Raw genomic sequence first — 144,179 nt, forward strand, 5'->3', positions numbered from 1 at the left:
AAAAAAAATATATCAAAATTATAAGAGTCCGGTTGAATACTGCTAAGGTGTCACTCGGAAATTTCCTAACCGTTTATAATATTCAAAGTGTTGAATCAAATAACTTCTATTATTTGACCAATATTAAAGGAACTTGTGAATATATCAGAGGAATGTGTCACATTATACTCACAATCACTTAACACATGTCCATTACTCTTCAGATGAATTTATTTTTTTTAATTTGATTTTGCCTGAAGAGGTTCTTCCTTTCTTTTAGTTATATTTTATTTTGCCATAAGTCAAATGCACTGATAGATAGAACTAGCGTAAATTATGCAAATTACTTCTACATGCTTTCGTAGTTTCTCATCTTGCAATTTATTAGCTCTTTAAAACCCTTGTATTTTAGGTGTCAAGGAAATCTGTGACAATTCAGTGACCACCAGGGGGCACCAGGATCTCTGGGTGTTCTGGCCAATCAAGTCCACACTGAATAAGGACAAGGTAATTATGAAATTAAATATATAATTATATGTATTTATATTTATATAGTTTTATATAGATACAATTAGTATATATTTGCCCCACTGGCATTTTTGAGTTTCTTATTCTGTTTGTACCTATGCCAGCAGACTGAAAGCCTTCATAAAAATTTGTGAGATGTTCTGTGACCTCTTTCAGTCTATAGAGACCAAGTTAACGGAAGGGGCTCCAAAAGTACCATAGAAGGTGAATTGTATTGCACAAAATCTAACTCCAGTTTTTTAAAACTTAACATCTGAGGAACTCTGAGTCTCCAGATAGACCTCCACTATTCTCTTTCTTATTCTCCACCCACTTAGCTCCCAAAAAGTCTTTTTCTTGGGAAATAGGGCCAGACTGGGATTGAGTGTTTTCTTGGACTTGATAGTCTGAGTTTTAAGGGTCCCGTGAAGTTCTTAGAACTCTTTAGTTCGAGGAGCATTTTAGAGACCATTTCTCACCCTAGCCTTCTGCCATGGTTGATACTACAAATGAAATTCCCTCAAAATTTGCCTGGCTACTCTCAAGGAGGTCTAAGAAAAGGTCTGGACAGTAGGAATTTCTATGTATCAAAGTAATTTAGAAATAGAGTTTCTATGTTGAGAGAGAAAAAAAAATACATGAACAGTATCCCCAACCTATAAAATTATAAAACTGTGGGTATTCTCTGCACTGACTAAGGGTGAAATTGTGTATACTGATGAAGAGGGCACCTTATACTAACCCCTTGATGTGCAGTGTTGTTCTCTGTGTAGAAAGAGGGCAAATTTGTATGAAACAACTATCCTCCTGAGAGGAGAGATATCATAAGTCTCCAATCCAATCCCATTTGAGTTTCAACAAAATTAGAAGCTCTGAAATGTTAGGATGGTTCTAACTAAGGGGGAAATGATCTGGAGTACCCCAAAGAAGTGCTCATTGTGAGGAAAAGAAAATTCTAGTCTTCATATATGCTAGGTGAAGACACATGCCTGACTCTCAAAAGCCCTCTGAACCCAGCATCCCAGATGTGGTGTTTGTACTAATTATGTAAGTATGGACAAAAAGATCGTACCATTGTAACTCAAATGTGGAATAACATAACTGAGAAGGTTCTGTAAAGTAAGGCATCATTACCTATTCTCTCTAAAGCCAGATTTTAAAAGTTATATAGTATAGCAATAATGAAAATAAATTAGACTGAACATACTACCCATTTGGAAAAAAATCTCATCCCTTTGGACTGAATTTCTAGGAGTTCTTATTTATGGAGAAGAGAAAGCTTCAAGAAGGAGATGCTAGATTTCCTTTCAAGTTGGAAAAGCCAACTTAAAAGAGATAAGTGAGTATATTACTCCTTAATTATGTGGATTGAATTGATTACAGATTCTTAATCTAAATAGCATAATATTTCAGAGAGGGAATGCTGACAGATACCTCAATTAAAAAATAGTATATTCAAGGTGCCTGGTTGGCTCCTTCAGTAGAGCATGCGACTCTTGATCTTGGGGTTATGAGTTTAACCCCACATTGGGCCTACAGCTTACTTTAAAAAACAGGATTTTCATGTATATATTAAATATTTAGAAATGCACAGGGAGGGCATATACAGGTGAATAAAACATAACCCAATACTCAAGAGACCTAATATCATCAACAGGATTCCTTTATGACTCAAGTTTCCTTTTACACATAAGGAGATCATATGTTTAGAGATATAGGTAACTAGCTAGTCATTCTCAGTGTTGATTTCAACCATGTCAACAGTGATGACGTCTTCATAATCACACTATTGACCATACACTGCAAGATGATTCAGTGTGCGTGATGATTTTAACATCTAACGTATCCGAAGTTGTTTCATTTTCCCCCCTCTGCACTTAGATCAGATAGAAAGTTTTCATGACAATTTATACTCCATCTCAGATTCTATGGGACTATTATTATCATTGTTTGGTTTTATAGATGCATTGCTTTAGCTAAAGCTGTAGCATTCACCTGACACACTCTTTAGTTGATTTTAGATTGATGGAATGACTGAGGTCAATCTCAGTTTAATTAAGTATTTTAATATCTGATAGACACTCTCTTGTGAGTCTTTTAACAAGCAAGCTCTGGTAGCAAAGTCTGTAAAACTAAATATGTAAAAAACACGGCAGAAGGTTGACTCATTTAAGGATAGATGATAACCATAAAAGACCTACTTTATCTACCTCACAAGCACAGGGACTGAATAAAGTATCCTGCATTCCAGTAAAGAAGGACAGTACCCTTTGTGAGATCTCAGCTTGGATCTAGTGTTTCTATACTATCACGTCTCTGTATTCATTTTAACAATTTATGTCTACATATACCTTTGAGCTAAACTTTTGAGGAAACAATTACCTTCTACATTTGAATAAAGACACTATAATAATGGGCATGTCCTCAGGTACTTTTGGGAAACTGCCCAGTAGACTATCAATTTTTTTTTTTAATTTTATTTATTTATTTTGAGAGAGAGGGACAGAGAAAGAGAGAGCTAGCATGGGTGGGAAAGGGGCAGAAAGAGAGGGAAAGAGAATATCCCAAGCAGGCTCCGCACTGTCAGTGCAGAGCCCCACGCAGGGCTTGATCTCATGAACCCTGCAATCATGACCTGACCCGAGATCAAGAGCCAGATGCTTGTGATGCCTGGGTAGCTCAGTCAGTTGAAATTCCAACTCTTGATTTCAGCTTAAGTTATGATCTCACGGTTCGTGGGTTTGAGCTCTGCATCGGGGATCGCACTAACTCAGTGTAGAGCCTGCTTGAGATATTCTCTCACTCTCTCTCTCTTCCCCTTCCCTGCTCACCTGCATTCTCTAAGTAAATTAATAAGTAAATAAGAAAATAAATAAATAAATAAATAAATAAATAAATAAAATGAGTCAGATGCTTAAGCCTCTTAAGTGACTGAGCCACCCAGGTGCCCCATCACATTTCGCATAAAAAGTAATTGTATCCATTTTACAGAATAACAGCTGTGACTCAACTGGTTGTACTTGTTCCCAAGGCTATACAACATGATGGTAAAGATACTGAATGAAAAAGAAAAAAAAAATGCAGTTACAAGCTTAGGATTGATGTTAGAGTTCTATGTATTCCAATATCTCAAAATATAATGAATATTTTAAAAAATATACTCTGTATTCACCCATTTAAATGTCTTTTATAAAGTTTAGGGGCGCCTGGGTGGCGCAGTCGGTTAAGCGTCCGACTTCAGCCAGGTCACGATCTCGCGGTCCGTGAGTTCGAGCCCCGCGTCATCCTCTGGGCTGATGGCTCAGAGCCTGGAGCCTGTTTCCGATTCTGTGTCTCCCTCTCTCTCTGCCCCTCCCCCGTTCATGCTCTGTCTCTCTCTGTCCCAAAAATAAATAAATGTTGAAAAAAAAAATTAAAAAAAAAAATCTTAAAAAAATAAAATAAAATAAAAAAAAATAAAGTTTAAGGCTAAAAAACAAAGATCCATTTTTGACTCATTAATAAAAGTATAAATTTTATATAAATTTTAAAGTTTATTTTCTTTTTATTTTTTGAGAGAGAGAGTGTTTGTGAGCGGGAAGGAGAGAGACAGTGGGAGAGAGAGAGACTCTCAAGCAGGCACCCCACTGGCAGCACAGAGCCCAATGCAGGGCTCAAACTCAAGAACCATTAGATCATGACCAGAGTTTCAACTCTGACCAAGAGTCTGACACTTAACCAACTGAGCCTCCCAGGAGCCCCAAATTCATATAAATTTTAGTGTTAGAGATATGTGTATAAAGATCTTTAAAGTTATATATGAAATTTGAATATGGTAGTATATATTTTTGTACAACTGTGAAAAATAATTGATTTTCTCATATTTTATAGTTTAGCACGAAATATATTCTCCAGCAATATGTTATTCAAAATTAAAATGTTTTCAAAGCCTCTTACTGTAAGGCATATATCCCAATGTTAAAAGTAAATGTCACATTTACTTGCCACGTTTATTTATTTAAAGATATCTGATTGGAATAGTAAACACAGATCCGGAAATATTCACCTATTCAGACCCACATATAATGTATCATTTCTAAGATCTACTTGACTCAGAGACTTTGTATATTTCTCTTCACCCAGTAAAAACAAGTTGGCTTTTACCTTAGTCTCTATCCAAACTAAGACTAACCGTAGGAAGGCAGAATTCAAGGAGAATGAGTTATATACTCAGAGAACCAGTGTTTCATTCTTGAGTCACGGTCTATATCTGGTTTGCTAAATCTGGTATTCAAATCCCTATCTTGGCCCATAAGTATGAGTCCCTTAAGTAAACTTCCCACTACCTCATCCCTTTAATGGGATTCCTGTCTTAGAGCCTAGCCCTTTGCCTTAACCTCTTAGGCTTTTCAACTTACTGATACAGCGTCTTGATGTGGATTGCCTGCCATCTGCCTCTCTACTGACTGCACTGGAGTGCCGTTTTTTGCCTGTCACCTACTACACTTTTCTGAATCTGTCTGATCCCAAGGATTTATATGTAGTACCATTTTTCCTATCAAATATTTATTGATTGTCCAATAAATACCACCTGCCTTCTTAGACCCCTTCATCCCCTGTGGATCTAGGTATTTCCCTTAGCAAACCTTAGCAAACCTTTATTCCAGCCCTGACCCCTTCTACTATTTTTTTCTTCTATGTTTAGCCTGCAATGTCTTTGCCACACCAGGAGATACCATAGAATGTGCTATCCCTCAGATTATAAAACCCCACGTTGTAATCACTATACTTAGTAGAGTAAGACCTGGTTTTAGAGTTACCTCTTCCTTTTGTTGTTGTTTCTTACTCCTTCCTTTACTCCCTCTTTCATTTCTTCCTTCTCTTCATTCATCACACTTTACAAAGCACATTCTATCATTTAGCCTTAGGCTTGGTACTGGTATGCAAAAATAAATAATGGTCTTCCTCATGGTATATGACAGAAATATACACAATTAACACACAATGCCTTTTAAATGACAGAAGTGCTCTGTTAGATATATTCAGAGCAGTAAATCAGACTGGGGAGAGCATTCTAGAAGGGTTGGCAATTTAGATTGACTTGAGGGTTGCACAGAAGACCTGGGCATATAAACAAAGGTGAAAGGGGAAAGGAAATTTCACACAGAAGAGATAATATGTGAAGACCAGGGAGTGTATAAGTTACAGTTTACTGAGGAAACAGAAACTACCCTAGACATTTCAAGCTGAAGAAATTTAAATGATCTTGAAAGTAGACTTATGAGGCTTAAAAACAGTCTTATGTGTGAGTTAGGAAGCATATTCTCTCTGAGTTGAGCCTTGAATGACCGTAGTCCCAACTGAAACCTTGACTGCGGCCCGTGGGAGGCCCTGAGCCAGAGGACCCAAATAAATGACACTGGACTCCTGACCCACAGGAACTGGAATAATAAATCCTGGTTTTGTTAAGAAGATGAATTTTGGGCTAATTTGGCATGCAATTATATAAAACTAACATAAAAACTTTCACCAGTTGTTGTGGGCATCTAATTGCCAAATTAAATCTCTTCAACTTAAAATGCCTGGGGTAGTTTCTCTTTCTTCAGTGCATTTATCAGATCACCTAGGTATGAGGGTTCAGTTGCTCCTTATACTAATCAACATTTAATATTTCCCATATTTTTATTTTAGCCACTCTATGTGGTGGTATCGTACTGTGGTTTTAATATTCATGTATCTAATGACAAGTGAGGTTGAATATACATTTATGTGTTTACTGGACATCAGAATATCGTCATTTGTGAAGGGTCTGTTAAAATTGTCCTTTTATTCTGAGTTGTCTTTTTGTTAGAGATTTTAGGAGTTTTTAATATATATAGATATCCATCTTTTGTCAGATATATATGTCTTGCCATATTTTGTGGTTTGCCTTCCAAACTGTTCATGACATCTTTTGATAAAAAGTTGTTTTTATTTTATTTTATTTTATTTTATTTTATTTTATTTTAATTTATTATTTTATTTTATTTTATTTTACTTTACTTTATTTTATGTTAACTTTATACCCAACAGCAGGCTTGAACTCATGACCCCAAAACAAGAGTCACATACTCTACTCACTGAGCCAGCCAGGTACCCCAAAAGTTCTTCATTTTAATATGGTCCAGTTAATCATTATTTTCTACTATGATTGGTAATTTTAGCATTCTGTTCAAGAAATCTTTACCTAATCCAAGGCCACAAAGCTATTTCTTTATGTTTTCCTTTAAAATAAGTATTGTTTTACCTTTTATATTTGGATCTTCAATCCATCTGGAATTGATTTTGTTTATGGGAGAAGGTAGGGGTCAAGATGCATTTTTCACCATAGAGTATCCACTGAACCCAGCATTGTTTTGGGAAAGACCCACTTTTCTGCACTGCATTGCAATAGATCCTTGGTCATAAATCCAGTGGGTGACTGTAAGTATAGAAGATCCTACTAAGTTTTTAAGGGAATTCTATTGTCAAAGAAACCATGCTAATTAGAAATCTGGCATATTTATCTGCTTTGATATAACATGGGAAAGTGCTATTTAAAATCCTATGCCATCACATAGCTTTACAAAGATCCCAATTTTGTTAATAAGGCTTTGAAAATCTTACTCTGTGTTTTGAGACAATGTCTAGTCATTATCCATTTTTTTACCCTGATCCTTGGAAAATATACTGCTTACTTTAGACACGCCCACAAGTGTTTCATCTGCCCAAACTCTTCTTTCTGTTTCACTGGATAGGAAGTAGCAAGCACTGCCATGAATGATATCATGAATCATGGCAAGGATAGAAAGGCTTTTAAAGGCATGTCCCTCAACTCTCTCCAAAAGAAAGAGAAAAGGATCCAGAAGCCATGCATTTCTGCTGCTTCCTCTTCTTCCCCTTCCTGCTTTATCCAACCTGGAACATAGCACAGGCTGAAGGTGATTATAAATGAAGTGATTAAAGCAACTCTGAAATTTAGGTATAAAATATAGAATTTAAGTTTAAAATACATGACCTGTCTCCTATAATTTTGCATTATTCTGTTAACTGGGCTCTGTGCTGCTGGCATTGTTCATACCCTCAGTCCATTCACTGAAGGACCGCCTGCCAGAGGGATCCTATGTATGTATGTATGTATGTATGTATGTATGTATGTATTCATTCATTCATGCTGGGTCACATCTCTTTTATGATATGAATGAAAGGCTCCTGTTTATATTTGGGGGGACAGGTAGAGCTAGCACAGTCCCCCAAACCCTGCCACTCTCCTTGGGATTTCACCCTTTCAGGCAGATTCTAGGAGGGCAGAGAGGGGTCAAGAAAAACTCAAGGAGGTGGGACCAGGGCTGTTTCTGGTGGGTAAGTAATCCATCCACTGTCCCCAAAATGTTTGTGCGATCCTTTTAAGAACACTTATTAGAACACACCAGTCCTCCACTGGAAACTCGCCACTGGCTCCCATCTCACTTAGTGGTGAAAGTCAAGCTCATTAATCGTCTAAACAATTCCACCAAACTGTGACCTATGCGACCCCCTCTCTTGTCCCTTTCTCCACTTCTCACTTTTCCCATCACACTGACTTCTTGCTTTTCTAATAGTCCAGGCAAGCTTCAACATCTGGGCATTCAAATTCCCTGTGTCCAAGGGGTCCCTGGGTGGCTCAGTTGTTAAGTGTCTGACTTCAGCTCAAGTCATGATCTCACGGTTCATGAGTTTGAGCCCCACATCAGGCTCTGTGCTGACAGCTCAGAGCCTGGAGCCTGCTTCAGATTCTGTGTCCCCCTCTCTCTCTGCCCCTCCCCTGCTTACACTCTGTCTCTCGAAAATGAATATACATTAAAAATTTTTTTTAAAAATTCCCTCTGTCCTCTGCCTGGAATATGATTCCTCTAGACATTTACATAAATCATTCCTTCACCTCCTACAGTTTTACTCAATTGTTTCTTCTCATAAAAGTTTCCCTTGGGCTTCTCTATCCTCTCTGTTTTTTTCCACAGCTTTTATCACGTCACACTATATCATATCTCTACATACCTTGTACCTTGCTCTTCTCTCCAAACTAGAATGTGGAACTCATGAGGACAAGGAATTTTTAAATTCTCTTTCCCTGATGCCTAGAACAAGGCCCACACACATGTACTAGATACTTAATTGCTAAATAAATGAATGATTTTCAATTAGTTTGACCATGAGTTTTATAGTTAGTTTTATAAATCTATTTCTAAAGCAATGTTTTATGAAGGCATTTCTTGCAGTTTAGTCAAGATTTTTGGAGGCAAGATTTTTGGCAATGCCATTAGTAATAACAATTCAAATATTTGAAGAAAATTAGAGTAGCAAATAAATAAATTCAAGAGAGGGAGCAACATACCAGGGATTATATATATATTTTTAAAGAAAGCTGTAACTATTAAAATATAGCATATAGGAGCATCTGGGTGGCTCAGTTAGTTAAGCGTCTGACCCTTGACTTCAGCTCAGGTCATGATCCCAGGGTCATGGGATGAAGCCCCATGTCTGGCTCCATGCTGAGATTGGAGCCTGCTTGAGGTTCTCTCTTTCCCTCTACCCCTCTCCCCCACTCGTGCACGCACTCTCTCTCTCTCCCTCTAAAATAAAAATTTAAAAATAGCAAATAATTATTAGGGAAATAATGCAGAATTAAGCAAGATAAGTTCTCTTTATACATGGCCAGTATATAAAAAAATCACCTCTGATAGTTCAGAAAGATCTAGACAGAGAGCTCACCCTAACTCCAGTTTACCTACTTAGAAATGAAATGTGATAAAAAAAAGGACATGAAGAAGTATTATTCTCTAAAACACAAATTTCTTAAAAGTAAATATATAAAAATCAAAGAACAGGAGTTATTTATATAATGATTAGAAATACCTTGGAAATGGAAGCAAATCATGTGTGAATGTGCATTTTCTTGGGGCAGGGAGGGGCAGAGATAGTTTCTCAGATCTAATTGTTGGAGGAATCCAAGCTGAAAAAAATCCGAAGCCACCTTTAGATCAGTGATTTTCACACCTGGCAACACATTAAAATCATCCGGGAAGATTTATTAAAATTATCAACACCAGGGCCATTATAAGCAATTTGATTTAATCTGGCATAAGGTATAAGCACTAATTTTTATTTTTTTTTGTTTTGTTTTTTGTTTGTTTGTTTTTAAAGCTGCTTGGATTGGTGGTTCTATTGTATACTCAGAGCTGAAGTAACTGTTCTAGAGCAGCACTGTTGAATAGAACATGTAATTTAAAATTTTATAGTAGCCACATTAAAAATATTAAAAAGAAATAGGTCAGGGAAGATGTTATCCAAAGGGTAACAAATTTCCATTTATAAGATGAGGATGTTCTGTGGATCTAATGTTAAGAATACTGTATTGTGCACTTGGAAGTTATCAAGAGAGTAGACCTTAAGTGATCTCAATACAAAATGAAAGAATTGTAATTTTGTGAAGTGATGGGTATGTTAATTAAACATATTATGATAATCATTTTATAATAAATACTTGTGTGTATCTTATCATACTGTACATTTTAAACTTACACAATGTTATATGTCAGGTATATCTCAATATATCTGAAAAAAATTTTTAAATAAGTGGTAAAATTCATTTTACTAATACATTTTATTTAATATATCAAAAATATTATCATTTCAACATGTGTCACTAGCCACATTTCAAGTGCTTAATAGCTACATGTGGCTAGTGACTATCCTATTGGATATAGTATAACTCAGAATGAGCTAGAAGTTTTATTAAAATAGCTTGATCAGGGTTTCTGAACCAGTAGGTGTAGTCTGGAATCTGAGAATTTTGTTTTCAAGTGATACTTTGCTTCTGATTTTGGGATCACACCATGAAAGCCACTGGTTTTTAATGTTGGCTGTTTATTGGAATCCCTTAGGAAGTTTTTTATCATACTACTACCTAGATTCCACACTTAGCGATTCTGACCTAATTAATCTGAGATGAGGTCTGGGCTTGGGTTTTAAAAAGATTCTCAGGTGATCTTTTTTTAAACTTTTCATTTTTAAAGAACTATAGCTTCGCAGATACTACAAAAAGGACCCAGAGCGGGACTATATACCATCCACCCAGTTTCCTTTAATACTAACGTCTTGTACAACTATTGTACAATATTAAAACCGTGAAGCTGACACCGGTACAATACATGGAACATATTCAGGCATCATTAATGTATTCATTCAGGCTATGAATGTTCATGTATAGGTTTTTGTATGAGATCATAAGTTTCCATTTCTCTAAATAAATGTCCATATGGTAAGCACAAGTAAGTAAGTTTTTGTAAGAAACTGAAACTGCTATAATCTTTTTCAGAGTAGCTGTCTCATTTTACATTCCAATCAGCATGTACAAGAGATCACTTTTTCTGCATCATTGCCAGCATTTGGTGTTATTACTTTTTGAAAAAAAAAATTAGTCACTTACTCAGATATGTAGTGATAGCTCATTAAGGTTTAATTTACATTTCACTAATGGCTAATGGCACTGAACATTTTCCCATGTGCTTTTTTGCCATCTGTATATCCTCTTTTATCCTCTTTGGTGAAATGAATCTTTATATCTTTCGCCTGTTTTACAATTATATTGTTTTTGTTGTTGTTTGTTTTTGAACTATTGAGATTTTGAGAGTTTTTTTTTTTCTTTTATATTCTAGATGCAGGACCTTTTATGGAGTGGTTTATAAATACTACCTCTGTCTGTAGCTTGATTTTTATCCCCTTTAAGAGGGAAAAATACTTTAATTTTGGTGAGGTACAATTTATCTATTTTTTCCATTTACGAATTGTGTATTTGTTGCCAAGTCTACAAATGTCTTTTCTTGCTCTAGTGACTTAAGACTTTCTCCTATGTGTTTTTTACTATAAGTTTGATAGTTTTACATATTACATTTTAAACTGTGATTCTTTCGACTTGATTCTAAGGTATAAGATTTAGGCAAAGCTTCATTTGGGGGGCCTATGCTCTCATTGTTCCAGTGCCAATAGTTGAGAACATTTCCCCAGCAAAGTTTGAAAACCATTGCAAACTGGCGGATTAATACCCTTGTATTTACCCACCCTTTTGGTACATTCTAGAAGTTATTTAGAAGTATGTTTCAAGTGCCTTGGATTCCAAACTTACTAATACATCTGGAGTTTGGCTAATTCAAGTATGCTAAGTTGAGGTTCAGATTTATAAATACATTTCTTCACTTTCTTCTCCACCTCCCTTCCTTCCCTCTTATATTCTTCTCTTCCTCCTCACCTTCCTCTTACTCCCCTTCCATGTCTCCTCTTCATGCTCATTCGCAGAGCAAGATTAGGTTTCAGGTTCTGAGGATGTAGCAATGAAAAACTCATACTTGTTTTCATGGAACTTATACTCCGCATGAGGGAGACATAATGTAAACCACTAAATGTAATACCAGTTCAGAGAGTAGTAAATGTTTAGAGACTAGCAAATATTAGTAATATAATGAAGTTTATTAGAAGAAAAGGCTACTGTCGATAAAGATATAAGCAAAATCTTTTTTCAGGAAGTGATATTTAAGCTGAATCCTGAATTAATGAGATGGAAGGATACAGGTGGACTAAAATCTGGGGGAAAGGTGTTTCATGTTGAAGGAATTGCTGGAACAAAGGCTTTAAATTGTCACTGAGATCAGTCCTTTTTGAAGAAGACACAGAAGGTCACTGTGGCTCAAGCTGGAGAGGATAGTTTGATTCTGTTTTGGCAGAGGCCAGATTATATGCATTCTTATAGACTCAGGTGAGAAGTTTTTATTTTACTGTCATTCTATGGGGCAATGTTGGTAGGTTCTAAACAGGGGAATAATGTGATCCACATTTTAAAGTGGTCATTTGACTAATATGTGGCAAAAGTCATATGTGGGGGAAAAAAACAAAACAAAAACAACAGGTCAACTAGTTAGAGGACTCTCGGGCCAACAGGATTTGTACATGTAGTAGATATATGGCGTAAGCATAAGGGAAGAATGAAAGATAAATACAGTGATGTGAGACATTTTATGAATAATGTTATAATTTACTGAGATGGGTAAAACTAGGGGAAAATCAATTTGGGAGGTGTTAAGTATCCAGTGTCTGTTTCGTACTTGGTTAACTTTGAGATGCTTGCAGTATATCCAAGTTGAGATGTTAGGTAGTCAAATGGAGATTCGAATCTGGAGATAAAGTGACAGGTCAGATACAAACACACACATTTGTCATATGGTAATTAAAGCCTCAGATCTTGATGAAATCACATAGAATGAGAATGTAGATAGAGAAGAGGACATACAAGCATCCCAACATGAAGAAGTTGTCAAGGAGTAGAAGAGAAAGTGAGGAATGTTAAGGGATTGTTGAGCACGATGGTCAAGAAAGAATTCCTTTCTTTTTTTAATGTTTATTTATTTTGAGAAAGAGAGAGCAAGCAGAGGAGGGGCAGATAGAGAAGGAGAGAGAGAATTGCAAGCAGGCTCTACGCTGTTAGCACAGAGCCCAAAACGGGGTTCAAACACAAACTGTGAGATCATGACCTATGCCAAAACCAAGAGTAGGATGCTTAATTGACTGAGCCACCCAGGGGCCCCCTTGAGATGTTTTACCATGCAACTTAGTAGGTTTATTTAAGTAGCACGGGAGCAGGACCCATGGGCAGAAAGACCTGCGTTTTTGCTGTATGAAGCTGGTAGCTATGTGGTTAGTGCTCAAGGGGGAGGAGACATGCAGGGAGTATTAGATCATAAATGTTTTCTTCCAATTTGTACTCGTAAAACTGCTTTCACAAGATTTCTCTGGTGCTTATCATTCAGTTCGATGTTAACAAGTGGTGACATTTACAGGCAGTCCTGAGACCCTTTAAGAACGTAGCAACCAGCATTTGTTTGATCCTTATTGAAACTATGCAGACTGTAGGTCAGCCTTCTGAGCTAAAGATGGACTTTTTTCTGTTTCTATCCCTCCTCAGGGAAGGTAAAGGAAAGTGTGTAACCTAGAACACAACATGGAAATGTCTTCCAAAGAGTGGTCAGCTCTGCCAAATGCTGACAGGAGGTCAAGCATAATGAGGATTTGAGTAAGATAGAGAGGCAGTCATGGACTTTATGCACATGCCCTTTATGATGATGGAAATATGATGGTAGAATTTTGTTTCTCTGGTTGTATAGGCTGAAGGAATGAGAGAAGCAAAATTTGAGAAGTTGAATTCATGATAAGTTTTGCCATATTGTGACACATACAGGATTGAAAAGTGATAGTAAAATTACTTAAACTAGCTGAAAACTTATTGACTCATATAAGGAGTTGAAGAGTTCGGACTGCTTCTAGGACTAACCGAAGCCAGGGAATCAATAATTTCCCAGGCTCTCTTTCTCCTTATGTCTTTAATTCCAACCCTGCCTCCACACTGGCTTTGTTAGTTGAACTTGTTTCTGAGAGTGGTACATTCTCTGGAGGGTCTAGAACATAGGTAGGGAGAAGACCTTGTAGGGAGGCAAGGGCTCTGTAGGAGTAGATGAGGACAATAACCAGGGTCATGTGAGTTGCACTTAATTCAACAAACACATATTTTCAACTGTTTCCCCCTTCCATCTAGGGAAAAGTCTGTTGAGGAGTTGACTATATCTTTATCATGTACCTAAAAATGTTTATATGTGTTTTCACATATTAAGTGCAACATATTAATATGTATGTGTATGTATGTATATATATATGCATGTGTGTGTGCATGCACATGTGTGTATATATACATGCACACACAAATGAATGTCTTATAATAGGATTTTCATTTTGGGGTGTTTTATCTTAATTGAAATACAGTGTTTCTGAAAAGCTAGTAGTAGTGTAGTGTTGTTCTTGTAGGTTCCTGAACCTCTGAAAAGGACTGGGCAATGATTTTTTCTAATATAAAGCAATCACGGGAACATATTCAAGGCCGTAATCTGGGACCTGTTTAAAGAAAGTGCGTATCTTTGTTATATAAATCTATCTTTACTCTTTAATGCTCAAACTATTCCTCATAATAGACTGTATTGTGTATGGCATGTACTTGATCACTATTTTCCATATAGTAGTAGAACAAATTAAAAAACAAAAGAGGCCAAAAAATAACCCACTAAAAGAAAAGTAGATTAAAAAGGGAAAACTTATTTTTGCTTTAACTTGCCTTAAGCCCAACTTCTAGGTCCTAATTAAGCCCTTCTTGAGATGTAAAATGATCAAATGCCACTGACACACTCCCTTTGCAACTGCTGTGACAAGGAGGAAGCTCCTCGTAAGGAAAACATCTTAAAAGGAAGAATATGAGGCTGAGGTTCCCAACAGACTTCTCTGTCAGAGCTTGATGGAGTAAGATCCTTTTAGCTTACTACAGAGACTTACGCCTTGACAGAAGTCATATATATGTATGTATGTATACAAGTATGTATGTATGTATATCTGCATTGGACAGAGAAACACATTCCACATGGCTGTAACAGGTTAACTTGTTCTTTATACCCAGAGGGCTATCCATAAACAAATTCTCTCTACATGTTGCAGATCCCATCATTTATGAGTCATTTATAATAACCTTGTCTGAACTCAGTAGGGCAAGTGAATATAGTTGCAAAATGCTATCCATATATCATTGTCTTTCAAAGACAAAATACTTGAGAGAAAACAAATTGTTAAAGCAACTCATGATCTACCATGTGTGCTATGTATGGACCGACTAGGGAAACAAGTATGTTGTCAGCATAAAGTTCGTGGTACAATATGTGATGGTTTTCTCAATTCAAGGAAGGTTTCCATATAACAGCTCTCTTTTTGTCTCTTCTTCAGGTAGAAGTTCTAGCATCACATAAGCTCGGATACTGCTCATTACATTTTCTGAGCTCCTGCTCTATTCCCTGTGTTTCCATCATACAAAAGTTGATAATGAATTCTCTATTCCATCTCACCATTTGCTTTCATCCATTTTTCTCAAAGGTTTTCAGTAACTATAGCTTCAATAACTCAGACCTAAGTTCTAAGACCGCACTGTTAGAAAAATTGTATGAAAGGAAAAGAATTGATGGTGCCTATTCACTAATTGAATGTGATTTTTGTAATAAGTCCAGCTCTTAGTTCCAGACATATATCTTGGAAATAAATACTATTCAGGGAGCACTATCAAAAAGGTTATTACAGTCTTACTCTGGGGTACATTGTTAAATGATACATAATGATACACACATGCACATCTAGGGTCAAATCCCAGTCCCTATTCTTATTTTCTTTGTGATTTAGGGCAAGTGTCTCTAGCTGTTGAGTATCAGTTTTCTCATCTGTCTAATAGAGATGAAAATATATATCTCCCAGAAGAATTGTAACAACTCAAACTTATGAATATAACTGACTTAACACAGGACTATGCAGTCAAATTTTACAAAAGTTCTCTTTTAGCAAAAAGACTAAGTCATTAGTTTTTGAAACATTATATGTATATCACTTATTGTGGACTCCTTAGCAGCCTGATTGATAATGGAGAATATTTGCCAAATGGTCCCTGGTTCCTTTGCCCAGTTTCTGACTCCATCCCAACATTCCTACTGAGTGTTTTATCCTCTCCAGTCTTCTCTGTCTCTTACTTGGGACAAGTTATAGACCTCTGCCATGCTGAGGCCCTCATGTATCTGGGGTAGGTTTGAGGAGGCCCAATCCCCGAATTCTTCTTCAGAATTGACACTGTGTTGATCTGTGCGACTCTGTCCCAAATTCCTGGCAACCTGGTACTACAAAGTTATGTAAATGTTGTTAGTGCCCAGAGTGGTAAACATATTTTGCATTCTACCTCCTGGCCTGGGCTTAAAGAGTGCTTCCCTCCTTCTTGCCAGTACACATTTCTCGTGACTTTTCTTCAGTCTCCATCTTCTACTGTCCTACTTCTTAAGCCACCTTCTATTTCAGAACGTTTTGCCTTGTATTATTTTATTGTAAATGTCTTTCTAAATATGATAAAAAAGACATGAGCTCCTTACAGCCAGTTAAATAATGTCAGGATCTATTTTAAAAAGTCGATCATCTCCCACTACCCTCTCTCCATTGTATCTGGCCCTCCAAAGTGATCCCATATAAACATGTTAATATTTTGGTGTGTATTCAACGTGGCTTCATCCATCCTTTTACCATCATATGGTCACCTTTCCTGAGGTTTACAAAATTGTTTTAACAAAAATCATAACATCTGAATCTTCAACTTGTTTTTTGCGCTTAATACATTAAGGGAATCTCTTCATTTCCGTAAATAAGAATTACTCTTCTAAAAATCTCTTATAATATTTTATTTTTCCATCTAAACACTAAATCCATTTCAAAATCAAGTTGACATATGATGAGACATTGGGCTCCATCTTTATTTTTCTTGGGTGTCTAACTGCCTAAAGAACCCCCTAGTGTTGTGAGTCATCATTTATACTTGATGTAGTTTTAAATTTTTGTCCGTTCACTGATTTATTTTTTTCTTCCTATACCAAAATCTCATTTTTATGACAAATGTTTTATAGCAAGCATTTTTGGTATTTGGGAAAAGCTAGTGTTTTAAAATAATTAGTTTAATACTCATTATTCTTTTTCTTAATTTTGTTGTGTCTTCCTTGGCTATGTATTATCTCATGTGAGTGTTAAAAGTTTGTCGCACTAAAACTGTTGGAATTCTGATTGGGTTTGCACTAAATTAATAAAAATAATATAAGGCATTCTTATCCAAAGAAAGAATCTATTTCTGCAATTGTTCAGGTCTTGCCTTGTTTCTTTAATACTTTTTAAAAATAATTTACTCGTATTTTGTAATTTTTTTTGGTTGCTGGGACATCTATTTTTTAGTCTTTTTTTGAACTTGTCATTGGAAATTATCTATGGAATTTTGTGTATTTTTCAGGTATCCATACAACTTACTAAATTCTATTTTTAATTCTAGTGTTTAGAATTTCTTGGATTTTTCCAGCTATATATCATATATTATGTGAATAGATATGTTTTTATTCCTCCAATATTTAAAATTGTTTTCTACTGTTAGTTCCAACTGCATTAACTAAACCTCCAAAATAATTTTCAATCGCAGTAGTTGGCACAAACATTCTTGTCTTGTTCTTGACTTTTGTGTTATGATTAAAACATTTCAGCATTCAGTATAATGATCAGTTTTTGGTAAACATCTGTTACTGATGTTTGTCAAAGTTAAATTGTTTCCTTCTGTTTCTGTTATGTTTAGAGTTTCAATTAGTATTGGCTGTGAAACTTTATTGGGCTTCATGTGATCCTATGAATTTTCTACTTACATAGATATTCTGATTCGATCATTCTTTCTTGAATGAACCCCATTCAGCCGTCACTTATGTTTTTTTCCGTTTCTTTGTTTTTAATTTTATGGAAGTAAAATTCATATTATGCAAAATTGACCATTTTAAAGTCACTTCAGTGGGATTTCATACTTTTACAATATTGTGCAACTATCATCTGTATTTAGTTCTAAAACATTCTTAGCACCCAAAAGGAAACCACCCCAACTCACAGGTACTTCCCGCTGTCATTCTCTCCTCCTGCCATAACCTGACAACCACCAAGCTGATCTCTGTCTGTATGGATGTCACTTATTCTGTATGCTTCAGTTAAATGGAACCATATAATATGTGGTGTTCTTGGCTGCCTTCTTTCACTTAGCATGATGTTTTCAAGGTTCATCCAAGTTGTAGCATATATCAACACTTCATTCCTTTTACAGCTAAGTAATATCCCATTGCATACCACAATCTGTCTATGAGTTCATCCTTAAATGGGCTGTTCTCACCTTTTAGCAATTGTGAACTGTGTTGCTATAAACATGTGTAAATATGGATTCCTTTGAGTAACTGCTTTCATTTCTTTTGGGTGTATACTGAGTGAATTTGCTGGCTTCTATGGTATTATATATTTAATTTTTTGAGGAATTATTAAACTGTTTTCCATAGCAACTGAACCATTTTACATTCCCACTAACGATGTGTGATGGTTCCAGTTGCTCCAGACATTCTAAGCTACACTCTCTTAATCTTAAAGTTGAAGGTTTTAACACCCTCCTTATAAATTAACATGGAGAAAAAGCACTAAGTTACCTCCCACTTCTGCATGTGTAATTCTCCCTCTGCTTACTTGCCTCTTTCACCTGAAGGGAAAAGCTTTCTCCTCCATTAGGCTAGACTTGACTAGAAGAAGAGAGGATACCTCCATCCATATGTGGATACAGACAGAAGGCAATGCCACCCCTCAGGGCCTTTGAAAAATTCTAAGATTTACCCTTTGTCATCAGAAGAGTAATTTTCTTGCTAGACTTATTTTCATTCTGGTCAAGAAGTTACTGCAAAAATTTATTTTGCTTCAAATCCTTGTTCTTTGACTCTTCCCACTTCTAGCTCACTTTCATCCTATTTCTTAAAGGGATTTATATCTTGCAGAATTCACATCTTAAAAAACAGTTCAATAGAATATATATATGTGTGTGTGTGTGTGTGTGTGTGTGTGTGTGTGTGTGTGTAGTTTTAAATTGAGATATAGTTAACACACAATGTTACATTAGTTTCAGGTGAACAACATAGTGATCTGACAAGTCTGTATGCTATGCTATGCTCACGACAAGTGTAGCTACCATCTGAGAATATATAGAGATTTTAAGCACAATAATTTCTTAATTTTCTCATATAATTTAAGAAAATGTTAAACATCTCATTCTTCTTATCCTTTTTCTTGAGAGCAGCATTGCATTTCTAATGCATATTTGGACTGCCCTCCCCCCACTCTCTCCCCATCGGTGGTAATTGAAGGAGCACTTACTGTATAACATGTGCCACTAGGTAAAGTTCGTATTTGAAAAACTGTATATGCCACGGAAGTTCCAAAGAAGGCTAGAGTTAAAACAAAAAATATTTATAAAATGAGTCTGAGTTAAACATTGTTCAGTGTTACTTTTGGGTGTGCTTGTGACTGATCTTTCCTTCACTGTCAGGTTTTGGTGATATTTATCATAATGTACGTGCGTTTGTAGCTTTCTCCTTTGAGTTACCTGAAAGTTTCAGATAGAATTCTACATAGTGAAAGCTGGTTTTGGAAAAGGAGGGCTAATCCAATTGTGCTTTGTTGAGCTGGAACAGGTTGCTCCTCTAAACATAATAATCCAATTAGTTGAAATCAAAGTTATACTACTTTTGGAGTTAGGTAAAACTAACATATAATAAGAGTCAAGTCAATGTAAACTTGCAAACAGTATAAGAGATGAGCTTTAGATGAACTATTTAATGCAGTCCAGAAAGGCAAATCCCAAACCATTATCAGACATGAAGAGAAATAAATGAAGGAAAACTGAATGATTAAATGCTTTCATCTGGAAATTTGATTTCAATATTCAGAAACTCTACAATTCTCCTAATTCATCATGGTCTTTGTTTATTACTAATAAATTAGTGTGCTGATGGAAGGAATTCATTACCCTTTCTGCACACTTCACTAGTTGCAGGTCATTTATTAATCTGTGTTATCTGGTGAGACTAAAACAGCTGTAATTACATTGTTAAACATTGATTAATAAGCAACTCTCATCACCAATAAAAGAAACATGTAAAATGTGTATTCTTTCAAGTATTTAGCTTAAAGTTTTACTCTCCTCTTGGGAATAGAGAATTTCAGAGTGCCATTAATATTCTTTCTGAGCCAACTTGATTTGCTCTTGCAGCTGCTTCCGGTCACACCTTTGAAACCTGATTACCAAAGAGAATTCAATCACACTGAGGAATTCATCTTGGCCACAAAATAATATTAATTTCCTAAAATTAACATTCAAAATTGAAGTCCATTTTTTATGATTCTTGATTTTTTTAATTTAACGTTAAAAGGCTAGTCAATCAAAACCGTGCTTTTACTTCCTCTATTTTGATTATGCTATCTAATACACATCCATTTGCAGTTTGGAAATCAAATATTTTACAGATTCGCAGTACTTCAGCAGCCAGAAGCATATTAAAGCCCTCTGTAGTTACTCTTTATTAGGTTTCCAGGATAATCAGGTTGATTTAAGTGTTACCAGAACATTATCACATATCAGATATTTTGATTATCATTAACAGTAAACAAGCAGACTATCTCTGACACATGAGCAAATTATATAATTTCCTTTCTGTCAATACCCTGGAAAATAAAATGGCAATTTAAGAAATGGTTTTCTAGTCGATGTTTTAAGAATAACCCAATCAAATTCATGACTTTTTAATGAAATGCCTCTTGTGCTGTCAAAATTTCATCTCAAAATTTGAGATGCTATAGAGTTTCTTGTACCTGTGTCACTAAACTGACTGCTGCCACTGATTTTCTCACACTCATATTTCAGTGTCAGGATCTTGAAAGAGGTAACTGCCATCTTTAGGCAGGGCACTAGTATGGGAACCAGAGCTGAGGGTGGGAGTCACAGGTCCCAAGCCTAGGTGTGCCACTAAATAGCAGTGACTTGGGAAATTACCTTTCTTATGGTAAGAATGAAAGAAGGTAATATTTTTAAATAGTACAGTGGGGTTGACTTACAAGAGACAGGTACAAAATGTTATTTTCCCTCTTTTCCTTGCATCCAATGTATTCTTAAGCAGAATAATCACATTCTAACTGCCGACATTTTTTGATACTCCCAGGATGATCCTCCTGTTTTCCAGATATCCCAACTAACAGCTGGCCTCTCACATCTGAAAATACGTTGTTTATCTTATCAAACTTCTGTCAGTTATACACACCTAAGTGTATTCAAATATTGGGCTTACAACATGCCCAAAGATTATATTGAGATTAAAAATAGGCCAAATTTTAAAAGATGGGTAAAGAGTGGAAGAGAAAGCCCCCAGATGAGGACAGAGTCAGCACGAAGAGAAGACTAGGTAAGACACTAAGAAGAGGACTGAGTGGCTGGAGAAGGAGGACAGGACAAATAAGGATAGGTCCAGGTTACAGATGCAAAGGAAAGACTCATTCCCATGGGGAAACCTGGTGTCAATCCAACTGGCAATTGATTCAACCCCGCAAACAGGAATCATACACGTTAAGATGCTCTTGAGTACTCATAACAGAAGCCGACAAGAGCATTTATTGGGAAAATTTTTGGAGATGATATAATTGCAGAGAAGATGGGAGGCTTGGGTAGTGGAATGGATTGAACTAAGTGCTTCCCAGTAGTAAAAGTACAGAAGGTATTACAAATGTTTTCAGGGGAATGACCTGGCTAGGCTGCTACTGGTGCTACTAAGGAAATGAGCAGAGCTTCCGCTGCCTGGGATAAATCCTAATTCCTTAGGTAATATTTTTCACTTCCTCCAAATTTAGAATCTTGGGAGGATGCATCTCATTCAATGGTGTTAGCTCCAGAGACTAGCCTTAGTGAGCAGAGGGCAGCAAGAGGAAAGGTCTGTCTCTAGCTTTCATAGTCTAAGGCAGGAGCTCTTTTCTCCACTTGCCCACAGAGGCAAGAAACAGTGGCAAATTCCTTCAAAATAAGAAAGGGGATTGGATGTTGTTCCAAGCAAACAAACAAAGAAAACAAAAGTACATTACAGTACCTGCCTTATGCGAGAGTCTTCCAGTGAAAGTAAAATGAAACATCACTACTGTTAGAATGGGGGTTCCACTTCATTTTTGCTTGAAAAAAAATGATATAATACAGGGTCTTGGCAACTTGCTGAAGAAAAACTCATTTATTTTCTTTCTGGAGGATGTGCTAGAGACTTTTTTTTCCCACTTCTCTCTATATTCTGCTTTGTGCTAGGAAAGGCTGACTTTTATGACCACGTCAACTGGTCTTCATTATCTTTTGATTGGGTTTAGAATGGGAGACAAAGCTGAACACTGGAGATCAGGAGGACAATGAGTTTGAGATATTCATTCCCCGAGGCTGCATTCAGGTTAGCTGTGCTATTGCTCTGTTGAAGGCCACAGCTCCTGTCCTGTTCCTGCAAGTTTCCTGTTTACCTGGTTTCTAGTAAATATTATCTTCCTATTCAGGCCTAGAGCTGAGCCTTCTTCCCACTTTCATGAGCATCTAAAGATGCTATACCATTCTTTATTGTTTGTCTTCCATTGTGTTTAAGCCTTTATAAAATAGTTCCTTCTGTGAATTCTCTTCAATAACGCACCCCTTTTGAGTATGTCTTGTTTCCTGTCATAACCCGGTTGATAAAGGTGGCTTATGGGACAGGTCATTGGCTGTGAGTGGACTTACTCTGTTTTGAAAATGTATTTGTTAGTATTGTGGTGAGAGGGTAATCTGTATAAATCTTGGGCATAATCATACTTTTGCTAATATTTCTTTCATTCCTCTAAAATAGAGATGAATCGGTATCAACTTCAATTCAAAAAATTCACCACAGCCTTGTCTTGAAGTCGAATTACTTCAAGTCCTCATCTATCCTTATAATCCAGCAATGTTCTAGAACAGGGTGGGAGTCGTTGTTCTCTTTTCCAATCCCATTTGTGATATGTATATCCTGAAGGTAAATTTATTTAAATTCCAGTTTAAGAAAGGATTTATCATTTTTAATCTGTCTCACAAACTTTTAAGTATAAAATAATTCAAAAATTGTTTTAGAATGCATCCATGCTCTATCATACATATGAAACTTTTCATAGAACACACACACAAAAATCACTTACTAACAGACTGTTTTAGACTATTTGTATCTCTTCTCTCACTTTCTATTCCCCTAAAATGTACTGCAATCTGACCGCTATTGAAGCAACAATGATCTCCAAAAATCAAAATTCATTGAACCTCTTGACTGCATGGCATTTCTCATTTCTTTATTGGAAATCATTCCTCCCTTGGCTTTCATGACAGCACACTGTCAGTATTCTTATTTGCTGGACCATTCTTATAGTTGTCTTTTGGGCATGACTTTCTCCAAAATTTCACCTGTTTCTCAAGGAAAACATTCTTCTCCTTTCTTCCTTCCCCTTCTCCTCTCCTTTCATTGCCTCTCTCTTATCATCTATTTTTACTCTCCTCCTTTCTCCTATGAGTGATTTCACTAATGGTAAAGCTTTAGCTTTGACCTAGACCAGAGACTGCAAATGTAAACCTCATCAGGGTCTCACAGGTAATACAAATGAGTGAAGCAGATGGAGGTAAGTGCATGTGCTTCCTTCATGCATAGTGGATTAAAGGAAATTACATACCTCTTCTAAGGGGGGAGCCTTTACTTAGTAAGTGGGTCATGTGGTAATGTAGCGTAGGGCTCCCTGAACTTGTATTATTTCAAGAACAGTTGAAATTAGACTCCAGATGTTTACATGTTAGTTCAGAAACATATTTCAACATTGTGTAGTTCAGACAAACTCCTGTTATAGACTAGATTTGATTTCAGAGTGACCAATTTTTGATGTTTAGTCCCAGCCTTTATTTTTAGAACTCTAGACCTGATTTCATGTCATTCCTCTGGAAAGCTTTACTTAACTGTGTGGCTTCTTCTTGAAATTCCCTCAATATGTTCCTAAGCTGTGGTCAACTATGTTTATTCACAAACGTTCCTCACTTTATTTGTGATTTTTTAAAAATATCATCACGGTTAAGAGCAACTACCCAAGATAGAAACTTTGCCTCATTCTTTGTCTCTCAATTTTCCCAGACATGAGATCCTGCATTTCTTGAATCAATTCTCTTTTCTCCATTATCACTGTGTTATGACTCTGTACTTTTTCAACATCATTTACAGATCCATCCTAACATCAAAGTATTTCCTCTTCTGGTGACTTTTTATTATATATGCCTATAAAATTTATATATTTTATATAAATATACAGGTATGTAAATATAAAAATTATGTATTTTTTACATACACATATATGTATATAAACCTCTATTGCCTCTCCACTACCTCATGGATTTTTCAAATCTGCTTTTTAAATTCCTGGAGAAGATACTTTCTTAGATTATTAATGGGAGTTTTAGAAGCCTCAACTAACCATGGTTATGCCTACTGTAGTATCCATTTTATTCATTTGTAAGCAGGTCAGAATATCACTTTCATGTTACTGCAAACAAAGGAGTAAAACGCAAAATTCTCATTCTTTTCACAATGAAGTATGAGACTTAAATTTATTTTTGCCTGCAGCAGAATACTGTTGCAGATGTTGCCAACAGACCTGTGGGTGTATAAGTTCACTGTCTTCTCTCTGTATTATTATTATGGCAAAAAGTTTGAAAAGCATATCTTAAGGACAAAATTTAAGATTTTTCATGGCATATGAGCCCTTAATAATTTGATTCATCTTTTCGAATTCATCTCATCTGTATCTTTCACCCTCACTCACACTTTGTCCACATCATTCTGAAATTTTGTGGTTTCCCGAACATACCAGACCCTCTCACTTCATGCTTTTGCACAAGTTTAGGACTCCCTAAACCCTAAACTCTCTGTCTAGAGTAATGCTTTCTTCATGTTCCAGGTCAAAAGTTAGCTTTTTATGAAGGTTTCCCTGTTCTGAGGTCTTTAACCACTTTCCACTTATTGTCTTCTAATTATTACTAAATTTGTCTCACTGAACTGTATATTTCTGGAAAGCAAAGATCTCTTTTTAATCCCCAGTGCCTAGCAGAGTGTATGATAATATTGAAAGAATGGATGATGAATGTAGCTTTTGAAAATATTAAGAGTGTGCGTGTGTGTGTGTGTGTGTGTGTGTGTGTGTGTGTGTGTGAGAACAAAATCCCAGAAAGTATTTCCTCTTTCATTTAGTAATGAGATTTGTGTGAGGCAGATTTGGAACTCTATCAATAACAGTAATAGAATTCAGAAGGAATTCAACCTTGGTTGTAATTATTAATATTGTTCAATGATTATTATAATTTAAACACCTTACATGTTAGTTTAGGAGAAAAAATTTTGCTAAGGCTATGTATTTTGGGCTTTAACATTGTTGGTTTGCTCCTACAGATTCTCTGTTCTCTTTTCTCCACCCTGTTCTCTGTCTGAAGAAACTGAACAATTTGGACTACAGTCATAGGTATCTTGTGCTAAGAAGCTTCTAGTTGGGTTCAGCCTTTGGGAAGCCTGTGAAAGTTCTGAAGGAGGGCAGAGAATGAATTCAGAAATTATTCTCATGGTTCTCTCTCTGTTGTGGTTCAGTACCCACTTCCTCTCTTGATCCTTGGGTCAAGCTTCAGCAGCTACTGTTACTGCTAAGCCCGCGTTGCTGCCCCTGTACTTTTGGCTGGCCCGCACCCCCATCTCTTCAAATAGCCCCATATTTGGATGGTTTGTTAAGTCATCCTGATTTGAGTGTGACATTTGTTTCTCGTTGGGAACCTGACTGATAGAATTCTCTTCTGTTTCCATAATTGCTTTTTCCATAGACAAAATTCAGAGTCAATGAGGATGGCTTTTTCTGTTTTGTGTTTCTTTGTTTTATTTTTTTACTACTTTATACAGCCATAAATTTTGTTCACCCTTAGGCAGCTGTGTGTGTGCAAGACTAACTTAAAAATGAACAATGGCATGTTTTAGCAAAATGTATCTTTATTACAGAACAATAATTCAAAATTATGTAGATTGAAGCTGAATAGCATGTGCATTTTAAGAAACTTTCCCATTAAGTGTAATTATTTATTTAAGAGCATAAATCAAATTAAAATACTTTAGAGTATTTCTTAGGGTAAATAAGGTTAAGAAAAGCTTTCATGAAAGTTTTGTGCTCAGAACAAATAAAACCCAATTTAATACTTTCTGTGGATAATAATTAAAATCAACAAACAATAAAGAAGACATTAATAACTTAAATATTTTTCTAACACTTTACATATATTTTTAAAGGTGAAAATTAAAGATATCACCAAAAGTGACATAATGATAAGGTTTTAGTAAATTAATTTTTAAGATATGAAATAGGGAAGTTTTTAGCATTCTTGTCATAGATTCTTGGTACACTATGTTTTAATTTCTAAGCAAATTGTAGTTTTTATTCCAAAGTGTTAAAATACAAACATATACAAAACTTTGCTAAAACACTGGACTCACAGTTCCTGTTGTGAGACTGCCTTTAGTGAAATCATTTAAAGATCCTCCTGGTATTTTAATAAATACCTCTCCTCCAGATGATGCCCAAATAGACTTGTTTCTTTTACAATGTGTCATATAGTGAAGAACATTGCTTCTACAACATAGCCTCCACATAGAGCTATTTAAGGGTCAATCCTTCATATTTAAAGACACCTTTAAAATACATTTCAATAAGAAAAATTTTCTAACTTCAAAATACATCTTTAACCTCTCTATTTTGTATGAATATTTGTTCCTATGTTTCTGTAGCCTTATTCTTATTATTTTTCACATGTCATGTCTTTTTTTTTTTTCACAAATTATCCTCCCCCTTCCCCTCTTTTTTTAACCTTCCCAAATGAGAGACCACATTCCATAATCAAGGTTGGCGACCCTGGCTTCTCATTTTTCAAAGTATGGCCTATAGGTGAAATTGATTGAACTGTTCATGAAGTCAGGTGTGCATTGTTTTGGTTTTTTTTTTGCTCTTGTATGTGTGTGTGTGGCACTTTCATATACTACAGAAGTTCTGACAGTCCTGATGCTCATATGTTTTGGGCAATACTTCAGACTTCCTAAGAATAACACAGTCATTGAAGAAACACTAACCCATGATCTGACATCCTGATGAATGTGATCTTGAAGTTCATCTATAAGGGGAAACACAGGTGACTATAAATCATTTGGTACAGTCTGGGAAGGGATATGAACAAGTAGAAAACCTGAAGACAACCAACATATTGAGTTAGTCACAACTAGAGAATCTCTTTGGCTGCTGGCCCCAAATTTCTGCCAGTCTCCTAGACTTGATGTTACTTTTTTGTTTTTACCTAAACCATTTTTTACCATGCTCTCATTGACAGTGCCCACCTCTGTTCTCTTGACTCTATTGTTCCAGTGGACTCTTTTGACTCCACAAATAGGACCGAATCCACTTCTTAAAAAGAAGTGGATCCACTTCTTAAAAATCCACTTCTTAAAAAGAACCATTTTTTTAATGGCTATTTATTTTTGACAGAGAGAGAGAGAGAGAGAGAGAGAGAGAGAGAGAGCATGAGCAGGGGAGGGGCAGAGAGAGAGAGAGCGAGAGAGACACAGAACCCAAAGCAGCCTCCAGGCTCTGAGCTGTCAGCACAGAGCCCTATGCAGAGCTCGAAGTCACTAACCATGAGATCATGACCTGAGCCGAAGTCTGACGCTTAACTGACTGAGCCACCCAGGCACCCTGGACTGAATTCACTTCTATACGTCCAGTACACCTTTGTATTCTCCAGTTCCTAGACCATCTGACTTAGGAAAGAACTATTGAACTGGTGAGCAGCATAACACACCAATCTGAAGATATTTAGTGACTTAGTGACTCTTTTCGCCAAAGGCTCTGGAATGTAGACCTCAGAGTCACTCTCACTCTTAGCCCTAGGGGATCCAGTTCCCAGAAAAGGACTAATTGATAATTCAGTTCCTTTTAGCCAGTCTCCTTTTCTGCTCCCTTCTAGATGTACAAAAGTGTTGCTTATAAACACCCACCTACTAATTGGGCTCTTATTTTCCACCTACAGACCTGTTTCTGAATAGTGACCTTTTTTTTTTTTTTCCCCTCACTAAATTTCCTGGGCCATCAACCAGATTATAGCTGTGCTCTGCCTTCCTGCTGGGATCTAACACCTGCTCTTTCAAACCTCTTTTTGACTTTTGTCTGAATCCAAATTGAGTTTATTACATTCTTTGTACATTGTTCGTGGCTCATACTACCTCCTACACCCCTTCCCCTTTCAACTGCACTTTGTAGTTAGTCTCACAATAAATCTAACTATTGAATCCTAAACATAATCTCCACACCTGTTCTGTCCCAGTGGATTTAGATTAAGGTCCAAATGGCTTCAGCCTTTCCACTCTCATTTGCCTGGTTCGAGCTCCACATCTCATACCCCAGAGCAGTGTATGACGTGTCCCAACACCCTATGCTTCCTCGTTCCCTCAATAAATTCCACAGCACATTCTATGTTATTCTGAGCTTTCTGAGCTCTCTACTTCTTCAGCCAGCTTGTTTATCATTGTTTAAAAAGAGAAAAAAGCCCTAAGACTGCCAATATAATCAACTACAGATTCATTGTTACTCCTCAGATAAACTTTAATGGTAATTTCTGTATCCATTAGAAGCTGTTTTCCATGCAATCATTCCCTTCCAGCTTCTAAGAACACTTCTCCCATCTCCATCCTTTCCCTACCCCACCCCTCCCTTACCACCTCTTACACTTACTCTGAGAAAATAAAGAACAACCCTCTTATCTCTGTGAAGAGAACCATGGACACTCTAGGGGTGCTCCCAACAATGTCTTCATTTGCTTCTAATGTTTCTCACCATTAACTCTTTTCCACTTTTCTTTTGTCTAACAAAAAGATGTGCCTGCCACCATTCTTTAACACAGCTTCTTTAACATTCTCCACGATTCCACAATTCCATTTATTAACATAGTCCTCTCTTTTCATGTTCAATCTATTTCATCTTGGACACCAGGAAAACCAAAGTATTTCTTCCTTTCTTCGCCCCTCGTACTTCTTGAACTTTTGCGGAATCTCCTTTCTTTGTTTTACTGTGAGAGGGATTGTAATTTTCACTCATTCTCATTCTGTGTACCTCTCAGTTGCTTAAAATATTTTACTTTTTATTCACAAACAGGTATATATAATTATTTAAAAGATAATACAGTGAGTACACATGTACCCATCCAGTTAAGAAATAGATCATTACTGGGGCGCCTGGATGGCTCAGTCGGTTAAGCAACCAGCTCTTGGTTTCGGTTTAGGTTATAATTTCACAGTTCCTGAGTTGGAGCCCATTTCTGGCTCCATGCTGACAGCACTAAGCCTGCTTGGGATCCTCTCTCTCCCTCTCTCTCTGCCCCTCCCTTGCTTGCTCTGTCTGTCTCTCTCTCTTAAAATAAATAAATAAACTTTTTTAAAAAAGGGAATAGATCATTACTAATACAATTGAATAGGCTTCTGGTCATTGCCTACTTTCATTCCATCTTAGAGGTAACTGCTTTCTTAAATTTTGTGATAATCAAGTCTTTATTTTTCTTTACGGTTTTACGGGTGTGTGTATATCCCTGATTAATACATTTTGTGTATTAATGGAATATGCATCACCACTCTTTCCATCCAGCACATACCCCTCTGCTGTGGTTTCAGAGCTCTGTGCTTTCATCTGTCATAGCATTTATCACATTTATTTTCTGTCAGTCCTTAGACTATAAGCCCTTCGCACATTGTTTTTTTTAATTCCCAGAACTTAGTCAGTACCCAGAACATAGCATTCAATAAACATTATTTAAATAAATTAATAAAGGAAGAAATTGTGGGCACAACCTCTCTGTTGGTTCAGAGTTACTGTAATTTCATATTAAAACAAGTACATGAACACATTCTGGAGTAGAAAATTTTTCAATCACAAAGACTGAAACAAAAAGCGTGTTCTAGTTAAATCTCTGTTATAATCCCAGGTCTGTCACTAATTGACTGCCACCTTGGGCCATTTACTTAACCTCTTGGTCCTCTGTTGCCTAATCTATAAAATGAGGTTGGACTAAATGATCCCTAAGGTTCTTTCTAGCTGTGAAATTCCATGATTGTCATCGATGATTGTATAAATAAAAAATTCAATTAACAAGAACATCTTAATCCCTAAGCATTATCACTAAATTGAGATTTTACTTTTTCAAAGAGCAATTATTTTATATACACAGCAGGAAAAGAAAGTGTTCACATACCTTTCTTTCCAGCTACAACTCAACTTCATCAATAGAGTTTTTTTACATAATGTTCATAATGCTTCTCCTACTCAAGTATGGGGACTTCTCTTCCTTTGAAGGGGCATCACTGAGAGATCTCTTCTTTATTTAATCAGTAAACTCATTACCTACCTTAGAATAGCTATATCTCATCGAATGAAATATGCTAGACTCTCCAAGTCTAATTAGACACTTTAGACTATACCTGTTAGGTGAGTAGCCTGGGCAAGTGTCTCATATCTTCAACTACTGACCTTGGCCTTCATGTGCTCCTAGACCCTTCTAAACCTATTTCCTCTCCCTAACCCATGTTCACCTTTCTTATTTCTCTGGTCTTTCATTCCTATTGTTTCTCTGTCTTCCCTCCTACGTGAAGATTCTATGGAGAGGCTTCTGGGTAATATTCCCTACCTAAAAGTCCCATGTGACTTCCCTCCATAAACCTTTCACTTGAGGGATATTCTTCACCCACTATGTTAGTGGCACAAGGTCAAGAATCTGGCCACAAAATGATGTAATCACAGAATAAAGAAAACAATTTAAATATAAAAGGGCATGGTCATTGTGAGCTTTTAATAGCTTTATTGTGGTATAAATGACATGCACTAAATTTTACATATATAAAATGTACATTTTGATAAGTTTTGGTGTATGTCTACACCTGTGAATCCACCAATAGGAATAAGATATGAATGCATCTTTCATTCCCTAAACTAACCTCAAAACCCTTTATAATTCCTGTTTTCCACCTTCCCCACACACCTCACACCCTCTCCCTCCCAGTCCCTAGTGCCTCTAATCTGTTTTCTCTGGATTATCTTGCATTTTCTGTAATTCTGTTCAAATGGAATCATAGAATATACAAGCTTTTTGTCTTTTTTTTTCACCCAGCATACTATTTTGAATTTATCCATATTGTTGCATGTATCAGTAAGTACTTTATTCCTGCCTGTTGAAGAGTAGTATTCTATTATATAAAAGTATCACTATTTGTTTATCTTTGATCTATTGAAGACATTTTTGTTTTTTTCTCTCCAGTTTTGGGCTTTTATAAGTAAAGTTCTATGAACATTTGTATTCAAGTCTTTGTTCAGACATATTCTTTTGCTTGTTTTGGGTAAACACTAGGAGTGGTATGGCTGGATCATATGGTAAATATTTTCAGAAATTCCCAAACTGGTTTTCCAAAATGGTTGTACCATTTTACCAGCAGCAGCGTATGAGAGCTCCAGTTTCTTCATAACCTTCCAATACTTGGTATAGTTAGTTCTTCTAATAGACAAAGAGTAGTACCACACTGTGTAACTATTATTTAATATATATATAATATATAATAAAATATATTAAAATATAAATAAAATATATTATAAATATATTATATAAATGTAATACTTATAAATTATATATTTATCTACACTATAAATTATATATATAAATTATATATTATATAATATAGATATATAATATATATTATATATAATTATACATAAATATAAATAAAATATATCATAAAAATATTATATATATATAAAACATTCAAACTTTGCTAATAAAAAGACAACCCTATAAAAAGGTGGAAAGAGTTTGAATAGACCCTTCGCTAAAGAAGATATACTGATGGCAAATAAGCACCTGAAATGATATGCTCAACATCATTAGTCATTAGGGAATTGCAAATTATTATGGATATTTTGATTCATATAAGAATCAATTAGCATGAACTACAATTTACAAAACTTACTACTATTTTCCTATCTGGTTGAACATAGTTAATATATTACTATGCAATGTAATCCTATGTTTACTCTAATGCAGTGTAGAAGAAATTAGTGCATAACTATTATGTTTTAGATTATGCCCTTATTAGGCTTTGGATGACCAAGAATGAAATTATTGGGTATATCAATACATATTTTCATATTATTTCTCATAAACATTGTACTATAGACACAACTTCTATCAATGGATGAGATTTTCTTCTCTTCACAAATTTGTGAAATTATTAACTGTTAAAAAATCTTTGAAAAGCTATTTATTAAAGAAATGATTGTTATCTTTTTAAAATTTATTTATTTATTTTGAGAGAGAGAGAGTGGGGGGGATGGGCTGAGAGAGAGGGAGAGAGAGAATCCCAAGTAGGCTCCATGTTGTCAGTGCAGAGCCCCACATGGGGCTCTAACTTGAGAATCATGAGATCATGACTTGAGCTAAAATCGAGAGCCAGGGGGTGCCTGGGTGGCTCAGTCGGTTAAGCGGCCGACTTTGGCTCAGGTCATGATCTTGCGGTCTGTGAGTTCGAGCCCCGCGTAGGGCTCTGTGCTGACCGCTCAGAGCCTGGAGCCTGTTTCAGATTCTGTGTCTCCCTCTCTCTGACCCTCCTCCGTTCATGCTCTGTCTCTCTCTGTCTCAAAAATAAAATAAACGTTAAAAAAATTTAAAAAAAATCGAGAGCCAGTTGCTTAACCAATTGAGCCACCGAGGTGCCCCTTGAATCTATTTTTTTCTTAATTAAAATGTCTTTCATTACTCTTGATGTTCAATGTCTTTTATACAGTTATACATTTTATACATTTACATGATATTCCTTTTCAATTGTCTTTTTTATTCTTCCTTCATTTATCTATTTTCTCAATATTGTCTCAAACTTTGGTTTATATTTTAATAATGTTTATGATACTCTCATCATTCAATTTTATAGTTTCTTTTATTTGTTTATTTTTTAAGTTTATTCATTTATTTTGAGAGAGAGAAAGAGCGCATAGGGGAGGGGCAGAGAAACAGGGAGAGGGACAATCCCTAGCAGGCTTAGCGCTGTCAGTGCAGAGCCCAACATGGGGCTCCAATTCACTGACAGTGAGATCATGGCCTGAGCCAAAATCGAGAATTGGATGCTCAACCTGCTGAGCCACCCAAGTGCCCCCTTCAGTTTTATATTTTCATGTTGCCAATATATTAATTGTATCCTCCTTGGTTTCTTCCAATGACTAAACAAGTTTTAATCATATTTTTTTGTTTTATATGTGTTGATATATTTAAAATCTTTAATTAATCTATAATATATTTTCGCATGTTGTGTAAAAGATTTTAATTGATATTTTTCTATTACCTGACCATTTGTTCAAGACAATTGGTTGATTAATCTATTCCTCCCTAATTGTTTTCCATATTTTCTTTATCATGTATTCTTTTATGCAAACGAATTCTTCATGTAAATTTCCAAACAAAAATTGTTTGATTTCTGCTTCTCTGTTCATGGATGTTGAATATTTTTAAATTAAGGTAAGATCTCTAGAGTTTTGATTAAAATAGGATTACAATTTTAGGGGCACCTGAGTGGCTGAATCGGTTAAGCGTCCGATTCTTGATTTTAGCTCAGGTCATGATCCAGGGTCAGTGTGGAGCCTGCTAGGCATTTTCTCTCTCTCACTCCTTCTGCCCCTCCCCCTTCTGTGCACACATGCATGCTCTCTCTCTCAAAATAAATAAATAAACATTAAAACAATTTTTAAAAATAGTCTTACATGTTTAATGTAGTTTGGAAACAATTAGAGATTTATATATTTTGCATTCATATCCACAGATAACTCATGGTTTTTAATTTATTCAAATATTACTTTATGGCTTTCAGGAAATTTTTAGTTTATTTCATATAAATCTCATATATCTCTTTTGTTTTCTTACTGAGTACCTGATATTTAGTGCTAATATATGTTTTTGTAATTATACTTTCAATTATTTAATACAGATATACAGGAAAGCTATGTCATTTTGTTTGTTTATATTGTTTCCAACTACTTTATTGAATTTTCTTGTTAATTTTACAGTGTTTCTCTTCATTCTTTTTAATTTTCTGGTAAATCATATTATCCATAAAAATAATAATTTTGTTTCTTTCCCTGTTTTTTCACTTTTATTCTTTACTATTTAAAAAAAAATTAAGTTTTAATTTTAATTCCAGTTAGTTAACATGCAGTGTTATATTAATTTCAGGTGCATGATATAGTGATTCAAAAATTCCACATATCACCCAGTGCTCATCACAGCAGTGTAATTCTTAATCCCCATCACCTGTTACACTCATCCCCACTCATACCTCCCCTCTGGTAACCACTAGTGTGTTCTCTATAGTTGAGTCTGTTTCTTGGTATGTCTCTCTCTCTCTTTTTCCCTTTGCTTGTTTGTTTTGTTTATTAAACTCCACATGTGAATGAAATCAAATGGTATTTGTCTTTTTCTGACTGAATTTTAACTACTATTTTTGATTAGTTGTATTGGTTAGAACTTCCAAAGGCATTAATCATTATAGCAGTTTTATTTGAGCTTATCGTTATTGTTTATTAGCGTTTTATATTTAGTATGAAGTTAGCTATGCTTGCTTTAGCTAACTTTTTTATTTTATATATTTTTTAAAGTTTATTTATTTGTTTTGAGAGAGAGAGAGAGAGAGCATGCAAGCAGTGGAGGGGAAGAGAAAAGGGGAGACAGAGAATCCCAAGCAGGCTCCGTGCCTGAGCCCAACGCAGGGCTCAATCCCATGAACCATGAGATCATGACCTGAGCCAAAATCAAGAGTTGGATGTTTAACCAACTGAGCCACCCAGATTACTCCTTTATTTTATATTTTAAAGGCAGTAATAAGGTTTACTCAAAATTGCCTCAAATATCAGAATTATTCATTTGATCAGATAGTGATTTTCTAAATACTGTGAGGATAAGAATAAGAATTACAGCATTTCAAAATATCAAATATGTTTGCCATATTTCCATTACCTTCAGAAAATAAATTTTTATTTCTTTTAAAAAAAATTTTTTTTTCAACGTTTATTTATTTTTGGGACAGAGAGAGACAGAGCATGAACGGGGGAGGGGCAGAGAGAGAGGGAGACACAGAATCGGAAACAGGCTCCAGGCTCTGAGCCATCAGCCCAGAGCCTGACGCGGGGCTCGAACTCCCAGACCGCGAGATCGTGACCTGGCTGAAGTCGGACGCTTAACCGACTGCGCCACCCAGGCGCCCCAATAATTTTTTTTTTCTAATCAACACTATAATATGATCAGAAAAATCAATAGATGGATATATTCAGTTAACACAAATTTTTCAATTTCCTCTCTAGTAGGCAGGATTTTGAGACCTACTCTGCTTTACAATTCTTAGATCATATATTAGAGAATGAAAAGAAAATCTCAATATTTGAGCATTTCATGTTTGGTAACTCACTTTACCTCTCTGCATCAGTAGGTCTTTGAATATCACATATCTCTTTATTTAAAGTGCATGTGGGATTCTTAGCTGGCAATCAATACCTTTGTGAATTTGAGCAAATTCGTTCATTTCCCCCAGTTTTGTTACCTCATTTATTCATAATGGGTTTAAGATAGATTATCTCTACTGTCTTTTTCATTCACACATTCTGTCACTTTAAAACAATCTGTTAGAAACAAGGCATACAGGGGCGCCTGGGTGGCGCAGTCGGTTAAGCGTCCGACTTCAGCCAGGTCACGATCTCGCGGTCCGTGAGTTCGAGCCCCGCGTCAGGCTCTGGGCTGATGGCTCAGAGCCTGGAGCCTGTTTCCGATTCTGTGTCTCCCTCTCTCTCTCTGCCCCTCCCCCGTTAATGCTCTGTCTCTCTCTGTCCCAAAAATAAATAAACGTTGAAAAAAAAAATTAAAAAAAAGAAATAAGGCATACAAGTGTGGAAATCTATATAATAAAAAAAAACTCAAGAGTCAATGCAGTATAGCTGAAATATCAGAGGCTTTGGCTTAGATTAGTCTATATCAAAATTTTGGTGCTCCCTCAATATCTGTGTGACGTTAGGTAACTTGTTTAAACTCTACAAGCCCAAGTTGCATTTGTGTCAATAGGAAATACTAAAATTCAACTGTAATGTTTGTGATGAAAACTAGGTAACAGTCTTGGGCCATTTGGGTCTATATCAGTTAAGGTACCAATAGGAAAGAGATGTCACACTTGCACTAGGTTAATTCTAGAATAATTTGTTTCTAGAGATACTAATTATGAATCGGGAGGTGTGTAGTCACCACAAAGTATATTACAATAATCTGGATCATATAAGCAAAGTATTACCACACTTAGATCCAGGGGGAATAGTGGAGGAAGAAGTTTTGGGGGACTGGAGGGACACAGTCATGTACAATCATGTCCTTGAGAGAAGCAATGACCCTTGGTGGAGGGATACAGTCAGCCTAAGACAGAAATAAACTTCATTCAGAAAGGTATAAACTTGGTTAACTGACTAATTTAATCAAATCTTGGCTCCAGAATTTCAACTCTAATAAGAACAGTGTTGTTAGGTTTCTTCATATAAACAGATACTCAGAGAAGTCTCTTCATACTGGAACTTAATGAAGATAGTAACTTTATTCATCTAGAGTAACTGAGTCGATAAACCAAAGGAAGGCTTTACACAATTTACAGTATAATCAGGTAAGATTTATAATGGGCATAATGTAATCTCTGGTATTTCCAAAGTACCCTCACACAAGACTTGTAATGCTCATTTAACAACATGATATGATCCAATCTGGGTTCTGATCTCTGTCTCTCAACTTTCTCTTGCCCAAATCCGTCTGACCTAGCTCCTGCATCCTTAATACAAGATTCTGTCTTTTTCTATTTTTCTTCATCAAAGTATAATCTTTATCATTGGATCTTTACCAATTGATTTCTGCAGAAAGCTGTGCTTCACTTCAATATGTTCTGGAAACTACTGTCTGGGAGTAGTTTCCAGCTGCTCTCTGCCCTTCTATTTTGAGAGCACTGTGTCTCCTGGCAGCTGTTTTCTCTTTGTAGAATTAGTATTCTTTTCTTTACTTTGGTGATGCAAGAGGGGTTTTTAGTTCCTTGTTTTTAAGGCTCACTTCTTGCTTGGAATCAGAACTAGATCTGCTGTTGCAAGGAAACATGGATGTCATGACACTTCCTTGGGTAGCAATAGCTCAAGGCACCATTCTTTAATTACTTCATGTCCTACCTGTCAGGAAATTAGCAGAGGTGGATGGTATGATGAAAAGCGTGCTGGGATAGAAATTTCAACCTTGGGCTATATTTGGTTTAAGTTGTCCATTTTCTAGCCATGCAATTTGGAAAAATTACTTAAATTTCTGATCCTCATCTTTCTTTTATCTTATTTGTAAAGATGAAATAATACACTGTTATACTTACCTTACATGATTGCTAATACAGCTCAGATGAATTAATGTATTTGATGTGACTTGTAAACTGTAAAGTGGAAGGGATCATTATTATCTGGAAAATGCATATTCTTAAGCCTTTAGACACAGTAACAGTATGTTATGTACATTAGTATTGACTTTGTGTTCATATTTCCCACCTGGCTAGCCAAATGAAAAAGACATGTATTTCTCATGGAAATCTCAAGGGATATTAACCAATCTTCCTTCAGTGTATTTAATATAATTCTAAGAATTAATAGGCAACATTTAGAGTAATCACAGATACAAGACTGCACAAATCAAATCATAATCATGTTCATTTTACACTGATAAAATTTCCAAGAGTAAAGAGTACCTTTGCTATTCATGGCTTACTTGAATAGTTTTCAAGCCTCCATATAGTTTTTCCTTGAGTTACAAAACCTCAAAATTATTATATTAACTTGAAGGAAATTGACCTTCATTAAAGGCAATGACTATTATTAATTTATTAATGCTAGAATTACTGTATACTGTTCACATGAATCAGCCTACTGCATGGTTGTTTGGATTTTTTTAATGTTTCTGTGAGTTAAAATTTTATTAGGAGATGTTATTTTCCTTATATTTCTTCTTTTATAAACCAAATCATAATAATTGCATTATTATTGCTTAATATTATATCTTTATTATTAGTAATTATACTCCACACTATTTTTCAATGTGCAGCAAAGAGGATTTTAAGAAGATAAGGATGTTAGATCAATACTTCAGAACGTTAACATTTCTTCCACTGTTTTAGAATTTTAAAGTAATTATTTCAGTTTGTTTTCTCTATTTCTGTCAGAACACTTAAGTATATTTGTGATCATTTGAGCATTTTCCCACAATCTTTACAAATTGTTATTTTTTTATTGCTTCCATTTGCTTTTCTGAAGTATTTAATGGCATTTATTGAGTACTTATCTGATAGTTGATGCCAGGTACTGTGGGAAGTCAAAAGAGATGATTTCTCTTTTGGGGATTACCTTTCAATAGAGCAGATATAAACATATCCCAAATAGTTAAACAAGACACTTTTACATGGTAGTAAGTGCTATAATAATAAAACTAGAATATGGGATCAGGGGTGGCTGAGGTAGATAAGGAAGAGAGGGCTACTTTAAATGGGATGACCAAGGAAGATCTCTTTCAGGAGGTAACATTTGAGCTGAGACCTGAATGGGCCAATGTTTTAAAGGCAAGGACGTTTTGAGTAGAATATGAAAAGGCCCTGATGAGAGAATCAGCTTTTGAAAGTATGTCTGTTTGTTTGGAGTGGTGATTGATTAGAAAGGTAGGCAGAGACTAAATCAAACAGTATATTGTAGGTGAAGACAATGGGGTTAGATTTTATTCTAATTTCAATGAGAAGCCATTGGAGAGATTTCATCAGAGGAGTGATCTGATTTACAGTTTTAAAAGTTTGCCCTGATTAACATGTGAAAAATGAGCCATGTGAAAGCCAGTGATGGAAACTGGGAAACAGGTTAGGATGCTGTTACATTTTTCCAGGTTAGAGAAGATGGTAACAAACAAAGTGGTCAATGTTCAATGGAAATGGTCGGATTTGGGGTATATGTAAGAAGTATAGTAACTGGATCTCTCTAGTGGTTTGTACATGGGAGGTGATGAAAGAAAGGAATCAATTTTACCTTTTGTATTTGCAGTGCAATCATCTAGGTACCATTGACTATGAATGAAGAGATCTAAAAGGAGAAGCAGATTTGGGGTAGGGTACTTGGGGTTAAAGTGGAGTCAAGAGTTTTGTTTTGCACTTGCTAATTTTGAGATGCCCATTGGGTACCCAAATAGAAATACTGAGTAGCCGTTTAGGTATATCTTTCTAGAATATGGATTATTCATCTTAATGGAAGAGACCATTAAGTTTAACCAGTTAATCATTAGGAAGAGATTTAACATTTTTGAGCAACTGTTATAGACTAAGATCTTAGGAATAATAACTCAGAAAATCTTCACAACAATACTGTCAAGTGCTCATTATTTCTCAAAAATTTAGAGTGAGAGAAGACTGTCTCTTAGCTAACTTACGTAGTGATAAAGCATAAAGATTTAAATTGTGTTATATCAGAATTTCAATTTCTTGCTCTTTCCGGTAAACCCACTGACTTCCAGGTATTAGTATTATTGTCATTTATATTCTTACCATCTATTTAACAAAAATTGAAAATATTAAATAAAACCAGTTGGGTTTTTTGCATGGTGGATCTACTATACCATGATAAATCTACTCCTGCTACCATTTCCATAAATCAATTAATAGAATATTTTTAAGTTTCCTTACATGTTCTCTAGTTTTTGTTTCAACATCAATTATGTCACATGGTAACTAGTATGGCTTGTTTCATGAAAAACATAGCTAACTTATGAACGCTTAAGTTTAAGTTTGAAGTATAGAATATAATGTTGAAAGGAATCTTAGAAGGTATTTGTTTTGGGGTGCCTTGGTGTCTCACTCAGTTAAGTGTCTGACTCTTAGTTTTGGCTCAGGTCATGATCTCATGGTTCATGAGTTCGAGTCCTGCATTGGGCTTCCCGATGACAGCATGGAACTTGCTTGGGATTCTCTGTCTCCCTCTCTCTCTGCCCCTCCCCCACTCACGCTGTCTCTGTCTCTCTCAAAATAAATAAATAAACTTAAAAAAAGAAGACAGCATTTGTTTTTCCCTTCACGTGTTTAAGAATTTGCTCTGTGGCATTATTCAGACATGAGATACAAGGACATTCTGCCATGTGTGACAATACGGATGGACCTTGAACATATGCTAAATGAGATGAGTCAGAGAAAGGACTGTATGATATCACTGTATGTGGAACCTAAACAAAAGCCAAACTCATAATAATAGAAAGTAAAATGGTACTTACCAGTGGATAAGGTTAAAGGTATAGGGTGGATGTTGTTTAAGAGTACAAACTTGCATGAGTAGTATATAAGCCCTGGAGATCTAGTGCACCATAAAATGAATGTAGGCAACAATATTGTATTATAATTATTAAACTTGCTGAGATACTAGAACTAATGATTCCAGCCACTGAAAAGAAAGGATCATTGTGTGATGTGATAGAGATGTTAACTGTCACTGCAATAGCATCATATTACAATATATAAATGTATCTACTTAACATGTTGTTCAACTTAGATTTTCACAATTCTATATATCAAATACATTTTGATTAAAAAGGAGTTTATTCTGTGGTATTTTTAATAAGTAAAGGGAAACAGCTAAAAATTAGGACGTTGGACTACATATTTGTAAGATTTTTTAATCTTTAATGTTATTTGCCTAATCATTAGGTAGAAATTTTTTTTTAGAATGGGCTTCATCATGGCCAAAATTACAATTTTAATTGATTAATGATATATTTAATACATATCTTCATTATTAATCTAGAAACTTCATGTATGAACACCAGGACATTGTTTTGTTTTGGGGGGTGAGTTTGTGTTTCTTATGACAGTCTTTCTTACACTAGCAGAGTTCTTGGCATATTGTAGATTGTCAATAAGTACTTGCTAAGTTAATAAAGTAATAAAATAATAATAAAAATAATTAAATTGATTCTGTCTGCCCTTTACTTAATGACCCATCTTCCATACTTTATCCTTTAAATAATTAATGCCTTGTACAAGGGACTGTTGTGGGCCTCCCAAAGACCTGTCCATTTCCTAATCCTAGGAACCTTTGAGTGTGAACTGATTTGGAAAAATAGTGTTTGTAGATGTAATTAAGCTAAGGATCAAGGTAAAAGTCATCTGGATTATCCAAGTAGGCATAAATCACATGACAAGTGTCCTTATAACAAACAAAAAGGAGGGGTGCCTGGGTGGCTTAATTGGTTAAGCGTCTGACTTCGGCTCATGTCATGATCTCATGGTTTGTGAGTTCGAGCCCTGCATCAGACTCTGTGCTGACAGCTCAGAGCCTGGAGCCTGCTTTGGATTCTGTGTCTCCCTCCCTCTTTGCCCCCTACTCAAAAATAAATACAAAATTAAAAAACACACACAGGAGCAGACATAAGGAAAGAAGAGAAGGTTATGTGAAGACAGAGACAGAGATAAGATGCAGCCATAGGCTGAAGAATGTTTGGAGCCACAAATGTTTGGAGCTTCTTCCAGAAGCTGGAAGGAAGAATTGATTCTGCCTGAGAGCCTTCTATGGGAGTGTGACGCTTTGATTTTTGACTCCTGGTCTTCGGAACTGTGAGTGAATAAATTTCTGCGTTTAATCCACCCATCTGGTGTTATTTGTTATGGCAGTCTCAGAAAATTTTACAGTAGAGTGACCAAGCAGCAGTTCAAGGTTGGAAGGATTTAAGTTCTAAACCTGGCTTCATTTTTTTATTGGTTCTGTGATCTTGATCAAGTGATACAGACCAAGGAACATCAATTTCCTCATTTCTAGGAAAGGGGTAACAACACTTAACCTATGATATTTCCAAGTGTCAGTGAAATAAAGCATAGAAACAGGAAAACACTATAAAAATGTGTTTTTATGTCTCCTTATAGTCTCCTCTCAAATATAAATCTCTTTGGGAGCACCTGAGTGGCTCAGTTGGTTCAGTGTCCAACTGTTGGTTTTAGCTCAGGTCACAATCTCATGGTTCGTGGGTTCAAGCCCTGCACCAGGGATTCTCTTGCTTGGGATTCTCTTTCCCTCTCTCTCTACTCCTCCCTGGCTCTCTCTCTCTCTCCCTCTCTCTTTCTCTCAAATAATATATCTATTTATCTTTGAAACCTTTACCTCTCCTTCATATGGCATATGTTCCAAATTCTTCATAAAAAATGGTTATCATCTCATGGAAGGACAAATTTGACTATTCTGAATATAGAAGGTTTATCTATTATCAGAATATAAATAAAGTTAAAATAGAGAAAGAAAGAAGAGGAAGAATGAAGAGGAGGAGGAGAAAGAGGTGCAGAAAGATAAAAGGGGACAGGGAGAAGAGAAAAGGAGAGAAAGAGAAGAAGAGGTGAGGGAAAAAGTTATAGGAGGAGAAAGAAGTCTGAAATTTGAGCCAGTGTCATAAACTACATCAGAAAATAAACACAAATTTTATTATTATTCATAGGGTAGAAATTGAAAAAGAAAGTGAAAGCAACCCAAACTCTAATCAATGGGAGAAATGAGGAAATAAATGATATTACATATATATAATAAAACGTTATTCAGAGCTAAAACAAATGAGTTCAATAGATACGTACCAAAGTGACTAAATTTCAAAAATATAACATCTGGCAAAAATGTTCAAGTTGCAGAATAATACCAAATGTATGATGTCATTTATGTGAAGTGTACAAATACATGGAACAATATAGAATAATGCTGTATCTTGTTTGTGAATACATACATGTGTAATAAAATAATTAAAACATGAATAAGGCTAATTAATACACACTGAGTTCTGGATAGAGGCTACTACTGGGAAGGAGAGAAGGAAATGAGATTAGCCAATATGGTAAATAGCCTTGAGATTAAATTATAATGTCTAATTAAGAAGAGAATAGAGGGAAGAAGGAAAGAAAACTATCTGAGGCAAATAGTACAGCAAACTGATAACTTAAATCTAGGTGGTAGGTTCCTGGGCTTTTTTTTTATACGTTTTCATATTGTTGAAATATTTTGTCATGAATTCAGCATAATACAATTTAATATATCCTCTTTGGGGTTAAATCTTTTTTTCCAAAACACATAGAATGCCAAACAGTAGTAGAAATAGTGTCCTTAAAGTAGCTCTAATTCAATAAATGAATTTATCTTTATTCTTATTTTTTAGAACTATGCCTTACTTTCAATTCTTCTTTGTAAATGTAATTACTTTTGTGGTTTGCCTGCTGCCTAACAGGGAACGTCTTTGAAGCCTAAGCATTTTATTTATTGCCATGTTTTAAAGAAGGATTGGTTCAGAAAGGGAGAGGACCGATCTGCTAGTTTATACTTTTCATTAATCTGGTAAATGATGGCAGATACATTCGCCTAATGGGAAGAAGGCCTTAGGGTTTGGTCAAACAAGAAGCAAATGGATATAATAAGACAGCGGAGGCAATAGTATTTCTGAAATATAATATTTTGAGATCATACTTAAATATAAGTGTTTAATTTTGTTCTAAATCCCCTAATAGTTGACATTTGTAATCGTCTTCTACTTATGTACATCCTTCTTACTATGGTGTTGTTTACTATGGATATGTAGCTGGGGTGACGTCATGAGTTTTGATGGTGCTCTGACTCCATTACACTAATCTGGTTTCTTTTCTTAAATGAACTATAACTTGGATCAATGTACATCTATGTTTAGGATACTGTTTTGTTTGGGAATGTTATAAAGTGATCCAAAATTGTATGGAGACCACATAATACCTATGTTAAATTTTATAAAATCTGGTTACCAAAAACAGTTATATAAAAAAAGCTTAATTAACTTTGTTGCAATTGTCCCTGTCAATGGAATAGAGCACCATTTCTTAGCAGAGTTATCATATGTGCTTTTTCGGTTAACTTGCATATTTTCTGCTGGAACTATATGTGCTTACCCTGTTGAGAGGAGGTAAAGAAGGGAAAGGGTAAGCTATAAAACAAGGGAGCTCTCTTCACTGGAGATGCATTTATTTTAAAACTAATACAGAATTGCACGAATTATTTTGACATTTTACTTGGAATCTGAAGTTTAAACTTCTTCTGCTCATCTAAACCATTATAGATTAAAACGTGTTCACTCTGTGTATTTAAAAAAAAATACACTATGTCAGCCAGCTGGAATTTAAACAAAAACATGAAAAAAAATAAAAATAAAAAATACATAAGTTTTATATAGGTGGTATATAAACTTGATATCAAACCTGTTGCAATTTAAAAAATAGTAATTTTTCTTGTTAATTTTATGTAATGAACTCATAAATATTTATTTTATTGTTGAGATACCAAATACTATTGGTAAAGCAGTTTTAAAATGATTTATCATGTACATTAATACCTGTTAGTGTGATATATTTTACTTTCATCCTACATTACCTTCTTTACATTTGTGAGAAAACCCAAAAGCAGCTCGTTGGCATTGAAGAGCAAAATGTCTAATTGTCATGCACAATGAAAGTTTTCTTAGCTTCCCCCTCTTTTTTTTTTTCTTTTCTGTATTTTTTTTTTTACCTTGAGTCTTGCATTGTTAATAAAATGTTGTTAACTCTTTTGTTTAGGGTCTCTTACCTTAAAGCAAGCTCAGAGGAACCCCTTTTATATATAAATATATTTATGTATATATATTTTTTCCAGTAGATTCACTTGCTCAGTAAATATAGTTGATGAAAGAGTTCCTGGCAATCCATAAAAGAACAGGCTGTGGGGATCCTCATTAATCTTCTAATAGTTTCTGCTGTCATCCCTCTCTAAAGTTCCTTGCCTTGTAAAGTATTTGTGGTAGAGAAACAGAGCTTTTGCTTTCCACTAAGCAATGTCATCCAGCCAGATCCCAACAAAAGCCACATCGCCCTTTCAAATAGTTTCAGCCTTCAGCTGTATTATTGGCTGGGGTTCTGAGCCATGAAAGGGAGACACTATTTGTTTAACTGTGCTTCACAATACAAACAAGCGGAGAAAATACAACTCCTCTGGCCTTCTTTTGTGTCTCCTGATAGTAATATAGTTTTACTCTTAGTGACTGCAAGATTACTTTGCAAACAGATGTTAGCTTTTTTTTTTTTTTAAGTTTGTAAGCATTTCTTTAAATACCGCTTCTTAATAACATAGTTGTGTGTAGAGTTATCAGATAAAGGGAATATTGCATTTGTTCCATTAAAAACATGTCAACAATCTGTAAATTGAATTCCATATTAAACCACAAATGTGAGTGACTGGAAACTAGAATTTAATAAGTTACTTACATTTCTGACCAACTTTTAATGTGTTTCCCTTTTATAATATTAGTCAATTTTTAATTTCAAAATTAGGTTTGTAGAGTAAACTTATTGAAAAGGGAAGGCATATCTAAGTAGCACCAAAAATTTGTTCTCCAAACCTGATAGGAATTGTGCTATGCAAAACTTTATATATACTATTCTAAGCCTGTTAAAAGAAGTGATTTTCTCTGTTAAAGAGAAAATAATGGGACCTATCTAACACAAGGCCTCGGTCACTTTATATGGTCTGTATATACTCTGGAAAGCTGCAGACAATAATTCTTTGTAATATTGTCTATTTAGAAAGATCAACTTGAAGCATATTACCATTTTCTTGATTTAAAAAATCCTTTCATTTATGCAAAACTGCCACCTAAAGTTGGTGGTAATATAGGAAGGAAGATTTATATACATGAATATATCCCTTCACAAAATTTTACATTTTTAAAATTTATTTAGGATCTAAGTACCCAGAAGACATGTATTTAGGGCAATCATCTTTGAAAAAAGGGAGTTATGAAATTTAAATATATGTGTATACACACAAACACACACACACAACTAACTATAAAATATTAAATATTAGAATTAGCTCCAAGAGAACATTCAAAGTCATAAAAATCATATGCAAATCAAAATGGTTAATGCTTGGTTTTGAGACTCATGTCACACACACTGAATATGATTCTCAAAGTGTGGTCTCTCAACTAGCAATATCAACATCACTTGGAACTTGTTAGAGATCAAATTCTTTAGCCCCATTCTAGGCCTAGTGAATCCAAAATTCTGGGATGGTGTTCCCAATAAACTGAATTTTAACAATGCTCCACGTGATTCCAATATCCTGTAATGTTTGAAAACCACTGCTTCATGTGGCTTATAAGGTTGGGAAGAGCTAATTCTGATCCTAAATCAGTAGTCTTTCTAAACTGTAAATCCAGGGGAAATGCAAGTCAACACTTGGTCACTTGATAAAATGAAGATAGGGATCTCTTGTTTCATTATTCATCTTGTACTTCTCAAGCAAGCATGATCTTTTGGAATTCACATGAAGAAAATATTTACTATTCAAAGACAGGATGTTATTTTGAAATCTCTCTAAACGGAAATGTGACTCAAGGACACCAAAGTATATTTCATTCAATCACTTTGATAGATTGGTGGTGAATTTTATTACAGCATCAGACCTGGATCATTGTTTTGTTACATAGCAACCCTCACCCCCAAGCAGTGTGCTCATACCAAGTCATTATCACTATAAAGATGCATCAGCCTCTCCCAAACTCTGCATTCTGTTTATTATTCTAGTAAAGTAGCTATGACATATGAAGCAGAATATCAAATTTTAAACACAATTCTAGTGTTTAGGGACACAGTTGAGGTACATTGAGCCAATGGTATATTTGTAGAAAACTTACTCATTGCTATCTATATTTCTGGTAGACACAAACTATACTACAATCTAGTAGTAAATACATTCAACAATCGACTAAGTTTTTACTCTGTAGGTATGCATTTAATTTTTCTTATTCTGCTATTAGTCCAATGTTACTATTGATTGCCATCTAACAGAGTATGTATTTATAAATCTTAGGAACATAAAACACTTTATTTCTTTATATTTCAGTTTTCTCATCTATGATTGGGGATAAATTTATGTCTAAAAATTTATTTGCTAAAACTGGGGTAATCTTGAGCAAAGAGTGAGATTTAAAAATGTACAGCACTTAAAATAATGCCTGGCAAGTAAAAACTACTCACTTCATATTAACTATCATTATTATTATTTTTAGCTTAAAATTTGATAATTAATTTCTAAAATCAGGAATTTAAAAAATATCTCATTTATGGTACTAATCATTTTACATTATACACATATATTGAATCATTGTGTTCTACATTTGAAATTAATATAATGTTATATATTGATTATACCTCAACAAAAATTTTTAATTAAAATTTTAAAAATATCCTATTATGGTGTGATACTGAGAGCTATAAAGATCCTTTTTAAATATTAGAGAATAGAGTTTTTATTTTAAAAAGAGACTCAAATATTAAAACTCTTTTATAGGTCATAAAATAATTCTTGTGGTGTGCGTTTGCATCACCAGATATAAATTTGCTTTATTTTTTATCTAAAATTGTCCCATTACAGTCTGAAACAGAGCTAGGAACAGCAATAGTTAAAGGAATACGGCACAAAGTAGTCATTTCTCAAGAGACACAATCCACACACCTACTGTACATTTTTGGAATGTGCTTTAAGTCACTCTTTGAAAGTAGTATAATAAAGTGCACATCAGGAATGGGAATGAGTCCATTCTCACCATCTGTTCCTAATTTTTTTTGAGTGGAAGACTCTGTATTATTAAACCACTGTGTAAAATGTTAAAATGGTATTAGAAATCTGAGTTAAATCCAGGAGACTTCAGAGAACTTGAGGTTATGTGAAAAAATATTGATAGCTGCATTACAGTGATGGGTAAAATAAAGCTGGCCCTTTATTCTCAGGTAACCCTCAACTTCACTTTCTAAACTTAACCACAAGTTTAAAGTTCTTCCAAGTACATTGTTAGCCAAATTGCATATATATTTAATTTCTGTATAAACATGTACAGTTTTGTACCCTGCTTCCTTTACCCTCACTTTAGCTAATAAGAATTTTAATATATCCTCTAGCCTCCAAATTACAAAATCTTAAGAGCTCACTTGGTCCCATGACAGAACTTGTGTGATTTTCTGAAGAACTCATAATTTCAGGCTGTTTTCAACAGAAATGGTTAAGTGATTTGACTTACTGAGGAATGTGGACAGCAATGTTTACATTACTTCTTTGTGGCATCCTTGACAACTCCCAGAACCTTCTATAAAAACTGCCTGGGTTAAGAATGGCCCCAGGTATATACAGGTTTCCGATGGGATTTTAAAAGGCGCAAAAGTCTTCTTTGCTCCAAAATATCTCCATCCATAGTCCTGCCAATGTCCTAGAAAGTCCTCCATCAATCACTACTCTATACTGGGATTAAAAGATATTGTTAAAATGCAAATAAACTCTTTGTTAGATATAGTCAACATTTATTTGCATTTATACTGACTTAAGTGTTGTAGTAAATTGGTTTACATAAATGTAAATGCTTCAGCATGTAAGAGGGCCTACATTGTCTTTGCCCCAATCCAGTGTGTCAAACAGGCATTCCACATGTGAGGGATGTCCTTTTCATTTTCTTAGGAGATAAAAGCCTAGTTAATTAATTTACTCATTAGGTGTTCTTGGAAATACCTCACTACCTGATTGGTGGCAACAGTCTGTCTCAAAAACTCTCCCTGGGAGATTAGGCTAATTACTTGATCCCATTCTTTTATGAGCTCATATCATATTGGTTCCTGGAGAATATTGATGTCTGACCCCCTTTTGACCGAGGTCATACTTTTCTCTAATTTATCTTGATTCATTTCCGATGGACAGAACCCTGAATACTTTTCTGCTTATAATCTCTTTCAATTTGCTGACGTGTCTCCTGGGATGACCTGAATTTCTTCTGATACGTTCACTGACTGCTGCTCTGCCACCACATTCCAGTCAGAAAGGAGCCATTTGTTCTTACACCCTTCCCTTTTCCAATCTTAGGAGCTTGGCTTGAAACTGTCTTAATGATCTGTGCCCATTTCTCAGGTCATCCTCCATGACAATCCCTCTGCCATCTTACTTTCCTACTTACTGATTCCACTTCTGTCCTGACACAATCCTCCTTTCTTGCTGTCTCACCACATTACAGTCTGTGCATTTTTGGCTTCCAGGCTGAAATCAAATACTGAACATATATGACCTTATGTTTATGGATATGGGGCCTCCTCTTTCCTGTTAGTAAAATGCTTTTTGCATTTTCTGTGTTCTCCATTCATTTGCAAACTCCTATCCTAGTACAGAAAACATTGTCTTCTCTTCTTCCCATCTCACACATATCACACAATCCATCTGATGTTTTGTTCTGCCTTCGTATCACTCTTGGGTAGGACCAACAATAAAAGTTAAAAAATAATGATAATAATAATGATTAACACCATTGAATTCTTACATGCACAATGTATTGTTTCTAGTGTTTTCTAGTGTTCTATTATCATGTTTAATTCTCACACAACTTTATAAAGTTGAAAATATTATCCCTATCATAAGAAAACTAAAGAACAACTTGTGAGGCAAGATTAATATTGATCTGGGTGAGAACAATGGAATGGGAAGAAAAGAAATAACTCTCTAAAGTTGATCTTCTATTAACCTTCTGCTACTACTTCTAGTAAGTGTAGCTGCTGTCTTCCCATCTTTCCCTCCCTCCTCTCTTCTGCACTTTATCCAGAGACTCTCTCATGCACTGACTCCCAGCCCTATGAGAGAAGAAATGCTCAGATATTCTCAGAATGATTTTTCTCTCAAAAGTGGATAGGACTTATATCTGCTGTTTGTGTACCTAAATCCACCACTAGCCCTTACGGAAGGATATTTTCTTGATTTTTATTTTTTATAGAATATAATAAGGGGGGAGAGGGTAGTAGAATAAGTTTCTTTATTCTTTTTTGCCTTCATTAATGGCAATGACATTATAATAAAACATTTAATGTGATGTACACTTGGTTTAGGAATAGAGTAAGGAAAGAAGACAGGAAATTATTTTCTATCCTATCATGAGTCAGAAGGTATAGAAACCTTTGTTGGGAAAATAGTTGCAAAAAACAGTCTTGCCAGGTAAACAGATTGCTTTTTAAGTATTCTCTTTTTAATGTTTATTCATTTTTGAGAGAGAGAGAGAGAGAGAGAGAGCACAAGCAGGGAAGGGCAGAGAGAGAGAAAGGGAGACACAGAATCTGAAGCAGGCTCTAGGCTCCAAGCTATCAGCACAGAGTCCGATGCAGGGCTCGAACCCATCAACCGTGAGATTATGACCTGCACTGAAGTCGGACACTTAACCGACTGAGCCACCCAGGCACCCCAACACTTAGGTTTCTTAAAAAACAAAAGCAAAAAAATACAAGGAGAGAGAGAGAGACAGTGAGAGAAAGAGAGAGACAGAGAAAACAAGAGCTAGGGAGAGAGAGAGAGAGAGAACTGATGTAAAGGTATTCGAGTTTGAAAGTTATCCCCAAGGATATACACCAACAGGAAGTCCTGACCTCTCTGTCAGTCCCTCAAGGACCAACACATTTGAACCAGTTTATGAAAATTGCAATGGGTGGCTCAGAATCAGCTTAGCTGAAAAGCTGTTTAGAGGAGACTTCTAAACATCTGAGTTTTCTTCTGCATACTTTTCCCCACATACACAAAGTTGTACCAGTTGACTGGTACCATAACCTAAAATACTAGAGCACATTAATGTTTTCTAGGCAGAGGTGGCTAACATTTACTGAGTACTTACTCTATATGCCCTTTACAAGCATGATTTTATGTAATCCACACATCAACATTTATAGGACAGGTGTTTTTTTTCCCTCTATAAATGGTGAAAAAACTTAGTTTAGAGAGTTTAAGTGATTTGTCTAAGGTCACATTTGGGTGCAGCAGAACAGGTCCCCACATCTTCTTTTATTCAAAAACCTTTGCTCTTAGTGCCTATTTTAGTAGCTCTCTTTCTCTCTGGTCATCACAGCACAGTTGTGAATCCTAGAATTTTTGATAGTACACTTGAATCAAGTGATTAAAAGACTCAAAAGAACACTAAACAGGTTAGCAATAATTATAATGCAATCACTACCACAGCATAACAGTGTTTCACAGTATCTATAAAAAGATCCATGCTTCTGAGCACAGGCCACTGTTGGAGCTGGACTGTTTACTGCCCATTTAAACAAGCACTGCTATATACTCACCAGGGAGAGTTCTCACACGTCACCCTTAATCTGAGTTTGTTCTCTGTCACCCGCTTAACATTAAACTGTGCTTAATTCTTGCATGGAGCATCTTGTACCCAGCTCTAAACTGTAATAAAGGACTCTCTCATCTTGATGTTCCCTCATTAGGCACTGTTTAATATTACGTATATTCTGTTTTAGCAAAAATTAAATAGTATACATTGATCAAAATATACTGGTGCATTAGAACCTCAAAGTACATTTCGTTCCAGTGGTAGACACAAACAAAGTGTGAATTCGCATGAGCAGAGAGAGAGGTCATGGATGACAGAAGCAGTGACCTCAGATCTGGGCCATAAAGAATAAGTAGGCTTTTAACAAATGAAGAAGGCAGGAAAGGCATTCCATATAAGATGAGCTGCTTTGATGAAGGGCCAGAAGAGACAAGCATAGGCGTTGTTTGGAATTGCTGAGTGGGTTGTACTGGGTAGAGCTAAAACGATAGGTTAGAGAGTAGCAGGATAACAAATTGAAAAATTAGGTGTCATGTTGATCATAAATGACATAAATGTTGATCATAAATGGTGACAATAAAATTTTTTTGAATTAGAATACTCTGAGAATAGAAGGGGGTGCTATAAATAATGACACACAACAATGAATATAAACTGGAACTTTCCTGGACAAAAAAGGATAAGTGGCCACCCTGGTCATAAAGAGCCTTGAATGTCATGCTAAGAAAGTAACTGAGATTTTTAATCAGAGCCACATTTTTAAGACAGATTATTTTGGCTGTAGAGTCTAAGACATATCAGCAAAGAATTGGGAATGACAGACCCATTAAAAGGTAATGTCAATGAAACAGGTAAGTACTAGGGACTTTATGTCTCTCAGTCTTCACCCAAAGTTCCATATCCTTCAGACAGCCTTCTTTGATCTCCTTGCTAGATTCCTTGAAGAGGCTAGCCACTACCTAGACCTGTCTTCACTCAAGTTCTGAACCAAATGAAAGAAATAGGTGATAAACAGGAAGAGCCAAAATATTACCTTATATTACTGCTAAAGTCTGTGTTGGAAAATGTGGCTTATATCTGTAGGCAAGCATGCTTCCTAATACCAAACCCCAAACCACAGTCACCTCTGGGCTGGGGCATGATCCCTCTACTCCCTGGGGCAGCACCTAATCTTGGGAGTGCAGGCCCACTCCAGACAGCAGGTCATTCCCAAAAGAGAAGAAGGGAAAAGTTAAGTTCAAGTTTTTCAATGGGAAAGACATTGTATTCTCCTGAATTAAAGAGGACTAAAGAGGCAGAGGGAGGACAGGAGTGTTCCACTAATTTCATTTACTATGACATGAAAGGAAATATTCACGTGTGGGGGGGAAAGTCTATTATTACCTCCTAACAGTCCATGTCTTGAAAACATTTTTCTAGACTCATTATTTACCATATAATGTCCACTCAGTTGTTAGACATATGTTATTTCATGTATTTATATATTCACTCCCTTGTTCTATAGTGATATCTACCATGTTTTTACACACTTGTTTATTTGCTTATCTTTTATCCCCAAATATAGTAAAGTTTCCCAGTTTCCACAACTGCTGGATTAACAGGCACTCAACTCTCCCTCTGTAAATGACACCAACTGCTGCCCAAGGCACAGTGAATATTGGTTACTTGAAGGCCACACTCCAGCATACCTGTGCACTTCTGTACCTATAAATGTCACCAGATACTTATATGCTTATCAAAAGTAAGATGAATTTGGTTGTTTTAAAGGTGAATTTGTTTTCAAATTTTCTTATAACAGTTTAAATAAAATTGTAATTATTTAATGTAATTACATATTATAAAAGTAACAAAACATAAGTGTAGCAAGAGTTGGATATAGGAAAACTAAGCCAAATGCCTTCAAAAGGCTCAAAAAAGAAAACCTTAAGGTTATATAAGTGAGACCATAATAACAGATTATAAAAAGAAAAATAATCCAGAAGGATTTTGCACACACAGATCTTCAGAAAACTTTAAGTTCTTACTCCAAAGAAACAAAGACTAGAAATTATAAACAATATATTATTATTGTCCAATCACTAGACATATTTTTTTTTAAAGCTCTTATGTCAAAAAGGCTGGTGAGTGAGTAGTCATGAATATATTTTAAGTTAAAATAGAATGTTTAATCTGTATATTATCATTATTTATAATCCTGATTTAACTATATTTCACTACTGTAGATGGACATTGACAGCAGGGATCATGGTTAATAATCTTTTGTATCCTCACTAAGGTAATCTTGTGGTTTTAATAAACATTGCTAGAGATGTTGGTGATGGTGATGGTAATAGTGACAGTCATTGAATAACAGATTAACAGACTAGATTTGAAGAATAGGAAGGAATCTTGGAAACTGTATCATTTAATGCACTAATAACAGAAGAGTAAACTGAGATTCCAAAACAATTTGATCATTGTCACACACACAGGTGACAGCTGATGTTTAATAAAGGATAAAGGGTTGGATATTTCTGTTTCCAGTTGGTTTTAGAATTCAAATATGATCAGAAATATTATTCAAAATGAAAATATTCTTCTGTATCTTTCTCCCTTTCTCTAATATTAACCTGAATGCTCACTCTTTCTGCTATTCTGAACTCTCATAGTCCTTCATTTACATAGTTCCTATGCTCATTTTCACCATGATGAGAATTCTCCAACATTTCTTGATCAATTATCACAAGGAAATAATTTTAAAAGGATAATATTCTGGCAAGATGCATGCTTACCTCTGAAAGAAAAAATTCTCTTTCTCCAAACAGAAAAAACAAGAATATTACATAAGCCTTAAGAGCACATGCATGTTTACCTGGGATATTTTGCATTAAGTCACTGTATTTATTTGAGGGGAAAACAGTCATGCACCATTCATAGCACTCTGGAGAGGAGAAGCATTACCTATGATGATATATGGGATAGATGGCCAAGATACTTGTTGAAGTATAGTCGCAAATTTGCTCTGCCTTAAATTATTCACAGATGAGAATGACTGTGGAGGTAAGACACAGCCCTTTGTCCCAGTGATTAGAGAGTCTTTTCAAGTTAAATATGAAGGGGTGCCTGGGTGACTCAGTCAGTTAAGTGTCCAACTCTTGATATCGGCCCAGATCATGATCTCAGGGTCATAAGATAGAGCCCTGCATCCAGCCCAGGGTCTTGGGATTCTCTCTCTTTCCTGCTTGGGATTCTCTCTCTCTCTCTCTCTCTCTCTCTCTCTCTCTCTCTCTCTCTCCTTCCACTTTGCCCCTCCCCCCCCTTGCATGCTCTCTCTCAAAATAAATAAATAAACTTAAAAAAAGTTAAATATGGAGATCTGGAAAGACCTGAATGTTGCTGTAATATGAGAAAAAAATGCTACTGTATTCAACTACTTCCTTTAAAAAACACTTTATTAAGATACGATTTTTTAAAAAGATTCCTTTAAAGAAAAAGTAGAGAACTGTTAACAGTATGTGATGATATCTAGGAGAAGAGTAAAAATAAAAGTGTGAAATTTTATACATGGGAAATGTGTATGTATAAGTCATGTACAAGCATATACATCAGTAATAAATATTGGAATTAAATAAGCCAAAGTACCCAAATAATTTTGTTTGAATAGGACCACCAGTGATTTTTCTTCACTCTGTTTCCTTATCTGTTTATTTATCTTTTTTTTTGGTTTTGTTTTATATTACTTTTACATTAAAATATATATATATATGCAGGGGTGCCTGGGTGGCTCAGTTAGTTAAGCATCTAACTTCGTCCTAGGTCATGATCTCACGGTTCCTGAGTTCCAGCCCTGAGATGGGCTCTGTGCTGGTAATTCAGAGCCTGAAGTCTGCTTCGGAATCTCTGTCTCCCTCTCTCTCTGCCCCCCCCCTCTTGCTCTCTCTTTCAAAAATAAATAAATGTTAAAAAATTATGCAAACATTTTTCATCATCATGGGTGGAAAAAACTGCCAGCTTAAGCTATTTCCCCACATAATAACAGAGTGCTCTGTTAAACTTTATAGCTTTAGACTGTCAGAATAACTTTTGGCATAAGGACTAAGATTAACCAGTATTCTGTTTGTGACCTATTATGTTCTTCTGCTCATTGTAGATACTGTGCTCTCCACAGGTTTGTGGAGTATTCATCATGGCGTTTCTGGTCTGGTTCCATCACTAACCAGCCTTGTAGCCACATAACTCATAGTCTCTATTGTTCACTTACAGAGTGATGCAAGTAGACTAGATTACCTAAAATCTATTCCAATGCCAATGTTACATAATTATATTCTTGGGAAATGGTTACTGTGGATTTGCAAATAGTATCAGCATATTTCTCCAGAATATTCCTCATAGATGACTGTTAATTTTCAATTTCAACATCTCCAGTGAGGAAAAAATTTGAGTTTTCTCATAACATATATTGGGTATTCAAATTCTCATAATACTGTTAATGAAAAACTATAATTTAAAAATATTCCTCCTTACTTTGAGCTTCAGAAATATGATCACCCATACTTTACATTGTGATACTCATTTCTCTTCCCTGGGGCTATGAAATTAGTAGATGATTTCTGATTACGATAGGTTTAAAGTTTATTTTTATTTAATTTGAGAAAGATATAGAGAGCAAGTGGGGCAGAGGGGAGGCAGAGAGAACAGGAGACAGAATCCCAAGCAGGCTCTGCACTGTCAGCTCAGAGCCCAATGCGGGACTTGGGGCTTGATCTCACAAACCTTGAGATCCTGACCTGAGCCGAAATCAAGAGTTAGATGCTTGACAGACTGAGCCACCCAGGGGTCCCTATGATTATGATAAATTTAAAATATTTGAAAACTATTGTCACATATTTTCTTCCCTGTAACTCTTCTTATATCCAAGATATATATGTTTTTATACTATCCTCATTCAGCCACTCTTCCCTGGGTACTTACTGGCTGGATTTTTATTGTCTGTTTTAAACTATATCACTCAGAATGGAATTAAAAAACCCAGGAATATTCTCTTCAGTATGGGAATGTAGGAGACAGTGAATATTTTCAGTGCATACCAACTGCGGTCTTTTCCAGCTTCTGACCATGACTCTATTTCCAGTTTTATGCAGGGCTGAAGATGATTGATCCAAGGCAGATGATGCCTCAATCTGATCCTCTCTTTTGGGAATTGAAACCTCCCAGAATGTTAAAAATCACTGGACTAAAACACTTTAATAGTAAAACTCCGGGGAAAGGTTTCCAGATTTCTGTAGTTCAGTTCTGACAACTGCTCAGTTTTCTGCTCTTCTCCAGAACTCTTTTGGTTCTGTACTGTACCTCTGCATCCTGCCTTTAACTTTTCCTACCCCTGTTTTTCTTTTGATTGAAGACTGAGCCTTATTTAGAGCCACAAAAGGCAGACTGAGGGAGAGAAAAACCACCAGAGAAGAGGAGGGGGAAATGATGTGTTACATAATGAAAGGCAGTTAAGGAGAAAATTGCAAGTAGGGAAAAGTGGTCAACAATGGAGACATTGTTAAGGAATTGTGAAAAACTAGGGAAAGTGTACTGATTTTGGCAATTGGTCGATCATTGTGCAACTTTGAAAATGAAGTTTCAAGGAAAAAGAGCTATGGTGTTAAAACTTGAGTAATGTGAGTAGAGAAAAAAATAAAACCACTTTTGAGATGTTTGGTATAAAATAAATACAATTTTAGCTTGATGAGTTAACAAGTCGTGATGGGGTTCCTCGCTTAAGTTGCAGATATATAACTATGCTTGAGGGAGTTGAAGAGTGAACAAGTAAAATGACTATTTCTTAAGAACTAGGAGATGACGGAATTAATAATTCAACAATAAACTTTCCTTGGAAAAGGAGAAGTGAATAAGAAATAAGGGATGATGGAGGCTATGTTATTTTGAAATGATGAAGCAGGTGGACATGGAAGCTACTATAAGAGTATACCGAAAGCTCTGTTAGGACACAGAACCTGGTACGTAACTTGGGTGGCCAAGTGCAAAATTAAAATGAGGTGCCCATGGTTCAAAAATTAGGAATTTCAGGACAGCAACAGCATAGCATTAAGCCAAGCATGGGCCCTTCTGAGTTTAACATATTCCTAATTAATTAAGACTGGGATTTAGGAAGGGAGCTTAATATAATACATAAAGTATAAATGAGCTTCATAGTATTACAAATGAATAACATAACTGTACTGAAGGGATGAAGAATAAAAACTAAAATAAGTAACTTTGCAAAACAATATTTTAATTATATGATTCAAGAACATAGACAAAAATAACTTTCATATATAATAACTATCATATTTCAGTAGGAGAGTGGGTTAGTAATTGGGAAATGACTTTATGTATATTCTCAATTGAGCACATATGTAGATATTGTGGGTAATAAGTGCCAGGTTTCCTATTGTGGAGGAAAAGAATTGTAAGTCAGGAAAGATAGGAGACTAGAAGTTGTTGGAGTGGAATTAAAAAATATCAATTAAAGGGAGCCTGGTATCTCAATTGGTTAAGTGTCCAACTCAGTTTTGGCTCAGGTAATGATCTCAAAGTTCTGAGATCGAGCCCTGCATCGGGCTCTGTGCTGACAGCATGGAGCCTGCTTGGGGTTCTGTCTCTCTTTCTCTCTTTGCCCTTCCCCACTCACGCTGTCTCTGTCTCTCTCAAATAAATAAATAAATAAACAAATAAATAAAAAAATAAATAAACTTTAAAAATCCATATAAGGGCACCTGGGTGGCTCAGTCTGTTAAGCATCCAACTTCAGCTCAGGTCATGAACTCATAGCTCGTGAGTTCAAGCTCCACGTCAGGCTCTGTGCTAACATCTCAGAGCCTGGAGCCTACTTCAGATTCTGTATCTCCTCTCTCTGTCTTCCCCTCCCCTGCTTGCTCTGTCCCTTTTTCTCTATCAAAAATCATAAACGTTAAAAACATTTTAAAAATTCATATAAATTCATGATTTTTAATATAGACAGATACATACCTACCTACATACAGATAAAAAATAAATGTGTGTATATTAGTGTACATACATACATATATTTCCTAGTTTTGTCTACTAAAAGGGTCTAGAAACAACAAAACCAACCAGTAATCAACATGCCTAGTGCCTGGATCTTGGTTTCTTAATGCTACTCTCCAATAGATGTAACCATTTCCTTGGAGAAATGGCAGATTCTAGGGCAGAGAAAGTACATGATAAGACAGGAATATCTTGTGGTGCTAGAAAGTAAGAGAGTAGTTGAAAAATTATTGGGATATGTTCCAATGGCCAATCTGGTCATTGGAGCAGGAAAATAAACAATAGTAATGGATTATAAAACACAAAAGGAAACAAATATCTGTGAGTCCATACTGACATATATATATATGTCATACCTATGTCATACCTATATATATATATATTATATATATATAATTGAATAAATAAATAAATGGGAAAAGCCCTTTTTTAACAGCAAAATTCAAATTAATAATTGTAGAGGGATGGTGGAAAAAGAGAATTGCCATTTAGTATACACTGCAGTTATAACTGTTTTAGGCAAGAATTATCAATGCTAAAATTAGTAGGTGAAAGTTTCATGGGAAATAGGGTATTTACATAATCTCAAGTATCTTCCCAAAGATACTTATGGACTACAAAGGGATTAAAATGGTAGCTTCATGGTAGAACAACCTAGCAGATCCATCTCAGTGAACAAAGTTAATGTCACCAGAAATCAGACATATCAATAACTTGAGCTTCCTGATATGATGCACTAAGAAGGACACCTTACTTCTGTGATATATGTGCCTAAAATGCATAACATGAACTATCAGAGCACCTTAAATTGAGGGACCTTCTAAAGGATAAGTGGCCAGCACTCTTCAAAAGATTCAAAATCATGAAAGATCAAAACTGAGGAATTGTTCCAGATTAAAGAAGTCCAAAAAAACATGATTATCTAAATGCTGTATGTGATCATGATTGAATCCTATCCCAGAAAAAGATGTTAGTGGGACAATTGATGAAATTTCAGTGAGGTCTCTAGATTAGTACTAGTATTGTATCAATGTTAATTTACTAGTTTTGATAATCTTATTGTGTTTTGAAAGATGTTAACATTTGGAGAAGATGGGTGAAAGATACAAAATATTTTTGTATGGGGGCACTCGGATGGCTCAGTTGGTTAAGTGCCGACTTCAATTCAGGTCATAATCTCACGGTTTGTGAATTCAAGTCCGTGTTGGGCTCTGTGGTGACAACTCAGAGCTTGGAGCCTACTTTGGGTTCTGTGTCTCCCTCTCTCTCTGCCCCACCCTTGCTCATGCTCTCTATCAAAAGTAAATAAACATTAAAAAATTAAAAACAAAATTAAAAACAAAATGTTTTTGTATATCTGGAATAATTTCAAAACAAAAAGTGAAAAAGATTGACTAATGGCACAGGGTATGTTTTCTTCATAATATATTGCTACCTGAAAAAGAAGCAGACCACAAATGAGTATGTACATTGCATTTCGTGTGTGAACATTTTAAATATATATATGTGTGTATATATATATGTGTATATATTATATATATATACACATATATAATTTATATATATAATATATATTTATATATATATATAATTTATATACCATTATATATATATATATATATAAATACGTGTTATAAATAGTGTACACCAAAATATTGAGAGAAATTACTTCTGAGATGTTGGATTAAAGGTAATTTTTCTTTTCTTTATTTCTTTCTCTTTCTCTTGTCTTTTTCTTTCTTTTCTTCCCTCCCTCCCTCCTTCTTTCCTTCCTTTCTTCCCTCTTTCCTTTTCCTCTTCTTTCATTTCTTCCTCCCGTCCTTTGTTTCTTTGTTTCTTTCTTTTGTCTTTTTACTCTACTGTGCTTTCCAAATTTTGTACAATTCCTATATGTTGTTTATAATCAAGAGAAATCATACAATATTTATAAAACTCACAAATTAAAACGTGTTGCATAAGAAAAATTGAAAACCTTTATTTTTATTTTAGTGCCTGATAGCAGAGATTGTCAAAATGATTTTTTTTTAATTTGTGATTATATTCTTTTCTATTGTCTTTATCTGAATAAAGTCACAGGTGGCTATTATGAATCCTTGGACCAAAGTAAGGTAAGGATGGCCCTGTGATGAATGTTTTCTCGAACTCTTCTTTATAGATTATCCTAATGATTTGTGCTTCTCTTCTTATGGTATTACTAAAATAGTAATACCATAAAAGTAAACTCAATTCAAGTTGGATAACACACACATATAATGGCAACATATTAAGGAATTCCTTTTCAGTTAAAAAAAAAAAGTCCAAGTATTAGCTCTTCATGTGAAGTATAGATATTTAGGAATTAAAACATTAATATGTACTTAGGTGAAAAATACATAGATATGTTTCAGTTAATATTAATTATCCAAGGACTCCATGGTTCTTGTAATGTGGCTGCTTTAGACTTTGAGTATAGTTCTTAAAGTGTAGTGATTCTTAAAAGCCTAGAATGGAGTCAACTTGCCTAATTTTAAATCCCAATTCCATAACTTAGTATCTGTGTCACCTTGAACAAGTTACTTAAACTGTCTGTGTCTTAGTTTCTCATATGTAAGATGAAATAATGATATGTACTATCTCTTAGGGTCATTTTAGAAGGAGATGAGTAATTAAATGTATCCTGGGCACATGGTAGATAACCAGTAAGTGCGAGCTAATATTATTTCTACTATACAAACTGATATCCTGCTAAGAGATGATCTAAAATGATGGAGAAACTCCATCCTTACATCAATCAATGAAATGTTTTTACCTGCCTTTCTACATTAGAATGAGAATTAGCCACACTTACAGAATATCTTCATTCTAAAGTTGTCTTGGCATATTTAACAGATCTTACCTTTAAATATGTCTGATATTTATTTAGAACTTATAGTTGAGATAGAGTTTTTCCATAAATAACCTAATTTCAGTTTAAACTTCACACTTTGTTACATCCTAAATAATAGAGTCCCTCGCCTATAGAAGTGCTAATTACCTGAAAGAGTTCTGTACATTCAAACTCCAAGTTGCAGTTAATTAACTTAATTAATTTTTCATCATAATTTGATCCCTAAAGTCCCATTTTGGTTGTAATTTCTTGTAGTGTTCTGAGCTAACCAATGAAGCACACAAAATACAGCATAATATTCCAGCTGTGACTTATATCCTTGTGTAACAAGAGACAACCAACCAAAATTTATAGCTAATAGATAACAAGTTACATGAAGTGGGAAAAAAAATGGGAAAAGGGGCTGGCTGATGTTGTGGATAAGTAAAGAGGAAAAGGCAAACCTCGGGAAAAGTAGAGAAGATAGAATAAATCGATAAATAAGGAAGTGATACAGGAATAGAAAATATATGGGATTAAGACAAAACAACAACCAAACAAGGATAGAGAGAAACAGCTCTCAGTCAATAGAGCTACAAACTGAGGGAAGGTAGAGCATGGGTTCCAAGACACCTTATGTGAATGAGGATGAGGAAATGTTCCTTTAAAAATATGGATGGAGGGCTCCTGGGTGGCTCAGTCAGTTAAGTGTTAGATTCGTGATTTCCTGAGATTGAGCCCCATCCCACATCAGGCTCTGTGCTGAGCAGGGAGCCTGCTTGTGATTCTCTCTCCCTCTTCCTCTGCCCCTCCCCTGCTTGTGCCCTCTCTCTCTCTCTGTATACACACACACACACACGCACACACAGAAATGCTAGATTTAAAAAGTCAAATATCTGACATAAAAAATTAAAAGTGAATCCACATTTGCCTGAAATCAATTACAAAATCAATGCAAAAGTAATAGGTCGAGGTTGATACCCAGGTGACTGAGGGATTGGAGTTCTAGAAGGTCCTGGAGGAGCTGGAGAAGTGGGCTTTAAAATTTATGAAGGCATTCAAGAATGGACAACATGACCTCAGGGCTGCAAGAGGAAAGGACCTATAGAAAACTCAGCACTTCTCTACCCTCTCTTCCTGAAAAGCATAAGGGAATTTCTGGTCTCTATCTCTTGGGAGAAAATGTCGCTGAAGAGAAATTAAAATCCCAAGCCTACTTAACATGCAGGAAGAAGGTGACCATGAACATACCCTCCATGGCTGAGGCATATATGGCAAATATTCAACATAAAAATTGGTCCAGGATCATTGAACTCCTTGAAACTCCCAGAATAAACAAGCCAAAACATCTTTGAAGTGACATACAGTTCCTCAACAACTTTAGGGCATCCAATAGAAAATAATAAATAAAATAGACTAAGTTTAAATTAAACAAAATTACTAATGCACAACAAATTACTAATGTGTAGCATTACTAATGAGAACTGGCAGATACAATGGAGAAGAAAGACCAAACTAGAAATAATAATATTTGCAATAGGAATATTCAAAATGATTAAGGAGATTTTTAAAAAGCACTAATAGGGGCGCCTGGGTGGCGCAGTCGGTTAAGCGTCCGACTTCAGCCAGGTCACGATCTCGCGGTCCGTGAGTTCGAGCCCCGCGTCGGGCTCTAGGCTGATGGCTCAGAGCCTGGAGCCTGTTTCCGATTCTGTGTCTCCCTCTCTCTCTGCCCCTCCCCCGTTCATGCTCTGTCTCTCTCTGTCCCAAAAATAAATAAACGTTGAAAAAAAAATTAAAAAAAAAATAAAAAAAAAATAAAAAGCACTAATACCATAAGAAAATAACAACAAAAAGAAGGGGCCTGAATTTAGAGCCCCAAAGTCCTGAGATTGACTGAGTTTATCAATAAGTACTTCAACAGCTGGTATTTAATTTCTCTGAACTATCTATCTCATGGCATTTGTATAAAGATTGAATGAGAAAATGCATATAAAATTCTTAGAAAATTGAGGTACTCAATACATATTAGTGTTTATCTTACCATTTATGAAAGAAAAGATTTGCGATTGAAGCTTGGTGAACCCTTTATTTGCAAATCTGTGCACTAACATCTATTTGATGGACATAAAATTTTGAAACACAGATTTCCTTCTTAGAAGCATTGTAAGAAATTAGTGTGGAATAAGGCACCTATCAAAGATAGGAAATTAACTTAAAATAGTCACATACTAATTTTCTGTCCACCTTTATATGTAACATCTTCTTCAGGAGGTGTAAAATACAGTCTAATGCTTCCCTCGAGAGCATGGCCATCTCTAAGCAAGAGGGTACAAGGACAGCACCATCTATGTTTCCAGATATAGCTTAGAATTATTTTTGTCAAATTTAAAATACATCCTTTTGGGATATTGGTTAGATTCTCATTATATTTACAGATAATTTACAGATAATTTTTGAAAAATGGACACCTTTACAACATCTTATCTTTCTTTGTTTTTTAAAGTTTACTAACTTACTTTGAGAGACAGAGAGGGAGGGAGGGAGGGAGGGAGGGAGAAAACACACACATTGGGGAGGGGCAGAGAGAAGGAGAGACAGAATTGAAAGCAGGCTCTGTGCCATCAGTTAAGAGCCTGATGTGGGGCTCGAACTCAGGAACTGTGAGATCATGATCTGAGCTGGGATCAAGAGTCGGATGCTTAACTGACTGAACCACCCAGGTGCCCCTAACATCCTATCTTTCATTCAGAAATCTGGTATGTATCTCTCCTCTTATTTATCTTGTAAAATATTTTTTGTTCCTTAGTGAAGTTTTGTGATTTTTTTCATAAACATATCTTTTACAATTAACTTACTGGTGTCATGGGAGCCTCCTGGGACATTGAGGATTGCCCAGAGCTGCAGGAGCTGGTAGGACTGGGGTGAGCTGGGGTTCTGGATTTGTGGGAGCCTGACAGGAGCCTGGTGCCACATATGCTGGGGACATAGGAGCTACCTGAGGGTGCGGGTGCTGGCAGGTGCCAAGTGTAGGTCAGTGGCCTGGGTTTATGGGAGCCTACAGGAACTATCTATGGCCACAGGAGTCCATCTAGTGAAAGGCAGGCCTTTTCTGGGGTCCATGGTAAATTCAAGTGCTCACTGCACTCTCCTTCTCCCATAGAGAGCATGTCCTTGTTTGCTCTGTGCTGCCCAGACCTGAGGAAGGGATGATGAGGGTAGTGTGGATTTATGTTTCCCACCCTCCTCAATCCATCTTTTTCTATTTCTGTGCTTTACCCAAGTGCTGGAGTCCCTCAACTGGAATCCCTCACCCGGAATCTTCTCTCTCATTCTCCTGACACTTTTCTTGTAGGATTATTATCAATTCGGTTAAAAAAAAATGTCAATATTTATTGAAAGCTACTATGTTTTAAGTAGTTTTCTAGGAATTACGGAACTACCAGCCTAGTATTCATGTTGAACATTATTATTCCATTCTCCTTATCTCATAACTTATCTCTTATATTATCTATGAGAAATTATCTATCGAGTTCTTTGTGCTATTCTGGATTACTTTGCCACATTCTTTTTAGTTTTTCCTACCCATTAATTCTGTCTTTTCATCTCTTCCTGCTTTTTTTCTAGAGATATTTTTAATTTCAAACTAAAATTTTCATTTGTGGAAGTACAATTTGATCTATTTGATCTCTTCCTAATCTACATATTTTTCCATACCACCATGTAGTTCCACATGAAATATTACAGACATCCATTTTATAATACCTTTCAGATTTAACTCTATAACACTACTTGTTAAGGCTAAAATGTTGGTGTCATCATTGATTCCCCTTTTTTGTTCACCTGACACCTAATTCTTGACTCTGTCTTCCATATATATCTGGAACCTGTCCACTTTCTACCACTTTCACTGGTATCAGGTCTCTATCAAGTATGCCTGGATTATTGCAGCAATTTCCTAACTAGTCTCTTTGCTTCTGAGCTTGTTCACCGCCCCCCAGTGTATTCTGAACTTCAGCCAGAGTGAATGCTTTAAACCATAAGTCAGATCCTGTTGCTTCTGAGGTTAAAATCTCTATCTGATCCCCATTTTTCTCTATGTAAAAACCACGCTCCTTTCTATTGTTTATTCAGCCCTATCTTGTCTGGCTTCTATCTCTTCACCTTAACTCTAATTCTTTACATTCTTTTCCTTACTCCCTTGGCTCCAGCCCCATTGGCCCCCTCACTTTTCCCAAAACATATCCAATATATCTTACCTCAGAGCCTTGTCCTTGCTGTTCTTTCCATTGGGAATGCTCTTTCTCTGGATAACTGTATGTGTAGTGATTATCTGCTGCATAACAAATTATCCCCAAACATAGTAGCTTAAAACTTTAAATACGTATTATCTCACGCAGACTCTTTGTGTCCAAAATTCTGGGGCATCTCAGCTGAGAAATTTTGTCTCTTATGGGATTCAGTCAGAAGTTGGGTGGGACCGCAGCTATCCTTTGTCTTTACTGGACCTGGGAGATAGATCCATTCCAAAGTGGCTACTGACACATATGGCAAGTTGGTATTGTCTATTGATGGGAAGGCTCACTTTGTCTCCATGATAACCTCTCCATACCTGTTGAGTGTCCTTTTGACATGACAGTTGGCTGTCTCTAGAAAGAAATCAAGACAAGCTACAATGTCTTTTACAACTTGGCCTTAGATGTCACACACTGTCTTTCCTACAACGTCAAATCCCTCCAGTGTCACCTTCTCAGTAAGACCTTCTTTGACCTTCAAGTATAAACTGCAACCTCACTACCAAATTTGATCCCCATTCCCTTTCCCTTTTTTATGGATTTCAATCCCACTTTTTATTTTCCCATATAGCAGATGTTTAATTGTTCATTTTGTCTCTGGCTGTCTCTCCAGAGTGGATTGTAAACTGTATGAAAACAGAGACTTTGTGCTCTTCATTGCCACATCCACAGTGCCTAGAAGACTGTGTGGCTCATAGTAGAAATTTGTGATTAGTTTCTGCCCTTTCCATCTGCTAGTGTCTGCCTTACCAAAGATTTTAATTTGGTGGTTATATTGTTCTTTATGTAGTTTCTTCTGGTTTATATTTTCCCTCTGATTGTCTGATTCATAGCTGCCTTGACTATTGGCTTGGCTCTTATAAAAAAGCATTGATTATATATTTTTTAAAATGTTTAGTGTATTGTAAGAAAATTTAACTCTTCTGACTGCACTTCTGAGTTAGTCTTTTGAACTTCTATATAATTTTACGTACCCATGATTTTTCTACATTAGTTTACCCTTATGGAGACCTATCTAGGATCATTCTGCTCTGGTGTGAAATGGAACCTATTAGAGGTTGTGAGACTAAACTTTTTAAGCTCAAACAAAGGGAGAAAGATCAAGTTCGCATATTTCATGGTTTTACTTTGCCAGTTTAGAGCTCCATTATTAGATGTTTATAGAGAGAGAACCAATGCTGTAGGCTTTGCAGCAGGGAGCTTCCCTCTGTATCAAAGACCACCTTTTTGCATTTATCATGGCAGCCATTATTCATCAAGGGCAGTTCCAAGGATACACTGTGAGCAATTGCTGTGGGATCCAGACACAAAGCAAACAGTACTTGAACACTTACTGGGACTCTGATGGAATCACATATTGCTGTCTTACTGTCCTAATGTCCAATTTGGCCTTCTACATGTTGCTGCTAGTGAATTGTTTTGAAATCTCTACACTTATTTTCCAAACAAGCAATCATTGTACAGATTGTCCTTATGCAGAGAATTTTCTTAAAGTTTCTGGTATGTAACTATTATTCTTCCATGTTTTATAAACTAGGACAGAATTTTCTGTGTATACACTGAATATTTAGATAGTCATTTTAATATGACTTGGGAAAGAAGTTACATATATGTGTTCTATTCATTATTTAATCAGGAAACCAGTATGATATACTTAGTCTTAGGTACTTAGGGAGGGTATCTCTGACACCTTAATCCAAAGAAGATCCTTCCTTTTAGTTTTTGGGCATAACCATTTTATTTTCCCTCAGAGTACTTAAATAATTTTAAGTTATTTAGTTACTTGTTTACTTATTCTTTGCTCTCTCTTTTATTTTGAAAGCTCTACATGGTTAGAAATGCTGTCTCTTTTGCTTGTCTCCTGCCTGACATAGCGCCTGGAAGTCAATAGGAATTTAAAACATACACTATGTAGAATGAAGGAATGATTATAATTTTACATAAAATTCCAGGTGTACGAGATGAGTGAGGGAAACAGCCTATTTTGTGGATGCCAGATCAGGCCACAGACTTGCAAAACTTTTACCTTTAAATGTACCTATTTTGTGGTATTCATTTCTTAAAGGGATAGAGAGAAATATGAAAATAGAAGGAAATGCATCTAACTTTAACTTGTCAGGAACAGCTAAAGGAGCTAGTGTTATTAAATTTGGCAAAATAGTAAGATTGATGAAATAAATATATGCACCATTATAAAAATATAACAATAAAACTGACTGTATTTTCTTCAACATTATTAAAGACACAGCAAGAGGTATTGGCATTTACTTGTTTAGAAAAAATAAAAACTGAACTACAGCAAATAACTTCACAGTAAGATCATTAATGACAGGAAAAAAATGCCAAAGGGCATTACAGTATATCCTTTTTTTTTTCCCCTTTTTTTCCAATATCCCCTGGAAAAGAGGCACCAGTTAGGTGTTGCAGATTCAGCCTTTGTAAAGGCAAAGTCATCTTGGGATTTCTTTCAGATGTAGAAATAAACCAGAGTAAAATATTTTAGACATATTTTTGACACAAGCTAAATGTAAGCCTAGAATAATTTGCTAAATGTCACAAGAGAGGGAAAAAAATTAGACAGAATAAATAGCTGCCTTTAAGCTTAACTAGTATTTTCTTGTATCTGTGCTTTAAAAATCACCCCTGTTAGCTAACAGAACACATTAAATCAAAAGGATTTAGCATTGTGGTTAATGTCTTGTTCTTTATGATCTGCACGGGCCTAGATATTGCAGCACATATTTTACATATATAATTCTGCTTTGGGACTACTTAAAACCAATGTACAATATGCTGAATTAATAATGCTTATAAGTGTAATATATATGGAGAGAGTTTGAAAAACTCTTGATGAAAGGTGATATATATTTATGAGGTGCCAGATGTTTGCCTTTAAAAGTAATTTTTACTAACCCACACTATTGAGATTTGTATTGAAGTGGTCTCTTTGTGGTAGTATATTATTTAAAATATGTTCTGTGAGACCTAGGCACAATGGGGTGAATAAAAGAATAAGTACCTGTCTAAATTTTATGTATTTTTAAAAATTAGGCCATTGGGGTACATTTTTAATGCAGGTGCAGTGGATTAGACAGAAAACAATAAAAAGAGTTATATATTTCATATACAACTGCAGGTGGTGAAAATGTACATATTATTGTTATTTTAATATTTTCTTTCCTTTTTTACTAGGGAGGTAATCATGATATCATATGCTTATATATCATATTTCTTCCAAGGTGTTCAAATACATTACAGTCATTTATTATTTTACATTTCATAACTTCCCTGGAGGGAAGCAGGGACAAATATTATTGCCCCATTTTACAGATGAGGTAACTGATTACCAAATGGCCACTCTCTAAGTACATTCAGAATATTTTCAGGCAACTTGTCAGGGACATTTTCCCCTGGCCTTCCACACCGTGTGTGCACTGAGCTGTTTCTGTTATTGTTGATCATCAGGGTCACCACTCTGGTGACGGCCCCCGCTACTGTGACTAGAACACTAAGGAAAGTATTCAGTTCTTCCCAAACACAAGACAGAGTCCACACAGCAAATTGTAACGAAGTTTTGCCAATCATTTTGGAAAGTAAAATGTGTATGCAAAACAAAAAGCAAAAAAACAACTTTCGACAACTGCCCAGGTCCAGACCCATCATAAAAATCCTTTATTGGCCTGCCTCCTCTCCTACTCTTAACCCTTTTCTTTGTGGCCAAGACAATCAATCTCTTACCACATCTCAATCTCTTACCATCATCTCTTGCCACATCTCGTTTGGTTCCACTAAAAGCAGAACAAATTCTCTTTCCCTAATTTAAAATCCACTTCCCTAGGTCCGAGAACAAACTTTCTCCCTTGATGGAAGTCTCCATTTGTCTTAAAGAAACTCCATCCTCCTCTATAGGGATATGTTTCGTCTTATGGCCATACTACTAATTTTACAAAGTAGTCCAATTTATTTTGTCTGGTTTATTTCCCCTGAATAATATCATATATGTGACAGAAACAGCCTGGCCAGACGGGGCTGCACCTAACTCTATTTCTCCTCATGAGGGAGTCAGGATATACTGGTGTTCAAGCCCCCTTGTTTCTATGAGATACAATCCTCGGTTGCATGATACCACACCATTCAGCAGAATCTACGTTCTAGGGCTCGTCAAAACACTGGCACCTCGTCTGAGTCTCACGTATCAGTCACTGTGTTCACTCACTCAATCATTGATTAATATAAATGTTTGTCTGTGTGAACGTGATGGTAATGGAGACATGCCATTAAAACAAATTAGACAGGGCCCCTGCCTGCAGTCATCTTATAGTTTAGAGAAGACAAAATATAAGCAACTCCCAAAGATTTTCCTTTTAAAAAAAGTATTCTGATTTCCATCTACAGATTAGCTCTTTTCTACTGGACACCGTCTGGAGGGACTGTTAATCAGGTGCTCCAATATGGAATGGACACCACTTGCCCCTTTAATCTCTGCTCCCCTCTGTCTCTCTCAAAGCACTCAAAGTCATGCTTCTAAAAGTGTCTTTAGTCGTGTGATGATTCATAGCATCATTCATAGCCCACTTGCTCCAACTTATTCAGAGAAATAGCAACAAGAGTTTGGGCAGCTGATTCATCTATGAATTTTTCTAAAGCAAGATAAATATTTTTCTGAAGTTCAGTCTCATTCATCAACCTAAAATGAACAATAACTAAAGATTATGTGAAAACACAGACTGGATTCCTTTTATGGAAATTCTTAAGAAATACTTGATGGGAAAGGGCTTTCAAATGGCACTATCTTTTCTCTTTACCAGCATTCTTTGCAGAGCTGGATCAAACAATCCTAAAATTTGTAAGGAACCACAAAAGACCCTGAGTAGCCAAAGCAATTATGAAACTAAAGAAAACTAAAGAAAAATAAAACTGGAGGTGTCACAATTCCAGATTTCAAGCTATATTACAAAGCTGTAGTTTTCAAGGCTGTAGGGTACTGGCACAAAAATAGACACATAGATCAGTGCAACAGAGTGAAAAAACCCAGAAATGGACTCAACTATATGGCCAACTCATCTTTGACAAAGGAGGAAAGAATATCCAGTGGAAAAAAAAGTCAGTCTCTTCAACAAATGATGTTGGGAAACCTGGGTGACAACATGCCAAAGAAGGAACCTTGACCTCTTTCTTTCACCACACAGAAAATACATTCAAAATGGATGAAAGACCTACATGTGAGACAGGATACCATCAAAATCCTAAAGGAGAACATAGGCAGCAGTCTCTTTGACCTTGGCTGGAGCGACTCCTTACTAAACACTAAGCATCGCAAGGGAAACAAAAGCAAACATAAACTATTGGAACTTCATCAAGAAGACGAACTATTGGGAACTTCTTCCACACAGTGAAGAAAACTATCAACAAAGTTAAAAGGCACCCTACAGAATAGGAGAAGATATATAAAGAACACAATATATAAAGACCAAATATTACACTTCATTTTTGCACATAGATTACCAACATTTATTTTAAAATTTGAAATGTTAGGTAATTTCATACTTTATTATGACAATTATGAATTAGAAATAAGGGAACTATGGAAAAATGGTGTTTCCTGAGTTTGTTCAACACTCAGAGCTTAAAATTAAGTAGCAAGTATGATTTATTTTTAAATCTTATCATGGAAATAATTTTTTCTCATCTTTGTATGCCAAAGAGAATAGTTTTGCTTTTTTTTTTTAATAAATTCATGGATTCATGGAATCTTAAGAGTTGGAAGGTGCCTTAGAAGTCTTTTCATTTTAACTCCCACTGAATGCTAAAATCCCTTTATCCCAATAATGGACAGGTTTTTCTCTTTATTTGAACCCCTAAAAAAGTGGAAAATTCACTGTTTTTGAGGCAGTTCATTTCACTGTTGGGCAGGCTTCATAGCTGTCAGGAATTCTCCATTATTCCTGAAATCCTGCCTTCTTAGTCTTCTATATATTGGCTTGTTTAGTGTTATGTATTTAAATATTTGAAGTGAAAAATAATGTGTCTTCCACTGTCCCTTCTCTTTTCCAGACTGAAACCTTTAGTTTACAGCAAGAGAAGGGCATGTTATTTCAGGCAAGGGGAACAACACGAACAAACATGCAGAGCAAGCACCTTATGAATTAAGCTAACAACATTGGCTAGAGCATGGAATTCTTGAGGAATGGTAAAAAAAAAAAAAAAATAGAAAAGTTGGAAATGAAGACTGAGGTTTGATTGTAAATAACTGCAGGCAATAAAATCTTTGATGTTTTCATTAGGCAGTGTAGTGATATCATCAGAGATTTACTTCAGGAAGATTGATCGCAGTATATCACTAATCACATAGAGCATGATTTCCAGTTGCATATGAACTTTTGGTCAGTTCTTCCCTCCATAGGTTAGCTTTCCTGCATTCCAGCTCTTTTGTAATCCCCTTTTCTTGACTGTGGCCTGGACCTAGCATCTAGATTCTAGCCAACAGGAAATGGTAAAAATGCTGGGATGTCACTTGATTAGATTACAAAACACTGACTTCCATTGTGATAGTTGGCTCTCTGTATTGCCTTCTCGGGTTGCATGGTCTCATAAAGCAAGCTGGCACCTTGCAAAGGTCCATGTATAAGAACAAAGCGTTCCCTCTGGCCAGTGAGAAACTGAAGCTCTCAGTTCAACAGCTTGCAAAGAACTGAATCCTGCCAACAACCATGTGAACCTGGAAGTGAATTTTGCCCTAAGTTAAGCCTTGAGATGACTCCATCCCAGCTGACTCATGGATTGTAGCCTACAGAAGACGCTGAAATAGAGAGCCTAGCTTAGCCATGCCTTGATTCCTGAGCTAAGAAACTTAGGTATTAAATGTGTGTTGTTTTAAACTTCTAACTTTTTGTACTAAGTTATTACACAGCAATGGATAACTAATACAGGGGTACACGTGTGTTATTTTGAAAGCATAATGCTAATGCACCAAACACTAGTAAACTGAGTAAGCTGCTGGAGCTTAATCTAATGCATGGTTGTGAGGACGCAAATGTTGTGAACAAGAGTATAGTGATACCCAAATAATGAGGGATTACAAATATTTCGACTATGGTTTTTGGGGTTCTGGTACATGTAATTCCATAAAGTTCATTCATGTTCAACAATAAAACATAGAGCTGTATCATCTGGATTGAGATATTGCTGACAGTAAGAAAGAATACTTCTGTGTCCCTAAAGAGCACCCTTTATACATTTTTATAAGCAATTTTGTAAATGCAAAGCATGTGCAAGGCTAAAATGTTCAAGTGTTTTTTTTTTAAGCTGGCAGAAGACCAGCCAAATGAAGTCTCTAAATGGAACCTTAAAAATTAAAGCACAGGATAGCCCCATGTTTTAATGTGTTCTTGCTACCATTTTGTCAAGTAAAACATTCATTCCAAATACTTGAACTTACAGAGCAGATCTTTGGCACTGTACTCAAAAACAGAAAAACTAAAACGAGAACACCAACAAAATGAAGTGCTGTCAAATCAAATCAGACTACTTTATTTTATTCTGTCTCCTCCAAAAATTGCAACCTTCCTTGTGGTGAAAACAACCCTTAATGAGTTTTTCTATGATATTGCGTTTGGTAAAGAAATATTGACTAGCTAATCAGGTTTCCTCATTGAGAGAACCAAAATGCCGAGGAAAAATATATGAGAACAATTCTGCTGAGACACCAGAGATCTAACAAGATGGGAAGAATTACGGAGCCATGATCCAGAAAGAGATAGAAACTGTAAGAAGTAGTCCCAATATTTAGGGCTGCTTTTCTCCTAAGTTTAACTTTTTTTTTAATATTTATCTTTTTAAATTTTTTGAAAGAGAGCAGAGAGCAGACAGCATGAGCAGAGAATGGGCAGAGAGAGGGGAAGACACAGAATCCAAAACAGGCTCTAGGCTCTGAGCTGTGATCCCAGAGCCTGATGCAGTGATCGAACCCATGAATGTGAGATCATGACCCAAGCTGGAGTCAGAGGCTTAACCAACTGAGTCACCCAGGCACCCTTCTCCTAAGTTTGGAGGCACCTGTAAATTCCATTAGAGACAAACTGAGTAGAACTTTTGATAAATTAGCAATACTGAAGAGCAGAAAGTCAAATCTATGCTGGCCAGATGAGAAAAGCCCTATCATTTGAATTGGAATCTCCAAAGGGTTACATTGCAGAAGAAAAGGTAATCCAGAAATAAGAAATCAATATCTGCACCTAAATAGGGACTGAAGCCCAAATTTGAACCATCTTAATCTCAGTAACTGGATTAAGGTGCTAACCAATCGCTAATGGCTCTGGCTTCTTGTCTAAGTCAAATATAAACCCTCAAAGAGGTCCATTTCTTGGTAAGATGAAGCATTTTAAAACAGATCAAAAACAGTTACAAAGTAGAAAAATCTGGGAAATTTACAAACTCATTGATTTAAAGGCACCATAATACTCCAGAAGCCGCAAAGACTAGAAAGAATTCTAGTGAGTACGTAAGTTTATGGACGAGAGCTAAGGATCTGCAGTTATCCTTGCAGGCACTTGTTGGTCATAGGTTTGGGATAAAAGCAGAGACCCGGAAGTTTACCTGCACATAAGGCTGCTACTAGAGAGAAGGAGTGGATTTGGGGGGGTCACATGGACCTGGATTGACATAGTTAGAGGTTTCAGGGAGCTCAAACATGGCTGGTCTCCCCCACAGTGTGTGTCCTGAACTCTAATGCTGCACAGAACTAGAAGGCCAAAGAACTAAGACCAAAGATTAAATGCCTAAAAGACAAGGGAATATACTATAGTTTTAAACTGAAGGAGTAATTACTGTGAATATGTCAATTTTCCCTAAGCTTATTTAAGTATTAAGTGCAATCCCAACCAGAATCCTGAAGGGTATTTATTTTTAGGGAAAAATTGATAAACTGATATCAAAATTTAAGACCTATTAAAAACCTATAGTAATTAAGACAGTATATACTGGCATAGGGACAGGAATATAGGCCAATGAAATGAAATCAAGAGTCTGAAAACATATTACCTGATTTATGACATAGGTAACACCACAATGCTGAGGAGCAAAGATGGTCTTTTCAATAAATTATCTTGTGTCAACTGTACATCCATATGGGAAAAAATGAAATCTGACACTTACCTCACACTTACATAAAAATCAATTCCTGGTGGATTGTAGATATGAAAAATAAAGCAATAAAGTTTGTAAAAGATACTATAGGTGAAATCATGTTGACCTTGGGAAAGGGAAAGACTTTTTATATTAGTTATGAAAGTGCTAACCATAAGGAACAGACTAAGAAATCAGATTAAAATAAAAACTATTCTGTTTATCAGAAGACACCATTTGAAGAATAGAAGTGCAAACCCCCCAATATGGATGAAATGATTTTAAATACATATAACTAAGAGAAGATTTGTATCTAGAACTTGTAAAGGGCTACTAAAGTCATTAAGAGAAGGATAATCCACAGAATATTTGAAGGAGGACCCTGCAAGGAAATCAGAAATTGCTCAACCACATTAGTCACCAGGAAGATGTAAGTTCAACTCCCACTGAAACATCACTACTCCCATGACAGAAGGGCTAAAATTTAAAAACTAAAATAGCAAAATTGGGTGAGGATGTTGGGTAGTGGGAACTCTAATACATTGTTGTTGGGAATGTAAACTGGTGCAAACACTCCAGAAAACAATATGTCATTTAATACCAACATTGAAAACGTGTGCTTTTTGATATAGAAATTTTAATTGAAAGTTTATAGTAATCAGCAATATGTTAACCGGAGCTCCTGGGTGGTTCAGTTGGTTAAGTGTCTGGCTTTGGCTCAGGTCATGATCTCATGTGAATTCAAGCCTGGCATCAGGCTCTGTGCTGGCAGCGTGGAGTGTGGAACCTGCCTTGGATTCTGTGTCTCCTTCTCTCTCTGTCCCTTCCTGTCTCGTGCTCTGACACACACACTCACTCTCTCTCCCACTCTCTCTCTCTCAAAAATAAATAAACATTTTAAAAAATTAAAAAAAAAAGAAATACGTAAACCTGAGCTCCAGGAGACACGCATAAGAATTTTCACAACAACAATAATCACAAGAACCCCAAACTATACGTTAATAAAAACGAATTTCACGGATATAATTTGGAGCAAAGGAAGCTGGACATAAAAGAATATAAATTACATGATTGGATTCAGAAAAATTTCAAAAGCAGGGAAAACAAAGCTATTGTTAGAAGTAGGAATAGTGGTTACTTTGGGGGATGGTGAGGAGAAAGGGGAAATATTTAAGAGGGAACACAGAAGAGCCTTTTAGGTGATGGCATTAGTTATCTATTGCTGCATAACAAATTACTACAAAACTCAGTGGCTTAAAACAACAAATATTTGTTATACCGGTTTCTATGGGTCAGGAATCAGGATGCAACACGTTCTTTTTGCTCAATGTCTTTCATGAGGGTGAAATTAAAGTGTCTGCCAGGACAGCCATCTCAAGCCTCCAATGGGGCTGCAGTGTCTTATTCCAAGATCACTGATAGGATTTTGGCAGTCCTCTGAAATCTGCTTCTAAGCTTGGTCATGTGAATCTCTTCACAGGGCTGCCTCATGACTTTGAGGCTCCTTCAGTGTGAGTGATTTTTAAAAAGAAATTTTTCATGTTTATTTATTTTTGAGAGAGAGAGACAGAGACAGAGAGAGAGCACACGCACAAGCGGGAGAGGGGAAGAGAGAAAGGGAGACAGAGAATCTGAAGTAAGCTCCAGGCTCCAAGCTGTCAGCACAGAACCCAGTGTGAAGCTTGAACCCATGAACCACGAGATCATGAGCCAAAGTTGGATGCTTAACCGACTGAGCCACCTGGGTGCCCCTCAATGTGAGTGATTTAAGGGAGAACAAGAGAACTAATGCCCAGAGGAACACCACTATCTTTTTACTACCTAATCTCAGAAATAACATCCTATCACCTCTGCCTCATTTTATTTGCTAGAAGCAAGTTACTAAACCCAGTCTATAAAAGGGCATGAATAAACAGGAAGCGAGTATCATTCAGCAGGTTGCCCACCATAGATGGTAATCTTCAATTTCTTGACATTGATGGAGGTTGCATGAGTAATTGCTTTATGATTATTTATGGAACTGTATATCTTCGATGCATATATTTGTTATCTTTTATAATAGAAATATTGTTTAATTAAAAAATATACAGTCATAGAAATTTCCTCAAGCTTCATGTCCTCATGGAATTGAATTGAAATGCTGTACAACTCCAAAGAACTTCTCCACCTACTTACCTAGATACATGAACTGATTTAAGAATATTTGGGAATTTTGACTAAGTTTCCCACTTACAAATAGGTAAACCCATTAATATCCAAAATAGAAATTGATAAATTAAGTTGACTGTTCTTTTACTTGGGAAGCAATTGTCCTCAAGACCCTTGTCTCAGCATTTGTTACTTAGCACTTTTTTCAGCTGGTCGTGGAAAATTATATTTAAGAGAAAGTCTCAAATTTCAATTTTGCCACAAAAGCCACTCTCAGTATGAACTTAAAAACTTTCCTGATCACAATACTTTCACTGTAATTTTCTAAATTTCAAAATAAAAATTTTCTTTTTATATTTCGTGAAAATTGCCAGTACTGACTGAATGGGGAAAAAAAAGTTCAATTGATGATATATTTTTGCCACATATAAATAGTGAAACAGAAAACATTTTCATTTGTACTTTAAAATTAATATTATGCTATACTCTGTTTTCTCTTCAGATCGCATAAATCTTTCACCTTTTAAAATTAATATTATGCTTTTAATGGAAATATAAACAATGCACATGACATTAATAGAACAATCAATCATTAAATGCGTACTAGTCATCCAATAACAACACGCATCTATAAATACATTATTTCATGGATAAGAGAGGAATGGCTTACATCAAGAGGGACTACTCACCCCTTCCTTGACAAACTTCACAAGTGGCACAGCCTGGCCAGTCAACCTGCCCTTCTTGACGGGGAAGAGCACAGGTGGGAACATGGATATGAAACACTTCTGTCACTTTCCCTCAGGTGAAGAAATCCAGAGGGAACTGAAAAGGGGGTTAAGAAGCACCAAGGATTTTATGTAATACTGCTAATTAAAAAGCAGTAAATACTAACATTTATAGAAAATATACACATATAATGTAATCCATCTTGATCTTTTAAAAGCATATGTCATATCGTGAAATCCAAATCCTCAAATTTTAAGGAGACTTTCACAATAATGACTATAAGAAAGATTAAGTGTTGATTACTGAGCTACACTTTCTCCTAACATCTTTCTATACCATGATGCTGGGGGTGGTAGGGAATCCTTGCAAACCACATCGCCAGGTGATTCCACATAGGTTCCAGTGGTAGTATCACAAGAAAAGGCATAGAGGTCTGGGGATTGGGAGGGTTGCTCTCTCCTCTTTGGTTGTTGGACCTGATAAACCTTCCCTGGCAGTGGCAGTGGATTCCAGTGCCTGATTTTTGTCCACTCCCACACCCCTCAGAGGTACAAGGAGTCATGCTCCTGCGTCAGAAGTTGGAGTCTTGCTCTTGGGGCTCTCTACCCATCTCATTTTACTGCTCCCTAGGCCCAGAGGCAGTAGGCTGCCTCCAGCCTATACTGTCTGTGTTACCTCAGTATTTCCTTTATATATTTCTAGTTCTCTAGCATATACTACAACAATTTCTTATACTGACTTCCCTATGTTGAAATAACAAATAGTGTTTCTCTTTTCCTGACTAGATCTCCATTCATACACAAAAATTAACATATCATAATTAATAATTCTATAACTATTACATAAGTGTATTATGGCCGTATGTAAGCTTATACCATAGTTTGCTGAAAAGGAAGCTGGTTTTCTTCTGCCAGTTTAAATGAAAATGATTTCATTGGTTTAAGAAGAAAAGTACTGACTACCATTTAAATGTACGGAAGTCTACATACAAACAATTTCTACTCTAGATCCATATAACTGCTTCCTAAAATACCAAGAGGTCATGCTTGTTAGATAATAAGAATAGGCATTAGCTGATTATTAACATGCAGCCTTGTAAGAAAGCACATTGCCATACTGTATATGATAAATTATAAACAATCCATATATGTTGTATAAATAAAATGCAAATTACCTCATTAACAATTACAGAAAAAATAAAAATACTAATTTCTCTTCAATATTGATCAAAACAATTAATAAGAATTATTTGAAAACTACACAACTACTCGACAGTTGACCAACCTAAATATCACCTTTGGATGGATATTTATTTTTTATTTTTTTTAAGTTTATTTGACAGAGAGAGAGTACAAGCTGGGGAGGGCCAGGGAGAGAGGGAAAGAGATAATTTCAAGCAGGCTCTGCACTGTCAGCACAGAACCCGATGCGGGACTCAAACATACGAACTGAGAAATGACCTGAGCCAAAATTAAGAGTTGGACCCTTCACTGACTGAGCCACCCAAGTACTCCTTTTTTTTTGAAAAACACTAATAAAGTTTGTTTCCATTGAATAAATATGCACTTGGCAAGACAAATAATCTTAAATAGTTATAATGACCATGATATTATGTTTATATGTATTTCTGTTGAGAAGATGAAAGCCTGTGAAAAATGTTTGTCATAGAGTTCTAGACATGACAGTTGTACACAGTTAATTTTTGTTTAAGAGAAATCACTGGGGTGCCTGCATGGCTCAGTTGGGTTGAGTGTCTAACTCTTGATTTTGGCTCGGGTCATGATCTCATGGTTCGTGAGATCAAGCCCCACATCGAGTTCTGCACTAACAGAACAGAGCCTGCTTGGGATTCTTTCTCTCCCTCTCTCTTGGCCCTCCTCCACTTGCACATGACATACACATATACTCTCTTTCCTTCTCAAAATAAATAAACATTAAAAAAATCACATTCTGACTATGAGTAATAAGTTTATATTTATGATTTTTTGGTTATTTTTTTGAGAAAGGACACAATAGTAATTTTTTTTAATTTTATTTTTTATTTTTAAAAATTTACATCCAAATTAGTTAGCATATAGTGCAACAATGATTTCAGGAGTAGATTCCTTAGTGCCCCTTGCCCATTTAGCCCATCCCCCCTCCCAGAACCCCTCCAACAACCCTCAGTTTGTTCTCCGTATTTATGAGTCTCTTATGTTTTGTCCCCCTCCCTGTGTTATATTATTTTTCTTTCCCTTCCATTATGTTCATCTGTTTGTGTCTTTTTTTTTAATTTTTTTTTTTAGCGTTTATTTATTTTTGAGACAGAGAGAGACAAAGCATGAATGGGGGAGGGTCAGAGAGAGGGAGACACAGAATCTGAAACAGGCTCCAGGCTCTGAGCTGTCAGCACAGAGCCCGACACGGGGCTCGAACTCACAGACCGCGAGATCACGACCTGGGCCGAAGTCGGCCACTCAACCGACTGAGCCACCCAGGCGCCCCTCATCTGTTTGTGTCTTAAGGTCCTCATATGAGTGAAGTCCTATGATTTTTGTCTTTCTCTGACTGACTAATTTCACTTAGCATAATACTGCCCAGTTCCATCCACGTAAATGCAAATGGCAAGATTTCATTCTTTTTGATTGCCAAGTAATACTCCAATATATATATATGTGTGTGTATATATATATGTGTGTGTGTGTATATATATATATATATACATATATATATATGTATATATATACCACATTTTCTTTACTCATTCATCCATCGATGGATATTTGGGCTCTTTCCATACTTTGGCTATTGTTGATAGTGCTGCCATAAACATGGGGGTGCATGTGTCCCTTCGACACAGCACACCTGTATCCCGTGGATAAATGCCTAGTAGTGCAATTGCTGAGTCGTAGGGTAGTTCTATTTTTAGTTTTTTGAGGAACCTCCATACTGTGTTCCAGAGTGGCTGCACCAGCTCGCATTCCACCAACAATGCAAAAGAGATCCTCTTTCTCCACATCCTCACCAACATCTGTTGTTGACTGAGTTGTTAATGTTAGCCATTCTGATAGGCGTGAAATGGTATCTCATTGTGGTTTTGATTTGTATTTCCCTGATGATGAGTGATGTTGAGCATTTTTTCATGTGTTGGTTGGCCATCTAGATGTCTTCCTTGGAGAAGTGTCTATTCATGTCTTCTGCCCATTTCTTCACTGGATTATTTGTTTTTTGGGTGTTGAGTTTGATAAGTTCTTTATAGATTTTGGATACTAACCCTTTATCTGATATGTCATTTACAAATATCTTCTCCCATTCTGTCGGTTGCCTTTTAGTTTTGCTGATTGTTTCCTTCACTGTGCAGAAGATTTTTATTGTGATGAGGTCCCAATAGTTCATTTTTGCTTTTATTTCCCTTGCCTCCAGAGACGTGTTGAGTAAGAAGTTGTTGCAGCCAAGATCAAAGAGGTTTTTGCCTGCTTTTTCCTCAAGGATTTTGATGGCTTCCTGTCTTACTTTTAGGTCTCTTATCCATTTTGAGTTTATTTTTGTGTATGGTATAAGAAAGTGGTCAAGGTTCATTCTTCTGCATGTCACTGTCCAGTTTTCCCAGCATCACTTGCTGAAGAGACTGTCTTTATTCCATTGGATATTCTTTCCTGCTTTGTCAAAGATTAGTTGGCCATATGTTTGTGGGTCCATTTCTGGGTTCTCTATTCTGTTCCATTGATCTGAGTGTCTGTTCTTGTGCCAGTACCATACTGTATTGATGTTACAGCTTTGTAGTATAGCTTGAAATCTGATATTGTGATGCCTCCTGCTTTGTTTTTCTTTTTCAAGATTGCTTTGGCTATATGGGGTCTTTTCTGGTTACATACAAATTTTAGGATTATTTGTTCCAGCTCTGTGAAGAATGCTGGTGTTACTTTGATAGCGATTGCATTGAATATGTAGATTGCTTTGGGTAGTATTGACATTTTAACAGTATTTGTTCTTCCCGTCCAGGAGCATGGAATCTTTTTCCATTTTTTTTGTGTGTCTTCTTCAATTTCTTTCATGAGCTTTCTATAGTTTTCAGTGTATAGATTTTTCACCTCTTTGGTTAGATTTATTCCTAGGTATCTTATGGTTTTTCATGCAACTGTAAATGGGATCGATTCCTTGATTTCTCTTTCTGTTGCTTCATTGTTGGTGTATAGGAATGCAACCGATTTCTGTGCGTTGATTTTATACCCTGCAACTTTGCTGAATTCATGAATCAATTCTAGCAGTTTTTTGGTGGAATCTTTTGGGTTTTCCATATAGAGTATCATGTCATCTGTGAAGAGTGAAAGTTTGACCTCCTCCTGGCCGATTTGGATGCCTTTTATTTCTTTGTGTTGTCTGATTGCAGAGGCTAAGACTTCCAATACTATGTTGAATAACAGTGGCGAGAGTGGTCATCCCTGTCTTGTTTCTGACCTTAGGGGGAAAGCTGTCAGTTTTTCACCATTGAGGATGATATTAGTGTTGGGTCATTCATATATGGCTTTTATGATCTTGAGGTATGATCCTTCCATCCCTACTTTCTTGAGGGCTTTTATCAAGAAAGGATGCTGTATTTTGTCACATGCTTTCTCTGCATCTATTGAGGGGATCTTGTCCTTTCTTTTATTGATGTGATGAATCACGTTAATTGTTTTGTGGATATTGAACCAGCCCTGCATCCCAGGTATAAATCCCGCTTGGTCGTAATAATTTTTTAAATGTATTATTGGATCCAGTTGGTTAATATCATGTTGAGGATTTTTGCATCCATGTTCATCAGGGAAATTGGTCTATAGTTCTCCTTTTTAGTGGGGTCTCTGTCTGGTTTTTGAATCAAGGTAATGCTGGCTTCATAGAAAGAGTTTGGAAGGTTTCCTTCCATTTCTATTTTTTGGAACAGCTTCAAGAGAATAGGTGTTAACTCTTTCTTACATGTTTAGTAGAATTCCCCTGGAAGGCCATCTGGCCCTGGACTCTTGTTTTGTGGCAGATTGTTGATTGTTAATTCGATTTCCTTACTGGTTATGGGTGTGTTCAAATTTTGTATTTCTTCCTGTTTCAGTTTTGGTAGTGTATATATTTCTAGGGATTTGTCCATTTCTTCCAGATTGCCCATTTTATTGGCATATAATTGCTCATAATATTCTCTTATTATTGTTTTTATTTCTGTTGTGTTGGTTGTGATGTCTCCTCTTTCATTCTTGATTTTATTTATTTGGGTCCTTTCCTTTTTCTTTTTGATCAAACTGGATAGTGGCTTATCAATTTTGTTAATTCTTTCAAAGAACCAGCTTCTGGTTTCATTGATCTGTTCTACTGTTTTTTTGGTTTCAATAGCATTAATTTCTGCTCTAATCTTTATTATTCCCTATATTCTGCTGGTTTTGGGTTTTATTTACTGTTCTTTTTCCAGCTACTTAAGGTGTAAGGTTAGGTTGTGTATCTGAGGTCTTTCTTTCTTCTTTAGGAAGGCCTGGATTGCTATCTACTTTCCTCTTATGACTACCTTTCCTGCATCCCAGAGGTTTTGGGTTGTGGTGTTATCATTTTCATTGACTTCCATATACTTTTTAATTTCCTCTTTAACTGCTTCGTTAGCCCATTCACTCTTTAGTAGGATGATCTTCAGTCTCCAAGTGTTTGTTACCTTTCCAAATTTTTTCTTGTGGTTGATTTCAAGTGTCATAGTGTTGTGGTCTGAAAATATGCATGGTATGATCTCAATCTTTTTCTACTTACTTAGGGCTGATTTGTGTCCCAGTATATGGTCTATTCTGGAGAAAGTTCCATGCGCACTGAAGAAGAATGTATATTCCGCTGCTTTAGGATGAAATGTTCTGAATATATCTGTTAAGTCCATCTGGTCCAGTGTGTCATTCAAAGCCATTGTTTCCTTGTTGATTTTTTGATTAGATGATCTGTCCATTGCTGTGAGTGGGGTGTTGAAGTCTTGTACTATTATGGTATTGCTATCGATGAGTTTCTTTATGTTTGTGATTAATTGATTTATATATTTGGGTGCTTGCACATTTGGGTGCTTGCACATTTGGTGCTTTGCATAAATGTTTACTATTGTTAGGTCTTCTTGGTCTATAGACACCTTGACTATGATATAATGCCCTTCTGCATCTCTTGATACAGTCTTTATTTTAAAGTCTAGATTGTCTGATATAAGTATGGCTACTCCGGCTTTCTTTTGTTGACCATTAGCATGATAGATGGTTCTCCATCCCCTTATTTTCAATCTGAAAATTGAAAGTGGGTCTAAAGTGGGTCTCTTGTAAACAGCATATAGATGGGTCTTATTTTCTTATCCATTCTGTTATACTACATCTTTCAATTGGAGCATTAGTCCATTGACGTTTAGAGTGAGTACTGAAAGATATGAATTTATTGCCATTAGGATGCTTGTAGAGTTGGAGTTTCTGGTGGTATTCTCTGGTCCTTTCTAATCTTTTGTTGCTTTTGGTATTTATTTATTTATATATATGTATTTTCATCTTTTGTCCCCTCAGAGCATCCCCCTTAAAATTTCTTGTAGGGTTGGTTTAGTGGTCACAAATTCCTTTAATTTTTGTTTGTCTGGGAAACTTTTTATCTCTCCTTCTATTTTGAATTACAGCGTTGCTGAATAAAGAATTCTTGGCTGCATATTTTTCTGATTCAGCACACTGAATATATCATGCCACTTCTTTCTGGCCTGCCAAGTTTGTTTGGATAGGTCTGCTGAAAACCTGATTTGTCTTCCCTTGTATGTTAGGGACTATTTTTCCCTTGCTGCTTTCATGATTCTCTCCTTGCCTGAGTATTTTGTGAATTTGACTATGATATGCCATGTTGATGGTTGATTTTTGTTGACTCTAATGGGGGTCCTCTGTGCTTCCTGGAGTTTGATGTCTGTGTCTTTCCCCAGATTAGGAATGTTTTCTGCTATGATTTGCTCACATAACCCTTCTACCCCTATTTCTCTCTTCCTCATCTGGGACCCCTATGATTCTGATGTTGTTCCTTTGTAATGAGTCATTGATTTCTCTAATTCTTAAATCGTGCTAGTTTGCCTTAATCTCCCTCTTTTTATCTGCTTCATTATTCTCCATAAGTTTGTCCTCTATATCGCAGATTCTCTGTTCTGCCTCATCCATCCTTACCGCCGCTGCATCCATCTGTGATTGCAGCTCATTTATAACATTTTTAATTTCATTCTGGCTATTTTTTCCTTCTTTTATCTCTGCAGAGAGGGATTCTAATCTATTTTCGACTCCAGCTAGTATTCTTATTATTGTGATTCTAAATTCTGGTTCAGACATCTTGCTTGTATCTGTGTTGGTTAAATCCCTGGCTGTTGTCTCTTCATGCTCTTTCTTTTGGGGTGAATTCCTTCGTTTCATCATTTTGAAGGGAGAAAAGGAATTAATGAGGTAGAAAAATTGAAATTAAAAAAATTAAAATTAAAAAAATGTTAACATTGAAAGTTAAACACACACACACACACACAAATTGAGTAGATGATACTAGATCCTAGGTGTGTTTTGGTCTGGGTGTTGAAAGTGATTTGACAGATTAGAGAAAAAAGGGGGGGGGGAGAAAAAAAAGGAAATTGAGAATTTGAAAAAATGAATACACTGAAGTAGACTAAAGTGAGATGATGGGGGTAAAATAGAATTTGAAAAAATATACACAAAAGTAAAGAATATAGTAGAAAAAAATTAAAGAAAAATATTTTTAATAAAATTAAAAATAAATATGAATGTTTTCTTTTTCTGTATTCAGGAAAAAAGAAAAGAAACAAAAAAGAGAAAAAGATAAAAAAGAAAAAAAAGAATCGTTTGAATATTTGAAAAAGTGAATACACTGTAGTAGACTAAAATAAAATGATGGAAATAAAATAGAATTTGAAAAAATTTACATAAAAGCAAAAAATATAGTAAAAAATTAAAGAAAATATTTTTAATAGAAATTGAAAGTAAAAATGAAGTTTTTCTCTTTTTGCATTCAAGAAAAAGAAAAGAAACAAAAAAGAGAAAAAGAAAGAAAAAAAGGAAATCGTTTGAAAATTTGGAAAAGTTAATACACTGTAGTAGACTAAAATAAAATGATGGAAGTAAAATAGAATTTGAAAAAAATTACACAAAATAAAAAATACAGTAACAAAAATTAAAGAGAAATGTCTTCAATAAAAATTGAAAATAAAAAATGAATTTTTTCTCTTTCTGTATTCAAGAAAAAGAAGTGTAAAAGAGACGGAAAAAAAGAAAGAAAATTGAATAGATGAACCTGCTACCAGATTGAAATAGGACTGAAATTATTTCATTTTCCCCCAGAAGTCAGTCTATGTAGCGCTTTATAGTCCATAAACTAAGCCGGCAGTGAGACTTGTGTTCTTGAAGAGTGAAGTTGGCTCATTTGGGCGGGGCTCAGTGTAACAGCTCCGTTCTCCACTAGATGGCACTGCTATCCTACTGGGGTGGATTGTTTGGGTGCTTGTAGGCGCGTATGCGCATGCGTGGGAGCGCGGGTGAAAATGGCGCCACGCAGTTACCCAGTCTGTTCTCCCAGATCGGCTATCGTGCACCTGTCCTCTGTCTTCAGCTCTCGTCCACTCCCCGCTTTTTCACTCTCTGTGACCAGGCCCCAGGCTGTACCTCTCTCCCGAGTTTTGTCTCAGATGCGGCTGTTTTCCCCGGCCCCCTACCTCTGAAGGACTGCGGCTTTGACCCTTTCTGCTCCTCTGCGGGAGGGTCTCACCGAGCAATGGCTGAATGTCGGCTCCACCCAGGAACACTTGCTGGACCCTGCTGCTGCCGGTATCCCGAGACTCCGGCCAAGTGCCAGCCCACCCCAGAAACAGTTTGCAAGATAATGTAGCAGCAGCGTTTCAGGGATTATGGAAAATCACAACACACATCTGGCACCAGGCTTCACCCTTAACGACCTTGTTCCAGCACCAGCGAATGTGGCTGTTCTCTGGGGTCTGCTGGGACCAGGTGGCTTCAACAGTCTCTACCAATTGTTCTCCCAGCAGTGGAACCGTTTTTCCCTGTGTGGCCCAAGAACCTCCCGGACCCCACTCTGCTCCTGGGGATTCGCCCTTCCCACCAGAGCACCGCCAGGTAGGGAGCTGCGGAGTTGCAGCCTTTGCTCTCCCCTTGTTTACTGTCTTAATGGAATTTAAACCCTCTCCTTTCTCCTTTCTCCCTTTTTAGTTTAGTCCCTGAGGCTGTTTCCAATTTTCCACTTTCTCTCCAGCTCTTTTTGGACAGGGGTCCTTTTCCTGTATTCTCCCTCACTCCCCAGTCTCCTTCCTCTCTCCACCCACAAAAGCGGTTCCCTACCGTCTGCGGCTTCTCGCTCCCCAAATTCACGTCTCCGCACCGCGTACTTGCTGAATTCTGTGGTTCAGGTTGTGCAGATTGTTATGTTAATCCTCCATTTTTCTAAGTGTGTAGGATGGTTTAGTGTTGGTCTAGCTGTATTTCATGGACGCAAGACACACAAAAAAGCACAATAGTAATTTTGAAAATAAAGAATTGGTTGAAAAGCATATGTGAAGAAATTGGGGCATAGAATACTACATTTTCACAAATTATTAATTTACATTAGGATATTTGGAAACACCTTTTGTTCAATAATATAAAGCTACTTAATTGCAAACATAGCAAAGTGCAAAACTGACCACTTTAAGTGACAAATATGACATAGTAGAATATAATAGCATTAAATCACTCTGTAAATTAATAAAGAAAATGATGTATTTGTGTAACAAATGATATTTGTGTAACACATGGATTATTTTTTTCTGTTCTCAAATATTCTAAATATGTTGGACTTTCCTTATTAGTGGAAAGAATGCTCTTGAGTAAAACCTTCTGCTTTGATTACTCACCTCCACTGCAGCTGTTTTCCAAAATGTCTAGTAATTTCTAATTGCTAAAATCATTATATATAAGAGCATAGGTAATAATTTCAGGCCCATAAAATCAGTGTTCTTGCCACCTACTGGACCATGCAATACTTTAAATACTTATGTGGACAACTGTGAGATCCTCATCAAAATACACAATCAGTATCTGGTGTTACTATTGACACTGACCCTAAAGAATTCTTGCATTATATATCTGGAAAAAGAGTAGGAGTGTATAGCTATCTTTATTAGGGAAAACCACCAAATAGCCTGTGATACTAAGAAGTGGCACCAGCCCACCAAAATATATCTTATAATATGCTAAAGACTCACTCAGATACATCTGAGTGGGCATTTCAAAGACTGACATCAGAGGTCTATCAGCAAACCAATCTTCCCATGTCTTTCAAAATGCAACCTGATGGTTGAAGTGGTAATATACCTATGACCAGATGAACAAAATGCTATTCCTTTAATTTAGGCAATGTGCAACTAAGAATGTACTGCTATTACCCTCTGGAAGTCAGACCACCAGCTGTTTTAATTTTTAAAAACAACAATTGATTTTGATCTAGGGCCACAAAGATGTGATGGAAAAAAGGAACCTGTGGAAGGTACACTGTGTTTCTTTGTATCTTAGAATAACAAAGGCTTTGTTTTTATAAACAATGGCAGAGATTTGCCCCAGGATAAATGACTATTCCCATCACCTCCTCCCTCAGAAAAATGATAGAAGAATATATAGTAGTGATTCACTAGAAGGAAAGGAAGGGGTTAGTCCTATGTTTATGTTTAAATGCTGTGCCTCTGTGTATACCCAACCCATGGGTAGAAACCTGTCAGGAAGAATCCTTAAATTAATGCTTCCCTGTCGTGAAATACACACAAGAATCAATGGTTTCATGACAAACATTAATGCTTGTTCAATGGCCTGTGGGCTGTCAAGGCACCTAGGATGATGTAAACACTTGAGGCCACAGGTTCAAGTCCACGCTGAATTCATCAGGCTTCATACTTGTAGGGAAAGAGATTTATCCTTATTGTCAGTGTTATTTCCACCTTGTGGTAAGAAACTATCTTTTCAATCTCAAAAATGTGAACTATACAGCACATTATTGTTGTGGATTTTGTTTTGCTTTGTTTTTGCAAATGAACAGATTCCTATGTGGTTAAATCACACTGGAGGCTGCATTTGCATTGGGTAATAATGATAGGTCTACAAAGGTGATGAAAATTTATAGGAAACTGAATATTCCCTCCAAATGACAGTCTATGAATGGTGGAGATCCTGATTTAGACCTGAAAAGATAATCTGCAACGAATGTGCTGCTCTTTCTTCCCTTATGAAATTTTGAAGGCAAAGGTTGAAAATTACTGACTTATTGCCTCATGAATTCATTTGAAGTGGCATATATTGAAATGGAAAGCACTATCACATGGGGAGCCCATTGTACATGGTGATAAGGAAGCTATTACTTAACTTGGCTGAACACCTGTCAAGGATTGCTCTTGAAATGAGCCCTGCACACACTTAGGCTCTGCCACAAGGAAAACAAACTCATTCTTTATAACTAGAGATATCAGACCATGATCCAGAAATATGGGCAAGTCCTCCTGTCTGTCTTTGTCCCTGTGAGAGGGACTTCTGGGCCATGTGATAATTGAGCACTAAGAATTATAGGTTATAAAAGAGGAATAGTTAATTCTTTTTTGACAAGTTATTGCTATAATTACTGAGTTGATAGTTACATTAGTCAGGATAGGTTAAGTGGCACTTTGGCAGCAAATGACCTCAAAAACCTCACTGGTTTTAAAAACAATGGTTTATTTCTTGCCCATGTTGTAGGTCTATCATAGGTAGGCTGTATCCTCTACTCTATCTCTTTTTTACATTGGAATCAAGCATGATAAAGCAGCTCCTTTCAAGGATATTTCCATGCTAATAATAGAAAGGAAAAAGCAAGGTACCAGAAAATGTAGTAACTTTTAAAACTTCTGCTCAAAAGTGGCGCATATCACTTCCACTTTTATCCCATTGGCCAAAGCACCAATAGTGACTCTATTCTTGGGTCTCTCTTTTCTTTTCTAATGTTTATTTATTTATTTGGAGAGAGAGAGAGCAGGAGAGGGGCAGAGAGAGGGGGAGAGAGAGAATCCCAAGCAGTCTCCACGCTGTCAGCCCAGAGTATGACAAGGGGCTCTGTCTCACAAACCAGGAGATCATGACCTGAGCCAAATCAATAGTCAGACACTTAACCGACTGAACCACCCAGGTGCCCCATGGGTGTCTTATACAAACATTGAACAGTCAAGGAAAAAGGTGATTGACCATTGAATGAGTCATTTTATCCTTCTTATTATTTAGTGTCTCTTCTAAGCCAGAAACTCGTTAGCTGTCACTGAGGTATAAGATATAAAAATCTGTGCCTTTGCATCTACTCCCACAGGAGCTGGATGAAAGATTGGGGTTTTCAACCACATTAGCTGACACCAACTTTCAGCTCATTGTCACTTGATCTTTGTAATTATATAGGTCAATGATACCCTTGTTGGATATCCATATATCTCACTCATAGGATCACCATAGTCTATTAGCCATCAGCACAGATCCCTGCAAGTCAGGACTTCCAGGTGCCATTTTGGATTTATTACCTGTTATGATAATTATGAACACCTAACCTCTGACAGTTGCTTTCATCTGACTAGGACCATTCAGAACCTTGTTCTTTCTCTTTCCTCTAAAGAACCCAATAGCTTTTCCTACTATCAACTCTGACCTACAAAAGAAAGCTGAAACTGAGCTCCTCAGTAATGCCCATGCCCTCACCACTTGATCATTCTTTATTGCTTTAATAAATGAAGTGTCCACTAGGTTCTCCTGGGGAACATAGGCAGCTTATGGGGATCACTGGTCAGTAACTTATGGGGTTGCTGATAACATGTAATAAATCCGTTCTAGCATTCCAACCTCTCTGAACTTCTTAACCCCCTCTTCAATACCTATGCCAAGGCAATTTCTGCATCTACCTTTCATTTTTACTAGGAGTCGTCATGTTTTCCAAACTTCAAGGAGTCATTCCAGCAGTGTATCCAGATTAGCTCCTGACGTTCTGTTTCTTGTTACATTTGGAATTAGAGGAGGTTTCTCATAAATAAATTCCAAAGAATCTCAGATTTGTTTTTAGTTTGCTTGTTTTAGGTGGAATTCTCAGCCATATTCTAAAATGCTTAATTGCACCTAACCTTAACGTTCTAGTCAAAATGATGCTACTTATTTATTATTATCCTATTAATTAATAGTTATATTGGAAAAATACAGTGTAAAGTCTGATCAATACAAACCAGACCCTGACTAGAAGGTAAAAATATTCTTTTCCAGACTGTATGCTTTCTGGCCTCTAGTTTGGTGGTGTTTACTAGATACCAACTTAACTCACTGACCAATGCTGCATGGTATTACTTGATTCTTTGTGGACACAGGTACAAAATGTATTCTTAGTTATGTCCGTATAAAAGGAGATTAGAAGCGACAGAACACGTCACGTCCTCCAAGACAGGATCAAGAGGGCTGGCCTGCCTGGCAGGCCTTGAGTGCTTTGTAATTAACACTGTTGTTCATTCTCTTTAGAAATCACCATGACCAAAAAGACTCCTATGAATATGATGTAGAGGATACTGTAGTGGGCTCCCTTATATGACAAAAGTTATTCTGGGAAGAGAAAATGTAATTTGGTAATCTACAATTCCCAATACATTTTATGGTTAGTCATTTCTATTATCTGTTGAGTCTTGACAAATTTCTGCTGGATCCACAATGTTAATTTTACCAGAGTACAGAGAACCTAAATCTGCCCCTGATGTGTCAAACACCATGTCAAGACTTAAGAACCTTGAATTTAGGCTTTGGCAGATCGACATGGGGTTTACAACTATTCTTTTTCATCTTGGGAAAAAAAGAGCTCCCTCCCACCAGCCACCCAACTAAACACATGTGTACCATGAAAGATACAAAAGTTATTTTGGTTTTTGTTCATTTGTGTCTAATAATGCACAATTTATATACCTTATTCTAGCCATGTTGTAGCAGTGGATAAGAACAAACTATGTTCTTCACTGCTCTTACAAAGGCTAGGTGCACAGGCCAAGATATACTTAGTGTTGTCATGCAGGATTTTCATACCTTGACAGGACTTCACTTTCTCATTCTCCCAACTTCCAAGATAGCATAGCATAATGATTATGGTTTGGGAATCAAAGATGATTTTTATTCCAAACTCTCCCACTACTTACGTGCATGATCTTCATTGAGTCATGTAATTGTGTGCGGTGTCTGGGTGGCTCAGTCAGTTAAAATACCTGCCTCTTGATTGTGGCTCAGGTCATGATTATGGTTCATAGGCTGGAGCTTATGGTTCTTGGGCTGGAGCCCCACATCAGGCTCTGTGCTTATAGTGCAAAACCTGGTTGGAATTCTCTCTCTTCCTCTCTCTCTACCCCTCTCCATTCATGTGGGTGCTTGCTTTCTCTCTCTCAAAATAAATAAATAAACATGAAAAAAATTTTTCTTTTAAGTCATGTAATAGTCTCATCTTGTTCCTTTCTCAGTAAAATGTATATCTTACTAGCAGTTATCCCATACAACAAGTGGTAAACAAATTATCATCATCATCATTATCGTCATCATCAACTACATAATTTTATATAGTAATAATCTTACTGATATTTGCTGTACATATTTCTTATGTACCTAATTTTATTCACTTGTGAGTGTTAGGCTGATGTCAACAGTGATGTAAATATTTTTGTCTTTTTAGGGTGCCCTATTTTATTATTAAAATAGATGAATTGAGGGATAGGATAAAATTAGGAAGACTCATATGGTTGGATAATGAAGAAGTGTATTGTAATTGATTTGACTATAACAATATTAAATAACAGTTAATAGTCAGTGTTATAATCTTAAATGGCAGATTAAATAATGAGAGAGGACATATATGTATTGTGAGGTCCACTATCAGTAAGTAGTTTAATAAACAGTGATTAAAAAAAGGGGGAAAAACCCAGGCATTAGATCATGACTGGGTGTTATCTTAAGGGGAATTGGGGGCCAAAATATTTCTCATATGATCTGGAATATATGCATTTGACTGAATTATTTTAAGGACATAACAATTACTCTGTGCATTATAAAAATCTTATTATGAAAAACAAGGTCATATGGTGTAAAGAAATCTGAATTGAATATGTATTTATATGCAGGATAGTTAGATGAGTAACTCTTATTTTTAATTCCAAGCTATAATTTTTAGTGGAAACACTTTTCAATATACTGTGGTCTGTTACATATGAGTGGAATTTTTATGTTCCTGATATTTTAGTGAGCATATCATCTCTACACTAGTCATTTTACTGAAATTTGATGCAATAGAGAAACTGCAGTAAGGAATTCTCTCCAGTACTCTGTGGCTGCTGCTTCAGGGAAATTTCTGAAGGGGTTCATCTCCAATAAGTGGTCTTTTACAATTTCACTTTAATTATATTGTATAAGAGATATGGGAAAGAAACTTTAAAAACATATTTGAGTACAAATTCGCATGAAGCATTCCTAGATAAATTGCCGGCAAAAAACAAGGGCAGAGAACACAAGTAGGCATGCAATAATCAGAGATAAGATACATTTTTCAACAAGAATAATCACGTAGAACAGGATCCAGAACAGTTTGATGAAAACAGTCCAGTGGTTGGAGCTTCAAACCAAAATCAACCTTCACAGGTGTGCCATGCAGCAAAATTATGGGCGTGCTTTGACAGTCCACAGGAGGGCATTATTTTGTGCATATTTGACGTCGTGCATTATTACTGATTTATAATGGATTGCACGTGACAGTGACAATTACCATATATATGAGGTGGCCAAGTCTCAGCTGTTGTCTAGAAGACAATTAGTAGAAGATTTTGGCAACATTTAACTTTATATACCCAAACTAAAGAGCAGAGGATGCTACTTTCTAATGTTTGCTAACAATTATCTGTCAAAATAATAAGAGTGTTCTCTGGATTTCCTCTCCACAATAAATTCTATAGTCTGTAATAATGAATTTCCTTAAGAGTGGATAATAAATCAATGACCAAATTTTTGTGTTCTTTAGAATCAAGTAATTTTGGATATTCTGAAATATACAAAGACATATTTGATAAATTTATATCTGGTGGGTCAGTTGTTTAAAACTTCAATTAACTTCAGTTTTCTCAGCTGTGAAGTGGGCAAAATAATATTGCTTATCCAGTAGGATATCAAATTATCAGGAGACTCATAAAGTTTCTGGAAACTGTGCCAACTTCCTGGGGCAAATGTTATTATGTGTATGAGAGGGAGAGGTGTTGCTGATAAACCAGGAACATAAGCCCAATCTAAGTACCGTAAAATAGGGAATTTTTAAATTTGTGCCCTTATATATTGTGGGTGCATCTTGGCCACTTAGATTACTATGAAAGGTTTGTAAAAACAAAGGTGAGGAGCTATAGCCTGTCATAAATTTAGATTTATATTAAAGCAAAATTATTGAGATAGTGTAATATTGGTACTAGAGTAGAGAAAATCACCAATGGTACAGTAAAGAGATTCCAGATGCAAGCTCAGCCATATATTGAAACTTGATATATGACCAAGATGGCCATGTGCATCAATGATGAAGGAGAAGGCATATCATAAGTATTAAGAAAAAAATACCTAAGAGAATATCTTTTGAAACATTAAGGTAGGGAAGGAATTTTTAACAAGACAAAGAAATCACAAAATAGAGCTAATGATACTATAATCTTTTAAAAGCCACAAACTGTAAGAAGTTATTTGCAAAACATATAATTTACAGTTTATTAGTGACTAGCATATATAAAAAGTTCCTATGAATGGATTTTAAAAATTTAATAAAAATGGGCAAATGATATGAAGAGGTATTTCACAGTACAGGAAACAAATAGTTGATGAAAATATGAAAGCATATACATCATTAGGAAAATGAAAATTATACATTACTTTCTTTAACAAAAATGTAAAGAAAAATCTAGCAAACACTATTGTCCCTGAAGATGAGCAACAAGAGGAACTCGTATGAACTTGTGAAATCTATGAAAGAAAATCAGTTAAGTATTATACAACAGTAAGGTATTATGGCATGAGCTTAAGAAAAATTTGTATTTGTACAGTAGAAGATGTGTACCTGAATATGTAAGGCATACTGCTTATAACAGACATAAAATAGAAATAATCTTACTGTCATTAATAACAGAATGAGTTAATATATTAGTCAAGTGTAGGAAATTTCAAAACAAAAAGAGATTCTAATGTTTTTCAGAGAGAAAAGCAGGTTACCAAGAGAAGAACAAACATTGTTTTGACTTCATATATCACCACACAAGAAATATATGACCAAAAAAAAAGAAACAAAATTGTATTTTCTTTTTTAAAATGTTTATTTATTTTATTTTAGAGAGAGAGAGAGAAAACACGAGTAAGAGAGGGACACAGAGAGAGGGAGAGGGAATCCCAAGCAGGCTCCACACTGTTGGCACAGAGCCTAATGTGGGGCTCGAACTCATGAACTGTGAGGTCATAACCTGAGCCAAAATCAAGAGTCAGACCCTTACCAACTAAGCCAACCACGCGCCCCTCAAACTGTATTTTCTGATTGCAAACAATGTGAAATCAGAGCCTAGAATTTTAACTAAATCGTTATTTATGTATGAGAGAAAATGAAGATAGTTTTAGGCACATGATTTGTAAAATACAGAGAGACCTTTTAAAAACACAATTTTGGAAGAAATTCCTACCAAGAAAACAAAGACAAATGTAGGACAGAATTATAACATGAGTCAACAGGGAAGAATCCCAGAGTGAGAGGGAATTGGAAGCTTGTTCATTTATGTTATCTTGTTTGGAAGGGAGCTGCAGTGCTTATGAGGTGCTTATGAAGTACTAATGTGCTTATGAAATTGATGGGAAAAATTAAACAGAAAGTCTTGGTAAGCTAAAGAGCACAACCAGAGAAACAATCATAGAGGCTATGTTATTTCATAGCAATAGGAAAAATTTGCTTAGTGAACATAGGGTAGGTAATAGGGTAAAAATAAAACACGAAATATTGGAAACCAGTAAGTACCATAAATACCACCACCCAAAAAACTAACGAAGAAATATGAGGATTCAACAAAAATATGAGATAGAGTGGGACAAATGTATTTAGTTATAACAATCAGTTAAAACCATATAACATTCATGAATGTTTATAGTCCTAAGTTGCAACTGTTTAAACCAACAAATGCTAGGACAATGGGGGAAATTAGTTAAGTCAACAGTGTACCTGGAGATTTTAATACATCCTTCTGTGACATGATAGACAAAGCAGAACAAAATCAAGCCAAGATTTAGATTTAGAAAGCATAATTAATATACTTGATTTAAGTTGTGACTGAGGTTTGGCTTAACCTTGGTATTCTCCCAAATTTTCTTAGTAAGATCAGACATCCAGTGTGGAATTGCTAGCATGATTCCTGGCATCATTTGTGTGTAATCAGTATATATTAATAACAGTAGTATGAAGAAGTCAAGTGCTTCAGATTTATTTTTAATTTCTGAAAATTAACAATCAAATATAGTCAAGCATTTCATATGAAGCTTGAAGTGAAAATTTCTTTATGTGCTATGTGTTGAAATTCTATCACTCCTTTTAATTCATTTTTAGCTTATTATTACAAAAGCAAAATGCCCAAGTAGTTAATTAGACACATGGAAGTTTCTTATATACACAAAAGTAATTATCAAAATCTTTCAAATATTTACAAGAACAAGAAAATAGATTGATGATTAAAAATGAATGTTATGAAGGTCTTAGCTAGATAGCTAGAGAGAGAGATACCTTCTTTTAGCAAAAAAAATGCTAATACAAATTTAAATGATACAAAGCAGGATAATGGAGGTTATATTAAACCATAATTATAATCTTTGTGGATTGTTTGTTGTACCAGTGTTCATAATATTCAATAAAATATCATTTAATAACTATTTCATTTGTACATATTCATCAAGGGTACAAGTTTTGCAAGAAAAAGCTCTGTTTGAAAATTTCTCGTCATGTGAAGATGAACTGAAATTGAAGCAGAGCTTTCTAATTCAAATTTTATGAGGAAGACAACTTTTTAAAATCATGGACAATATTATTTATGACAAATTATGTTTGATACATACACAGGTTTATAAAGAACATGAAGAAAGTAAGTCCAAAAGTCAATTTCCCCATCCTTTATTGCTCACCAAAGACATCAGTAGACCTAATTTTTATCCTTTAATCATTACTATTTGTTCTCTACTTAATCACTCTCTTAAGTCTAAAAATTGTTGCTATTTCCTCTTGCTTAAACATTAAAAAACAACAAAAACAACATTTTACTTACTGTCTAACTTACCTTAAAGCAAACAAAACAAACACAAAAAACTTTACTTATCACCCATCTGATACTATATGTCTTTCTCTTTTGTTAGCAAAACTCTGCTAGTTGTTCTAATTCTTCAATATTCATTCTCTCTTGAGCCACCTAAATTAGAATTTTGCTTCTAACTTTCCACTGAAATTGCTTTTTTGAAAGTCATCACCACATTTGAGGTAGCTAAAGCAAAAGGACATTTCTTACAGCAGTACTTGCCCAGCTAGCTGATCATTACTCCCTCTCTGATAAGCTTTCTTCATTGGCTTTTGAGACAACTTGTACTGGCTTCAATATTGCCCCCATATAATTCACATCCATCTGAAACCTGTGAATATGATGTTATTTGGAAATGAGTCTTTTACAGATGTAAGCAAGTTAAGGTGAAGTAACACTGGATTAGGGTACACACAAATCCAGTATGACTGGTGTTCTTATAAAAAGAGGGACATTTGGACACGAAGACAGGGACAGAGGGAAAATGTGAAGACACGGACACACGGGAGAGGAGGCTATGTGAAGACGGAGGGAGGAATAGGCTGGACTGATGTATCTACAAGTCAAGTAATACCAAGAAGGGCTGGCAACCACGAAAAGGTAGAAAAGGCAAGAGAGGATTCTTCTCTAAAGCCTTGGGAGAGAGCCTTACTGACATCTTGATTGTCGACTTCTATCTGTCAGAAATGTGAGAAGAGAAATTTCTGTTGTTTTAAGGAACCCAGTTTATGGTCATTTGTTATAATAGTCCTGGGAAGTTAATGCACTTGCTCTTTTGGTTTTACTTGTTCCTCACTGGTCACTGTTTTTCAGTCATCTTTATTAGTTCTTCTTAACATTGGATTAATGCTTAATATTGGTCTTTGATTTTTTTTCCCTCCACATGCATTTTGTACTGGTGAGATCAGTTTAGCTTCTTTTTTATTACATTAATGTGTTTGGAGGCATGTGGCGGGTGGGGGTGAAGCTTCAGTGTAATTTCCCTTTCAACAGCCAGCACCTGCAGCTTGAGTTTTGGAGCCTGCTTCTGTCTCTACTAATCATTGAAGGGTTTTGAGAAGTATATTGACAGAAACGCATTTATATATTTTTTTAAATTTTTTTAAATGTTTGTTTTTTATTCTTGAGAGAGCGAGAGGGAGTGAGAGGGGGAAGGGCAGAGAGAGAGGGGGACAGAGAATCCAAAGCAGGCTGGTGCTGACAGCAGAGAGCCCCATGGGGTCTCAGGCTCACAAACTGTGAGAACAGGACCTGAGCCGAAGTCAGGAGCTCAGCTGAATCACCCAGGTGCCCCAACATATTTATATTTTAAGTGGATGCTATGGCTGCTCTATTGATAATAAACGGTGAATGCATGAGGATAGATTCACAATGATCTATTAGTAATTTACGGCAATATTCAACCATGCCCAGGGTGCACATACATGTCTGACCTCTCATACCACAGGAAAAAATGAATAAGATTATTCTTTTACCTAACTAGTTTTTCTGAGTAGTACTTGGACTCCCTAATGATTGCCTGGATGTCCCACAAATCCATTTTAAATGTGGTTTCACCTCCATTCTTTTTCCTTTGCTTTGAAATGAACATGTCACAGAATTCTGAAACTCTTATCTGTTCTTCAACTGTCTTTCCAATGTTTTGTTCTGTTCTCTTCATTGTTTTTGCTTCAGGCATGTTTAGAGCCCACTTACCTCATCCCTTTAATGTTTCTAAAAACACATAAGAAGAGGATATAATAAAATCTTGACTTCAAGAGAAGAAAAGTTCAGCAAATAGAAGATTATTAGGAATACCATCATGTGTAAATTGATAGGGACCATGTTAAATTGTGGTATATTCATACATATTGTACATCATATCATGCAGCCAAATAAAAGAGATGCAGAAGGCTCTTTACGTTTTGATATGAAAAGATCTCTAGAATACAGAGCTGAGCAAAACAAGCATGGTGTAGAAGAGTGTATGGAGTAACCTACCATTTGTGTTAATAACACAAGAATACATTTGTTATTGCTGGTAGATGCACACATGGAAACAGTAGCCCAGCCCACTTCTTATTTCAGCCTTTGCTTCAGCATTCAGTGGAATCCCATATCATCTATGCAAGTATTTGAAACAAAGGACACACTTGTTTCCCTCAAACAAATAATTTTCTGGAATAATGCATACGTATTTATGGAAACAAATACAAGTAATTAATTTCTTTAATTTGCAAGTGCACCATTCTACTAAAGATAGACTTGATTTGTGTAAAAGTAAAAAAAAAAAAAAAAACAACCTTTTTTTAATGTTTATTTCTGAGAGAAAGAGACAGAGAAAGAGCACGAGTGGGGGAAGGGAAGAGAGAGAGAGAAGGAGACACAACCGGAAGCAGGCTCTAGGCTCTGAGCTGTCAGCCCAGAGCCCGACACAAGGCTTGAACTCGTCAACTGAGAGATGATAACCTGAACCTAAGTCCAACACTTAACTGACTGAGCCACCCAGGCACCTCTACTTTGTGTAAACATTTAAATATGAATCTGACCAATGCAGTCTAAATCATTGGAATTCAGGTTTATAGTGAGTTTAAAATTAGTATTTTCTAATGGAAATTGGATGAAGACTAATAATTTTATAAAAACTAACTTTATCATTTATCTTTTAAAACTAAAATCTATTTCTATACTGACTTGGTAGACTCATCTCTAGGGGGAAATGTCTGAGGAGTTTTTATTGAACTCTGTATTATAAAAATTTTAGAACTTGGAGCACCTGGGTGGCTCAGTTGGTTAAGCCTCCAACTTAGGCTCAGGTCATGACCTCGCAGTTCTGTGGTTTCGAGCCCCATTTCGGGCTCTCCATTGTCAGTATGGAGCCCACTTCAGGTCCTCTATCTCCCTCTGTCTGCCCTTCCCCTGCTCTCTCTCTTTCTCAAAACTAAATAAACAATAAAATATTTTTTTAATTTAGAACTCAGAGAAAATTAAAATAACATGAGGAACACTCATATAGTCATGACTGAGATTTTACAACTGCAGTTTTGTCATATTTGTATTATGTTATTTTTATGAATTATTTTATTTATTTATTTTTGATGAATTCTTTTAAACAAACTATAGAAATTATTATATTTTCATCTTAAATACTTCACAATGCAGCTATAGTAAGGACATTTCCTACAAAAACATTATTAAAACTATAAATAGTTAACCATAAATCTGTAATATAATGTAAAAACCATCTTTGACTTCTAATTTGTTCAAATCAGTGTGTAATCAAAGACTATGATTTGCATTTGGGGTAGGGGTTTTTTAAGTTTCTCTTAATATAGAACTCTCCTTCCCTATTCTCCACTTTTTTTTTTTTTAGTGACACTGACTTGCTGAACAAATTAAGCAATATGCTCTATGTCTTATAGGACAGGTGAGTAAATTTTAAGTGGTCAATATTAATGTCAAAATAATGGCATACTAAAGCCTACTATATACATATATACATATATATATACATATATACATATATACATATATATATATACACACACACACATACTTACATACCTTTTATCATAATGTTTCTTTCTTAATAATTTAAAGCAATCATTTTTACATTTTAATCTTAGAAAACATAATTTTAGGGGCGCCTGGGTGGCGCAGTCGGTTAAGCGTCCGACTTCAGCCAGGTCACGATCTCGCGGTCCGGGAGTTCGAGCCCCGCGTCAGGCTCTGGGCTGATGGCTCGGAGCCTGGAGCCTGTTTCCGATTCTGTGTCTCCCTCTCTCTCTGCCCCTCCCCCGTTCATGCTCTGTCTCTCTCTGTCCCAAAAATAAAAAAACCTTTGAAAAAAAAAAAAAAAAAAAGAAAACATAATTTTATTAGTATTTCTCATGAACAAACCATCTGTTTTTACTAGGTTCTTTCTAATTTCTCTTATTATATCTTACACATCAATATTCTGTGCACATCAATATTCTTTCTCACATCTATTTATTTCCTTATAACAGATCCCCTCAAACAGAATTACTACTCAACAGTAGGATGATATATGTTGCCAGATAGTTTTCTATAAATATAAACTGTTTTAATAAGCACTGGGTGTGTGTGCCTATGTCACGACACTCTCCCCAGCACTGAGTACTGTTTCTTACATGTTCGTATTTGTGCAAAAATTAAAACCTCCTTCTTTTAATTTGAATTAACTTCATTACTAAGGGGTGTGAATTTTTCCATATTATCCATTTTTATTTATTCTTGGAAACTCTCTTTCTCTTTTGTGTCCACTTTTCTGTTGAAAATATAAAGCTATTCTTTTCCATTTTCCTACTGTTTTTCCTTTCATTGTTGAAAACTCCGTTTTAAATCAAAGGATGTTAACCCTTTGTCATATTTGTGGCAACATCTTTTTTTTTTCCACTTTGCACTTGCCTTTTATTTTTGCATTTGCTTTTGGCTTGAATATTCACTTCCTTTTTTGTTTTTCTTTTATTAATTTCCATTAGAAACCACAATCCTATTTCCTTCTCTGCCTAATCAACTACTTTAATGTTTCATATATATTTTTTTATTTGAATGCATTGCAAAGTATGCAGTATTTTGCATATACATAAATAGCATTGAATTATATGGGTAAATAGTGTTATATTATAAATCACATTCTGTTTCTTTATTTTAAAAAATGAATCACTGTTATATATAAAGAACTTATACAACTCAACACCAAAAAAACATATAATACACTTAAAAAATGGGCAGAGGACCTGAATAGACATTCTAAAGAAAACATACAAATGGCTAACAGACCCATGAAAATATGTTCAACATCACCAAACATCAAGGTAATGCAAATCAAAACTACAATGAGGTATCACCTTATACCTGTCAGAATGGTTAAAATCAAAAAGACCAGAAATAACAAGTGTCGGTGAGGATGTGGAGAAAAGGAACATTTGTGCACTGTTGGTAAGAATACAAATTGGTACAGCCACTGTGAGAACATTACAGAGATTCCTTGGAAAATTAAAAATACAACTGCCATATGATTCAGCAATTCCGTTAAAGGTATTTACCCAAAGAAAATGGAAATACTAATTTTAAAAGATATATGAATACCTGCATTTATTGCAGCATTATTTACAACAGCCAAGATTTGGAAGCAACCCAAGTGTCCTTTGATAGATGAATGGATAAGGAAGATGTGACACATATTTACCATGGATTATAACTCAGCCATTAAAAATGATGAGATCCTGCCATTTGCAATAGCATGGCTGGGCCTAGAGGGTATTATGCTAAGTGGAATAAGTCAGACAAAGACAAATACCATATGATTTATCTCATATATAGAATTTCATATATGAAACAAAACAAAGAAAAAAAGATAAATCATACTTTTAAAATGCAGAGAACAAACTGCTGGTTGCTGGGGGGTGGGGGGTGGGGGGTAGTGGGAATGGGTGAAATAGATGAAGAGATTAAGAATACAGTTGTCATGATGTGTACTGACTAATGTATAGAATTGTTGAATCCTTATATTGTACACCTGAAACTAATATAACACTATGTTAACCATACTTAAATTTAAGAAAAATGAGGCACTATTAATAAGATCCATCATTATTGATGAGTATGCATTGTGCATTTAGTTAATGCTGCTAAATGTTGCATATTACTCCATGGTGGACATTTACCATGTTTTACTAGACCACTTTTTTAGCGATGAATACAAAAGTTGTTTTACCTTCTTTCCACTACACACTTGGAGAACCATCTTCATACATATGTATCCCTTTAAGAACCAACGTGAGGTTTTCCTAGGTATACATATCCTTGATGTTTTATAGGATATGTATACGCATAATTTATGTGTTACTTGAAGGCTTTCCAGGATGACTGTATCACTCAACACCTTCACCAGCAGAGTAGGAAGATTCCTATGTCTTGACATCTTAGCCAAACTTAGCATTATAAAACCTTTTATATTTCTCCCCCCACCTGCAGTTTAAATTTATATTTTTTATTATTAATTATTTTCTGTGTCTCATCAATTGCTAATTAAAATGAAGCATGTAAAATTGCTGATATCCAAACATTTTTGATTTACAAAATATGGCAGCTAAATGTGGTTCAACCTAATAGCTTTTGGGACTTTTCTTCTATAGATAACCTGTTGTATTCTATTGCTCATTTTTCTATTAAGTTGCTTTCATTTTTTTCTTTTTTGCAGAAATTTCTTATATTCTAAATTTAATGCTTTATGATTTTTATTTTTAGACACCAGCAAATATCCTCTCCTCTTCTCTCTCTCTCTCTCCTATTACCTTGTTCATGGTATTACTCTTTGATCAGAAATGCTTGATTTGGACACAGTGGTAGGGATAATAACAGTAGGCCCTTATTTAGCATTTACATACCAGGTATTGTTTTAAAATTTTTGCATATATTGATCATTTAATACGCATTTTAAAGATGAGGAGAGGGGCGCCTGGGTGGCTCAGTCGGTTGAGCGTCCGACTTCGGCTCAGGTCACGATCTCACGGTCTGTGAGTTCGAGCCCCGCATCAGGCTCTGGGCTGATGGCTCAGAGCCTGGAGCCTGTTTCCGATTCTGTGTCTCCCTCTCTCTCTGCCCCTTCCCCGTTCATTCTCTGTCTCTCTCTGTCGCAAAAATAAATAAATGTTAAAAAAAAAATTAAAAAAAAAAAAGATGAAAAGAGGTACAAGGAAGTTAAGGATTGTCCACATTCACTCAGGCAATATGTGTTGGAGCTCTTATCCATTAATGTATATAAATTTCTTGTCTTAAGGTTTGAGGCTTAGAAGTTTTTTTTTTTTTAAATGATACTTTGTGACTAGCACTCTATACTTTCATCTGCACTTCACATTACATGTGGATTAGGTGAGGATTCTATCTCATTTCCATCTATCAGATGATCTTTCCTTTCCCATTTCATTGTAGTGCTACTCTAATTTTATGTCTAATTCTCATATATAGGGATTAATCTCTACTCTTTTTCACTGGCTTCTTTGTCCATCTCTATATTTTTACTACCATGGTTGTGAGGTACCTTGATATATGATAGAGCAAGCCCTCTACTTTCCTCATCTCTTAGGACTTTGCCATTTATGTATCTTTACTCCTCCATACACATTTTAAAGTAGTTTTAGAAATAGAAAAACAACAGAGAAGGCACACCTAAGACATTGTTGTAACAGTAAAATACAAAGCTGAAAGTCAGAACACAGTTTTGGAGGGCAGGTTCTTGGAAATCTGCTCAAGCTAGAGAAATGTCTAGGTCAAAGCTATCCTGAATCAGGGCACTTGGGTGGCTCAGTCAGTTGAGTGTCTAACTCTTCATTTTGGTTTGGGTCATGATCTCATGGTTGGTGGGATTGAGTCCCATGTCGGTCTCTGCACTGACAGCGTGGAGCCTACATGGAATTCTCTCTCTCCCTCTCTTCTCCTTGCTCTCTCTCTTTCTCAAGATAAATAAATAAACATTAAAAAAAAAAAGAAAAGAAGAAAGAGTCAAAGCTGTCCTGAATCAGACAAATGGCAGCACAAAGTGGACGTATGAGTGCTTCCTGTTATCCAAGTGGAGGGAGGGAGCGCTTGGGCTCTGAGGCTTGGAAAGCCACGATGACCTATCTCTGTAGCCACACAGGAAACCATTTTTAGAAAGCCCTGGCAAGAATTTGATCAAATCTCTTACACACAAATATTGTAATATAAAAGTAAAAATTAACCAAATGTTATCCAAACAGTAGAGGAAAATGCTATTAAATATTGCCACACAGAAGATGAACACAGAATCCTTATATTTCAAAATAACTTAAAAGACACTAGGGAAATTCTCAAAGTCTGGAAAGGATAACATAAATCAGAACAGTTTAGGGCTAAAGTGGCTTAGTAGCAGAAATAAAAGGAGAACTGGCAGAATTCAGGAATAAGAGTCGAAAACTGGAAAAAATATTTCTAAAAATTATAGACAAATCGAGAAGAAAAATAAAAACACACAGATATCATGTAAAGCAGAGTAAAGGGATTGAAATTAAATGGGTGTAAATCATTAGAAAACAGAAAAAGTGGTAAACATAGAAGACAGGCAAAGGAAATGAATGATATGTGTGGTCGTAGTATGCTGACAAGACAAGGAAAGCCCTGAGGTGGAATAAATGTCTTAAATTATAATTCAAGTAAAACTTTCCCAAAATAATTATGATTATAAACTGAAAAGGAAAATGTATACCTGGTCGCTTGGACCTGAATGTCAAACTCTGAAATGTACCCTAACAAAATGACTTTAACTTTAAAGATTTAAATAGCATGTTTTGTGTTTCCAGAAAAATGACTTTTACCAGCCATTAGGGCACCTTTTGGGATGAGCACTGGGTATTGTATGGAAACCAATTTGACAATAAATTTCATATATAAATAAAAAAAATATCCATTATGTAAAGGAAAGAAAATCAAATTGTATCAGATTTTTGGCTGTAATATTTTATGCCAGAAAAACTTGGACCTCTGTAACATTATTTATACATTTAGAAAATGTGAGTCAGGTATTCTAAATTTTTCCATGCTGTTCTTAGATCATAGGACAGCATTTATGGGCATGGAAGAACATTGAGAGTATTGTTCCATGGGGCTGGCCTGAAAAACCAACTAGAAAATAAGATTCAGTTATCCAACACATGGTTGATGAAGCTTTGCCATGGGTACATTGATAAGCATACATAATATTTAATGTCATATCTAGACTACCTAGTGGGCATGAGAATGACAGAAATATATGTTAATGTAGAATTAATGCCCCCAGCAAATATAAGAAAATGGGGAGAGTCCATGGAAATTGGAAAAGCTCACTTGTTATCTCACAGGTATAAATGGGACTAAAAGGTAATCAGTCTAGATTTGATACAGGAAGAAAATTACAGGAGCTTATTATGATTCAGTGGTGTCTAAAAAGAGAGGGAACAAAAGATTATATATAATAGGAAATTAGTATAAATATACCCAAGAAAACAACATTATACACTTTCCTGAAGAGTAGATCACACATGGTGAAAGCTGTGAGAGGGATGTCTATGTTGGTATGTATGTGCATGTATATAAAAGTATAGAAGAACCGACAACACTTTACCTTTCCCTCTTAAAGGAATTAGGATTCATGGAAAATCGATTGCTTCTAGTTTTAAGACAAGAAATGTACAAGATAGGTCTAGAACATCTTTGTCTGCCAGAAAATAAATATGCTCAAAAACTAATATGGCCAGTCAAAATGACATAGAAGACAACTAGAAAGAAACTACTAGTTGTCAAAATTGAGACAATTTAAGCATCAAAACAAGTAATGACTGCAGCTGCATAAACATATTCAGCATTTAAGGATCATGGATTGGCCAGAATAATTTTGAATAATAGTAATAGTGACTAACATGCTTCCTTTTGTCCTAATTATAACGAGACTGCTTTTAGTGGTTCACCATTACAATATTATCTCTTTATTTCTAATCTGCTATAAGGATTTGATTGTAAAAACCAGAACAGTTTTTTGAGATTTCTTAAAATATTTTACATTTATACATTAATTAATGTGCATATAATTTTTGTTTATTTTGACAAAGGTATAAAATGTATTTTACTAACAAATGTATTAAATTAAATCACCTATTTACTCTTAGAATAAATTCTGTTCTTTACTGATTCTGGAAGTAGGATACAACTCACCTATCTAGACTAAACTATCTAGTCTAGAAGTCTTTTTAATATTGTTTTCTGGATTTGGTTTGTTCCTATTATTTCTTCTTGTATATTTTCCTCTTTAAATACTTGTGTGATCTTTAAATAAATAGTGACACTGCTTTTGGTAAAAGTAGGAACTATCTTTGCTTCTAAATTTGTTTTCATTTATTTATTGGCTATATAGACATTTCACCTTTATTTTACCTGAAGCTTTATGACTTATTCAATGTTGTTTCACTGTAGTCCTAAGAAATCAAAACATTGATAATTAGTATCAGCATGGTCTGCTTTACACTCAATTACAGGTTGTACAACAGGAAGGTAAAGAAGTTGAGTTTTAGAAATACTATAAATACACAATTATTAATTATTGGCTTAAGGAGCTATAATTAAGGACTGTTTTAAAGAAAAAATATACATGAATCCTCTATAAGATGTGATAGTTGGGTCACAGTGTTTGAAGTTCCTTTTAAGATTTCTGGTCCTTTGAACAGTTTAAAGGAAAGCAGTTAGATGAAATGAAAAGGCATCTTTCATTATTCCTTTAATAAAGCAAAATACTTTGTGATCTAAGGATGTCAGAATGTGTACACACACACACACACACACACACACACACACACACACACACTCTGCTCCCTTGATAGAATAGTTATTTACAAATCGTTTTTTCCCACAGGGAATTGAACTTTGAAACAAACTCTCTTCAAAAAAAAATGTATAATGGTCTTAGAATGCAAAATAGATATGGGGCACCTGGGTGGCTGAGGGGGTAAGTGTCCAACTCTTGATTTCAGCTTAAGTCATGATCTTGAGGTTTGTGGGATCGAGCCCCAGGTTGGGCTCTGTCAGTGTGGAACCTGCTTGAGATTCTCTCTCTCCTTCTCTCTCTGCCCTTCCCCTGCTTACCCATGCATGCACACACTCTCACTGTCAAAATAAATAAATCAACTTTAATAAATAAAATAAAATAATGCAAAATAGAGTTGTTATACCCAGTGAATGTTGATGTGATTAGAGTTAATATTTTTTTTAACGTTTATTTATTTTTGAGACAGAGAGAGACCAAGCATGAACAGGGGAGGGGCAGAGAGAGAGGGAGACACAGAATCGGAAGCAGGCTCCAGGCTCTGAGCCATCAGCCCAGAGCCGGACGCGGGGCTCGAACTCACGGACCGTGAGATCATGACCTGAGCTGAAGTCGGACGCTCAACCGACTGAGCCACCCAGGTGCCCCTAGAGTTAATATTTTTAAAAAAGTTTGATACCATAGATCAAACTATGGATTAGAATGTCTTCATTATTGTTTTTCAAATTTATCATAACTGTTCTTTACTTACTATATACAATTAGCTACTCACCAAAAGTTGGAGTGAATCCTCTTAAGTAGAGATAAGTCACATATGTATTAGAGATTCACTGGAGTCCACAACCTATCCCAGGAATATAACAGGCATTCAACTGGCATTGCTAATTGACTGATTTTACAATCATCAATTTTAAAAGCTTTATACTGGAATAATGTTTGTCATTTGATCACTCAAAGATAAATTAAAATTTTCTATTTATCTGGTCATCCTATATTTTCACAGTAACCTCAGCATCAGATGTATCTCCTTCTTTGGTACATTTCAGGATACCATTAATATGAATACATTCACAATAATGTTTAGTCACCTCCATCTATTACTTTCTGACATTGCCTTTTGATCTCTTCAACCTTGGTAACTATTATCACATTAAGCAACCTTTTACAATTATTAGTATTTAGAAAAGAATAACCCAAGGAGCAATTAAATGTGTTGCCCTTCTTGTAGTCTGTAATTTTCCCTTTTCCTATTAAGTAGTGGACTTACACTCTTCAGTGACATTCTTTTGATTCTCAGGCACTTACAATAAGTGTTTCCTTATTTCTTTTTATAACCTCTACTAATCGGGTTTCATTCTGTGACTCTGTCTCATGACTTTGCCCTAACACAGACCAAGTAATTACTACTCTTACATTTTTACCTTGTAACTACATTTTCCCTGCCTTTTTAATGTAATTTCAGTAGTGCCCTATACTCAAGTTAGGGCATTCTAGGTTTCTGAAGGTGATTTTCTGAGATGAGACATATAATCAAAGTCCTAACTACTTCTATTCACAGCACTTATTGAAATACATTGTAAATGAATATTTCTGCACTTAAACATATCAGAAATTTTAAGCATTTATTTTCAACAACAAACAATATTATTATGAATATTTAGCTCATTTTTCCAGGAGTAAACTTTTATTAAACACTACATTTGAGTCTATAAATATAAGACTGAAAAGGCACAAAAAAACCCTCTAAATCATGCAATGATAATTGATGATGTGTATTTGTTGTTGTTGATTTTGCACAAGCTGATTAATTCTGTAAAACAAAATTCTAGCTTAAAATGAAATATTTCTTGTTTTCCATTGAGATAAATGTTTCATAACATTCTAGGTATAGTAAATTGTTCAAGTTTACTGAGAGGTGTGTGCATGTAGAACTCTGCTAATGAAATTGAAGGCCAAGCAGTTCATATTCCTCAAGGGGACAACCTAGACCCAAACTTTACTATTCAACATGGCCATTCACCATAGCTGGAGCTGGCTAGCTGGCCTTGGCAGTGGGATGGGAACTTCATGAAACAGCCTATTGTTTATATCTTAAGTAGTTGTTTCGAAAATGTCAAGATTACAGATTTTCAAAGGTGATCTCTTGGGTGATAAACATTTGCTAGGTTGTTTGGTTCATGAAGGGAAAACACATGTACACACACACCACACACACACACACACACACACACACATACACACGCACTCACCCTGCCTTTAGAATTTAATTTCAAGTTCACTAAAAGTCTATCCATTGTAATGCTAATCCAGTGCTTGTTTAGCTTTTCTTCAGCTTTCAGATTCTCTGAAAATTCCATTTGAAATACTGAAAAAAAAACAAAACAAAACACACACCTATTTTCTTTTGGAAAGTGGTAAGTGGGATTGATTAACTCAGCCTAAAATAGAATGTGCAAAGCAGAAAGATATATTTGCTTTGATTTATGGCAATGTGTGTATTTCAGCTTAATGAAGATTTTACTCTTAGGAACAGTTAGAGAATGGATTGTAGTGTTTTGATGTAGAAGGGCAAAGGAGATCTTGTTTTGTTCTGATTGGGTTCCCCATTTAATCTCAGACAGTCTTATGAAGTTGTGTAGCAATCGTTGAATATTCTACAAAAATGAGCCCAGTTTTCGACATACATTATACAGAAACTAAAACAAGGAAACTTGCTTTGATTGAATTGTGGAACATTTGGTGTATTAGACATTTGCAGAGTAACTCACATGGGAAAGAAATGCAATTGTCCAGCAAAAACTTTGTCCCACCAGGCATCTTTTTATATTATGAATTTTTATCATTTTGCAGGAATATAAAAGAATCATGATTGACAACTTAAAACCTAAATATGCTGCCGAGGCAGCACCAGGGCAGCAATGGCGCAGAAGAGAAGGAAAGAGATTGAGTGACTGTCAATGATCATAATTGTGTGCATAGCACCAGTAGTTCTGTGCACAGCACAGAGTCTAAATGAAATGTCTCTCTCCATGGGTCTTAGAGTCTGACGTGATCATACTGACAACCAAAAAGGGGCTGCTTTTTTTTCTTTGAAAAAGGAGTTTCTTTTTATTTTCCATTGTCAGTCACTTGATAGTGGCATCTCTCTGACTGAAGAAAATGCATGAGCCATATCTGAATGATCAGCATCCAAAATAGAACTAAGTAAACTTTGACTTTTGATGTAAGCTTTATTGTCTTTTTTGTTACACAAAATTTATATATATCCATTTTAGAAAAGTCAAACTAGCACAAAATGAAATTTAAAATTATGCATACCCATATTATCCAAAGGTAATTAGCCTCTGTTAATGTTTTGTTTATATCTTCCCAAAAAATTATCAACTTGTCAGTCATATGTCTAAATTTAACAATTTTGGATACAGTTGGAGCCAGTCTGTATTTTCAGTACATGCCATTTTTTAACTCATATATCACTAACAGTTCTCCATTGTTTTAAAGCTTCTTCTCTATGTTCATATTCATGGTTTTGCAACTCAATCTGATGGATGTCCCAGAGTTTATTTTTACATCATATTCATTAAAATTACTTTATTTCTTAAGGTAAAGAATAAAAATGTCTGAAACTATAAAGATTTTGGTGGTAAGTGGAAACTTACTCATTTTCTTTTCCTTTTTTTTTTGGTCCTATTTGCTCAACTCACTCAGATTTCTGCCTTTTGTATTCCATAACATTATACTTTATTGTGTGGTTTTCTAGCTCTCATTTCAAAAAGGATCAGATGTATATTCTCTTCTTTCATCCTAAGGTCACTCTGTACCATGACCTTTTATAATATCTTGCTGCTAATTTTATTACGGTATCATCTGAAAAAAAAGAGAAAATTTATTTTTAATAGAGACACTTACAAATAATATGCTTTAGTATTTGATGGCTGGTGATAGCTCAAGAAAAGTTCTTACTGGGGCACCTGGGTGGCTCAGTGGGTTAAGCGTCACACTTTTAATTTCGGTTTAGGTCATGATCTCACTGTGCGATGGAGCCCTACATAGGGCTCCTTCCCTCTCTGCTCTCTGCACCCCCCTCCCCTGCCATGTTCTCTCTCTCTCTCAAAATAAATAAATAAACTTAAAAAAAAAGTTCTCAGTGTTCCTGTTACTTATTAAGGGGATACATTCTTTATTTTTGTGACAAGAGTACCCGGCATTGTGTGAAAACATTCATTTTTCATCAATATTGAGGAAGCTTCAAACCATTGCAATGCCAATAAATAACGTGATCTTAGGCAAATTACTTAACGTTATTGAGATTGATTGTTTCCTTATCTGAAATAATGAACCCTATTTTATACAGTTTTTAGGAAGAGAGATAATAAAATCTATGTTCTAAAAATTTTAAGAAGTTTAGTGATAGCTGTTTATTACTGTATATATATATACATTTGCCCCGATAAATGACAGGTACTCAAAAAATTATAGATAGCAATATAATTGGCAATTCATTTCTATTCATGCTGTCCATGATGAGCATGATCCTTATTTTTCTTCTTTCTTTCTTTCTTTCTTTCTTTCTCTCTCTCTCTTTCTTTCTTTCTTTCTTTCTTTCTTTCTTTCTTTCTTTCTTTTTCTTTTTTCTCCCTTGCTCCCTCCCTTCCTTCTGTCTCTCTCTCTTTAACAATATTTACTACAACTTTATATCCAAGTTTGCTACTTTTGTTAATTGTACAAATAGTTACGCTCCTTCTGCCATATTGACTTAATGTATTTTCTTTGCAGTTAATGATCATATAATACCCTAAAGTGGTATGGTTTTTAAAAATATAATATTCTGACATTTATCCAATAGGTGATTTCAGATAATTAACAAACATCTTGTTTTCCTTTTGGTTTTAATCAAATACCACGGCCTGAAATATTTTTCCTCAGTTAAAAGTCTGTTTTAACCTATGACTAATTGAAGATTCCTGTTTACAGAAATAGGCAAAGTTTTCTTCAGGTTCCTAGAGGAAAGCAGAAAGAAGTTAAGGCGAAATACTGAGTTTAGTATGGAAATTATAGAAGTATATTAAAGGGTAGGGTGGAAACTGTCTGCAGTAGTTCTGCCAGAATGAAAAGGGGAAACTGTCACTCAGTTTGAGATTGGAAAGCCTGGGTTCGATTCCCAGAATTGCTATTTACTCATGTTTGGGTATTAGAGAAACCACTTAACCTTGCTCCGCTTTTGTGGTATTATGAAAGTCACTTAGCCTTTTTAACCTTCGTTTCCTCATTCATAGATTAAAGATAAATAAAATCTATTTTGAATAGTTCTTATAAGAATTAATCGAGGTATGTTAGGTTTAAGTGGTTTGTATACTGGCGGTATATTTTCTTGTTTTTTTGTTGTTGTTTGTTTGTTTGTTTTTTAGATAAGCTTTTCTTGTTTAAATGGTGAAAGACAATGGAGTACTTTAGAAATAGACACAGCACAGAGATGGTTACAGGGACCAGAGGTGAGGTAAAATTGAAAATTGGGTCTTCACTTATAATCTATCTATAAGGCAAAAAAGTGCTAGAATTAACTTTATAATGGGTTTGGGGAAGCAAAAGAAAAAACGGGATTTACTATTTCATAGGCGTATTGGACACTTTTCGTCATGTCATGTTATTAAATCCTTAGAACAACTTGAAGGTAAGTTTTATTATCCTCATTTCACAGATGATTAAATAGATGCAAAATAAATGTTCTAAGTAACTTGTTCAATATCATATAGCAAATGAAGAGGAGAAGCTGGGAATCAATCAAACGCAGACCATCATGCCAAGAGCATGTTCTGCTGCCATACCACTACTCCAATACAACCAGAAAATGGCAGGCAGACATATAAGCAATTTGCTTATTCTTTTATTAGGTCTTCTGTTAGCTAATAAGACAAACAAAGGGGCAAGGATAATGGCCTCTGTGTGATCTGGAGTACAATCCCTAAGGAAAATAGATTGTCATTAACAAGAAGCCCAAATATTGACACCTTTGATGTGTTTTTGTGACAATATATGGGAACCAATAACTAAAGCACTCTACAAGACTACAAAAAAAGTACTCCTGTTTTCCAATAATGAGGGACACAGTCACAAGAAAATTACCAAAAATATATGTATCTGTGACGATAATAAAATCATTCCTGAAGATGTGAACAAATCAAAATATCTCTTCCCCATATGGTAGCCCACATCCCTCTGCTTATGATGGGACACATGAGGGACAATGAGGACATAAGGAGACAAAAGAGAAAGACAAGGTCACGTATTAGGAATTTGAAAATTTGGATTAATACCACCATAGGAAGATGAATTCACCTTCCCTTCCCCACTTTAGAGTGAATAGAATTTCTCTGACCTAACGATAGTTGAACCTTTTAAAAAAATTATGTAAGAAAAATTAATTTAGGTCATGGTCTAGATTCTGCTTATAAGCAAAATACTCTATTTGTCCCAAGCTATGTAAGCCAAGAACTCTAAAGGAAGGACTGGACTCTATGGGTAGACGATTGCTGCTTTATCATTTTTCCAGCTGCTGGAAGCTTAACTACGTGGTGCCCTGTCCGAGAATGTGAAACAAACATATGATATGAAAGCATTATGATGTGTGATTACTTTGCATGTGGTGTGTGATAAAGGTTAACAGACTCCTCTCTCCATTTGGTTTCAGCTTTGCCCACACTTTCTGGAAAGGTTGCCAAAAAGCTTTCCTCTTCTTTCTCTATTTCTAAATTTATTCCTGCTACGAGGTGAATCTTTATATGCTCTACTCTAATGCAAAGATCATGGGTATGGTACCTTTACTAGGATTTGCAGGAAACATATGGAGAGCAGATTATTCAGGTTGTAAAAATTACCACTTCAGATTTGGTTCACTTGACTTGTCATCCTTCCTGTCATCCAGTACTCTCTTCTCACCCACCATGTAAACATCACTTTGGCACAAGATTTCACTTCTTAAGTTGATGAGACCTCATGGGCTTTTTGCGTGTATAGGTGTGCACAAACAGGCTGCAAGATGTGAACATCTCTTTTGATGTGAGAGGAAAGGAAGAATTGATTCTTTATTCTTTATTCTGTAGATACGTGCAGAGTCAACATTCATTTACTTTTAATTGAACGCCAAGTACTCTCAAAGCAAAAGAATTTGATGAGAACTGGGGCAGAGACAAAATTGACATGATGACTGATATTGATGAGTGTGAGTCTACCAGCCAAGAAAAGAATACAAGATAAGATAGAAGGTAAATGTCAAAAGAAAAACATAAAGGCTTCTGAAAAATTTTTAAATGGGGGAAAGCTCTAGCTGAGGAATCCAGAACACTTACTGGAAGAGGAAGACTTTAAAGGGAGTCTTTAAAGATGCATCAAAGATAACTCTGGCATTTGCGGTTTAAAACGGTGATCTTAGTTATCAAAAATTATGATCACAGATACAGAGGCAGGAAAGCGCAGACCGATTTTACTGAATTGCAACTGCAACTGTAAAGTAAGGATGTGTGGAGCTCAGTTGTAGGGAGAATTGGAAAACTCATTTGGGGTATATTGTAGGATCCCTCAAATGCCTTGCTTAGTGGATAATGTATTTCTTAGGCAATGCATATCACTGAGATTTTAAAAACAAAAATTAGATGTGAAGTTGATTTGGAGAAAGTATAATAATATAAAATATAGATCAGAGACAGGGAAGTTAAGTGTGGGAAGACCAATTAGTAAGCCATGACAATTCAGAAAAGAAGCAGTCAAAATATACATTTGTATGATTGTAGGAGGAACCAACAGAAAGATAACAAATCTAAAACGTTGCAGAGAAAATCTTCCCAGTGATATAATGTGCTAGATTCAAACGTGGCTGGAAAGGAAGAAAAATAAAAAATCAGATACAAGCTGAATATCTGGGGTGGGGTGGAGAATCTATGTAGCTAATAGGTAACCAGTATTTGAGGTTAATCCAGTTTATCTCCCAGGTTGTATTCTCTGTAGTTTAGGGTGAGCAGGAATCAAGAAATGCAGTTTTTAAGATAAAAAAGATCAAGGGGCGCTTGGGTGGCTCAGTTGGTTGGGCGTTCAACTTCAGTTCAGGTCATGATCTCTCAGTTCATGAGTTCAAACCCCATGCCAGGCTCTGTGCTCAGAGCCTGGAGCCTGCTTAAGATTCTGTGTCTCCCTCTCTCTCTTCCCCTCCCCCACTGGCACTCTTTATCTCTCTGTCTTTCAAAAATGAATAAATGTTTAAAAAAATTTAAAGAAGATAAAAATTTCAATATTTTACTGAGTAGGGAGGAAGCGACCAGTGGAGAGAGAGCTTGAAACACAATGAAGAGAGAGGACATTGATTGAAGACAATCAGATCACAGGAGGATGGTTGGCCTCAAAACACAGGAGAGGTTTTATGTTTCTCTAACTCCGTAAAGGAAGGAGGAAAGAACAGATGAAAACATACAGATAATTTCAGTTGGGATAGGGTGAATTTGAAGGACATAGACTTAAATACCCTAGATCAGAATAAAGTCCAGCGTGAGGTGATTTTTTCATCGTTAGGGATCTATGATTGAGGCTGAAACAGAAGAGTGTAGGTAAAGTGGAGAGAACTCACTGGGGAGTGTGCAAGACCCAACAACATCACGTACAAGAGCTTACAGCTGCATACCCTTCATGAAGAAGTTCACACCAGCTGTAGGAAATTGGTCTCACTCAATCCATCCGTATCAACCTTTTTTTGCTACAGCTCAGATAGCATTTGAATGCCACCTACACTAAATGAGTCATAACAGGTTCTGAAAATATTACTATTTCCCTGCTCCTTCGGAGCGACTGTTCTTCCATTTTTACTTTTAATTGTCCCTTTTTCAAATTGTATTTAGTTGTGTAAACTCCTACAAATCTTTTCCAGGAATATGTAACATAAATATATATACTTGGCTAGGTTTGATGGTACATGTTTAACCCTATAGTCTCTTGTTCAAGTGTTCTCAATACAAAACTCCCATTTTCTTTCTAAAGTAGAGGTAATGATCATCATTACTTACCTTGATTTTTATTGAAGAGTATACAGGTGAAAGCTGATTTGCCCTTTATTTGTGTGTGTGTGTGTGTGTGTGTGTGTGTGTGTGTGTGTAAATAACACATGCTTTTATTTGTATAGTGCTCACAGTTGACAGAAAACTTTGACAGTCTCACACCAACCCTGTAGTAGGCATACTTTTACTATCATTTTACTTTTGACAAGACTGAGTTGTAGAGAGGTTAGGTAACTTCCCCAGGGTCCAAATGTAGGCTTCACTTGATAAGTTGGAAGAACCAACCTAAATACTAATCATACTTTCTCTCCTGTGTTATGTCCATTCAATTAATTAAGTTGAAGTTTGGGGATCCATATATAAGTACTAGTTTTTATTAGGCTTTATTTTAACTTTAATTTCATTGGCAGATCAATAAGTTATTCTTAGAGATAACTTTTGATGATTTCTGTCCAAAATCAACTTAGAAGGATTATCTTGGTGTTCCGAGGGAATTGGTATTCTATTTAGGAAATGATGACACATGTATGCTGATCTTGGTGAGGAGGTACATGAGGAGGAAGGTATTTATACTACAGATTCCTCATTCCCTACTATTTTTTATTGTTTCTACATTGTGTACTTTCTGTATCCAGAAAAACAAAATAAAAACAAAAACCCAAAACTTGCTTAGTGGGAAGAGATTGTGGCTTCAGAGTCATCAAATTACAAACAAAAAAAAATTATTCATCAAAAATCAAATTTTTTGAACGCATTACACAAATTTTTGGACCTAGTTAGGAGAAATACAGCAAATATCTGCTAATACAAGTTTGTTACATCAAAAACATATTCACAAATCAAAATAATTTTCATATATGCCTATACAATGTATGTATTATGTGAGTCCAAAATATGCTTTTTTTTCTTTAAACACCAATGCTAAAACTGCATTGGCAAGGAAGAGATGATATCTAACACAAAATATTATTTATAAAAGTTATATCTTTGCTTTCAGAGATTTGCTTTCAGATTCTTTTAAAATAAGAACTGTCAGTTTCTTATTCACCCATTATAGTTACTTCTCTCTCTTTCTTTTTTTCTTTTTTCTTTTCTTTTTTTTTTCCCCATATTCTCATGAAGTCCTATTGCTCTTCTGTATCCTTTTGGGAACATAGCAAGAATAACTAAGTTACTATCTTCAAACAAATTGATGTTAACCACTTAGAAGCCACTGAAATATGGCTTCAGTAAAATTTCATTACAGTGTGTTCAATTTTTCTCCTTTACCATTGTTTAACTTTTAGGACTCTTGGTTTAGAGTAATGAAGACAAAAAAGGACATCCAAAATAATATTGATTGGTTAGTGTTCCCAAATTTGAAGGGAAAGGCACATTCTCTCTAAGCCAAAAATTGATTTGCTTTTCAGGGCTTCTACTTTGAAGGCACTAGACAAGAGGTAAATTTGCATATTTTCTATATTGTATAAATTCAACATTCTTTTTATATCTAGGATTGGCTTCTATATACCCATGTCAACAATATCCAGATTATACAAAAAACATGACTTAGAAATAATTTCTAATATTTATGTAATCTTTATATCATCTGATATTTAGGCCTTGTTTTATATTTCTTTTAGCATTATTCAAGATGTTCTACATCAATTGATCTTGACCAGGAAATATTTATAGTAAATGGACTTGGGCCAATAATATGCCTTTTGCTTAATAAAATCGCACTCTGAATAGTTTAAAAGGTGCCTGCATTTAATGGCAAATATAACACTGGCTGCTCCTTTTCGGTGCCAAGTTGCTGTCTAGTTCAAGGTGTTAAATAGCATAATGAGTTTGGTCTCTTCTAATACTGAAAATAAAGACCCAAGAGAACTTCCACGGAGAGGGAGTTTTACAATAGGAGATGACAAGTCCCCGTGAATATGACTTTCCAAAAGAAAGTCTAACTTTTCAAGGCCACATTCATTCTCCTAATTCATGAGGTGGTCAGAAAGCTCTGTCAGACAGAATTGTCAATAGTCTAAGATGTATTTCAAACAGCAACATTCAAAGATGTTAATATTTTTTTTTTCTGATGTTGCCTGTGTGAACAGTGTTCTGCTCAGAGCATGTGATTTGGTAAAATACTCTTTTAGTCCCACAAAATCAATTCCGCGTATAAAATATGAATTAAATCCTTCAGAAATCCTAAATTGTAGTTTAGTTTGGATGGAATAGGTGTTTACAGTTGTTTTGGATTTTTTTTGGAGGGGGGAAGTGGTGATTACAGGGTTTGACTTAAGATTTGAAAATAATTCCCATGGATTTACATGCATAGTAATAGTAAAATAAAAAAAATTCTTTTTGAGTTTTGATGTTGAAATTTAATTATTAATTCTTATAAGGGAATTCATAGGTGATAGTAAATCTCATAAAAAAACCTATTTACTGTTTTAAAATAATAATTCTTACACTTTTTAGATATTTCTTGAAATTTACTTTTTTACATGTTTAATAACCAAACTTATTAATTTTTTACATGAAAAGACAAACTTAAAATCAAGAAGTGAGAGATAACACAGGAAATTTTAAAAAATAAATACCTCCGGTAAATCATAAGAACAATGAGTAATATAAAGACTTCTATTGTTTATATCACACTCTACATTGTAGAATACATTGATGTCATTATAAAGCAGCTGTTTTCAAAGACAATTTAGAAGATTAGGTGTTATCCAAACTAATTTTTGATGAAATATATTTAGCCAGAACTGAGTTCAGCAAATTTAAACAGATTTTACATTTTTCCCCCCAGAGGTTACATTTTACCACAGGACTTCTCAGAGCCTTTCCTATGATAAAACTCACTGCGATTATCCAAATGGATGTCTGTACTTAGCATGCATTTCCTAAATTTTAAAATTAAGAAAGTTTCATTCACAGAGAATCTCTGTGGGATATTTTGTCCAAAGCATGGGCCCAATCTGGTCATACCTCTCTCAAAAAACTCACAATATATCCCTTTGGTCTATAAAATGGAATTCAAATTCTAGTCCAGTTTATAATTGCCTATTGAAATTGGCCCCTTCTATTTTAATTCTTCATGTACAGATACCCTCTTCTATTTTCCTCCCCCTTTCCACTAGAAGAAAATGGAAAATCTTCATTTTCAAGTAATTCAGCTACTCGTGCGTCTTGTTTACTGAATAACTAACTTTTGTCTTTTATGGGAAGAACTTGTACAAAGTAAGCTTAGAATAAAATTTCTCTCAAGGTACATGGTCTGAGACTACCATCTAAGGCTGTTTGGTTGAAGTTTTTAAGTTCAATAGATATGCCTGTATAATATTCTTTACAACAATAAATATTACAGCAAAAATGTAGTTTATGTGTGTGTGTGTGTGTGTGTGTGTGTGTGTAACTGATATATTCTCCTGATTTAATTATGATACACTGAAATTTAATTTTAAAAATCCCTATTGCCTTTTTTTGTTTTTTTGCTTGATAAAGTTCTCAGAATAGGTACTGAAAGAAAATTAACAGCATCATCATGTTAAATTGTCATGAAAATAAAATAACATAAATGTATTTAATTTTAAAGTCTGTAAATATATGTGTTTCCTGTCTCTGGAGAAATTCTATATCTGGAATTAAGCCTAAAATAGTAACCAAAACTTTCTATGGAGCCAATGAAACTTCATTAATTAAACCTCTCCTAATTTTTGATCATGTGTTCAGAGACCACTCAATTGAATGAATAAGGGGTTTGTTATATAAATGATGAATTAGTTATATCTAGTCACTGATCAGTAGTCACTGATCAGTCTCATAAAGTCCTTGAAAATTATTTGCAGCTTCATTTGAGTGATATAATTTAAGCTAAGTACAGAGTTACCTGGTAATTTATAATTGGCTTTATGAAATAAAAATAACGTTATTTTATTTAAATTTAGTTTATCAATTATAAATAATAGGTATTCTGTCTGGATATGATATAAAAGGGCGCATTTAAAAATTTGAAGCATAGAAATATAAACATGGTAAATATTAACCATAAGCAAGCCACTCAGAAAGGTAGCATTTTACAATTGTTTCTAAGTTTATACACACATTCATACATATAAGTTTAATTATATATAATGTATACATTATGTAAGTGAATTACTTAAATATGTATGGATAATAGAAATACATTAAAATTGAGATTGTAAGCAGCATTTCTCATACTTACATGGTATTTTCTTTTTTGTTGTAAATTTTTAAAAAATATTTAATTTTTGAGAGAGAGAGAGTGCATGAACAAGCAGGGGAGGGATGGAGTGAGAGGGGGACAGAGGATCCAAAGCAGGCTCTGTGCTGACCACAGACAGCCTGATGCAGGGCTCAAACTCACAAACCATAAGATTGTGACCTGAGCCGGTGGGACTCTTCACCAACTGAATCACCCAGGTGCCCCTGTATGTGTTTTTTTTTTCACTATTTATGTGATCTAAGAAAACATCCATTAGGTCTTCATCAATTTTTATTTATTTAGCTGGTCATTGTTTTAAAACATTAAACTTTATAAACAATATTGATATGAATATGTTCATTTATGAATTTTTGAATGGATAGCATTATACCTTTAAGATAAATTTCTGAAACTAAATTTATTAGGTCAAGCTACTAGATAAAATTATTCTTTTTTGACCTGTAAACTTTCACCTTTTAACACTCCCAACTGCAATGTGTAGAAATACACACTGTCCCTACCATAATATAGGTATTATAATATTTTAAAAATACTTTGAAAACGTAATTACTTAAAAAGAGTACCATATTTTTGCTTATTTGATGTATTGACTTATTTGGTAGATAAAATATTTTTATATGTATTTACGTTTTTGCTTTTTAATTATAAGTTTGGATTCATTTCTCTTGAAAATTGGTATATTTATTTATTTTTATTTATTTACAAAATATTTGCATTTTTAACCCAGAAAATATCGTGTTGCAAATACTTCCAGTATACTTTTTGCATTTTACTTCATTTATAAGGCTATCATAATATAGAAATTTACACTTTTTAACCTGAGTACCAACAGTTTCATTTTCATTCTGCCCATCTCAAGGGCACTTTCCTGAGTTAACTCCATTTTGCCATTCCTATTTTTATTTCTTCAGGCATTCACATATAAATGTCTAAATAATTCACTCATAATAAAAGATCTCATCAATTGAATCCTTGATAAATGAGGAGTTTGCTAATTCATATCTTCCTCCACTTCTATCTCTACATCCAATTAGTTTTGTAAACCCATCTTTAATTCCTCTATTGCTTTTTATTAAATCTTTAAGTCATTTCCTTAAACCTGTAGGTAATAAATACTTCTTGCTTCCATTGTAACTTGTAAATGAACTTACCAAGGACTCTGTCATCTTATCTCATTCTCTTTCTCTACTTTCTTACTTGTGTATTTTGCACACATCATTAAATGTTTCTTGCTTTACCTATAGGTTGGTTCTAAAAATGAAATAAACATTGATGCGATTATGACTAGGTAAATAAAATTCACTACAAAATCATGCAGTGTTTTATAATTATATCTCCTTTTCTATACTTTCAATGTCACAACTCCAGTGCCACTCAAAGTATTCTTCTTTGTTAAAGCCTAGTAGGTGTCTAAAATTATACTGTTTTTCTTCTCTTGCATATTTGTATCAGGCTTTTCCTGAATTGTACTTTTCTTCTGGGGTTGCTAATTGCTTTTCTTTCATTTTGTTGGGAAAAAATTAATCCATGCTTTTTAGTCCATAACTCTCATAATACTCATGTTTATGATGCAATTCTATTTTTATTTCCCCTATACCATTTTATTCTATTTTTCTTTTTGAACCCTAAAGTCTTCTTGCTTTGTCTTGGACTAGCTTCTTTACAATTGATCTGTGGCTTTCAATTACACTTGTTTGTTTTTCCTGAAGTTTATGATTGCTTGTTTTTTCTTCCTGGTGTTTTGTGCCTTTTTCACATCTTATTTCTTCTAAAGTCTCCATCATAGTACTTATTCTGTGGAGCATCTTTCTCTCAAGCCTTACCTTTTGTTGGCCTACTGCAGATCTAAACAGTTCGATCAACTTAATCTTGGATCTCTTTACTGCTTCTTATCTGCTGTACTCATGCATTTTGTTTTCAAGTCTATCCTCCATGGAGGACACCTGGGAAGTGAGTTTTCTCATGAATGAGCTGCCTTTGTTCTGATTTCACATTTGATTGTTAAAATAAATGAAGAAATCTATGTCTAAAAGTATGTTTTCTGCACACATTGCTTTAAAATTTGATGTACTTAGATAAACTTATTTTCCTCTATGATAATTTCCACTGCTTTCATATTAATGAAATTAATGAAATTATATTTTTAAATATAATTCATTGTCAACTTAGCTAACATACAGTATATACAGTGTGCTCTTGGCTTTGGGAGTAGATTCCCATGATTCATGATTAAGTAAAATAATTCATAATCCTCCAAACAGATCAAAAGTCACTCAATTTCCTGTTATTTCATTTTCAGAATTAATTTGTTATTCCAAAATGTGGTATATAGTATATGATTAAAAAAAAAGGATCAAAGTTCACACACTTCTCTATACCATTTGGTGAATAATCCATCCTTTCCCCTAATTGATCTGTGATATGTCCTGTGGCATAACTATCATATACATAAACATCAGCTATCTGTATTTAAATATCAACAATGTCAATTCTGCTTGACCTGTCTGTTGATTCTTATACCAGGACTAAATTACATACGTCAGTGAAACTTTGTACTATGATTTAATATCTTGAAGACAAGCCTTCTTTTCTTCTAGATTTTATTACTACGCATTTCTTTTCTGATTAAACACATTTATATATCTTTATACATATAAAGATTGTCATTATAAATTACAATCAGTTATTATAATAATTGTTAAAAGTTCTGTATATAAGAGGAAAATGGAGATCAACACAATGCTTTAATAGGCACAAAATGTTAATATTTCATGTGTAGCTTCTATTTTTGTGTTTATAGAGTCACAAGAGAAACTGTACACATTCCTCACTCTGTGTATCATGACTGCATAGAATTCCCTTGCAATTATGTCCAACATCTGTGTCCATGGTTCAAACTGATGGACACTTCAATTCTATTAAAAAATAGTGCTGCTATGTATATCCTTACATGCATATCTTCGCACTTACTAGATTATTTAATTAATACAGATTCTTGTATGTAGAATTTCAATATATGCCCATTTCGTAATAGTGATAAACAGGTAGTTTCAAATGACAGTTTATGAATTTATGTCAAATGTTTTACTAATAGTCTATTAAAAACCCTGATTTTCTCCATCATCATTATTATTGTCATTATGTCATTGTTACTATGGTTAGAAAAAGGAAAAGTTTCTTATTGGCAAAAATGATATTTCATCTTTATTATAATTTATACCTATTTGATTGCTAATAATGATTATGAGTGATATGTGCTTATTTTAAAATTACATGTTTACATTATTTTTCTATTTCTATTAGACCGTAACTTTTTCATAATGATGTGTAGAGGCAGCTTATAGTTGACTGTCAAATGTTGCACATTTTCTCTCAGTTTGTCATTCGTCTGTTAAACTTGCTTTCATGTTTTTACCACAAGTAGCATTTATATTTTTAAATTAATTTTGTGGGACCTTTTTTTCTGGTTTTAGATCAGTATTAGAATGGGTTTGACATGCATAAGATTTGTTTTATTTCCATTTTCATTTTCTTCTAGAACTTTAACAATTCCATTTTCATATTTTATTTAGAAATGAATATGGAATTTTTTCAGGTATAAGGAATTAAGTAAGAATTTAGCATTTTTCACAAATGACTAGTCATTTATCTTAATGCCATATTTTCTCCTCAGATTTGAAATATTATTTTAAATCTCGGTTCTGTTTCTGGATCAATTCTGCTTTAGCAAGCTATATTTCTATTTTTGTTCTAAGTTTTAAATTACATCAGGTTCTTAAAATAGTTTAATATTATTACCAATTATGTTCCCATTAATAATTTATTTTTTAATTTGGGATTAAAACTTAAGTCCTTTCTCTCAGGAGGCCTGGATAATTTTCTTTTTGTTTGTTTGTTTCTTTTTCTTCCATTTGCATAGAAAAATTCTTGAACTTACCTGAGTTTCCTGGACCTTGTACTTTTTCCGAGTTTGAGGACTTCAAACTCCTATAAGCCAAGCCACACATTCTAGCCTAACTTGTAGGGGTTTCTAGAGAATCAAACTAATAATAACAACTTTCCCCATTGATTCCACTTGTTAATATTTACAGAGTGCAGAGCTATTTCAGGGATATCAGAAGGGAGCAATACCTGAGCCAAATTAGAATTCAAGCTTCCCTCTCAGGTGTAGAAGTTGCCAAGACCACATCAACTTTCATAATCTATTAGTATGTTCCATGGGACTATAACGAAACATCACACAAAACCTCACTTTTACTTAGTTATCTGCATCATAATATGCTATTTTACTAAATGTTTCAATTAGGAATATTTGCTGAGTTTTATAAAATGCTTAAGTGTATGTAAGCAATTACATTATGGACTTGCTAATGTTGAACCAACCATCCCTGCTTTTGTAGGATAAATTATAATCAGTTTATCATCTATTATCCTTGTAGTGCACTGCTGTACTTAATGGACAGTCAGATAAAAATACATATAATTATGATACCTGAAATGAAATTGTTTATTTGTATCTAACTTATATATATCAGATGCTTACATGTCTATTCCTAAGTGAGAAATAACAAAGTGTGTACTATCTGGTTAGCAGTGCTCAAAACATTGAGATTTCAGCTCTGTCTTCATGGAGTTTACCCTCCAGTGGCCAGAAATAAACAATGTGTGTGTTAAAAAAGAAAAAAAAAAGGTAAAATAAATTCACATTGTGATTCAATAAGTAGAATAAAATTGGTTGAATTGGATGGCAAGTGCCTGGAGCAGCACAGTCTTGAAGGGAGTATTCAGGGAAGGACCTGGAAAAGTTGTCATGGAAACCTTGGTGATGAGAGGCTTTCACATCTTAAGGAAGAATGGTCCAAAGAGAAGGCAAGACACAAAAAGTCCCAGGAAAGTTTTAGTTTTTTATGAACTCTTTTCAGATTTGGTAATGCTGGTATTATAAAATTATTTGGAGAAATGTTAGAGATATGTTCTGGAAAATTTCAGTGAAATGAAGATTATTTTCTTGCTGAAGGTAATGTAACATTTGCTGTAACATAAGAATCTGGCTGCACCTGGTTCGGAGTTTCTTTGATACCTTTTCTATTTGTGTTTCTGGTTATTGGCTAGCTCCTTGGTTTTCTACCATTTTAATACTTATTTAAAACAAATACTTGTTTTTAAATTTATTTCCGGCGTGTATGGAATATTTTATCTCATGATTTTTAAGTATCTTCTGTGATGACTAGTTCTTTTTAATTACTCTTGTCAAGTAATTTTCTTTATTTCCCCTGAAACTGTTTCCAAGGTTGTTGTTTTTGTTGTTATTGTTTCTAGTTGTCATCTTTTTACAAAGTATCAGTCAGACTATGAATCATCAGCTACTCCCTCTCTCTCTTTTGCTTCCTAATTCCTTAAGTTATGTCTTTGGGTATTATCTTCTTGTCCTTTTTTTTAGCATCTTAGATCAAAAACTTTAACTAGTAAATCGTCCTTCCCATCAAAAACACTCTTTGACAACATCCCGTAAGTTTGTATGCATAGTACTGCAGTAATCAAAGTCTCCTCTTCGACCCAATATTACATAATAAGAGGATCAAATATTTTTAAAGTTTTCTTGGCTCTTATTTTTGCATAACACATTGGAGCCACCAATTAACTTTTACTCATTTCTGGTCTGATTGGCCTTGTCATTTGTAGAAATTTCTTCTGGGTGTTAATACGTAAATTTCTGTAGCTAAATTTTTCAAAGCTTAAATAAATCTGTGCACATTTATTTACTTATTTATCTATAGAGAGTGAGAGAGTGTGGGAGAGAGGCAGAGGGAGAGAGAGAACCCCAAGCAGGCTCCGTGCTCAGTGTAGAGCCTATTGTGGGGCTCAATCTCACCACCATCCTGAGCCAAATCAAGAGTTGGGCGCTCATCTGACTGAGCCACTCAAGAGTGCCTGTGTACTTTTATTTATATCTATAATTATACCCATGGGAATCTAAAAGTAAGTTGCTTGTGAGGTCGTACCCTGACATTAATTAACACATTCATTCCTTCACTTAATGGATATTTATTGAGCCCCTACCTGGAACTAACTGTTGGCCCAAGAAATGAGGATAAAGATACATGGAAGAGAAGGAAGATCTTTGCTTTGTGTGTCATTATAATTTTATAATGTGAAAATGGTGGGGAAAAGTACACATAAATAGAAAGATATGAAACCACCTACAATACTGTTGCACAAAGATGACCACTTACCATGGTGGTGTCTTTATTTTCTGTTTTTCTTAACGAGGTTTAACATGAAAGATTTGGAGAAGAGATGTCATTCCTCTTTTAAAAATAACAAGCCAAACTCTGAAGACAATCACATTGGATTTTAAGGGTCTTACATGGGTCAAGAAAGAAACCTAAACCACTTGAACCAGTGTCCCCAACCTTTTTGAAAACTGAAAATAAGCCAGGCTTTCTTTGTTGCCTGCTTTCCACTAGCTGTTGCTTAACAGAGAACATTTCAGAAGCCTCTCTTTGCATTGCTGTCTTGATTTTCTTTTTTTTCAATTTCAGCAGAGTGGCTCATAAATAAACATGTTCACGGCTCAGGTTGGGAGTGACAGTTTATTCCTACTATTTTGATGGATTGTACAAGATATCTACAGTTCTCTTCTCTAACTAAACATCCATGCATGGACTGTAAAATTAATCATAACATGGCAGGATGCCTAAGAATTTGGAACTGTTTCTCTCTTGGTGACTCTCAGTGTCAAAGTGAAACTTTCATTTCAGTAATGATAATTAACAAAACCTACAAAACTTATTTTGGAGATTTCCCCTCCAAATGATGTGTATGTTGCCCTTTCTCTCATGTACAATGCTGCAATGTGCTCAGCTGTCTATAGATTCTCTTTGATTAGAAAGTAAATCTTTTCCTTTGGTTGTTGAATCCTTACTGATGCTTTTAATAGAAACTTGTTGTGATATTTTCCACATATTTGCTGATGACCTTGATGTCTGTGTACATAGGCAGTGCTGCATCATTAAAGATTGGCATCCAACTGTGGTAATGCCCTCCTGTGAACCCCAGCTGCCATGCACCTTGAGAACAAGCTTCACCCTAATTGCAGGGGGAATGAGAGGTAAAGAGAAGGCTGTGTATATATCACTTACCCCCAATACAAGGGGATGTCACACTTGTTCAAATGTTTACTCTCTTTTTTATTCTTCTTCCAGCTGAGTTCTTTCAACTCACTGGGAAGAGGCTGGTGCTTGAGATCTGAAGGTCATGAATTCTATCGCACTGGCAGGTTTCATGGATGTGGTTAGCAGATGACTATGATGCCTGTATTCTTTGTATATAGGGTCACAGATCATTAAACATCACTTCCATTAACATCTGCTTCTGTCTTTCAACAATAATGTATGTGAGCCAATGGAATGTCTTAACAGGGGAAAGGTAACAAATTTATTGGCCCTGCTTTACCGGCATCTTTGCACACACAGATGCAGGAAATGGTAATGGCTATACATTATATAATCATCACAAGAAATACTTTCCCTTGTATGCTATATACAAAACAACATGACTGAACAAATAATTCAAAAAAGTAGAACCCCTTTTCTTGAGATCCTACTAATGCAGCCTTTATGATGTCCCTCTTCCCTTTCACTTCCCTCATTTCCTATTGCATACCCTTTGCTCACAGTGCTGGACTACTGCACAGGCTTTCATCTTATCTCCACATTTGTAATGGTTTCACATGTCTGTGTCATATTGGCTTGTTAATAGCACTTCTTTGTTCTCATCAACCTCCTGCTCAAAATCCATCAATGGCCCCTTATTGACACAAAGCATTCAAATTCCTTAGCCTGATATTCAAAGTTCTTTATAATATGAGCTAAGCCTGCCTTTTAATTATCATTTCTCCCTGCTATGCTACTGTACTCTCTTCTTTAGCCCAGTAAGTCACACCACGAGAGACTGTTGCATGGTCAATGCCTAGGATATAGAGGTGAATGGGCCTGTAGGGTTTTTTTGTTTTTTTTTTATTTTTATTTTTTTAACGTTTTGTTTATTTTTGAGACAGAGAGAGACAGAGCATGAACAGGGGAGGGTCAGAGAGAGAGGGAGACACAGAATCTGAAACAGACTCCAGGCTCTGAGCTGTCAGCACAGAGCCCGACGCGGGGCTCGAACTCACAGACCATAAGATCATGACCTGAGCCGAAGTTGGACGCTTAACCGACTGAGCCACCCAGGCGCCCCAAGGCCTCTAGTTTTAACACTGGTCTTGCCTCTTAGGATGCATTTCTGAAGACTATTGAATTTTGAGTCTCTCCTTCACTGGGGACAACCACCGATTTTGCTGGATAACGAATTAATGAAGGTGAAGTGATTGCATGCAGCTTCAGGCATGGGGCTACTCTGTAAAGGAAGCTTGTGGTAAATACCAATAGTGGTGGCAGATTCTCCCCGCCAGTACTTCCCAGCCCTTTTGGTTACTCAACTCCAATCCTTCAGTTAAGTGGCAACAATTTTCCTTCTTGTTTCATGAGGGGTTTTTTTAATGATTATTATCCAGCTACTAGATTTTTGCCCTCCTTCGTTCTAACAATCTAATTATCTGCATCATTAATTTGTGTTTTAAACTCTCTTGTTTTATTGTCCATATCAAGATTGGAAGCTGCTAGAAGGGAAATCCCTTATGTTATATCTGTTGTCAGTTCTTTGCTACAATGGCAGTCTACAATTTTGCAGAGCATTTAATGCAGATTTGTTGGTTAATTTATCTGATGTATTACAGAGTCAATGCCATACATCTAAGGAATATGGCTTTGTGGCTGTATTAAATGGAACTTAATATTTTTAGGTGAACTTTCACTAATAGCCTGAGTTCAACTCTACGGGAAATAAATGCAATTTACCAGTTAGTTACAGCAATTTCAAAATAGCCAAGATTTCACTTCTTTCAATTTCAGCTAACTTTGTTACATCACCCAGATACTTGTTGAACTGAATGACACTAGCAACTTATTTCATCTGATCTACTTTGTGCCAGGAACATGCTAATCCCTACATATTCCAGAACATGTTATATTATTATTCCCATTTTACAGATGATAACACTAAGACTCAGAGACAATAAGGAAAGTGTTCAAATGTGGGGAGCTACTTTGATAGTAGATAGTAGATTAAAACTACTTTGATAGCCTTAATATTCAGCAAATATTCACTCACATTCCTGATCCCTTCTTGGGAGGCAATATATTCTATACCTCCTTTTAATCTGGCCACATGACTTTGGCAATACATGTTGCCAAATAATTGAATATTATATAAGCAGAGACTTTAGATGTGTTGCCTTTTGCCTTTCTGTTATTTAGTATGATAAGAATATACCCTGGGTGGCCACTGATCCATGGGGGATGTACATAAACCTGACGTGTAGTGAGAAATCAAGCCCACCCTGACCACTGCTGGAAGCAAAGTTGCCCACTCAAGCATAGCCTATAGGGTCAAACTGCCTTCACCTACAGACCCATTAGCTGGAAAATCAAATGTTTGCCATTATAGAGTTGGGGTGGTTTGTTAGGTAGCATGGCAATAACTAGAGGACATATCCACTAATAATTGGAAGAGCCAAGATTTGAACTCAGATCTTTCTAAATCCATGTACTTTCTACTATCCCATGCTTCAGTAGCCAAAATGCACACTGAAGGACTGCATTTGGAAAGTTATTCAAAATCTCAGCTTATATGATTTCATATTGATCAAAATAACGTTCTGCTTTCCTTACATGGCTACAAGAATACTTCTATGAAAAGCACACTGATTGTCAAAATGAATGTCATTAAAAATCCTTTCCTAATGTCTGTGAATCCATTTTTGGCATACTATTTGTACAGCGAGACATCCAAACCACAAAACTGCTTCAAATGTCTGCTCTCACACATGTATACTACTCTAAACAAATCCTGCTAGAGGTGAATTCATTACCACAAGATAGTTCTAAATCAAATAGAAAGTTTAGGAACTGATTATATATTCACCAATGGTAAACACTAATTTTTCAGAGGTAGAGGATAAGCTACTTACTTTAGAAATTCCCATCAAATTGGAGAGTGGATGATTAACAAAATGTTAATTGCCAAATGTGGTAGGTAATTGAAAATGTGATAATTGACATATAATTTTGGCTATTAGCACATCATCCAATGCTTATAATATTTGTACGTCCTTCTGATGAAAATACGGAGTGCCTAGAATAGATTACTAACACAAACGTACTGGCTTGAACCCGTGGTATTGGATTAACTAGTGCTAACTAGTAGTTTCTGGCTGGCATCTCACTTTGCTAACATCTCAGCATGTTCATTATCGTTTTAAATTTTTATTTTCAAGTCCCAAAATTCTTAAATAGCAGCAACCTTGTCGAGAAATGTTGGTTTTTCATTTGACATCTGAAATGTCACACACTGAAATTCCTGTTAGCTACCACTTCTCTTTCCTTAAGTGCTAGCTTGATAGTGATTGTGGAGATGGCTGCAAAGATGGCTGCCAAGAATCTGTCACCTTCACCTGCGTGCATATCCTACCTCCCACCCACGAGTGAACCCATATTCCCTCTCTTCGAATCTAGTGGACTTTCTGACCTGCTTGGACCAACAGACTATGGCAGAAGTGACATGATACCAGTTACAGATCAAGGCCTTAAGAGAGCTGGTTGCTTTTGGTTTTGCTCTCTTGGCATCCAGCTTCCCTGTAAGGAAGCGTGGGCAAGACTTCTGAGTGATGAAAGACTATGAGTACAGGAAAAGTCCCAGCCAGCCCCACAGCTCTTCTACTTTATCTGAGGCGCCAGACATATGAGCAAAGCCATCTCTGGTCCTCAAGCCCTAGTCAAGCTACTCCAGACAAGGCCATGGAGAGTGGAGAAAAAAGATGTCCCCGAGTGGCAGAAAGATGAAAAATAAAAAATGGTAATTGTCGTCTTATCTTAAATCACTAAGTTTTGGGGTGGTTTGTTATGCAACACTTATTAACAACTGAAACAGTGACATAAGATAAATACAAGACAGAGACTTTCACAATATAGTTTAACCTTTCTATGTATGATCTCAGTTCTAATGGAAGAATTTCAGCAATATCTCTTTTTCCATTTTAATTAAAGTCATTAAAAAGTCGTGATTTATCACATTCTTTTCTCATTTTTATTCAATTTGCATCATTGGATAGCTCAACTATATTTCAATCATCATTTTTTTTGTAAATGTATGCATATATTTTGCAGAAAAAAATGAAAGTCCATATATGAAATATATATTATAAAACCTTTAGTTCAATGATTTTTAGTTTGGTCTTGTAATTATATATATATATATATATATATATATATAATGTATATATATAATATTTAATTATATATATATGTATATATAATATGTAATTATATATATGTATATATGTGTATATATGTGTATGTATATATTTGTGTATATATACAATAATATATATGTATATATATGCAATTATATATATATATTGCAAATGAGTCATTTCATAGAGTTTTCAACAGTGGAGGGTAATAATTACCTAAACTTTGGAAAATATTTACTTCCATATAATATTTCAACTCTTTGAATATGTTTTTTATATCTAAATCTGCCATAATATGGAATAATTAAGTACTCTTTCATAATAACTGATTAAAGGTGAATTATAATTAAGTACATTTAATTACCAAGTAGCAACAGAAGAATAATGGTTTAAACTTTGCTTTAAACTTATGATAATTTCTTTCCTTCAAAGTGTAGTCATATACAGAATTGAAAAAATATTTTTTTAAACTCTGTACAGATAATTATGACAATGGTAATATTAGTATATTAATTTTAAATTCATGTACTCCTGACCACTGTGTCTGACAAGTGAATTGAAACTGCCCAAAATAAACAGACCATGCATATGTTCCTGTATATACCAATTCGACTGAGAATCATGTTACCTACATTTTCAGGATTAAATAAGTCCGTACTAAGTAGAAAAGTCAATGACAAAAAGGCAGTAGATCAATAGTAAAGCTAATTTATTCACTGTTTGGATATCACTTTGGATCAAAAGTCAGCATCACTCATATGAAGATAATAGAGGTGAACTGGAAACAAACTATGGTATAACTCTCCTGATTTTATATGTCTATTGAATAGAAATTATGGTGTTGGAATTCTTGGCTCAGAGTGCCCAGATGAACACTGACTATTTGGAACCTTAAGAGGCATAAGCAAACTAAGGGAAGTAATCAACCTCTGAAATGTTTAACTTTGACTCTAACAGAGACAATCTCAAAAATTAAATGGCTGGGAATTTCTCAGGATGTCAAGTAATTCACCCTTTCTAACAACCATGAGAGAAAGAAAGGGCTTGGGAAATGCACCTTCATATTGCAAGATGAGAAGACAAGAGGTAGAATCAAAATGTGTTTATCATCATTATTTTAGGCATTAAAATATTCACAACCATGTAGGAGTGCCAGGCTGCTTTTAAGCAATCTGCACTTTGGTCACAATTTATACAGAGTAGTTTGAGAATTTAATTACCTAAACAGCTGCCTCTAGAATTCTTACTTTAGGAAGAGAACTGTCTTGGGGGAAAATATTTTTTGAAGTCACTTGGAAGTAGTAGGTGAGACTCTGTAGAAACCATAGTGGTAAAGGCAATTGTAATGCTTCCCTGCGCTGGATGTAAGTAGAAATGTTCATGCAGGTGTATGTGAGAGTAGAGAGAATAGGGAGAAAGGAAATGGCCGGCCAGTGTGGTAGGAGGATAAAACCTGAACCAAGGAAATGACTATGAAGCTTTAGGAGCAGTAGTATTTCCAATGTGGTGTTTGTTTGTTTGTTAATTGACTTTACTTTTTAGAGCAGTTTTAGGTTCACAGTGAAAGTAAAAAGAGGTTGCACTTGCTGGGACTTCCCACCCTACTCTCTACAGCTGTCAACATTCCATACCAGACTGGAATGTTTGTTACAACTGAAAAATGTACATTGACACATTGTTGTCACCCAAAGACTTGACTTCACATTAGGGTTCACTCTTGGTTTTGTACATTGTATGCATTTTGACAAATGTGTAAACATATGTAGCCACAATTATAGTATCAAACAGAGTAGTTTCAGTGCCCTAGGTATCCTTTATGCTCTGCCTATTGATCCCTCCCTTCCTTCCCCTAACCACCTGCTGTGGGATTTTAAATTGTGGGTCTTGCTACACACTTCTATCCCTCTAACCCTTAATAAAGCTTTATAGACGAAGTATACTGAGTTCCTCTTTAGTGTTAGCATTGAAAAATGGGCTAAGACAATCTAGACATTTAGTCAATCTCTAAATATAAATAAGAGAGCACTTGAAAAGCAAAAAAAGAGCTGCAGAAATCCGTAGAAATCTTGAGGCAGATATTTGTTTCTCCATAAACTGTAGCAGAGAGCTTTGAAACAATTTCATTAAGATCCAAAGAAACAGGTTTTAGCTGACATTTGCATTAAACAGGTTACATAATATTTTAAATGCCTTTGATGATATAAGCAAAAACAATAGCCTTCAGTTTGGTAGTGGTAGGAGTAGCCATTGTTAAGATTAAGAAAAATTCCCCATCTCTTTGTAAGCTTCATCAAAAGACATTTGGATCACCATTTCCTTAGGGTCTAGCCAAGTTTTACACACATAATAAACTAGCCAATCAAAGCTTAAGTGGGTTAGCCTTCAAGTAATACTTTTGCTATTCATAAAGAGCTGACAATTGTTGGCATACAGATTTTTTTAGGTGGGAAGGACTCTTTCAAGTAAATGGAAAGGAATTTCAGAGTATTGCTCTCCCTGGGAACATTGTTAAAAAATAAAACAAAACAACATCAAGAACAACAAAAACCTCAAAGGATGTTTTCATTGAAGGAATGGATTTTTCTAAAGGAAAGATACTCACACCACATATAATCAAAATAAATCAGGGAATGAGCTGTTTTGGGTAGAGGAAATCTGTGATCCAACCACCTTGAGAGCATAGAAATGTCAGCAGAGAGATGGTAGGAAGTGGTCTTGTGTTAAAGCTGGATGAGTGGTATGTGAAGGGAGGAAAAACAGAGACAGCAGTGACAGCAGTCAGAGAGAAGCAAGGAGGACCCTGGTGAATTTGAATAGATCGTTGCAAGGAGTCTGTCCCAAAGAGAACACAGAAGGGTTAAAAATATGAGAGAAGGGAGAAGAGCAGAACATATCAATATGTGCAGCAAAGGGAGCAAAGTATTGCAATAACAGTAATATCTGAACTAAGATACAGTAAAAATAATTAAAGCAAGAGGTATGGTAGCAGTGAAAAGCATAAACTCCAGAACCAGCACCCTTGGGTTCAAATTCTGACGCTATCACTGCTTGGCACCTTGGGCAAGATACTTAACCACTGCACCTCGGTTTTTTCAACTGTGTGATGAGGATACTGATGGCATTCCTTCCTCCTTGAGCTACAAGGACTGCAGAAGTTAATCTACATAAAGCATTTAGAATTGTGCTTAGAGTGAGCACTCAATACATTTTAGTTACTAATATTAATAATAACAGATTTCTAATCATGATAATAATGAAATATAGTAACTACTTATATAAGTAAACCACTGCAATATAAAATTCCTGGAAAAGAAAGAAGGCAACAGAACAGCGACTTGGAACAAGTTGATTCATGAGGACAACTTGTGACATATAAGAAATTAGCTTAAAAAAAAAAGAAATAAGAAATAAGCTCAAGAGAAAACACACAAAAGAAGGCTCAGACCTGGAACTGAGTTTCCTTCACCAATCCTTAGCAAGGAGCCACACACAAGCAGCCTCAGCTGAACTTGTTTGTATATTTCATATAAAGATGTCTGAATTCGTTGCATATAACTAACAAAATAGCGTAATAAAGCAGGTTATGATTTCTTAGCCATATTGTTCTCATTAAACAAGTTTCAGTTCTGGTTTTTGTGTGTGTGTGTGTTTGTATGGTTTCAATTTTTAAAACCTAACTAGGAAATTTCATAGAAATGATGCCTGGATCAGTAGGAAGTCCACTGACCTTGCACAGGGATGGATCTTCCAGGGTAGAAGAACTGTGTTGGCTTGGTCTATATCCACATAGATACCAAAGAGCATCCTGCCAAAGGAGAACTGGCACTTCCTTCCTGGATTTATCATCTACCACTTGCCTGGGAAGGGTTATCCAGTCTCACACACATTAGCTATTCACTGATGGAGTTACCCTGTGTATAAAATGTTCAGTATTACGATCAGCATGTGATCCTGAATGTGAAATATGACTAATTACGTTTTCATAGAATTACAGACATTTTTAGGTGTGAGAAATCATAAATAACATATAGTTGTCTCACTTTATACAATAGGAAAGTACATGAGTACAAAGAGATTAGGTGGATTTTCTATGATCTTACAGCCTAGAAATAAAACCAGGGCAAGAAACCGGATAGCTTTATTCCTATTCCTGCACATATTTAACAAACCTCCCTTGCTCACAGGATCCTTTCTTTACTCACAGAATGATGATGGTTTTCAAAAGCCAGAATAAAAATGACAGTACAAAGTCATCAAAAGGAGTAGGGACAAGACAATGGCTGCTTAAGTTACAAAAATCCTTCTATCATGCTTATCGTGAAAATGCACATTTGGCAACTTGTAAGCAGTATTCCACTGAATTGCACAGACTGCTGCCCTGGCTTGAATCCTGTTTATTTAGTAATCATTTTGATCTTTTAATCCCCATTTATTTAGAACCATTATATTTTATGTGTCTATGACATTCCATTTTTTATCTCTAAATTACAATGAACTCTTCCATAAATTATACTTAAAAGGTTCATTCAAATAAATGAGTGGTAACCAAAATAAAAGCACTCTTTTCTACTCTCACCTGTTACTCATACGTTGACTGTGTGCGTGTGTGTGTGTATTATGTCTATACTATATATATAATGTATATATATCATGTCCATGCCTATATATTTCTCTGTACCTTATCATCTGTTGTGTCTGTATATGCATCTTTCTGTATCACTCACACTTGCTTTCTATCTGTGTGTATTTTATGCATCTGTGCAACTAATTGTTTATGTTTCAGGGAAACACTTTAATGGGTCTGCAGCCCCATGAACTAGGACTTAACAAAATGATAATTTTATATGCAGACCACATTAGTTAACAGAGATCTGGGGCATGGGGGAAAGAATGCTTGGGAAGAGTGGGAAAGAGGTCAAGTGCAAAAGGAAAGGTCAGAAATCTGGGAGTGACGCTAGATCCTGAGGGTAAGAGACAGTAAGTGTGAACATTCCATGGCAGAAATGTTAAAGGATATTTATGAAAAGGAACTTCTTACCATCTACTTAAACATTTTCCTGGACTCTAATTCTGTGAAAACTACCTCCTCCACTGTCCCAAATCCACACATAATGTTTTGTCACACACATTCATGAATTTGTGGTGCCTTAGAGAATGAAATGTTCAAGGTTATAACCTGGAAGTACTATAATATAGAAATGAACATCATGCCTGGAAGACGGTGGGGGCACACAGGCCGCTGGCCAATGCATGGCTGGGAAGTGGACAAGACTCTTCTACTTTGCCCAAAATTTATTAGAGGATTGTTACCCTTGAAGGAAGATAAGAAACTGACATTTGGATTACATACAGCATGTGATTACAAAGGTCCTCTGCACAGCAAAAAGCTGTAGCTAAAACTATGTATATCTCTGTTAATCATTTTATTTTGTAAGCATACACACAGAATGCAAAGAAATACAATCATTCCCTCACTAATTTTCTATGAGGCATATCTTCATAAGAACTCCATTGTGAGAGAAGCTTAGTTTATATTTCATGATATTTTATATAATAATAATGTGGTTCCTGTGTAACTGTACCACTAAAAATAGTACCATATCTCTAATTGGTAGCATAATTGATAGTCTTTGTGCACTAAGCAGGAGTGTGTCTCATTCTAGAAATCATTTACAATGGCTGCAGTCATCTAACAGTTCATAATCTTAAACAAATAAAAATGAACATATGTCTGTCCCTCAGACAACTGCAGGCCTACATGGACCCTGAGTTCTTCCCCAGTTTGATTTTTTTTTTTTTTTTTTTTTTTTTTTTTTTTTTTTGGTTACAACCAGAAAAACAACATCTTGATTTTGGTAATTTTTAGTATCCTTTAGAGCTTTATCCTCTAACAAAGTTTAAGAAAACTCCAAACGTGGGTAATGTGACTGCCCTAAAACATGTTCTATAAAGGTTCACTCTATTCTATCACTTGAATTCACATCCCTGACAAAGATGGATTTGGAAATGGATAAGATTTAGGGGCGCCTGGGTGGCTCAGTCGGTTGAGTGTCCAACTTCAGCTCAGGTCATGATCTCGTGGTTCGTGAGTTTGAGCCTGTGATGGGCTCTGTGCTGACAACTCAGAGCCTGGAGCCTGCTTCAGATTCTGTGTCTCCCTCTCTCTCTCTGCCCTCCCCCACTCGCGTGTGTGCGCTCTCTCTCTCTCTCTCTCTCTCTCTCAAAAATAAACATTAAAAAAATAAAAATTAAAAAAAGGAATTGTATAAGATTTATGTAAGGACTATATTCATGAGTAAAAATAATCACTATAATGTTTGATCATTGTAAGCCCAACCTGGTCTCAATAGGGTTCCTGTGGAGGACTCCAAGCTCTCAAAAAGAGCTCAAATCAAGACAGGTGTAACACTGGCAGAGCACTCCCTCTGCTCTTTCCATGACTCTATAGCAAAGAGGCAGAAGAGGGGGAAATAATTTATGATGTAGGATTTATAATATAGGATTCTAATTTTTACCTTAAGATACTGCTTCAAAAATATTTTCTCTTTATTATAAGTCAATTATGTTAATACAAGTGATTGTTTAAAATCATACATAGTTATAGAAATTTCTATGATGCAAAACAGTCACTTAGACTGATTTTACCTCTCTGAACTATGGGTGTACTCTCTCACCATTTACCCAGTTCTCTTGTGCCTTTCATCCATGAACTGAAGGAAATTATACTAGTTAGTAGTAGCATTGCGCCTAATATCAACATCATGCCTGGCACAGTATAGGCATCAAATAAATATTTACTGTAGACAAATATGTATAGTAGACGTATGCACGTTGTAGCTGGACCAGCATCCATTCCAGCTTGTAGTACCATTTTTTTTTATTTTTTTTTTAATTTTTTTTTTCAACGTTTATTTATTTTTGGGACAGAGAGAGACAGAGCATGAACAGGCGAGGGGCAGAGAGAGAGGGAGACACAGAATCGGAAACAGTCTCCAGGCTCTGAGCCATCAGCCCAGAGCCCGACGCGGGGCTTGAACTCCCGGACCGCGAGATCGTGACCGGGCTGAAGTCGGACGCTTAACCGACTGCGCCACCCAGGCGCCCCACCATTTTTTTTTCTAAAGGGATTCTGTCCTTCTTCACATTCAGGACATGTTATCTGAGTAAGACTGACCCTGCTTCCTAACCTAAAGTATAGACATGCTCTCCAGGTCTGGTGCTTCACGTATGTTACATATGCCCCTTCCTGGCCAAAGGGAGAATGTAACTTCAACTAGGATGATAGACACTCAATTCTAAGATGTCAGTTGGAATTTTGGGGAAAAAACTTGCTTTCTAAAACGAATTCTGACTGTAAAAATGACATGAGTCTGGAAATGTCAGGTTTCTCTGCATCAACAGTGTCTGTTTGGGAGAGAGTTCAAAACAAGACAAAGTCAGAAAGAGAGAAAGAGAGAGAGCGAGAGCAGGACAGAGAGACCTGATAAAATTGGCTGAATTCCTGTATTCTGCCATAACTAAAGCATACATTTCTGTATTTTTTAGGCAGGCAATCGAATTTTTTATTTCTATTTATCTGAATTGGGTTCTGGTTACTTGCAAATGAAAGGATTCTGATTAATGCATTTTTAATGGTTTCCTATTCCTCCCAAAGTGAAGTGTGTTTCATTCATGAAACAAAAGTGAGCCAAATGGAATATGTCATATATCTAGGATGGGAAGGGGGAGTTTCACATAAATTTCTTTAGGCTGATCAAATAAAAATGCCTTAAAGAATGTCAGAAAGCTCTTATTTCCTCTTAAATGGTGGGAGTAACGGGCGGGTCCCTAAAATGCCCCAGTGATTCCACACCTGGTAACCATGCCTTTGTATAATCCCCTCCCCCTGAGCGTGGCCTTGGTTTAGTGTCTCATGTTTAAGCAAAGAAACCCGAAGAAGAGATATGATGTCACTTCTGCAGTTAGGTTTTAATGAGATAGTGGCTTTCTCTTAAAGATCTTTTACTCTCTCTTGGATTTCTCATCATGAAGCTGTCCTGTGTGGGGAGTGGGGCTCCATGGGAGTGAGAGTAGACTCCAGATTGTAGGTTGATTGCAACCTCATGAGACAGCTGGTGGCATAGGCACATAGACCACAGGAAATGTGAGATAGCAAATGGGTATTGTTTTAGGTTGCTAATCTTACAACAGTGTACTTTAGGGGCGCCTGGGTAGCTCTGTCGGTTAAACATTCAACTTTGGTTCAGGTCATGATCTCACAGTTGGTGGGTTGGAGCCCCCATCGGGCTCTGTGCTGACAGCTCAGGGCCTGGAGCCTGCTTCGGGTTCTGTGTCTCTCTCTCTCTGCTCCTCCCCTGCTCATTCTGTGTGTCTCTCTCTCAAAAATAAACAAACATTAAAAAAAAATTAGAAACAAAAAAAAAACAAACAAAAAAACTGTACTTCACAGAAATAACAATATATAGGAGTAGAAACAGGATCAGTGACAATACAGTGGAATCAAAATTTCTATCAGAAAACTGTAGCCATCTCTGTATGCTGCCAATTAGCAAAAAGGAACCAGCCTCGGAAAATTTGGCTTCTTTCAGTTTCACCTGAAATCTACCCGTCACTACAATCACCATGAAGGACTTGAATAAAGTTCTCTCTTTTGGGCAAACTCTACCCACCATGTCAGTCTGCCACTATGTGATTTTATTTAACATTTTGGAATTTGAGTAGAACTCACTATTGCGTAATCTGCAATTGCTACCTTTAGAGCATAAACAGGTTCTGAAACATAATTACAAAGAAACTTCACTTCTGTGAACAAGAACAAATGAAATGAAGGCTGAAAAATTTCAAGGCTCTCCAGGTAAAAATTTGCTGAAAGTTCCCACTAGAAGTTTGATGCACAAAGATGCTGTTACATACACTCACTTTTGGAGTTGAAATTTTATAAAGGTCTTGTGAATATTCTTAAAGTTCATGTGCATTGAGCTTCTAAACTTTGATTATGTATCTGAGAATTCAGAGACCTAAGATCTAATCCTGGTAAAATAAACTATTTTGGGAGCAAAGAAGCAAGTAGTAGCAGAAGGAAAATGTCAGCATATACTTTGAACAAAATCTTGTTTCCTTTTTGACATCTTTGAAACAACTACTTACTTAATAGAATCCCCTCCCCTAAATTGAGGAATTTAGATCCTCTAGTATAGTTTTAATGTGGTTAGATTAATTGTTTTATCCTACATTTCTTATTTATTTATTTATTTATTTATTTATTTATTATTTTTTTTTTTTTTCTTTAAAGCTCGGGTCACAGAGCCGCCATCATGAGAGTGCTCTACATGATTGCACAAATCAACTTGTGACCCTTTCAGGAAAGTATATTCCAGGATCTCCTGAAACAGAGACCTGGAATTTCTAGAGAAGTTCCAAAATATTCCATCTTACCACACAACTGCTATGTTGGCTGCTCTGAGAGAGTCTTCCTGTGGAAAGTTCAGATAGGAATCAGAGAGAATCACAGGCTACACATGGTTATAGCAGACATGACACTTTTTGAGTGTTGGGGAAATCTTAGTAACATCAATCCGTAAGCCTGTTTGGTTTGTCCATGTAATACTATGAGCCCTTGGTAAATCAGAATACTAGAAAACACAGGAAAAAGAGATAGATGAGACAGAGAGAGAGAGAGAGAGAGAGATTGGAATATCCAGACCTGTGTCTCCACACCTATGTGTTACAGGGCAACACTTCAGGAGCTACTAGGCTGTACCATATACTACCAATGAGAAAAGTTACTCCTTCTGAAAGAGAAGAGGAATTGGGAGGGTTGAAAAGAGGGATTTCCCTCTTGTTGAGAAAAGCAGAAATCTCGTTTCTGTTAGAGTATGAAGGAATAAGTAATACCCTTCACAGATAATTCTCCCCACCTCATGTGGGAAGAATGGCCTTCTGTTCCAGAGAGCTACTCTTTTACTCATTCAACAGTGCTTCTCAAACTTGACTATGCATACAGATGACATGGAGATCTTGTAAAATGTGGATTTGATTCTGTTGGTCTGGGTGGGGGTCTGAGATTCTGCATTTCTAACAAGCTCCCAGGTGATGTCAGTCCACGAACTGCATTTTAGTAGCAAGAATTAGAAGATATGATAGGTTGTAAGTCTCTCTCTGTGTTCGTTACTGTGGAAATATATGCAGACACAGTTCTCAAGGAGTATATTCAAAAAGAAAAGTCAATCTGCGTGTAAAAATAGCTCATGCATTAACAAAATTGATAGCAATTAGTTCACTGGGGAGGTACAGACAGGGTTGGCTTCATGGGTGTGTGACCTGTGCAGTCTTACGGGGCCCTGCGCTTAGAAGGGCCCACGCTTGGTTTAATGTTCTGCTGTCACTGTCTAGAAATTCTTACTAAGTTTTGAACAAGGGGCATTTCATTTTCATTTTGTACTGGAACCCACAAACTATGTAACCGGGTACAGATAAGGTCCTATGGAGCATGAAATTGGGTGAAATCACCTCCCACTGAAAAGAATAAGAAGTAGTTTCAAAAGGAGGAGGCAGTTGAGTCCTACCTTAAAGAATGGGCAAGATGTGGGGCCCCTGGGGGGCTCAGTCGGCTGAACATCTGACTTCGGCTCAGGTCATGATCTTGCGGTTTGTGGTTTCGAGGCCTGCATCGGGCTCTGTGCTGACAGCTCGGAGCCTGGAGCCTGCTTCGGATTCTGTCTCCCTCTCTCTCTGCCTGTACCCTGTCACATGCTGTCTCTCTCCAAAATAAATAAACATTTAAAAAAATTAATAAATAAAAAAATAAAAAAGAATGGACAAGATGTAAACAGAGGTTTATGTGGCGAAATGATTGGGGAGAGCAATCTGGGCAGATGGGTTGGTGCGATCAAAGGAATGAAGACTAGAAAGGGTGACGTGTGGAAGGAATGTCAAGTAGTTTAGTCTGACTGGAACATAAAATGCTGAGCACATAGGAGGCACTCAATAAATATTTGTTGAATGAAGTTCTGCTGAATGAGTGTCCCAGAGATCAAGGTACAGTCTGTATATCCAAACTACCAGAGAGAAACAGTGATACCACTGTATTAAACCGTAGCAAGTACTGTGGCCCGTACTTTCAGAGGCTCAAAAGTAGAGATGGTTAAGAGTGAAGATTCAAATAGGTTTCTAAGTAGATAGGTTTCCCAGCCTCGCAGAACGGTTGGTTCTTTAACTCATCACCAAATATGCCCTAAGTAATTGGGGATGGGGTGGTGATTTCTCTTGCACTAAAATGTTATATTTTAATTTTCATCCATCTGGAGAAATTCTGTTTTATGTTTTGGATGTTTTAAAGAAACACACATGGAAGAAAAAAAAAAAAGATGCTGCCTTTGAACGGAATTAAAAACTGAAGTGAAACCGTTGCTACAATACATCATTTAAAAAATAAGTGCCAATGATTGATATACAAACAAATATTTGTATGACACTTGGAGAAACCCATGCATGAGCGTATGAAAGGATTGAAATTACCACAAAACAGTGTAAGAGTAGTGCATGATTTTGCTAATTTTTCTCTTTATTAGATGTAAATAACAAGCATAAGCTTTCATTTGTCCGTTTTTGTAAGCACGAGTCTTGTCATTCTGAAATAAATTCGCTTGGGGAAGGCATACAACTTGCTAAGGCTTCTCTTTCTCCTTTAAAGCTAGCATCTGGGGTCCAAATTGACAGCTGGGGAAATTGTCATGCCTGACCGCAGTGCTGCTGTGCCCCTTGGCTCTTTCAGGCGCCTCTTACTTCCCTGGAAACTCCTCCTCTGTGTCCTCACCTTCTGTCCCTGCGGGGACAGATTACGTAGACAGGACCAGAGAATGCCACAGGCATGGCCATCCGGCTAGCTCCCACTGGAGATACTGAACACGCGGGCCGGAGTGTTCAGTATGTTGTCTCACCACAAAACCTTCTCCAGGGCCAACTCTGTGCCGAGGCTCCCCTCCAAACCAAGAACAAAAGCAGCATTGCAGCAGGCACCACCCATGGTGGACCTCACAGCAATGGAATATGCCTTTGATCCCTAGGTCCCCTCTGCTGGCCACTCTAGAGCTACTTCTGCTTGGTGTGATCAGTAATGCAGGCATATTTTATGAAAATCTTACACAAACCAGGCCCCATGCTTTATATATGATATATTAACACAGTTTCTTTCTCCCTTCCATTTTGTAATTGCTATAATTGTAATTAATTTTCCTATCCCTAAAATAACTTCTCAAAATAAAACCTTGAGAGGAAATGGATGCATCAAAAGCTTTTAAGAAACATGAATGTTTAACCTTATAATTTCTTGCTTGCTTTCTGAGGAAAACAGAAAAAG

This window comes from Herpailurus yagouaroundi, unplaced genomic scaffold, assembly GCF_014898765.1.
Source record: "Herpailurus yagouaroundi ecotype Mexico unplaced genomic scaffold, PumYag 139, whole genome shotgun sequence".
Lineage (NCBI taxonomy): Eukaryota > Metazoa > Chordata > Mammalia > Carnivora > Felidae > Herpailurus > Herpailurus yagouaroundi.